This window comes from Phyllopteryx taeniolatus, chromosome 21 (genome assembly GCF_024500385.1).
Source record: "Phyllopteryx taeniolatus isolate TA_2022b chromosome 21, UOR_Ptae_1.2, whole genome shotgun sequence".
Taxonomy (NCBI): Eukaryota; Metazoa; Chordata; class Actinopteri; order Syngnathiformes; family Syngnathidae; genus Phyllopteryx; species Phyllopteryx taeniolatus.
In genome coordinates this window covers 16,837,223-16,981,401 of record NC_084522.1, presented here as the reverse complement: position 1 = coordinate 16,981,401, position 144,179 = coordinate 16,837,223, and the positions used below count along the sequence as shown (strand labels likewise).

At 45.1% G+C, this 144,179-nt stretch overlaps 3 protein-coding genes and 4 long non-coding RNA genes across 20 annotated transcripts; 4 read left to right on the top strand and 3 right to left on the bottom strand.

Moving 5' to 3' along the window:
• Positions 1-7,128: 7,128 nt before the first annotated feature.
• On the bottom strand, positions 7,129-15,982 carry LOC133470982 (uncharacterized). Its single transcript, XM_061760018.1, has 5 exons — positions 15,807-15,982; positions 15,193-15,234; positions 14,971-15,052; positions 10,067-10,345; positions 7,129-9,834 (listed from the first exon to the last, which is right to left on the bottom strand). The coding sequence occupies exons 1-5, from the start codon at positions 15,966-15,968 to the stop codon at positions 9,500-9,502; spliced, it is 900 nt and encodes a 299-aa protein (XP_061616002.1). The 5' UTR covers positions 15,969-15,982; the 3' UTR covers positions 7,129-9,499.
• Positions 15,983-33,383: 17,401 nt separating this feature from the next.
• Positions 33,384-36,368, bottom strand: stmn1a (stathmin 1a). 4 transcript variants are annotated; one of them, XM_061760877.1, is made up of 6 exons: positions 36,250-36,368; positions 35,251-35,291; positions 35,001-35,173; positions 34,703-34,894; positions 34,518-34,621; positions 33,384-33,639 (listed from the first exon to the last, which is right to left on the bottom strand). In XM_061760877.1, the coding sequence occupies exons 2-5, from the start codon at positions 35,264-35,266 to the stop codon at positions 34,544-34,546; spliced, it is 459 nt and encodes a 152-aa protein (XP_061616861.1). In that variant the 5' UTR covers positions 35,267-35,291; positions 36,250-36,368; the 3' UTR covers positions 33,384-33,639; positions 34,518-34,543. The 4 variants fall into 4 exon arrangements, with proteins under 4 accessions (XP_061616861.1, XP_061616860.1, XP_061616864.1 ...); XM_061760876.1 differs by lacking the exon at positions 33,384-33,639 and having other exon boundaries at positions 34,190-34,621; positions 36,226-36,323; XM_061760880.1 differs by lacking the exons at positions 33,384-33,639; positions 36,250-36,368 and adding an exon at positions 35,846-35,868 and having other exon boundaries at positions 34,190-34,621.
• A 7,102-nt stretch (positions 36,369-43,470) lies between these two features.
• gmeb1 (glucocorticoid modulatory element binding protein 1) lies at positions 43,471-122,219 on the bottom strand. Of its 9 annotated transcripts, none has more exons than XR_009786236.1 (13): positions 121,421-121,799; positions 121,114-121,301; positions 112,789-112,841; positions 112,564-112,679; positions 106,704-106,807; positions 100,444-100,589; positions 79,836-79,952; positions 79,605-79,742; positions 79,304-79,426; positions 51,527-52,376; positions 49,216-49,513; positions 47,286-48,376; positions 43,471-46,265 (listed from the first exon to the last, which is right to left on the bottom strand). XR_009786236.1 is itself a non-coding variant. In XM_061761136.1 (11 exons), the coding sequence occupies exons 2-10, from the start codon at positions 121,239-121,241 to the stop codon at positions 51,550-51,552; spliced, it is 1,752 nt and encodes a 583-aa protein (XP_061617120.1). In that variant the 5' UTR covers positions 121,242-121,301; positions 121,421-121,799; the 3' UTR covers positions 51,350-51,423; positions 51,527-51,549. The 9 variants fall into 9 exon arrangements, 5 of the variants coding, with proteins under 5 accessions (XP_061617120.1, XP_061617119.1, XP_061617118.1 ...); XR_009786235.1 differs by having other exon boundaries at positions 43,471-46,256; XR_009786234.1 differs by having other exon boundaries at positions 43,471-48,376; positions 49,216-49,290; positions 49,380-49,513.
• Positions 63,342-65,190, top strand: LOC133471528 (uncharacterized). The gene is made up of 4 exons (XR_009786242.1): positions 63,342-63,595; positions 64,673-64,808; positions 64,920-64,995; positions 65,063-65,190. It is a non-coding gene; the product is annotated as an uncharacterized LOC133471528 (long non-coding RNA).
• LOC133471527 (uncharacterized) lies at positions 68,330-76,732 on the top strand. The gene is made up of 5 exons (XR_009786241.1): positions 68,330-68,604; positions 71,310-71,458; positions 76,105-76,172; positions 76,301-76,494; positions 76,597-76,732. It is a non-coding gene; the product is annotated as an uncharacterized LOC133471527 (long non-coding RNA).
• Positions 79,374-86,123, top strand: LOC133471526 (uncharacterized). Its single transcript, XR_009786240.1, has 4 exons — positions 79,374-79,514; positions 79,619-79,756; positions 81,439-82,145; positions 83,971-86,123. It is a non-coding gene; the product is annotated as an uncharacterized LOC133471526 (long non-coding RNA).
• On the top strand, positions 121,799-134,364 carry LOC133471525 (uncharacterized). 3 transcript variants are annotated; one of them, XR_009786238.1, is made up of 2 exons: positions 121,799-122,028; positions 129,190-134,364. It is a non-coding gene; the product is annotated as an uncharacterized LOC133471525 (long non-coding RNA). The 3 variants fall into 3 exon arrangements; XR_009786237.1 differs by having other exon boundaries at positions 122,975-134,364; XR_009786239.1 differs by having other exon boundaries at positions 121,809-122,028; positions 130,446-134,364.
• Positions 134,365-144,179: the final 9,815 nt, after the last annotated feature.

Below are 144,179 nucleotides of genomic sequence, written 5' to 3'. Positions count from 1 at the left end.
TCATTTTGACATCGGCAGAGTTCTCTGGGGTGACGTCAATAAATTTGCGCCTACCCAATCAGCAATCAGCCAGAGGAGGGAGTATTTGCTGTTATAATTTGTAATCATACTAATTGGGCATTTTTTGACATTTGAATCTTTCTTGTCGATGTTTTTCCATGTTAAAAGTTAGTTATTGCAAATAAGTGCCGCTTCCCCACATGAAAGAGATGGATTCAGCGATGGAAGATTTCATCTGGATTTTACTCAATGACCAAGAAACATTTTCCTTTTGTCTCATTTTAATTTTGCATTGAGTAGTTTGACAGATCCTCAAGAGGTTTCATTCCCTACATTTGTCTCGAGCAATGAGGTGCTTGTAAGTGCATTGGCATCTGCATTTTAATTATATTTAGGATTTTGATAAATATCTACAACAATAAACACAACAATAAAATATGTTATTGTGAAAAAGTAGTTATGAGAGAGAGAGATCCATCCATCCATCCATTTTCTGAGCCGCTTCGCCTCACAAGGGTCGCGGGCGTGCTGGAGCCTATCCCAGCTATCATCGGGTAGGTGGCGGGGTACACCCTGAACTGGTTGCCAGCAAATTGCAGGGCACATACAAACAAACAAACAACCAATCACACTCACATTCACACCTACGGGCAATTTAGAGTTGTCAATCAACCTAAGAGAGAGAGATATTACATAAATTTGTAATTTCTATGTCACGTTCTTGTCTTAGATTTTACTCATTTTTTCAATTTTCTCCACAGCAAATGAGGCCACTGTTATTTTAACTTTTTAGTTTAACATTAAATAATTCATCTTTTGGTTCCTTTAACCCTAAGTTCTTTTACACAAGATTATTATTGTACAGCTGTGATTATGCATTACTAATAAAAAGAGAGTCATCGTTACACATGCCCAAGTAATTATTTGTTCAAATTGGTCACTTAATTACAGCAGAAGCAGCACTCACGGTTCGGCTCCAGCACGCCCGCGATCCCAGTGAGGATAAGCGGTGCAGAAAATAGATGGCTCCATCCATCCATCCATTTTCTTCCACTTGTCCGAGGTCGGGTCGCGGGGGCAGTAGCTTTAGCAGGGAAGCACAGACTTCCCTTTCCTCCAGCTCTTCCGACTGGATCATGAGGCGTACCCAGGCCAACCGAGAGATGTAGTCTCTCCAGGGTGTTCTGGGTCGTCTCCTCCCGGTTGGACGTGCCCGGAACAACTCACCAGGAGGCATCCTAAACAGATGCCCGAGCCACCTCATCTGGCTCCTCTCAATGCGGAGGAGCAGCGGCTCAACTCTGAGATCCTCCCGGATGACCAAGCTTCTCACCCTATCTCTCAGGGAGAGCCCGGACACCCTGCGGAGGTAACTAATTTCGCCGCTTGTATCCGGATCTTGTTCTTTTTTCAATGTTCAAACTGCATAATGTTGCAATGGCTTATAATAATTTAAAATATACTTTTTAATGGAAAAAAAACTGTCTCGTGTTTAATGAACACTCAGACCTGCGACATGTTTTAATGTCGGTCATTATAGCGGTACGGGGAGAGCTAATTATTGTTTTTTTGAAAGGTGGTACTTGGTGTAAAAAGTTCAGGAACCACTATCACATATGCATATTAGGTTAATTCTGAACACCAGCTCGTGACCAGAGGTGAGGGTCGGAACGCAGAGCGACCGGTAAATAGAGAGCTTCGCCTTTCGGCTTAGCTCCTTCTTCACCACAACCGACTGATACAAAGTCCGCATTAGTGCAGACGCTGCACCGATCCACCTCGATCTCCCGTTGCATTCTTCCCTCACTCGTGAACAAGACCCCGGGATACTTGAACTCCTCCACTTGGGGTAGGATCTCATCCCCGACCCGGAAGAGGGCACTCCACCCTTTTCCGACTGAGGACCACGGTCTCAGATTTGGAGGTGCTGATTCTCATCCCAGCCGCTTTACACTCGGCTGCGAACCGTTCCAGTGAGAGTTCACGGCTTGATGAAGCCAACAGAACCACATCATCAACAAAAAGCAAAGATGCAATACTGAGGCCACCAAACCGGACCCCCTCTCCGCCTCGCCTGCGCCCAGAAATTCTGTCCATAAAAGTTATGAACAGAATCGGTGACAAAGGGCAGCCTTGGCGAAGTCCAACCCTCACCGGGAACGAGTCCGACTTACTGCCTGCAATGCGGACCAAACTCTGACACTGGTCGTACAGGGACCGAACAGCCCGTATCAGGGGGTTCGGCACCCCATACTCCTGAAGCACCCCCCATAGGACACCCCTCGGGACACGGTCGAACGCCTTCTCCAAGTCCACAAAACACATGTAGACTGGTTGGGCGAACTCCCATATTTCTGTGGAAGATGCTCGGGGAAAAATGCTGGTGGGGAACTGATTCAAAGCTTGTTTGGTAGTGAAATAAGAAGGAAATAAAAACAAACAGCAAAAGTGTTTTAAAATAATGTCTGCAATGCCCAGAGGTCGAGCTAGAAAAATATTTATGGGGTGGCAAGAAGGGGGCAGTTTGCAGTCATAGTAGACTACAAATAAGTCTTTATGAGCTGGAGAGATGAAAAACTTCTCTCACAGGTAAAACAACCACTATTTTACACAATGTGAACAACTCGTAAAAAACATCCTGGTATGGGTCCAACAGCGGAACGAACTTGATTCGAGGGAAAATGCTGACATGCAAAACAGTAAGCTGCATCTTTTGATTGTGAGAATTCTAACCAGGGATGAACTTTGTACCAGTTGCTGCGGAAGCTTCTTCTGGCTCCTCCCTGGAGGGTCTTAGGGAAACTGTCTCGCATTGGCTGCGCTGGCACCTCGCAACTGGACTTGGATATGTCTAGAAGACGGAGGGGAGGAAAGATTCGATCTGAACAAAATTAATTATAGACTGTGATAACATACACTCGGACTTTGTTTAATTTTGGAATTAAACCTGGCCTGAGTATATATTTTAAGAAGTCGAAGCAATGTCTCGTAAATGCACCTTACAACAAAATGTCTGTTTATGTCATTTGTCGCTCTTATTTATATGTAACTGAGTATACTATGCAGCAACAACTTCCATACCATGAGGAGCAGCTCGACTGGAGATGGATCAGGCACTCTCCTTTCCCTTTCACTGTCTGAACCTTGCACGTCATCTTTCTCGCTGTCTGCCTCCTCATCTTGGTGATGCTCTTCCGCCTCCATCTCTTCACCACTGTGGTGTTCTCCCAAGCTCTTCCTGTCCCTGGTCACCATGGGCTTGTATTTCATCACATTTCTTTTGCCCGTCTCTTTCTCCTTCCACCTCACCTTCATCTTTTCTCTCTCCTTCTCCATCACCCTTGCTCAACTGTTCATTTTCTCTTTCTGTCCCCTTTCTCTTTGGTGAGACAAAAACTGCAAATGCTACCTTTGCTCTCCATGTCTGTAAGATTAAAAGTAATTTCACAGCGTTTTACAGACTGTGAATCGATGTTGGCCTTGACACAGATAATGTCAGACCTAGCTAACATTACATGTACAGTTAGCAAAACAACGTTCTTCACCCGGATTTTTAGGAGCTCAAAATCAGCACTGCAACTCTACTAGCACTGTGCTTTCATTTTAATGACGTTTCTTGCTAGATAGACATAGAGACAGTTGCTCAGTTTGTACCTCTCTCCCCCTGTGTCTTCTTTCCTCCTGACTCGTGTGTCCTAGCGCCCTCGCTTTTTCAAAACAAAACAGTGTGTTACTGCGCTGGCGTTGCAGCCGCTCGTCATCTCGTGCTGCATTGCCTTCAGTCAGACATTGGTGTTCCTTGATCGTAAATGTCAAATTCGTCGCTGCAAATTGGGCTGGCAGCAGGGGTAGCAAGGCTTTCTTTTAGGGTGGCATTTGCCACCCTATGCCACCTCGGTAGATCAGGTCCGTCTCGTGCCCCTCATGTAGGATGCTGGTGCATGTCAGGCGCAGACACTGCAAACAAATGTAAAACATCAGTCTTCAATGAGACTACACAATCTAATGGGATCCAGTGCAATGTAATGCCTATACTAAGGTTAAATGATGCTCAGTTTTGACCTTCACCTAAACGCCATTGATGTCCAATGTATGACTATGTGAGGCTTTTATTTTGAAGTTGGTCCTTGCAGCACGTTGGCGGCGTGTTACCGTGATGCTTTGAATGAACAATCATTGTTTCTGCTGGCTTGACTTTTTTCCTGGAGGCTGGAGGCTGGAACCGGAGTCACTTGTTGCACCCAACTTGCTCCACTGATCTCTTCTCTTCAGGGTATTGGTCGCTCTCTACTGCTCTCTACTGAACAAAAAGATAACTGCAGATATTTATAGTGGAACAAAAACTCACTCAAATAAAGTGATCAGAGTTTGTGATATTAGAGTTTTAATACTGCTATTCTATTTGTTTAGTTCATCCGTATTTTTAGGCTGTGATGTCAATTCAATAAAATGATCTTTTATTTTTTTTAACACTATATACAGTGTTCAATATACCTCTATGTTCATCCATCCATTTTACCAGGGGTGTCTTAAAATATATATAGAGGTGTGAATTTTATAAAACTGACTATTGTAGAAAGTTCATTATTTCCGTAGTTCAAAGAGTGACTCATTTTATACAGATGAATTAAACACATGGAAAAACATGAGGCCACACATTCCCTCATAAATTTGATCCTGAAAATCATTTACATTTTTTGGCATGTCATAATTGTAGTTTCTGGAGATGGTGAATTGTGGGTTAATTCTTGTTAGCTGTCCAGAGGTCAATCTCATTTTTGTCGCGGGCCGCATTGCTGGTACAGTTTCTCTCAGAGACTGTGAAACCATATACATTTTTCATCTCCTCATTATAGTATTACATATTCTTTACTTATGGATAACTAGCAAAAATAACTGCAATATCACCCTGCGATTGGCTGGCGACCAGTTCAGGGTGTACCCCGCCTCTCGCCCGGAGATAGCTGGGATAGGCTCCAGCACACCAGCGACCCTCGTGAGGATAGGCGGAACGGGAGATGAATGAATGAATAACTGCAATATCTCATGGAAATCGACAAAAATGATTTGGTTTCGGGGACACATAAACTGATGATGCATGCGGCCCCCGGCCCTTGAATTTGATACCTGTGCAGTAGGCTATAAATATCAAAATCCTAAAATAAATAAATACATACATACATAAATAAACAAATAAATAAATAAATACATACATACCTTTAAATCAATTGAAATACATTCAAATGAATTAATATAAATTCAAATAAAATCATGAAATATTTGACTGTGTATGGGTGTTTATTTGATTTTCGTTTTTCTCAAAAATAAAATGTCGTGATGGTAATGACATTTCAAAGTTTTAAGCTAACTGTGCTATGCTGGTAGAGTTAGCTTAATTTTTTCTTTTAGCTAGCTAGTCCTGTACAACATTTTTATATGATTATCAAGTTTTTACAGGAAAGTCTTGAAACATATTAACACTACAAGTCATTTAGTAATGACATGCAATAAAACTATTATGTGACTGAAGGGTACAAATGAGGAAAAAACTTACTCTTGCAGTTATCAAATTGTCTGACTTCTCTCTGCCCTAGCATGTGCTTGAGTGACAAGACACAGGGAAATAAAGAAAAAAGATTTTGAAGAAACTTTATTGATATGAAAATGGTCAATGTGGCGGTAATGACAGCAACTTTAAGGGACAGATGTTTTGTATATATGATGAGAAATCATTAATTCTATCATATTTAAAGGTATTTATGGTAAAAGTGACACCATTTTAGCATTTTTTAGTCGGAAGATCGAGCTTCATATATCCAAACCCTGTGCTAGGGACTGGGTGACAATTGTAAAATACCACCATAAAACCGCTCAAAAAATGTTAACCTATACTAATATTAACATGAAATTTTAGACAACACTTATTATTCGGCACACCCACCGCTGGTTATTGAAAGAATCTATTTCAATATAGTTTTCTTTAAATTTTACATCAAGGATACAAAAAGGCCTGTCATCAAATAAACACCCATATATGACTTTTTGACCTGAGTTATGAAATAAATGAAGTTTTCCACAATACTCAAATTCATTGAGATGCATTTTTATACACAAATACTGAAGGATGTTATACAAGGCAAGAATAAATTAGGCCGGATGTGGGACCCGAGGTGGCCCTGACCTCTGCCCTATTCAAGGAGCTGGAAGACTTGCCTCGGAGGCGGCCGAGGCGTCCTCCTCCTCGTCCACGTGCCGCAACGTCCACATGGCCGAGGCAGCGAGCGTGCAGGGGAGGCTTCACCCTGATTCAGACTTTAGCTAACTGCTTTTATCACCTCATCATGTGTACAAGTACATCTCAATAAATTAGAATATGGTAGAAAAGTTAATTTCAGTACTCATATCTATTTGTTAAACACAAAGAAAATATTTTTTAAACAACTAACTGCAGCACAATTTCCATGTTAAAAGTAATTGATCTCATATGAAATTGAGTTTCCTGATTGGGAAGTAATATTTGAATTTATTGAGCTGATAAATTTGGGGTTTTCTTTTGCTATCAGCTATAATCATCAAAAATGTACATATGAAAAAAATGAAATGATTAAATATTTCACTGTGTGCTTTTGAAGCTGTAAGATATGAACCTGCACAATATTTTGCTCTGAACATTTCAAAGATCAGCAGAAAACTGACGACAAAAATTGAAAATCGAGAAATCCCTCCCTTTATTAAATTCAGGACGACACCCGCAGTAGGTGAAATCAGCAGAGTAGTGAAACTTTTTGGGTTTTTTTTTTTGCGTTACGTATACATCTTTTTCTTGCTGAATCAACCTCACCAGACTCAATCAAACCCACACTCCTATTAACATCTACCACATGCTTAGAAACAATTCTATCCTCTTAAATACATTTGAAACTCTTAAAAATATCGAAAGGCACAGCAGTACTGTACACTATGTGAATTGTATTCCTTGTAATAATATGTGTTTTAGTCTTAATGTTTTCTGATAATATTCCTCCCAAGCCCGCTGCCCCCAACCAATTCCTCCTCCCTTACAAAGAACCTCACGTTTTTGTAAAGGCAGAATTTTTGGTGCCATGTAGTTGGCTTTGGCCAGATTTGTATCAAATAAAAATACTGAGACATACTTACTGGTTAAACTGGTGGCTTCACTGCCCCACTTTCTCTTTTGTAATCAAAGCGTAGTTCTGCTCGTTAGCGTAGAAGACGCAGTTTTCCGGGTTTGATTAAGTGATGTTCAAGTGATGGAAGCGAATCACAATATATGAAACCAGTCTTTTATTGTTTTTATACAATGATTATTTTTTGTGTCTTTTTTTTTTATTTTTACAAATTATTGAACAATCTAAAGTGCTGATGGTTTGCTCTCTTTGACATGCAATGTTAAAGGTGCAACAAACAGGCCTTTTTTGGGGGTGGGGGCGCGGGGGGCGTCCTGAAAAGGGATGCTTTTGACACCTGCGATATGCAATTCTGGTCACGGAACGAATGGAATTCCTGAGTCCAAATTGTTTGTTCTTTCAGAAGTGTGCTTTAAACTGGTAGCCGTTCGCATTCATCAGTCGCAGCTCTCAGTTTCAAAAATGGCGGTGAGCCCGAAATGAAAGCATGAAACATGTGAGCTGAAGCCTTTGAGTTCTGTGCGTTCGATATAATGGGGATTACTGTATTTTGCACAGTAGAAGCGCTCTTTTATTTCGATGCTGTTTTTGGGTGGCTGGGACGGAATTTCACAATGGAAAAAAGATGACTTGAGATACGAGAGTTTTGTTACGACATGGTACAAAAGGAATTGTTTTAATGGCAGCGGCGGCTGGGGAAGTTCGTCCGAGACGTACACGGGTCCATCTCTTATGATTTAGGCTGGATTTACACTGCACGGCTCAAGTGAGACAATTTCAGATTTGTTGCTCGCAATTGGATTTTGCGTCACGGCACCGTAAAGACAAATGAAGACAGGCGCTCGAGTGTCAGGACGCTTTCCCCAAAGTTGACCACCAAATCTGTCAGGCCGCCAGACGCTGATCCCCCACGGCCGCAGGTTGCATCAGGTCTTCTGCTGTGGAAAGTTGTCTTCAATTGCACCACAAGTCGTTTCGTGCGCTGCTGCTGACAAATGTGTCGTGTTGATCATTCGAACTGCAAGTCACAATGTGCCTCACATGTGAAAAGTCATCCCAACCTTTTGGCCACTATCTTGAGTGCTGCAGATCAAAGGGGTCTTTGATGACAGGAATCCAGATTCGCCGAGAAGCTGGTAATTAGTTTCAAGTCCAGCAGGCATCCTTTAGTGGCCGTCTCGCACAGTGAGGCGACTTGGGAGAATGCAGTTTTATCAGTTGTGGGGGGTCACTACATCATATTAAAAAATATATATTGATCAGAATTGGAGTTGTGCCATCGTGGACGTGTGCGTCGCTCAACTTCCTATAGCTGATGTCATGCTGAACTTCTATCGACAGTAAACTTGTTGAGCGTGACTCATCAGCACCTCGGCTGGCAGCAGCCAAGGAGTGCACTCCATTTTGCATTTTTGTCATTGATCATCAATCTATTGGTTGAATATGTCCAACTAAAGTTTAAATAACAACTGCGATCAACAACATTGTCACATTTTGACAAAAGTATGCTTTGACAGAGTTGTTTGATAAAATCAAGAACAGGATTATATAAGTATATTGCAGAGATAACGGTGTTATTGTGATGATTTCTTACAAATTTAGCAGACAGAAGAAAGCAACCCGATGAATTAAAACAAATCTCCTCCAATACACCAAAACCAGCAAAAGCCTTTGAGCGTGAACTTAACAGAAACATTGTAATTGCACAATCATCTCCATGAAGAACAAATTCCATCTCTGTTTTCAAATCCAAGTATGATGAGAAAGCGTTTACGTGGCAATATCCTCTTGTGTTCCAACACCTGGAGGAAGACGAGCATAGCGATTAGAGCACATGAATCCACCTTGAAAGAGTCCAGAGCATGTGGCCTCTGTGTGAGCTAACTCAGAATGTGAAGGTTCCTGTGTCTCACTCTGAAACAGTCTCAGAAGCCAACTCGGAAATGGGGTTAGACGTGAGCTCGGAATCAGTGTCAACAGCTGCGGGAGTGCAAACACAGTGAGAGATGTGTTTTTTGCGGGAACATATCCTCCGTAATTCGCTGTTTTTGATCTGATCAAAACCATAGCTAATATAAAAATATTGCTTTGGCGCCATCCCGTGGCATCGTGGGGCGAAGGAACTACGTTGAGGTGAGAAGATGAGCTTCATTTCGTCAGAGCACAACCTGTCTGATAGAAAAAAAGTGCTTTGCCGCCATCTTGGGGGCGAGTGCTGCCGGCTTTCAAACCGGACATATGGGAGTTGCTCGCTTATAATTGAATTAGCCCATGTATGGCTCTCCCACAGTTCAGTACTGAGGGCCGAGGAACACAACTCAACTAAGCTGTACAAGAACATTTTCATTTAATTATGAATTTAAAAGTCTTTCTGTTATTCTCTGTATTAGGGAGAAAGTGAGGATGCTTCTTCTCTCCAGCTTGGTGACGATGTCGTCCTTCATGCCGGACAGTCGGAACACACATTCATTGTGCTCTCCACGTCGGCCGTCACCTCCACTTTCAGGTGGGCTGTCGTCTGGAAGGTTCCATCGTGGTTGGGGAGCATCTCGCCCATCTCTACGCCCTCGTGGAGCTGCTCGCCGTCCTTCCTCCAGAAAAGGTCGGCTTTGTAGGGGTAGAAACCTGTCGCGAGGCAGGTGACCGGAGAGGACGATGTCTTCTGGAGAAGAGACACCTTGGGAAGCTATGTGTGTAAAGTGAGACAATGTATGGAAGACCAAAGGTAGCGAGAACAAAACATGGAAACATGAAAGGAATGTGAGGACAAAAGATGGAGATAATGTGGAAGAAGGAAAAGATGGAGAAAATGTGATTAGAGTAAAGGCTCTCTCCTTTACTGATGAGAAAATGAGTGCAAGTTGTAATACCCTATAGGGCATTCCAATGGGGGGCATGCTAACATAATGTAATTGTACCTGTTCTCAGGAGGAAGTCCTTTGCATTTTTCACAAACTTATTCAACCAATAAGGACAAAGCTCAGTGAAGTAATGCTTCCTGTATTGGTTCAACATGTCCCCTTGGTCCAACCTGTGTTTGGTGACGAGAGCTTGTGGTTGAACAGTGATCCATCTCATTGTCTCCAACTCAAATGACAGGAAGTCTTCTCCGTTGTAACGGATGTGTTGCAAACCATCTAACTCAGCAGTCTCATCATCCCATTTACGATCAGAGATCGCCTGGACCATGTGAACACCTGAGAGTAGGACACACACACCCACGCACACAAAGTGACAGGAACAGGAAATCATTTTTCATGAACATTACATTCCGGTACACTGCAAACCTGACATCCTGAGACAAAGGCTTGTACATTCCAAAGATCGGACACCCAGATGAGGGATGTAACGATTCATTCATTATAGGAAATAGGAAATAACACATTGGATTTACGCACTGCAGACTTTATATGGAGGTGGAGGTGTGTATGTGTTGTATTTCCAAGAAACATGGCAAAATGACAAAATATAGTCTATACTCTTTTATTGTATTGTCCCATGGTTTATTTCAATACTTCTTTGTTCTTGTGTGACTTTTTAGCTAAAGTGTTTCTTGGTTCTTTCCGCCATACTGTCTCGGTGGCTGTACCAACCCCCCTTTTCTCAAGGACAAGATGAGATAACTTTGTGAATAGTTTTGTCCTCAATCCCCTCCAATTTTTTTCAGTTTAATTGGGGATTGCTTTCGCATATGTGTCTCAGAGACAGGCAGAGACGTGGGCACTTGTAACCTTTCTTGACTGTCTCTCTTTTTGCAAAGATATTATTAAAACTACAAAACACAAGATTGTTTCCTGATTTAATTTCCAAAACAAACTTGGTTTCAGGTGTGTGTAGGTTTGACTGCCAGGGGAGTGATTGATAATCTAGGACCAACGCACGAGTCCTACCTCCACCCAAAGAATTAAGGACAGGGGGACTGCTGGGGGTCTGGATGTCAGCTATCACCTCAGGATCCAAACGGACCTGTTGTCCTCCAAACGAAGAATTACGGTAAAGAAAATTTTTATTCCTTGAAAACTGGACAATTCCATTTGGAGGACTGTATTTGAAACAATCTTGCCTTTGCATTTATTGGTCATTGCTCTCAGCATATTCCATTAGTAGGGTCCGAGTTCTTATGTTTGGGTTAAAGGCTAGGTGAGGGTCCTGGCTTAGGTTAAAGCACTCCCGCTTGGAGTTCGGAGGTTAAGGGTTTAAGTTCCCAGGTCAGATGCCGACAATCAGGGGCAAGGGTCCCCAACAATTTCGAAGAATTTTGAATATTGTAAAAATTAGGAGCGCTTCTAATGGGTACTGGAAATGGGAAGTGCGAAGAGAAAAGTGAGTATGGCCGAATTACCAGTTTACACATCCCCTATTATGTCTTGTATGAGAGAAGAATATGGAGAGAAATCTGTGGAATGTGTGGAGATGTGGATAAATGAATGTGGTTTCTCAGCAACATGGAGCCTGTGTACAACAACTCAAAAAAATAGGTTTAGGGAAAATAAAGTTGGTTGAGAAGGAACAAAGAATTAAAGTCGAGTATATGGAATTCCATCCATCCATCTTCTTCCGCCTGTCCGAGGTCGGGTCGCGGGGGCAGTAGCTTAAGCAGGGATGCCCAGACTTCCCTCTCCACAGCCACTTCCTCCAGCTCTTCCGAGGGGATCCTGAGGTGTTCCCAGGCAAGCCGAGAGACGTAGTATCCTGGGTCTCCTCCCGGTGGGATGTGCCCGAACACCTCTCCAGGGAGGCGTCCTGGATTCATCCTTAAAAGATGCCCAAGCCACCTCATCTGGCATCTCTCAATGCGGAGGAGCAGTGGTTCTACTCTGAGATCCTCCCAGATGACCGAGCTTCTCACTCTATCTCTAAGGGAGAGCCCGACACCCTGCGGAGGAAACCGCTTGTATCCAGGATTAAAATTTTTTGGTCATGACCCACAGTTCGTGACCATAGGTGAGGGTAGGAACGGAGATCGACCGGTAAATAGAGAGCTTTGCCTTTTGGCTTAGCTCCTTCGCCACCACAACAAACCGATACAAAGTCTGCATCACTGCAGACGCTGCACCGTTCCACCTGTCAATCTCCCATTCCATTTTTCCCTCACTTGTGAACAAGACCCCAAGATATGCCTAAAAATTATGTCCATAAAATTTATGAACAGAATCGGTGACAAAGGGCAACCCTCTGGCTGACTCCCGGCGGCCCCAAAGACAGAGCGGCGCTTGACTGGTGATATACCGACACACACTGCATTCAACATTGCTGTTCCTTTTATGTTATTTTTTCGCAATGAAGATGCGCTTGGCACTGATAACACTGCTTTGCTTAGGGTAGTTATTTAATTTACAGTCACCACCAGCCATTCTTTTACACAATTATAGCATTAATGTATACAACTATGACGTATAATTGATAGATCCCTTTGAATAAGAAAGATGTCTTCCCATCACAACAACTGTGACTAATGTAAATGTTAATATTGAACTCCCTGAAATGTAGAATCATTACTTGTAATCGTCAGAGGATCTATTCCGTACATAGATGTTTGGTCTGGGACCTAAGATGGAGCAGTTTGGAACTGCTTTAACAAATCTACAGTGGGCTGGGTATGGTGTAACTTGGCTTGGGAAAGGTGATCGAGGAATAACCAGGAATGTAGGACGGTCATTTGTCAGTTTTTAAGGTTTCGAGAAACTATTCACTCGTGGACATTTGGTCTGGGAAAAAGAGTTAAAATGCATTAATCAATGATAGAGAAATTTAAACAAACTTCTTCTTTTCCTTTTGGTTTGTCCCGTTAGGGTTCGCCACAGCATGTCATCCTTTTCCATCTGCTGCATCCTCCTCTCTAACACCAACTGCCCTCATCTCTTCCCTTACGACATCCATCAACCTTCTCCGTAGTGTTCCTCTTGTTCTCTTGCCTGGCAGCTCTATCCTCATCACCCTTCTACAATTATACTCACTCTCTCTCCTCTGGATGTATCTGAACCATCTAAGTCTGCTCTCTCTAACTTTGTTTCCAAAACATCAAACCTCGGCTGTCCCTCTGATGAGCTCATTTCTAATTTTATCCAACCGGGTCAATCCTAGAGCGAACCTCAACATCTTCATTTCCGCCACCTCCAGCTCTGCTTCCTATTGTCTCTTCAGTGCCACGGTCTCTAATCTGTACATCATGGCTGGCCTCACCACTGTTTTATAATCTTTCCCATTCATCCTAGCAGAGACTCTTCTGTCACATAACACACCTGACACCTTCCTCCACCCGTTCCAACCTGCTTGGACCCGTTTCTTCACTTCCTTACCACACTCACCATTGCTCTGGACGGTTGACCCCAAGTATTTCACCCTTGCAATCTCTTCTGCCTGTAGCCTCACTCTTCCCCCACCACCCCTCTCATTCATGCACATGTATTCTGTCTTACTTTGGCGAATCTTCATTCCTCTCCTTTCCAGTGCATGCCTCCATCTTTCTAACTCTTCCTCCACCTGCTCCCTGCTTTCATTGCAGATCACAATGTCATCTGCAAACATCATGGTCCACGGGGATTCCAGTCTAACCTCATCTGTCAGCCTATCCATCACCACTGCAAACAGTATTATTCTAACATACTTCTCTGCCACTCCAGAATTCCGCATGCAGTACCACAGTTCCTCTCCGGGTACTCTGTCATAGGCTTTCTCCAGATCTACAAAGACACAAAGTAGCTCATTCTGACCTTCTCTGTACTTTTCCAGCAACATCCTCAAGGCAAATAATGCCTCTGTGGTACTCTTTCTCGGCATTAAACCATACTGTTGCTCACAAATATCAATTCTGTCCTGAGTCTAGCCTCCACTACTCTTTCCCATAACTTGTGGCTCATCAACTTTATTCCTCTATAGTTCCCACAGCTCTGCACATCACCCTTGTTCTTAAAAATGGGCACCAGCACACTTTTCCTCCATTCCTCAGGCATCTTCTCACCCGCTAGAATTCTGTTGAGCAAGCTGGTCAAAAACTCACAGCCACCTCTCCTAGATACTTCCATACCTCCACAGGAATGTCATCAGGACCAACTGCCTTTCCATTGTTCATCCTCTTTAATGCCTTTCTAACTTCCCCCTTACTAATCATTGGCACTTCCTGGTCCACCACACTGGTCTCTTCTACTCTTCCTTCTCTCTCATTTTCTTCATTCATCAACTCCTCAAAGTATTCTTTCCATCTGTCCAGCACACTACTGGCACCAGTCAACACATTCCTATCTCTATCCTTAATCACCCTAACCTGCTGCACATCCTTCCCATCTCTATCCCAAGTACTCTCCAATCTGTTTCTCTGATCACCTTGGCTGTAGTGGTCCAGTCTTCTGGAAGCTCCTGTCTACCGAGAGCCTGTCTCACCTCTTCCCGAAAAGCCGCACAACACTCCTCTGTCACAGCTTCCAGCACATGGTTCTCTTCTCTGCCTTTGTCTTCTTAAAATTCCAAAAGAGAGCGAAAAGGAGGCTGCTCAAAATCTGAGGGAAGTACAACTCAATGTTCACGCAACATAATAATATTGATTGGATTAAGTTATCAGACTGTGTTTTTTTAAATGTTTTTTTATGTTGTGTTTTCTGTGTGTTTATGCGCAGCTGTGTGTTTTATGTGCACATTTTTCTGGCGGAGCAAACTTCTGCGCATTTAGCATACATCCACTCTTGGGCTTCCTGATTCATCTGAGCCCTTTGTTCACTTTGTGGACGAGTGTCATAACGAACGCCTTCGCCCGGTGGGTTCTCCGCTAACTTTGTGCATTCCTCACTGTGTGACTTCTATGTTAGAGGCGCAACGCTCCTCTCACCTGTTGTGTGGGTTCCTCGCCGCTCCCTTCTCATTACTCGGCGCAAGCGGTTGAGTTGAAAGCGCTCACTGAGGTCTGCCGCCTGGCGGAAGGTAAAGCTGTCACAATCTACAGCGACTCTCGTCATGCCTTCAGAGTGGTTCATGACTTCGGCGCCCTATGACCCCGTCTCCCGGGGGAATGCACGTGCAGATCCTGCGGCCAAGGCTGTATCGCTCCTACCTCCTCCAGCTCTCCTCTCCTCTTTTGTTTTGTCCTGTTCGGCTGTTAAATCAAGCAGAATGGAAGATCTGTATCCCTTTTATGCCGGAACATTTTTACTGTGTCACATTGGAGTTTTTAAGCTCCCACTGTGGTTTCTTAGTATTATAAGTGAAGTTTATTGAGAATTAGAGTCAAACAGGACAGTTTCTAGAGGAAACGAAGACAAAAGACAAAGCACTAATTGTAAACAGGATGAGAAAAGTACATAATTACATATCTACAACAATGAAACAGATATGAGTGTTGTATGGGGCTGTAGTGCTACACCCTGTGAGTGAAGGACAGGACAAGGGCAGGAGAAGAAGCATGCAGGACAAGGGTCGTGAACCTGGCTGTACAACTAAAGTGGGGTGGGATTGACTATGTACATTATAAAAGTCTATAGGGACGAGAGTATGAGTGAGGGGATACACAAGCAATTTGCATATTCATGATTTATTTGTCGTGATAAGTGAGTGGCCACACACCCTTTGAAAGAGTCCCAGGGGTGTGTGACTGCGGGCACATGCGAGTCCCTTGACAGCGTTTTACATGGACAAAGACTGACAGAAGTGCCCTATAATTGCCCGTACCGCAGAGGCTGAGGACCCCACCCAATCAATCGAGGTGCGGAATCGGGCCCAGGGGTCCTGCCGAGAGCAGCCTGGTGGATGGGACACGTCCAACACCGAGGGACCCAGAGCGGTCCGTTGGCCCCACCGAGGCACCCTGACAACTGGCCACCCGTTGTCCATTGTGCTTGCTCTCTCTCTCTCACTGTATGATGTGTTTAGGCCTGTCACGGGAGTAAATTGTTTTTTAGAACGATATATCCATCCATCCATTTTCTGACCCGCTTCTCCTCACTAGGGTCACGGGAGTGCTGGAGCCTATCCCAGCTATCATCGGGCAGGAGGCGGGGTACACCCTGAACTGGTTGCCAGCCAATCGCACAGCACATCCAAACAAACAACCATTCGCACTCACATTCACACCTACGGGCAATTTAGAGTCATCAAGTAACCTACCACGCATGTTTTGGGGATGTGGGAGGAAACCGGAGTGCCCGGAAAACTTAACTTCCATTAACCATTAACTTCTTAAACAGTTAACTTGCAAGTCCATGCAACATGCTGCCATTTTTTTGTCTTGTTTGTTGTCACATTTCTGTTGAGCCAATAATATATTACTCGTACACTCACTGTAGTAGTCTCGCCACACTGCACTATTTGCATATCTGTTGCTGACCAATACTGGCCACTCATGTGCCTGAGTCGCATCTGCAACATTTGCACAATCGACATTCTTCTTCTTCTTCTTCTTTTCCTTTCGGCTTGTCCCGTTAGGGGTCGCCACAGCGCGTCATCCTTTTCCATGAGAGCCTATCTCCTGCATCCTCCTCTCGAACACCAACTGCCATCATGTCTTCCCTCACGACATCCATCAACCTTCTCTTTGGTCTTCCTCTAGCTCTCTTGCCTGGCAGCTCCATCCTCATCATCCTTCTACCAATATACTCACTCTCTCTCCTCTGGACGTGTCCAAACCATTGAAGTCTGCTCTCTCTAACTTTGTCTCCAAAACATCGAACCTTGGCTGTCCCTCTGATGAGCTCATTTCTAATTTTATCCAACCTGGTCACTCCGAGAGCGAACCTCAACATCTTCATTTCCGCCACCTCCAGCTCTGCTTCCTGTTTTCTCTTCAGTGCCACTGTCTCTAATCCATACATCATGGCTGGCCTCACCACTGTTTTATAAACTTTGCCCTTCATCCTAGCAGAGACTCTTCTGTCACATAACACACCTGACACCTTCCTCCACCCGTTCCAACCTGCTTGGACCCGTTTCTTCACTTCCTGACCACACTCACCATTGCTCTGGACGGTTGACCCCAAGTATTTAAAGTCCTCTACCCTTGCTATCTCTTCTCCCTGTAGCCTCATTCTTCCCCCACCACCCCTCTCATTCATGCACATATATTCTGTTTTACTTCGGCTAATCTTCATTCCTCTTCTTTCCAGTGCATGCCTCCATCTTTCTAACTGTTCCTCCAGCTGCTCCCTGCTTTCACTGCAGATCACAATGTCATCTGCAAACATCATGGTCCACGGGGATTCCAGTCTAACCTCATCTGTCAGCCTGTCCATCACCACTGCAAAAAGGAAGGGGCTCAGGGCTGATCCCTGATGCAGTCCCACGTCCACCTTAAATTCTTCTGTCACACCGACAGCACACCTCACCGCTGTTCTGCTGCCCTCGTACATGTCCTGTATTATTCTAACATACTTCTCTGCCACTCCAGACTTCCGCATGCAGTACCACAGTTCCTCTCTGGGTACTCTGTCATAGGCTTTCTCTAGATCTACAAAGACACAATGTAGCTCCTTCTGACCTTCTCTGTACTTTTCCATCAACATCCTCAAGGCAAATAATGCATCTGTGGTACTCTTTCTAGGCATGAAACCATACTGTTGCTCGCAAATACTCACTTCTGTCCTGAGTCTAGCCTCCACTACTCTTTCCCATAACTTCATTGTGTGGCTCATCAACTTTATTCCTCTATAGTTGCCACAGCTCTGCACATCACCTTTGTTCTTAAAAATGGGCACCAGTACACTTTTCCTCCATTCCTCAGGCATCTTCTCACGCACTAGAATTCTATTGAACAAGCTGGTCAAAAACTCCACAGCCACCTCTCCTAGATGCTTCCATACCTCCACAGGAATGTCATCAGGACCAACTGCCTTTCCATTTTTCATTCTCTTTAATGCCTTTCTAACTTCCCCCTTACTAATCATTGCCACTTCCTGGTCCACCACACTTGCCTCTTCTACTCTCCCTTCTCTATCATTTTCCTCATTCATCAACTCCTCGAAGTATTCTTTCCATCTACCTAGCACACTGCTAGTACCAGTCAACATATTTCCATCTCTATCCTTAATCACCCTAACCTGCTGCACATCCTTCCCATCTCTATCCCTCTGTCTGGCCAGCCTGTATAGATCCTTTTCTCCTTCTTTAGTGTCCAACCTGCCATACATGTCATCATATGCCTCTTGTTTTGCCTTTGCCACCTCTACCTTTGCCCTGTGTCGCATCTCAATGTATTCCTTTCGCCTCTCCTCGGTCCTCTCAGTGTCCCACTTCTTCTTAGCTAACCGTTTTCCTTGTATGATTTCCTGTACTGTGAGGTTCCACCACCAAGTCTCCTTCTCTCCTTTCCTGCCAGAAGATACACCAAGTACTCTCCTGCCTGCTTCTCTGATCACCTTGGCTGCAGTGGTCCAGTCTTCTGGAAGCTCTTCCCGTCCACCGAGAGCCTGTATCACCTCTTCCCGAAAAGCTGCACAACACTCGTCCTGTCTCAGCTTCCACCACATGGTTCTCTTCTCTGCCTTTGTCTTCCTAATTTTCCTCCCCACCATCAGAGTCATCTTACACACCACCATCCTATGCTGTCTAGCCACACTCTCCCCTACCACTACCTTACAGTTGGTAACCTCCTTCAGATTACATCGTCTGCACAAGATGTAATCCACCTGTGTGCTTCTACCTCCGCTCTTGTAGGTCACCCTATGTTCGTGCCTCTTCTGGAAAAAAGTGTTCACTACAGCCATTTGCATCCTTGTTGCAAAGTCTACCACCATCTGTCCCTCCAAGTTCCTTTCCTGGATGCCGTACTTACCCATCACTTCTTCATCACCCCTATTACCTTCACCAACATGTCCATTACAATCTGCACCAATTACGACTCTCTCTCTGTCTGGGATGCTCAGAACTACATCATCTAGCTCCTTCCAGAATTTCTCTTTCACCTCTAGGTCACATCCTACCTGTGGGGCATAGCCACTAATCACATTACACATAACACCCTCAATTTCAAATTTCAGCCTCATCACTCGATCTGATACTCTTTTCACCTCCAAGACATTCTTAGCCAACTCTTCTTTTAAAATAACCCCGACTCCATTTCTCTTCCCATCTACACCATGGTAAAATAATTTAAACCCTGCCCCTAAACTTCTAGCCTTACTGCCTTTCCACCTGGTCTCCTGGACACACAATATATCAACCTTTCTCCTAATCATCATGTCAACCAACTCCCGAGATTTTCCTGTCATAGTCCCAACATTCAAAGTCCCCACATTCAGTTCTAGGCTCTGTGTTTTCCTCTTCTCTTTCTGCCGAAGAACCCGCTTTCCACCTCTTCTTCTTCTTCTTTGACTTCGACCCACAGTAGCTGAATTTCCAACAGCGCCCTGCAGGTTGACGGCGCCGGTGGCGGACGTTGTTAACCCGGGCCACGACCGATCCGGTATGGAATTCTTTGGATGAACGCTCATATTTGTTTGGCAAGGTTTTAAGCCGGATGCCCTTCCTGACGCAACCCTCTGCATTTATCCGGGCTTGGGACCGGCCTACAGTTTGCACTGACTTGTGCCCCCCATAGGGCTGCATTTTGCACAATCGACATTGTCCCAGATTATTGCACTACTAGTCACTTTAAACTGCATACATTTCTTGAAGTCTCGACGCCTTTTGCACAATAGTCATTGCACTGGACTATTGTTCTATTAGTCATTTCAAACTGCTCTAAGTGCTAGAGGACTGCATCTTTTTGCACAATTGTCCAAAAAATTTTTTAAAAATGGTACCGCCTTTACCAGATTACTAGCAACCTTTTATTGCTCAGTGTTTTTCTCAATGTCTTTATGTCTCCAAAGTGTTCTCTGTCAATTGACTGTCTGTTGTTGTACTAGAGCGACTCCAACTACCGGAGACAAATTCCTTGTGTGTTTTTGACATATTTGGCAAATAAAGATGATTCTGATACTGATTCTGAAATAAACTCGAATATTATAGAAAGGAAAACTATCTATCTGAAATTAGTTTCTTTTTCTCAACACCTAGTAAGAAAGACTGGCTAACTCTCAAAGTTGATATTGTATATAATCAAGCTCTTGCAGGAAATCCTACAAGTGATTTAATATTTGTGCTTCCCTTTTATGCTAATTCCATCTTTAAATCGTACTGGTTTAATTTTTTTAAGCAATATAATTCTCAGGGGCGGCACGGTGGCCGACTGGTTAGAGCGTCAGCCTCACAGTTCTGAGGACCCGGGTTCAATCCCCGGCCCCGCCTGTGTGGAGTTTGCATGTTCGCCCCGTGCCTGCGTGGGTTTTCTCCGGGCGCTCCGGTTTCCTCCCGCATCCCAAAAACATGCATGAATTGGAGACTCTAAATTGCCCGTAGGCATGACTGTGAGTGCGAATGGTTGTTTGTTCCTATGTGCCCTGCGATTGGCTGGCAACCATTTCAGGGTGTACCCCGCCTCCTGCCCGATGACAGCTGGGATAGGCTCCAGCACGCCCGCGACCCTAGTGAGGAGAAGCGGCTCAGAAAATGGATGGATGGATAATTCTCAGGTCATCATAAAATGGTAAAGAAATGTGCCCAATGGCCATATACTTTAGTATACAGGACGGACGAGTCAGTATGGTAGCGAAGTTTAGCAATATAGCTAACGGTTATTAGCTGCTAAATTGCTGATAAAGTGCAGCTGTGCGCTTCTAACATGTTAGGAGCATCACTACTTCCTACTACAGCATTGACAACATATATAACATACACTTCGTTAAGGTGATCAAATATTTAATCTTGCATTCTTATCGCTGGTTATGCTCAACGTGACACATCCATCCATCTTCTACCGCTTATCCGAGGTCGGGTCGCGGGGGCAGTAGCTTTAGCAGCGACGCCCAGACTTCCCTTTCCCCAGACACTTCATCCATCTCTTCCAGGGTATCCCGAGGCATTCCCAGGCCAGCCGAGAGTCTCTCCAGCGTGTCCTGGGTCGTCCCCGGGGTCTCCTCCCGGTGGGACGTGCCCGGAACACCTCACCGGGGAGGTATCCGGGAGGCATCCGAATCAGATGCCCCAGCCACCTCATCTGGCTCCTCTCGATGTGAAGGAGCAACGGCTCTACTCTGAGATCCTCCCGGATAACCGAGCTTCTCACCCTATCTCTAAGGGAGAACCCGGACACCCTGCAGAGGAAACTCATTTCGGCCGCTTGTATCCGGGATCTCGTTCTTTCGGTCATGACCCACAGCTCGTGACTATATGTGAGGGTAGGAACGTAGATCGACCGGTAAATCGAGAGCTTCGCCTTTCGGCTTAGCTCCTTCTTTACCACAACGGATCGATACAAAGTCCGCACCACTGCAGATGCTGCACCGATCCGCCTGTCGATCTCCCGTTCCATTCTTCCCTCACTCGTAAACAATACCCCAAGATACTTGAACTCTTCCAATTGGGGCAGGATCTCATCCCTGACCTGGAGAGGGCATGCCACCCTTTTCCGACTGAGGACCATGGTCTCAGATTTGGAGGTGCTGATTCTCATCCCAGCCGCTTCACACTCAGCTGCGAACTGCTCCAATGAGAGTTGGAGGTCACGGCTTGATGAAGCCAACAGAACCACATCATCTGCAAAAAGCAGAGATGCAATACTGAGGCCACCAAACAGGACACCCTGTACGCCTCGGCTGCGCCTGGAAATTCTGTCCAAAAAAGTTATGAACAGAATCGGTGACAAAGGGCAGCCTTGGCGGAGTCCAACCCTCACCGGAAACGAGTCCGACTCACTGCCGGATATGTGGACCAAACTCTGACTCCGGTCGTACAGGGACTGAACAGCCCGTATCAGGGGGTTCGGTACCCCATACTCCCGAAGCACCCCCCACAGGACCACCCGAGGGACACGGTCGAACGCCTTCTCCAAGTCCACAAAACACATGTAGACTGGTTGGGCGAACTCCCATGCACCCTCGAGGACCCTGCCAAGGGTGTAGAGCTGGTCCACTGTTCCACGGCCAGGACGAAAACCACACTGCTCCACCTGAATCTGGGATTCAACTTCCCGATGGACCCTCCTCTCTAGCACACCTGAATAGACCTTACCAGGGAGGCTGAGGAGTGTGATCCCCCTGTAGTTGGAACACACCCTGCGGTCTCCCTTCTTAAAAAGGAGGACCACCACCCCAGTCTGCCAATCCAGAGGCACTGTCCCCGATGTCCACGCGATGTTGCAGAGGCGTGTCAACCAGGACAGCCCTACAACATCCAGAGCCTTGAGGAACTCCGGGCGAATCTCATCCAACCCCGGGGCCCTGCCACCGAGGAGCTTTTTAACCACCTCGGTGACCTCAACCCCAGAGATAGGGGAAGGCCTGTCGGTGGAATTGAGGAGGTCTTCGAAGTATTCTCCCCCACCGGCTCACAACGTCCCGAGTCGAGGTCAGCAGCGCCCCATCCCCACTATACACAGTGTTGATGGTGCACTGCTTTCCCCTCCTGAGAAGTCGGAAGGTGGACCAGAATTTCCTCGAAGTCGTCCGGAAGTCTTTCTCCATGGCCTCAGCGAACTCCTCCCATGCCCGAGTTTTTGCTTCAGCGACCACCAAAGCTGCATTCCGCTTGGCCAGCCGGTACCTATCAGCTGCCTCAGGAGTCCCACAGGTCAAAAAGGCCCGATAGGACTCCTTCTTCAGCTTGACGGCATCCCTCACCATTGGTGTCCACCAACGGGTTCGGGGATTGCTGCCACGACAGGCACCGACCACCTTACGGCCACAACTCCGGTCCGCCAATGGAGGCGCGGAACATGGTCCACTCGGACTTGATGTCCCCCGCCTCCCCCGGAACATGAGCAAAGTTCTGTCGGAGGTGGGAGTTGAAACTCCTTCTGACAGGGGATTCCGCCAGACGTTCCCAGCAGACCCTCACAATACGTTTGGGCCTGCCACGTCGGACCGGCATCTTCCTCCACCATCGGAGCCAACTCACCACCAGGTGGTGATCAGTTGACAGCTCCGGCCCTCTCTTTACCCGAGTGTCCAAGACATGCGGCCGCAAGTCCGATGACACGACCACAAAGTCGATCATCGAACTGCGACCTAGGGTGTCCTGGTGCCAAGTGCACGTGTGGACACCCTTATGCTTGAACATGGTGTTCGTTATGGACAATCCGTGACGAGCACAGAAGTCCAATAACAGAACACCGCTCGGGTTCTGATCGGGGGGGCCGTTCTTCCCAATCACGCCCTTCCAGGTCTCACTGTCATTGCCCACGTGAGCATTGAAGTCCACCAGCAGAACGATGGAGTCCCCAGCTGGAGCGGTCTCCAGCACCCCCTCCAAGGACTCCAAAAAGGGTGGGTACTCTGAACTGCTGTTTGGTGCACACTTATTTGCACTACTGACTTTATTTTTCACAATATCGTGCAATGGAAGTTATTTTTTGTTGTGATGTTGACATTGTTATATTTACATTTTTGCTACATTGCTGCTTTTTTGTTGTTGTTATTTTGCACTAGTTGACTTTTTTTCTGAAACAATTGCGGTAGTAGAAGTATTTTATTCATTTTATATTGTTACATTTTTTTTTCTATTGTTGTAGTTCATTTTAAAAAAAAGCATTTTTATTGCCTAAAATCTTTGTGCTGTATTTTACCATAATCATAATCAATTAATTCAAGACAAAATTATTCAATGATCATGACATTTCAAGTAAAAGTATCGGTATCGGCGATACTAATCCTGTGTTTCCTTGGTATTGGATCGATACCAAAATTCTCAGTATCACCCACCCCTACACCATATCTAGGTAAATATTCAGATTACAGTTACTTCATCAGAACAATAGTATTTACTGTTGAAACATGATTTTTAACGGGCCTCACGCCAACTTCATGGCTGGCGTATGCACGTTTCTACAGCTGTTGGTGCTTTGGCAACACTTAGAGGTGATGCTGGTAAACTTATAATACATCTGCACATCAGAGACACATGAACAATTTGCACCAATGAACAATTAATGCCCGAAAACATTTGATTTCAACAATGTAAAAGATACAAGGACTCAGAATTCCCTTGTTAACCAGTGACAGTTATATCAGTGATATTGGTTTTCTGAAGTGTTCCTGAGCCCACGCGGTGTTATCCTTGACACATTGATGTCAGTCTTTTTTTGCCACCTGTCGCAGCTTTTTGGGAACGTGTTGCAGCTATAAAATTCTTAGTTAATGATAATTTTATAAAAACAATCAAGTTTATCCGTTTGAACATTAAATATCTTGTCTTTGTCGTGTATTCAATTAAATATAGGTTGAACATGATTTGTAAATCATTGTATTCTGTTTTTATTTATGTTTAACGTCGCAACTTCATTGGAATTGGATTTGTAAATATTATTAGTGTCACAGCAGAGGGTCTGAATACTTATGGCTGTGTGATATTTCAGTTTTTCTTTAATAAATCAGCAAAAATTTCAACGTTTTTTTTTCTGTCGATTTGTGGTGCTGTGTGTACATTAATGAGGAAAAAAGGAACTTCAATGGTTTTAACAAATGGCTGCATTATAACAAAGAGTGAAAATTTTAAGGGGGTCTGAAAACTTTCCCTACCCACTGTATAAATTTCCGTACCCACTGTATAAATTTACGATAAAAACTATAGATCTATCTATATTTCCTAATTCCCTAATTTTCATGAAGCAGACTGGTTGACATCCTAATTTAATCACGAAGGTGCTGTTACATTTCATAAAGCTCTTCAACTCATTACTCCACAACTCTCCAAAAAAAAGTAGTGCCTGGAATATAATGCTAGAAGTGAAGCTGCGTTGCTCGCGGTTTCCATCCATCCATTTTCTACTGCTTATCCAGGTCGGGTCGCGAGGGCAGTAGCTTTAGCAGGGATGCCCAGACTTCCCTCTCCCCAGCCACTTCATCCAGCTCTTCCGGGGGGATCCCGAGGCGTTCCCAGGCCAGCCGAAGGACGTAGTCTCTCCAGCGTGTCCTGGGTCGTCCCCGGGGTCTCCTCCCGGTGGGATGTGCCATGTTCCATTCTTCCCTCACTCGTGAACAAGACCCCAAGATGCTTGAACTCCTCCACTTGGGGAAGCATCTCATCCCCGACCTGGAGAGGGCATGCCACCCTTTTCCGACTGAGGACCATGGTCTCAGATTTGGAGGTGCTGATTCTCATCCCAGCCGCTTCACACTCGGCTGCGAACCGCTCCAGTGAGAGTTGGAGGTCACAGCTTGATGAAGCCAACAGAACCACATCATCTGCAAAAAGCAGAGATGCAATATTGAGGTCACCAAACCGGACCCCCTCTACGCCTCGCCTGTACCCAAAAATTCTGTCCATAAAAGTTATGAACAGAATTGGCGACGAAAGGGCAGCCTTGGCGGAGTTCAACCCTCACCGGAAACGAATCCGACTTACTGCCGTATATGCGGACCAAACTCTGACTCCGGTCGTACAGGGACCGAACAGCCCGTATCAGGGGGTTCTATCACCCATACTCCCGAAGCACCCTCCACAAGACTCCCCGAGGGACACGGTCGAACGCTTTCTCCAACTCCACAAAACACATGTAGACTGGTTGGGCGAACTCCCATGCACCCTCGATGACCAAAGCTGCATTCCACTTGGCCAGCCGGTACCCATCAGCTGCCTGAGGAGTCCCACAGGCCAAAAAGGCCCGATAGGACTCCTTCTTCAGCTTGACGGCATCCCTCACAGTTGGTGTCCACCAACGGGTTCGGGGATTTCCGCCACGACCACCTTACAGCCGCAGCTCTGGTCGGCCACCTCAGCAATGGAGGCGCGGAATATGGTCCACTCGGACTCGATGTCCCCCACCGCCCCCGGAACATAAGCAAAGTTCTGCCCATGTGAGCAGAATGATGGAGGCCCCAGCAGGAGTGCTCTCCAGCACCCCCTCCAAGGACTCCAAAAAGGGTGGGTACTTTGAACTGCTGTTTGGTGCATAGGCACAAACAACAGTCAGGACCCGTCCCCCCACCTGAAGGCGGAGGGAGGCGAATCTCTCGTCCACTGGGGTGAACCCCAACGTACAGACGCCAAGCCGGGGGGACAATAAGTATACCCACACCTGCTCGCCGCCTCTCACCATGGCCACTCCACGTTCCTAGAGCCAGCTTCTGTAGCCGGGGATCGGATCGCCAAGGTCCCCGCCTTCGGCCACCGCCCAGCTCACACTGCACCCGACCCCAATGGCCCCTCCCACAGGTGGTGGGCCCATGGGAAGGGGGACCCACGTTACCCTTTCGGGCTGTGCCCAGCCGGGCCCCATGGGTGCAGGCCCAGCCACCAGGTGTTCGCCTTCGAGCCCCACCACCAGGCCTGGCTCCAGTGGGTGGCCCCGGTGACCCGTGTCCGGGCAAGGGAAAACGCAGTCCATCGTTTGCCGTCATCATAAGGGGTCTTTGAGCCGTGCTTTGTCTGGTCCCTCACCTAGGACCTGTTTGCCGTGGGTGACCCTACCAGGGGCGGGAAGCCCCAGACAAATTAGCTCCTAGGATCAGTGGGACACACAAACCCCTCCACCACGATAAGGTGACGGCTCAAGGAGGGGCTAGCATTGTGGAGATTAAAAAAAATAAATAATTTTTTTTTAAAAAGGTGCGGTGATGCATGCAGGCATGACAGTTGGCGCTGGAAGATGCCAGGTGGTTTATAGGTCTGCTGTATGGAATAACTTTGTATTTCACTCATAAAAAGTTTGACATAAGTGCGTGCCACTCTTAGTAAGTGCAGTACAAATTGTGAGTAGCTACATGTGAATGTAATTTTCATGTAACTGAACATGGCGGCACGGTAACCGACTGGTTAGAGCGTCTGCCTCACAGTGCTGAGGACCGGGGTTCAATCCCCGGCCCCACCTGTGTGGAGTTTACATGTTCTCCCCGTGCCTGCGTGGCTTTTCTCAGGGCACTCCGGTTTCCTCCCACATCCCAAAAACGTGTGGTTGATTGAACGCTCTAAATTGCCCATAGGTGTGAATGGTTGTTTGTTTATATGTGCCAGGCAATCGGCTGGGAACCAGTTCAGGGTGTACCCCGTCTCCTGCCCGAAGATAGCTGGGATAGGCTCCAGAACTCCCGCGACCCTAGTGGGGAGAAGCGGCTCAGAAAATGGATGGATGAACATGTTTACAATAGGCATTAAAATGCCATCTGTTGTGTCGACTGTGATGAAGCTGTATGCACTGTTTTTAAAATGTAGACAACAGCATATGAAACATAACCTTTAATCTAATGACAATTGTCAATTGCTTCTGAATAAAATAACAAACCCGACTGAGTGATTTAATTAGAGGACACAGGAGGAATGTATTTTGTTCACATTACTGTTTTTGCAACATTTTTATCCATCCATCCATCCATCCATTTTCTGAGCCGCTTCTCCTCACTATGGTCATGCTAGAGCCTATCCCAGCTATCATCGGGCAGGAGGCGGGGTACACCCTGAACTGGTTGCCAGCCAATCGCAGGGCACAAACAAACAAACAAACATCCAGTCGCACTCACAGTCACACCTATGGGCAATTTAGAGTCGTCAATTAACCTAGCATGCATGTTTTTGGGATGTGGGAGGAAACCGGAGTGCCCGGAGAAAACCCACGCAGGCACGGGGAGAACATGCAAACTCCACACAGGCGGGGCTGGGGATTGAACCCACTCTAACCAACGACTCTAACCAGTCGTTCACCGTGCCACCCAGCTTTGTCAAGCACCTTCTAAATTGTGACTGCCCAAACTTGGGCCCAGAACACCTTGCGCTAAGTTGCAGATGTTTCTATTGTTTTGGCAGTGGATATGGCAAGATTCGGCCTATCCTATGGTGCGCATAAAATAACTAAGTCTGGTCAGCAAACAGCATGAATGAGGAACTGAATAAAGCAAATAATGTTTGTGGGACCCAATGCATGTTGTTGGTTTTTGGGCAGTTAAAAATTGAAATGGTGGCAGGTGTGTCGACTCCCAGATAATATTATCTTTTTCGTTTTATTTGATTTTCATGCTCTGAAAATGTCACCATGTTTTTGCTATCGCATATTACTCATAATAGTTCTGGCAGACAAGCAGCAAGTTTGTTTAAAATTAGCAATTGTCTGACGGCCTGTATAGGAGGCACTCTGGCGACACAAGGTGCCACAATAACCCCACCAACAACTTGATAAACTGCATTCATCCAAGCTGCCCCGCTGTGCAAGACAGCCACCAAAGGACGCCTGGCATATGTCAGCTGGACTCTAAACTAATTTAACAGCTCCACGTAGAATCTGGATACCAGACATCAAAGACCCTTTTGATGTGCAGAACTGATAGCGACCATAAGGTTGGGAGATCCTCTCTCCAATAAGACCGAGCTGGGACAGATCGACAACGATACATTTATTAGTTGGATATGCCACAGATTGAACTATTACTCCCGGACCTTGAGTTATGTTTAATCACTGCCGTTTTCAGGAACTCAAAGACAGCACTGAACTACTTGTTTAATGTTAAAACATGGACGCAACGTGCCACCAAACACCCACTGGGAACAATTGCTGGGACACAGGCGATACCTGCTGGCGTTTCAGAGTTACTGCAGACCTGTGGAATCTCATTCAAAGTTCATTTAAAGGAAGAAAAATGTCTTACTATTTTATGAACTCTGCAGAAATACTCCAAATGTATGCCTTAATGTTTGTGTCATTGTGTCAGCGTTACAGGTCCAGCTGCGAGGCTTTGAGGACTGTTCGTCTTGATTTGAAGCCAAACTGTACGAAATGATGTAGTATTGAACAATAAAGAGTTGATTTACCAAGACTAAAGTTAAACATTCTATAGGCTTGATCTATAAGGAAGAGTGCAAAGTTGGGAGTATTTTAGATTAACATATGACTTGTTTCACCCATATAATAGGCCTAAATTGTAGACCAAATTCAAGATGATCGGTGTGGTCTTCTTCAGTTTCCCCCGTTTCTTAGAAACACCTACTGGGTATTTAACCTTTGACTCCCGCCTCCTCTTGGCCTTTTGGTTCTTCTCGCTCTTGATTCTTCATGCTGAGGGTTAACTAGACATGGCAGCCGTGGCCCAATGGTTAAGATCATCGCCTGCCACCGTGGGGGATCTAGGTTCAAGACCCCGACTGGACCATCGACCAAAATCCCCCGGACTCATGGCTGTGGTGTCCTTAAGCAAGATACTGATACCCTGAAATGCTCCCTGGTGCTTCGGCTGCCCCCTGCTCCAGTGTGTTCCACTAATGTCTATGTGTTCACTGTGATGGGTTAAATGCAGAGAACAAATTTCATGTGCATGAATGCATGCATGTTCATGACAATAAAAGATGATTCTTCTTAGCCGTGCTGCCACCCCTCCACCTTTCTTTGTTCGAACAGACGGTTCGGCCAACGCAAGCCTGGGATGGAGACTTTGCTTCCCAGCCTACGTGGGTCACCTCGAGGCAATCAGAGCAGTTGCTAAAAGTACCAGATACGCTTCCAGCCAAGGGTGATCTCTTTGAAATTACTAGCGGGTCCCTGGCAAGGCAGGTAGAGAAACGGTCATATTCTCCCAATGAAAGCGTGACGAACCACTTTCCTTTTTCTTCTCCCGTCTGTTTTTGTTTTAATTTTGTGCATCCTTTTTCTTCAACCAAACCTGTCTCCGTGCCTTCCGAGACGACTGAGAAAGACTACTCCCAGGGCCAACTGATCTGCGGTCGTGAGGAGGACACCGCAATCGTTGCCAGAATTTACAAAATTAGTGCCTACTAATTTTGGGGTAAAATACCAGCTTCACACAAGTTCCAACTTTGTAGTAGCTCAACACGGTATAACCTATTCACACCCAGTTTTATTCCAGCCACACGCGATGTTCTTCCTTTACGTATGCCAGTTTCTTTCTATTAGCCTTATTAGTGGTTTTCTTTTTCTAGTTAGTCACCTCTGTGTGTTTCCCTATAGATCTCATAAAATGTCATTAAATATTCTATAAAATTCCACTCCCTGTTGTGTTTTCTGTGTGTTTTGAGTTACAAGAAACCTCTGTAATCGAGGACTCGTATTTTATAAATCAGAATCAGAATCATCTTTATTTGCCAAGTATGTCCAAAAACACACAAGGAATTTGTCTCCGGTAGTTGGATGTACGTAGCAACCTTCAGATTATGAGACTGATAAGAGGTTTTTCGTCACTTTTCCTAAATTTTATATGTATAAAAAAGAGACGCGGTGCCCTTTACGAGACAGATAGTTTGATTGTGACGTTAAAACGGAAATCGAACGAACCCAGAAATAAACGCAGGCGTTCACCTTCAACAAATTAATTTCTTAAATAAATTACGTTTAATCCTACACCAATATACGCTACACGGCTTTCTGTTGCCTTATTAATGTGTTATCCTCTGCTTTATATTATTAATGTGTTATCCTCTGAGCTGGGCGGTGGCCGAAGGCGGGGAGATCGACAGGCGGATCGGTGCAGCTTCTGCAGTGATGCGGACTTTGTATCGATCCGTTGTGGTAAAGAAGGAGCTAAGCCAAAAGGCGAGGCTCTCAATTTACCGGTCGATCTACGTTCCTACCCTCACCAATGGGTCACGAGCTGTGGGTCGTGACCGAAAGAACAAGATCCCGGATACAAGCGGCCGAAATGAGTTTCCTCCGCAGGGTGTCCGGACTCTCCCTTAGAGATAGGGTGAGAAGCTCGGTCATCCGGGAGGATCTCAGAGTAGAGTCGCTGCTCCTCCACATCGAAAGGAGCCAGATGAGGTGGCTGGAGCATCTGATTCGGATGCCTTTCGGGCGCCTCCCTGGTGAGGTGTTCCGGGCACGTCCCACCGGGAGGAGACCCCGGGGATGACCCAGGACACGCTGGGGAGACAACGTCCTTCAGCTGGCCTGGGACCGCCTCGGGATCCCCCCGGAAGAGCTGGATGAAGTGGCTGGGGAGAGGGAAGTCTGGGTGTCCTTGCTAAAGCCCCCGCGACCTGACCTCGGATAAGCGGTAGAAAATGGATGGATGGATGGATGGAAATTACATTTTATCCAACACCAATATACGCTACACGGCTTTCTGTTGCCTTATTAATGTGTTATCCTCTGCTTTATCCTGGCCATTAGTGTTCACCTCGATTCCTTTTTTCACCATTTTTGCTGTGTTACTGCATTGGTCTGTTGTGGTGAAGGAGGAACTCAGGCGATTTACCGGTCGAACTTCACTTTCACCCTCACCTTTGATCACAAGCTGTGGGTCATGGCCGAAAGAGCACTAGCCCAAGAGCATGAGTGGTGTCTTTCTTTGCAACAAAAAAGAAGACGGCCCCAACTGGAGAAGAGGAAGGTCGAATGAGTCCGGAAGCCAGAGAGTCATGGATATAGTCCTCCATAACCCTTTTCTCAGGTCGGGAAAGGTTGTAGAGATGGCTAGAGGGAAGAGGGGCACCCGGCAGCAGATTAATAACACAGTCATACGGGCGGTGGGGAGTGGAGAAATGGCCAGGTCTTTACGAAATACCGGCGAGAGATCACGATATTCCCCAGGGACTCTGGAAAGGTCAACGAGCATGGAAGAGGGTGGTGGTGTACCTGAAGGAGGTATAGCTGAGAGCAGGCAGTGTGAGTGGCAGTGAGGGCTCCCTCCAGATATGGCTCAGTGTGTCCAGTCTATGGTGGGGTTATGTCTTTTAAGCCAGGGAATTCCAAGGATTAGTGGGGTATCAGGAGAAGGGATAACAAAAAGCGAAATGTTTTCGTGGTGATTTCCTGAAATAAGCAAGGTGAATGGCACAGTTTGGTGGGTAACAGCGGAGATACGGCCATCCAGGGCTGTGACCTTCTTCGGAGACGGAAGCAGTTGGAGCTGGTGAATTATGGCTTTGTGAATGAAATTGTCATCGGCACCGGAATCAATCAGGGCAGTGATGGGGGTGTTAAGAGCCGAAACTATAATGCAAGCGGGAACGGTTACGCGAGAAGGAGAGCTTGAAGGGATGGAGGTTTGCCGCTCCTGTGGATCTAATCGTGTCTTAGCAACTTGCATGGGCTCTTCAGTGACTATGGGGAGTGGCGGAAAGGCGGAAGACTGTGCAGGAGGCGGGTGTGAAGCTGACAGCACAGCGCTCGGAGTGGGAGGGTTTTTGCGCGAGCGAACCCCCCCTCTCTCGTATACGCTCTCGCAGTCTGTTATCCAGACGGATGGAAAGCCTGATAAGATCCTCGAGAGAAGAGGAGGGACTGCTAGCTCCTCCTTGAGCTGCTCGGAAAGGCCATTGGAAAAAAAATCCCCCGAAGTGGATGGTTAGCTAGCATCGTCGAAGAAAGGAGGAATACCTGTTATCTGAGGGAGTGTAGGGATTCCGTGAGTTCATGGAGAGTCTTTTCTTGTTTTCCTATGTGGGCTCCTTGGAGAGTGAGTGCGTTCATCAGTGCCTCTGGAGTTGCTGGGTCCATAACGGCCGAAGTATTCTGACACGAATAGAGAGTGGCTGGATCCAAGTGCAGTCGGAGGCAGATGCGAAAGGATGAATAGTTTATTGATGAAAGGTAATGGCGGTGGTCCTAGGTGGGTTGGCAGGCGGCGGTGTGGACGGGTGGAAGGTAGTGGTGAGGACAGGCGGCTGGCTTGGCGGCAGGAATTACGTGGATCAGGAACACGGGGGGGGAAATACACTGGAACAAGGAGACACAGGAGTCAAAAAGGGAACGAGGAATCGGGTGACTTACGTGATAAGGCTGATTGGAGACAGGTGCTGAAAACAGAGAAGGGAGGGGAGAGAGAGAATGCAAAGCGCCCTCCCGGCTACAAGAATTGCATTACCTGGCCTGCATCAGCAAGCCAAAAGAGCTCTTGTTCACATTCTCATCAGCACCACAATGAACAGAAGCATTGATTTGACACTGCAGTAATGTACTGTAATTCAAGTTGACAGTGATTTACTGGCAACATCGTTGCCAGTGTGTTAATGTAAAAACTCTATGAAATGGCTTAACAGTGTAGTTATGTTACTAAATCCAGGAAAATGGCTGTCATTTTCTTTCCATTTTGCTGTGCCGCTTTTCGGGCACATGGATTTAGCAGAGGTCCACTAAAATCGAGTTCTCTCATTGTCTTGTGCAAGGTTATTGAGATGAATTTGTAAGGCCAAAAACGGACAAACATATTGTTCAAAAGGACTTTTGAAAGGTATTTTTCTGTGCTGCTTGACTGTATTTTTATGAAAGCCCGTATTATAAAATGAACCACGTCATAACTGCACGTCGGATGTTTGTAACAAACCGATCCATGTCAAAATTGGTAAATTGAACAAGTTCAGATTCGTTTATTGGAGAATTATGCGAAAGGGAATGGAAGTGACCAGTGAGTCCCGGTTCAAGATGGCGGCTTGGTCTGCATGTGGTCACCCAGCCAAGGCTACCGAAGAGTGGTTGTATATTTATGCATGGGATATCCCATCCACATGAAGGATAGCCTCCAAAGCCACATCTGCCATCGACACCAACCGCAGACGGCAACGTCCAAACGACAGACGAAACCGGAGCCACCGCCGACAACTGTGGCAAAATGAAAGAAAGCCAGGGCTAAATAAACACAACAGGAAATAGATCAGTGAAAATAGTATATTTCAAAAGTGTGACATTAACAGAGATAACATGCAGCTGGTAAATAGTTACTTGTCAAAAGACTTTTGTTCAATGTACAACCGATAGAAAAGTCACTCATACAATTTGGATCCCCCTAGTGGGGATAAGCGGTGAAAGAAGATGGATGGATGGATGGATGGATGGACAACTATCCATTGTCTGTACCGGTTAACCTCACTAGGGTGTGCTGGAGCCTATTCCAGCTGACTTTGGGCAAGAGGCAGGGTACACCCTGAACTGGATGCCAGACAATTTAGAGTCTTACCACGCATGTTTTTGGAATGTACGTGGAAGCAGGAGTACCTGGAGAACCCCCCCCCCCCCCCCCCCCCCCCCGCAGGCACAGGCAGAACATGCAAACTCTACAACATTTTGACAACTAAGGCATTCATCACTAATGACGGCATCGATACTTCTTAGATTATCAGCGAAACAAAAGAATCTACAGGCGCAGCAAAACTGCCCCCCCCCCCCCCCCCCCCCCCTGGCTTTGCGGAACACATTTTGCCTTCTTCGGAACTTGAGACTTAACACCATTTCAAAACCACATGGAATTATCAGGTTTTAAGATTACGTACGCAAAGCATGTTAAATACATTTCACGACTAACAGGTTACTAAACTGAGTGTTGAGATTGGTAGTCACGCAAAGCACAAGCGCGCTTCTATCTTGAGAATTCAAAAGAATCGATGTATATTGTTACTTCAAGTGGGAAGGGCACACATATACTGGCTAACATCAACAACCCAAAAAGGAATACGCAAATACAGAAATGTTATTGCATTCACATATAATTGAACATCTCCCATGTCATTCAGTCTTCAGAAGTATCTTCTGCCACGTTGCTTTGATTGGTTTCCTTGTTTTTTCGCACCTCCTCTAATTTTTTGTCCTATCAAGAAAGAAAAAAAAACCAAAATGAATCCCAATATCTCGGTGGAAAAATATCAATTTCACAAAATATGACAATTACTTTCTCCTTGAATTTTTCATTCATTGCTGCCATAATTGCAGTGCGTTTCCCTTTGTTGGTTTCCATTTTTTGATTGAGTTTCTCCTCAGCCATCTTGCTGAAATTGTTGTTCTCCTCCATAGCTTTCTGCAGCACTTCTTTTTCATGCTCCCGTTTTTCTGCTAAATGCTTCAAAACTTCAGCTTCATGGTTCTGGGGGGGGGGGGGGGGGGGGGATGTAAATGTCACTCATGAAGCGTGTTGCTTTACACATAGAAAACCATACAGTCAGAAACTAAAATGAGTAAGCAACTTCTACCTTGCGTCTTTCTTCTGCAGCATCCAGCTTCCTCTGAATCTCATCCAGTGAGACATCCTTTTTCTTTGGCGGCGCCAAGGGGAAGTCACCCATCGCGTCAGGGGTCGGAGCGCCAAGGATAACCTCAAAGGCCTGGCCAGAGGCCCGCTTGTCAAGCTCCTTGACCTGAATATCTTCAGAGGGTGTCAAATAAAATCAACAAGTCCCCAAAAAAACTATTATTATAAATAAGAATGACTGATATATTCACCTTCAGGGGCTGCCATCTTGAATTTATGACCGTCGATTTACCTTCAAAGGAGCAAAATGTGGGGATTATTTGATTTATTTTATATCACTCGTTGCGCTAACGACAAGACAAACCAGCACCAGTTAAAATACTGCTCAGTGCGGACACCTCCTGGCCTTCTACAAAACTGCATCCAACCACCGCCCATCCACAAAACAAACAAACAAACAAACAAACAAAAAAACGGTCCTGGGCATCTGGAATCGTCCACGTTCCGTGCCATTTTATTCTATTTCCTAAAACGAAGTCTACATGAATAAACAAATATTTGAACTGCCTCTCGTGTGGATAAATGATGTGTTGAGAATTTTCTCTATTGAAAAAAAAAAAAAGGTTACTTATCATGAATAGCAATCTCACCGCGCGTCAATTTCTTCTCATGGCCTCGTTACAAAAAAATAAAAACGCCGTGCAATACCGCTCCTCGTCCTAGTTGTGTTAACCCATTTACATGAACTGCTTTTAACAATGTTGGGTTATGTTCATCTAAATAGTCTGCCCCCCCCCCCCCCCGCCCCTCTTTTCTCTCACTCGGTGGCACAGGCATCATCCTCACCATCAAACAAAGACGCTTTGATGGCGCCGAGGAGAGCAGCGGCACACAAAGACATCAGCTCGGAGGACAAACAAGTTGTACAAAGCCCACCTTCCTTGTCGACGGCTTTCCATCGAACCGAATCTGGCTTTGTAATATCCACGCGCGCCGACCAATCAGGTCGCTGTAACGCGCAAACAATGAAACCTTCACAAAATGCTCCCCTACGCACAACCATTTTTGCATTTTGAATCATACGTTGCTCACATAACACTGGTGTGAAGCCGCAGGCAAATCAATTCGCAACAAGAACCCCAAATAACATGTTTGGCTGTCGTGGAAATACGCATTTCGACATCGCTTCAAGCATCTTGGAAAGCAATTCCCCCCAATGTACTTACAAACGTGCCTCCTGTCACACCCACCTTGCACCGACTGGCGATTTGACTCAACGCCTCTTGCACACAATCGCACGAGTCTGACACTGGCAGCGCACACATGAAGCACCGGCGCGTTGGAGCCCGATGTCGTCATAGCGCTCTGCACAGCCATTGGCGGATCCGATTCATTGTCTGAAGAAAAAAAAAAATAATAAAAAAAAAAAGCCCTTTGAATGGACTTCATTTGAATACGGGCATCGGTTGCGGGTGATTACAATGTGGTAAAGTGGAAGTTAAATTCAAACAAACAAAACAAAACAAAACAACGATCATGGTGGCAAACACTCAATGAATAAAGTCGAATACAATCTTGTGATGGGCAAATGATAGCGAGGCTTTTCAGTCTTCCTGTCAAAACGCGGCGTCGGCGCTTGTCTCGAAAGACCACTGTCACGTGACCGACGACGTTCGCCGTCGCTGTTTCGCCTCGCGCTTCAGTCCTTCCAAAATGTTTCAAAGCTTTTCATTGGCTCCTGGTCTTTTCGGTGTGTGTCGTTGGCTCACGGGCGTTTCATTTATTCTTTGGCTTCGTCTGTTTGAGGGTACGGGGGAGGGGGGGAAAAGCATCTGCATATTTTATTGTCATGACGACATAACCATTATTCGGTATGAATCAACAAAATCACTTACATACAGACTTTTAGTGCTGTCAGGGGGGGAAACTGTGCCATCAGTGCGTCAGGCGTGCGCTTTAGAGGCTGCTATGGCTTCAGTTGTCCACTAGATGTCACCGTCACTGAAGCCTTGAAGCGTTGAATCTTTTGTCAAGAAAGCCTCAGTGCTTGAGGAATGCTTTGAGATGAGATTTGGTCTCAGTAACAAACCAACAATATTTTTTATCTTGTTTTTGTAAGTATTTGTTCCTTGTTTCTGAGTAACCTTTTCCTTTTTTATGAGTATTAGTATAAGATGGAAGCGACGCCTGCATTCCTTCCGGTTTAGCGTCATTTTCAATTACAGCGATATAAATCAAGATATTTTATCAAGAATAGGGGGCACCACGTCACTTTTTAGATGTATACAACTTCAGGACAAAGTGACGACAAACCTTTTATCCTCAGTCTCGTAATTTGAAGGTTGCTACATGAATTAGATAAGAGTTCGAGACGACCAGACGTTTTTTTTCCTCAAACCCAAACGCACACAACAAGGCAGGTAGTGAATTTTATGGCAAATTTAATGATCTAACATGGGGGAATCGACAGGGAAACAATACAGAAAAAAACCCGCAAAACAAGCAAAGGACTTACGAACATTGACAAAGGAAACTAACTTGTGATGTGGGATTGGTAGTGACCATGGGATGACAATGCGCATAGCTGGAATTCCTGTTCTCGTTAGTTTAAAATCCAAATAAGCACTAATCTGTACTTTTAGTAGACCGCAAATTGGACTTACGTGTGTTGACCAATTCAGGCAGGCGGGTCGACCTTCCGGAGGTTGGCAAGAGCGCTCACGAGGGATGGTTTGCAGGAAAAGGAAGGAAAGAGAAAAAGACACACTTCAAGTGCAGGTTGGCCGGCGCGCTGGCAGTGGAAATGCTTGCCACGCGGTCAGGGAAAAACTCGCACCGCAATTACTTCCCAACGGAGCCTCCTCCGTAAACTGCCCCACACCCAAAAGGGTAGCTTCAGGGAGTTGGCAGGTGCTCCCTGCGGTCCACGCTGCAGGGAAGTTCGGTGTCTCCCCGCCTCCGCCACCTCGTGGTGAGAGGTTGGGGGCTTCCCGGGCTGGGCCAGACCTTCGGCAGGTGGAACAATGACAGAGTGAGAGAGCGAGCGAGACAAAGGCGCTTCGGCCTTTTATTCGCTTCAGAGGGCGAGGCCGCCCCCGGAACTAGGACAGGAGAAGAAGCATGCAGGACAAGCGTCATGAACCCGGCTGTACAACTGAAGTGTGGTGGGATTAATTATGTAAATTGTAAAAGTCTACAGAACGAGAGTATAAGTGAGGGGATAGACCAGTTTTTGCATATTCATGAGTTATTTGTCGCAGTAAGTATGTGACCCCACACTCAGCGAAAGAGTCTTAGGGGTGTGTGCCTGCGGATACATGCAAGTGAATTGACACCGTTTTACATGTACCAAGACTGAAAGAAGTGTCCTGTAATTGCTGTGGCCGCACCGCGGAGGCTGAGGACCCCACCCAATCAATGGAGGGACGGGATCAGGCCCAGGGGTCAACCCGAGAGCAGCCCGGTGGATGGGACACGTCCCACACCAAGGGACCCAGGGCGGTCCGCCGGCCCCACCGAGACGCCCCGACAACTGGCCACCCAGTGGGGGCCGCAGGGACCCAAAGCCACCCCCCCCAGGCAACCCCCCCCCAAGGAACGGAGAGAAGAGGAGGAAGCAGGCCTGAGGAGCGACAGCGGGACCCCAGTGCCCCCACCAGCAGCCAGAGCGGGGGACCCAGGTGGGTGCCAGCCGGCACCACCCCAGGACCCACGGAACATGGGCGAGTCACTATCAGACCACCATTACTCCCCAGGAGGTCTCCCCGGTGTTTCCCCCCAACCCCCGAGATCAGGAAGGAGTGAAAGAGTCCCGCCCCCACAGACTCCGGAACAACAAACGACAGGGACAAGAGGAGAAGGTCCCCACAGCATGAATGTGTCTTTTCACCATGCAAACTGATCTAAAATCTGGGAAAATATAAAGAAAAGAGAAAAATATATAAATAGAATAATAATAAAACAACAACAACCTCGACAGCAAAGAATATAGAATTCCATTGTTTACTTTCACACTTATGAAAATAGTCTTGCTATTGTCAAATGGCACCCTACTCAGGGAAAGGATTCAAGAGTCTAGATTTAGCATGTTGAGGAAAGGTGACCAGCTATCTACGTATATGTGTAATTCACTTTTTCATTCTGCTGATATTTTTTCCGAGCACAATATATTCTATGATGAGATTTAGCCACTGATTGATGTTAATAGCTTGTTTGTTTTTCCAGTTTAATAGAATTGCTTTCTTAGCGGTAGCTAACGCGACAAGTAATGATTGTGAATATTTATTAGGGAGGTCAATTATGCTTAAGTCGCCAAGTATGCACAATCTTGGGGAAAGTGGAATCCTGCAGTTTACAATATACGAGAGTTTTTGTATAACCGAAGACCAAAAGCATTGAATTAGTGTACATTCCCATATAGCATGAAAATAGGTGTCTGGGGTATTTTTGGTGCATTGCGCGCATATATTAGATGGAGAGAAGCCCATTTTATGCATAGTGTACTGAGTAAAGTGTGTTCTATGGTGCACTTTATATTGTATAAGCTGTAGATTTGTGTTTTTTTGTCATTCTGAACGTATAGTTGCAAATCTGTATCCAGTAGCTACGGTCAGCAGACATGGAAAAAAAAAAATCTTCAAAATCCCATTTGGTGATTGGTAAGTGGATTGATTTAGTACATGAAATTAATTGATAAACTTTTGAAAGATTTCTTTTACTTTCCGGGAGAAGCTTCATTATTTGCTTGACAAACTCCGGCAGTTCGATGGTGCTCTGGAGAGTTGGTATTCTTTTTTGTATTGCTGCTTTTAATTTATTGTATTGAAGAAAGTTTCCGGCTGTTATTTGGAATTCTTGGATCAGTTCACCACGTATCCTAAAAGTATCCATCTATCCATCCATCCATTTTCTGAGCCGCTTCTCCTCACTAGGGTCGCGGGTGGTGCTGGAGCCTATCCCAGCTGTCATCGGGCAGGAGGCGGGGTACACCCTGAACTGGTTGCCAGCCAATCGCAGGGCACATACAAACAAACAACCATTCGCACTCACATTCACACCTACGGGCAATTTAGAGTTGTCAATTAACCTACCCTACATGTTTTTGGGATGCGGGAGGAAACCGGATCGCCTGGAGAAAAACCCACCCAGGCACGGGGAGAACATGCAAACTCCACACAGGCATTTGTTCTTATGTGCCCTGCGATTGGCTGGCAACCAGTTCAGGGTGTACCCCGCCGCCTGCCCGAAGATAGCTGGGATAGGTTCCAGCAGTCCCGTGACTCTTGTTAGGATTCTGGCAAAAGCCCCCCACAAATTCCTGCTTGGTGACATCCATGCCCACTTGAGCCCGCCACGTAAGATACCATAAATTTTCTCAAAACCTCTAAGACTCCACTGACCCTATGTCAACCCAGTGTTTCTCAAACCGGCTTTCCTGTCTTGCCCTGACATGTCTCCAGGTATGACCACACATGACTATGAGGGGCCGTTAGAGACATTATTCAGGATTAGCTCTCACACTTACTATTCAAATAATTTCACACACACACACAAACTATTAAAAGGCTCTCAGAAGGACTACTCAAACACTCTCATACGCACGAGTCTTGCTCCCATAAGGACTACTCAAATGCTCTCATACACGAGTCTTGCTCTCATTAACAATACTCAAACACGCTCATTAACACTACTCACTCTCATACACACAAGTTGTGCTCTCATTAACACTACTCAAACACCCTCATACGCACAAATCTTGCTCCCATTAACACGACTCAAACACTCATATGCATGAGTATTGCTCTCATTAACACTACTTAAACACTCTCATTAAAACTACTCAAACACTCTCATTCGCACGGGTCGCTCTCATTAACACTACTCAAATGTGTTCACGCGAGCGCTTCAATCACATTCTCGCACATATCACTAGCATTCAGAAGTTCATGTCAATCATGCTCACGCACACGTCGATTATGCTCACGTGAATAGTGTAAATCATTTATTAGGTAGTTCAATTCAAAAAGTGAAATTATAGATGAACTGCACACTGCTCACACTCAGAGTGAAGTATTTCATGTTTAAAATATGTATTATTTTGATGATTATAGCACATAGCAAATAAAAAAAATCCCCATATTGAGAAACTCAAATATAACGTCAAACAAAATAGTGAATTAATTCAAGAAATAAAGTGATTTTTAATGTAGAAATTAGGCTGGAATTTGCCCTCTGAAAGGTACTTCAGTGTTTCATCACTCTATGAGTACTGAAGAAAAACTTTTCAACTATATTCAAATTTATTGAGATGTACCTATATTATATATATATATATATATATATATAGTGTGCTATTGTTCTCAGCTTGGGGGGATCGTCGCTTGTAATTTGTCAGCGATTGGAATGCATGCCAGACTGATTTAGAGTCGTTAGCGCTAAACTGTTTTTCCAACTTTGCTGCACAGTTCCTCTTTGCAATGTTAATTTCTTTAGTCAGCTGGTTTCTAGCTCGATTATACAGGGCCCTGTCCCCGCTCTGATATGCATCCTCCTTGGCTTGGCGAAGCTGCTTAAGTTTGGCAGTGAATCACGGCTTGTTGTTGTTGAATGTGTGAAATGACTTTGTTGGTACACAGACCTCTTCACAGAAACTGATATAGGTTGTGACAGTGTCCGTATATTCATCCAAGCTGCCAGCTGAATTTTCAAAGACACTCCAGTCTGTGCAGTCTAAACAGCTTTGAAGTTCCATCTTTCCTTCATTGGTCCACTTTTTCACTGTTTTCACCATAGGCTTCGCGCATTTAAGTTCTTGTCTATATGTTGGTATTAAGTGAATTAAGCAGTGATCAGACGAGCCCAGGGCTGCACAAGGTATAGCACGGTATGCGTTTTTTAGCATAGTATAGCAGTGGTCCAATATGTTATTTTTCCTGGTAGGACAGTCGATGTGCTGCTTGTATTTAGGAAGTTCGTGGTTGAGTTTAGCTTTGTTAAAGTCCCCGAGAATAATGAGGGGTGAGTCCGGGTGTTTTTTTTCAATTTCGTTGACTTGTTCGGTGAGCATTAGCAGTGCGGCGTTCGTGTTAGCTTGAGGCGGAATATAGGCGCCAGCGAGAATGAATGATGCAAACTCACGCTGTGAGTCGCATGGCTTACAGTTCAAAAACAGCGACTCCAAATGTGGGCTGCAGAGTGTGCGAGTTCGGTGGCGTCCGTACACCATTTTTTGTTGATATAGAAGCATATCCCGCCGCCTTTTGTTTTCCCTGATAACTCCGTGATGCGGTCTGCTCGGTGCAGATGAAAACCCAGAAGCATGACGGCGCCATCGGGTACAGCCTCACAAAGCCAAGTCTCCGTAAAGCACCTGGCGGCGGAACGTCCGAAGTCTTTACTGGTCTTTATCAGAAGATGAAGCTCGTCCATTTTGTTGGGTAGGGAGCGTACATTCGCGAGGTGGATGGACAGAAACACCAATCTGTATCCTCTCTTGCGGAGTTTCACCTGGATGCCGGCTCGCTTCCCTCTGTGGCGTCGCCTCCGTTTCCATGCGCCGAGGACCGCGTTCGCTGCTCCGGTGAGTAACTCGGGGAAAAAACTGAGCGGATTTGTGAAAGTTGGTGAAAGATAGTCCGGAGTAGCCTCCTTGATGGTTAGCAAGTCTCCCCTTGTGTAAGTTAGTTGTGTCATGTCTCCAAAGACGAACGAAAAACACAAAAACTTGAGTTATGAGAGCAAGACTCGTGTAAACGAGTGTTTGAGTAGTCCTTATGACAGCCTTTCAGTCCTGTGTGTGTGTGTGTGAAAGCATTTGAATAGTGTGAGAGCTAATCCTGAATAATGTCCCTAACGGCCCCTCATACATGACCCTGTCTGACCTCACGAGGCCCTTGATTACGTCAAGCGATACTTTTGTTTTACAAGAGGCAATTTTATAGCATGCATCACGTTTCCAGTAATGATGACCGCGTGTGACCCTCTGAAGCGCCAGATTTTATAACGTGATACTTTTCTTGTTTTACAAGAGACAATATTATTCCATGTTTCCTGTCTGGGGATAACCGCGTGTGACCCTTTGAAATGCCAAATATTAATAGCGTGTGATCAGAATCACAATCATCTTTATTTCCCAAGTATGTGAAAAACACACAAAGAATTTGTCTCCGGTAGTTGGAGATGCTCTAGTATGACAACAGACAGTCAACTGGCAGAGACGTAAAAACACAGTCACTGAGCAATAAAAGGTTACAAGTAATGTGGTAATGCCGGTACATTATTTCAGAATCAGAATCATCTTTATTTGCCAAGTATGTCCAAAAACACACAAGGAATTTGTCTCCAGTAGTTGGAGACAGTCAAACAGACAGTCAATTGACAAAGAACACTTTTGAGACATAAAGACATTGACAAAAAACAGTCACTGAGCAGTAAAGGGTTGCTAGTTATCTGGTAATGCCGGTACAAATGTATTTGTTTTTTGACAATTGTGCAAAAAGATGCAGAGTCCTCGAGCACTTAGAGCATAATATTGCAACAGTCCATTGCAATGACCATTGTGCAAAGGGCGCTGAGACTTTAAGGAGTGTATGCGGTTTAAAGTGACGAGTAGTGCGATAATCTGGGACAATGGTTGTGCAAATGTTACAGATACTCCTCAAACAGTGTGCAATGGAGCAGATGCTACTCTGGCATGAGTGGCCAGTATATGCAAATAGTGCAGCATGGCGAGACAATTACAGTGAGTGCACGAGTAATACTTAATTGGCCCCACAGAAATGTGACAACGAACTCAAGTCAAAAAATTGCCAGCATGTTGTAATGGAATTGTAGGTCAGGTGTTTGAGAAGTTGATCGCAAGAGGGAAGAAGCTGTTGGAATGTCTACTAGTTCTAGTTTGCATTGATCGGTAGCGCCTACCTGAGGAAAGGAGCTGGAAGAGCTGGTGACCGGGGTGCGGAGGGTCGGAGAGGATTTTGCACTCCCTTGTCTTAGTTCTGGCAGCGTGCAAGTCGTCAATGGTGGGTAGGGGGGTACCAACAATCCTTTCAGCAGTTTTGATTGTCCGTTGCAGTCGGAGTTTGCCCTTTTTTGTAGCAGCACCAAACCAGACTGTGATGGAAGAACACAGGACTGATTCGATGACCGCTGTGTAGAACTGCCTCAGCTGCTCCTGTGGCAGGCCGTGCTTCCTCAGCAGCCGCAGGAAGTACATCCTCTGCTGAGCCTTTTTGAGGAAGGAGTTGATGTTGGTCGCCCACTTCAGGTCCTGAGAGACTGTAATTCCCAGGAACTTGAAGGTCTCGACGGTTGACACAAGGCAGCTGGACAACGTGAGGGGCAGCTGTGGCAAAGGATGCCTCCTGAAGTCCACGATCATCTCTACAGTCTTGAGCGTGTTCAGCTCCAGGTTGTGTCGGCCGCACCGCAGCTCTAGCTGCTCCGCTTCCTGTCGATATGCAGACTCGTCACTGTCCTTGATGATGCCGATGACAGTGGTGTCATCTGCAAACTTCAGGAGTTTGACAGTCGGGTGCGCTGAGGTGCAGTCGTTCGTGTAGAGAGCGGAGAGAGGACACAACCTTGGGGCGTCCCAGTGCTGATGCTGCGTGTGGATGAGGTGGCCTGCCCATCAGAAAGCTGTAAATCCACTGGCACATGGCTGGTGAGATGCTGAGCTGGAGAAGCTTGGATGAAAGGAGTTCAGGGATGATGGTGTTGAACGCTGAGCTGAAGTCCACGAACAGGATCCTCGCGTAGGTCCCTGCAGGACAACGGAAAAAGGAAGGGGGGGAGGGTGGCGGCCTCCACCAGTCGGGACTTTATGGCAGAGTGGTCCGATGGAAGCCTCTCCTCAGTGCAAGACACATGAAACCCCGCCTGGAGTTTGATAAAAAAATACCTGAAGGACTCCAAGATGGTTGAGAAAAAAAGATTATCTGGTCTGATGAGATCAAGATAGAAATTGTTGGCCTTAATTCTAAGTGGCATGTGTGGAGAAAACCAGGCACTGCTCATCACCTGTCCAATACAGTCCCAACAGTGAAGCATGGTGGTGGCAAAATCATGTTGTGGGTGTGTTTTTCAGCTGCAGGGACAGGGAGACTGGTTGAAATCAAAGAAAAGATGAATGCAGCCAAGTACAAGAAAACCCCTCTCCAGAGTGCTCAGAACCTCAGACTGGGCCGAAGGTTCACCTTCAAAAAAGACAATGACCTGAAGCACACAGCTAAAATACTGAAGGAGTGGCTTCAGAACAACTCTATGACTGTTTTTGAATGGCCCAGCCAGAGCCCTGACTTAAACCCAATTGAGCATCTCTAGAAAGACCTGAAAATGGCTGCCCACCAACGTTCACCATCCAACCTGACAGAACTGGAGAGGATCTGCAAGGAGGAATGGCAGACGATCCCCAAATCCAGGTGTGAAAAACTTGTTGCATCATTTCAGCAATACTGTGCAAAGGGTCTGAATACTTATGGCTGTGTGATAGTTAAGTTTTTCATTTTTAATAAACCTGCAAAAAATTTCCAGAATTATGTTTTTTTCCTGTCAATGGGGTGCTGCGTGTACGTTAATGTGGAATAAAAATTAACTTAAATGATTTTAGCAATATAAAAAAGAGTGAACATTTTAAGGGGGTCTGAATACTTTCCGTACCCACTGTATAATTGGCTCGACAGAGATGCGACGACAATCTCAAGACAAAATTGGCAGCATGTTACAATGGAATTGTAAGTTAACTGTTTAAGAAGTTTATGGCAAGAGGGAAGAAGCTGTTGGAATGTCTGCTAGTTTTAGTTTGCATTGATCGATAGCGCCTCCCTGAAGGAAGGAGCTGGAAGAGGTGGTGACCAGGATATGGAGGTTCCAAGATGATTATGCATTCTCTTGTCTTAGTTCTGGCAGCATGCAAATCGCCAAGGGTTGGTAGGGGCACTGTGATGGATGAACACAGGACTGATTCGAGGACTGCTGTGTAGAACTGCCTCAACAGCTCCTGTTGCAGGCCATGCTTCCTCAGAAGAAGTACATACTGTGCTGGGCCTTTTTGAGAATGGAGTTGATGTTGATCTCCCACTTCAGGTCCTGAGAGACTAATTCCCAGGAACTTGAAGGTCTCGATAGTTGACACAGGGCTATTGGACAGCGTGAGGGGGTGCTGTAGTGAAGGATGTCTCCTGAAGTCCACGATCATCTCTCCAGTCTTGAGCATGTTCAGGTCCAGATTGTGTTGGCCGCACCACAGATCCACTTCCTGTCGATACTTTTATTGTTTTACAAGAGACAATATTATACGATGTTTCCTGTCTGCGGATGACCGTGCCTGACCCTTTAAGCTGCCAGATTTGATAGCGCGTGATACCTTTGACAAAAGACATTATTGATTGAAATTATTGGCTGCACGCTTACACAACACTGCATACATACTTTTGCCTGATACATCCCATTACAGATACACACCCAGATCTCCTTATAAACATAGAGTTGCATTACACGTAGTCGCACCGACAACAAACACAAAATATCAACACAGGGTGCGCTGGGAAATTCACTACGGGCACGCTCTCTGCACCCCGGAACCTTCGGTAACAGAGCGTTGTTTGAGTGTGCGGTTCGATACGAGAAGAACTGACACATTCAATATGGCGGATGTACTGACGTATCCTTACCAATAGCCAACACGCTCATTAGTACCGCTATAGAAAATGGAGCGCGCTCTGTCTCCAAGTACCACAAAGTCAGGGCCCAGTGAGAGTATCGGACTGAGGTACCGAACGCACCCAGACACCAAGGCGGAGCTAGGATTGGTCCGAGATTGCATGGCATCATGACAGGAAGCAGCTTTGGCCACAAAACAATCGGACGAACGCTTCTGCGGTCTCTTTCCTATGGACGCTGTTCTGAACCATGTGCGGGAGAGCCCAGCGCTGAACCTTCACCAACCTTGTTGTTTGACTGTATTTTCAAATAAATTGTTAAACTTTTTATTCGGCCTAATCATTGAAGAATCACCTCGACCAGAATAAAAGAACCGGGTAACAGAGTTTTGGAAGGCCACCAGGCTAAACCTGGGCAGCGACTTATCGTTGTTCTCTTTTTACCACTAACTTTATTATACTATATTTCCTGCCCGGGGGATAATGGAGCCCTATGGGGGGCACAAGCCAGTGCAAACTCTAGGCCGGTCCCAAGCCCGGATAAATGCAGAGGGTTGCGTCAGGAAAGGCATCCGGCTTAAAACTTTGCCAAAAAAATATGAGCGTTCATCCAAAGAATTCCATACCGGATCGGTCGTGGCCCGGGTTCACAACGTCCGCCACCGGCGCCGTCAACCTGCAGGGTGCCGTTGGAAATTCAGCTACTGTGGGTCAAAGTCGAAGAAGAAGAAGAGTTGGAAAGCGGGTTCTTTGGCAGAAAGAGAAGAGGAAAGCACAGAGCCTAGAACTGAATGTGGGGACTTTGAATGTTGGGACTATGACAGGAAACTCTCGGGAGTTGGTTGATATGATGATTAGGAGAAAGGTTGATATATTGTGTGTCCAGGAGACCAGGTGGAAAAGCAGTAAGGCTAGAAGTTTAGGGGCAGGGGGTTTCAATTATTTTACCAAAGTGTAGATGGGAAGAGAAATGGCGTCGGGGTTATTTTAAAAGAAGAGTTGGCTAAGAATGTCTTGGAGGTGAAAAGAGTATCAGATCGAGTGATAAGGCTGAAACTTGAAATTGAGGGTGTTATGTGTAATGTGATTAGTGGCTATGCCCCACAGGTAGGATGTGACCTAGAGGTGAAAGAGAAATTCTGGAAGGAGCTAGACGAAGTAGTTCTGAGCATCCCAGACAGAGAGAGAGTCGTAGTTGGTGCAGATTGTAATGGACATGTTGGTGAAGGAAATAGGGGTGAGGAAGAAGTGATGGGTAAGTACGGCATCCAGGAAAGGAACTTGGAGGGACAGATGGTGGTAGACTTTGCAACAAGGATACAAATGGCTGTAGTGAACACTTTTTTTTTTTCCCAGAAGAGGCAGGAACTTAGGGTGACCTACAAGAGCGGGGGTAGAACCACGCAGGTGGATTACATCTTGTGCAGCCGATGTAATCTGAAGGAGGTTACCGACTGTAAGGTAGTGGTAGGGGAGAGTGTGGCTTGACAGCATGGGATGGTGGTGTGTAAGATGACTCCGGTGGTGGGGAGGAAGATTAGGAAGACAAAGGCAGAGCAGAGAACTATATGGTGGAAGCTGAGACAGGACGAGTGTTGTGCAGCTTTTCGGGAAGAGGTGAGACAGGCTCTTGGTGGCCGGGAGGAGCTTCCAGAAGACTGGACCACTGCAGCCAAGGTGATCTGAGAGGCAGGCAGGAGAGTACTTGGTGTATCTTCTGGCAGAAAAGGAGAGAAGGAAACTTGGTGGTGGAACCTCACAGTACAGGAAATCATACAAGGAAAAAGGTTAGCTAAGAAGTGGGACACTGAGAGGACCGAGGAGAGGCGAAAGGAATACATTGAGATGCGACATAGGGCAAAGGTAGAGGTGGCAAAGGCCAAACAAGAGGCACATGATGACATGTATGGCAGGTTGGAGACTAAAGCAGGAGAAAAGGATCTATACAGGCTGGCCAGACAGAGGGATAGAGATGGGAAGGATGTGCAGCAGGTCAGGGTGATTAAGGATAGAGATGGAAATATGTTGACAGTGTGCTAGTTAGATGGAAAGAATACTTCGAGGAGTTGATGAATGAGGAAAATGAGAGTGAAGGGAGAGTAGAAGAGGCAAGTGTGGTGGACCAGGAAGTGGCAATGATTAGTAAGGGGGAAGTTAGAAAGGCATTAAAGAGGATGAAAAATGGAAAGGCAGTTGGTCCTGATGACATTCCTGTGGAGGTATGTAAGCATCTAGGAGAGGTGGCTGTGGAGTTTTTGACAAGCTTGTTCAATAGAATTCTAGTGCGTGAGAAGATGCCTGAGGAATGAAGGAAAAGTGTCCTGGTGCCCATTTTTAAGAACAAAGGTGATGTACAGAGCTGTGGGAACTATAGAGGAATAAAGTTGATGAGCCACACAATGAAGTTATGGGAAAGAGTAGTGGAGGCTAGACTCAGGACAGAAGTGAGTATTTGCGAGCAACAGTATGGTTTCATACCTAGAAAGAGTACCACAGATGCATTATTTGCCTTGAGGATGTTGATGGAAAAGTACAGAGAAGGTCAGAAGGAGCTACCTTGTGTCTTTGCAGATGGAGAGAAAGCCTATGACAGAGTACCCAGAGAGGAACTGTGGTACTGCATGCGGAAGTCTGGAGTGACAGAGAAGTATGTTGGAATAATACAGGACATGTACGAGGGCAGCAGAACATCAGTGAGGTGTGCTGTAGGTGTGACAGACGGATTTAAGGTGGAGGTGGGACTGAATCAGGGATCAGCCCTGAGCCCCTTCCTGTTTGCAGTGGTGATGGATAGGCTGACAGATGAGGTTAGACTGGAATCCCCGTGGACCACGATGTTTGCAGATGACGTGATCTGCAGTGAAAGCAGGGAGCAGGTGGAGGAACAGTTAGAAAGATGGAGGCATGCACTGGAAAGCAGAGGGATTAAGATTAGCCGAAGTAAAACATAATATATGTGCATGAATGAGAGGGGTGGTGGGGGAAGAGTGAGGCTACAGGGAGAAGAGATAGCAAGGGTGGAGGACTTTAAATACTTGGGGTCAACTGTCCAGAGCAATGGTGAGTGTGGTCAGGAAGTGAAGAAACGGGTCCAAGCAGGTTGGAACGGGTGGAGGAAGGTGTCAGGTGTGTTATGTGACAGAAGAGTCTCTGCTAGGATGAAGGGCAAAGTTTATAAAACAGTGGTGAGGCCAGCCATGATGTACGGATTAGAGACAGTGGCACTGAAGAGACAACAGGAAGCAGGGCTGGAGGTGGCGGAAATGAAGATGTTGAGGTTCTCTCTCGGAGTGACCAGGTTGGATAAAATTAGAAATGAACTCATCAGAGGGACAGCCGAGGGTCGATGTTTCGGAGACAAAGTTAGAGAGAGCAGACTTCGATGGTTTAGACACGTCCAGAGGAGAAATAGTGAGTATATTGGTAGAAGGATGATGAGATTGGAGCTGCCAGGCAAGAGAGCTAGAGGAAGACCAAAGAGAAGGTTGATGGATGTCGTGAGGGAAGACATGAGGGCAGTTGGTGTTCGAGAGGAGGATGCAGGAGATGGGCTTACATGGAAAAGGATGACGCGCTGTGGCGACCCCTAAAGGGACAAGCCCAAAGCAAAAGAAGAATTCCTGCCCAGGGATGACCGTGTGTGAGCCTGTCTGATCTCAGAAGACCTCCTGAAATTATGTCATGTGATCAACACAACCCCATAAAGGTCAAAGGTCAAAGCCATAAACCTGTCAGGGGACAAACTGTCAAAAGCAGGATGATAAATTGTAAGATGTCAGGGTCATAAATCACACGTTTGACATTAGCTCCACATTCTACTTTTCTCTGTGGTGGCAGATGGCAAGATACCTAAAGAACACCAAACACATAACACTACAGGGAAGATGTATTTTTTTCGAGTTGTGAGCACAGTTTCATGGCCAACTGCACACTATACTGGTGGAACTAATTATGAACAAGCAAGTGTTATGGCAAATGTCCACTGCATGTAATAAGGGCGCTCTGTGTTTTTATAGTGTGGGGAGCCGCATCCTTGTGACATCACGAGGATATCTTTTTGCCCCGCCCACAAAATCAGAAAAATGTAGAAGGTGAAAAATAGTTTTAAACCATATATAAACAATTCAGTACTATATTGTTCTCAGTCTTTGCACATGTTCAGCACTTCCAGTATCTTCAAATACAATAAGTCAACGTTACTAACTTTATTTATTCCTTAATAAGCTTTATGGCGGCACAGTGGCCGACTGTTTAGAGCGTCAGCCTCACAGTTCTGAGGAGCGGGGTTCAATCCCCGGCCCCGCCTGTGTGGAGTTTGCATGTTCTCCCCGTGCCTGCGTGGGTTTTCTCCGGGCACTCTGGTTTCCTCCCACATCCCAAAAACATGCATGCTAGGTTAATTGACAACTCTAAATTGCCCGTCGGTGTGAATGTGAGTGCGAATGGTTGTTTGTTTATATGTGCCCTGCGATTGGCTGGCAACCAATAGAGGGTGTACCCCGCCTCTTGCCCGATGCTGGCTGGGATAGGCTCCAGCACTCCCGCGACCCTTGTGAGGAGAAGCGGCTCAGAAAATGGATGGAAAAGGTTTATCTTAACCCATTTTGGGGCAGTTACATAACATCACTGAAAGGCTACAGGCTTTCACACAAAACCACAAGCAAAAATAAATAAATAAAAAAAATACAGATGACGCAGTCAATCCTTTATTTCTTGGATAAGAATTCAAATGTGAAGTGTTACGAGAAGCATGTGCAAGAAAACCTGAAAGCAAAATAAAGTATATTGAATTATTTTTATGTAATTTATTAAATTCAGACTATGATATTTAAGGTCTTAAAAGGTTATCCAGTTTTTCCATACCTACCGTGATGGATAAGTGTGTCTTATTTAACTTGGTAGTCTTTCTTCCTGAGTATTTTCTTTTACCACCGCAATCTGTACAGCAGGTACATGTCCATTGGCACCCAGCTCCAGCTCCTGAACCTCCCGTTTCTGTGCCTCCTGCTCTTCTGCAATTGTGACCTCCATTCTCCTCTGAACCAATCCAGCCTTATCTCTAGCTGACTCACCAGTCTGCTGTTGCACCATGACTCCAACACCTTCTCCTGAACATGGGCTGATCTCAATGACTGTGTGCTCTTGGCTGGGCTCTACGTCTTCTCCCTGCATTGACTCCTGTTGCACCAACATGGCGCCATCCAGCACCTGTGCCTCTATGGGTACTGCTTCTGCACACACATCTGGCTGGCTAAGGTGTAGCAGCTCTACAGGTTTGACCATTGAACCAAACTGGCTTGAGTCATGCATGGGACTAGTATTCACCAATGTGAGGTTGGAAGATGTGTGCAAGGTAATGCTGTCAGCCTTTCCATCTTCGGTCACCATGTATTGTGTGAAGAGCTGTGAGCCGGTGGGGAGCAGAGTGACAGTGTTCGATGACTGGGCTAGGGACGTGATTGGCAGGCCTGCCACAGTAAATGGCTGACCAAAGGAGGGTAATGAGATTGGGGACAGAAGGGTGAACAGTTGAGGTGTCAGGGAAGGCTGATGGTTGATGCTGGAGGTCAGGAGTGTATTGGTAGTAACAGGCCTCTGCAACCGAGGTCGCTTTGTCTGCCGTTTGACGGTAGTAATGGTTTTGGCAGGGTGTGGGCATGACAGGAGAGCTTGAATCTGTTGCTGCTTTCGTTGTTCTGCCAACTGCAACTCCAGTTCTACAGACGACAAAAACATTGGAGTAGAAGAAATGAAACGTATCATGAACAAAAAATTACAATCTCATAAAATCATGCCTAATCTATCGATATCAACTGCAACAAAGTCACACACTTGGAGTTAGGCATGGGATGATTACCGTTTTGACGCTATACAGCGGTTTTAAAAAGTCACGGTTACCCTCAGCGCTAAAATTGTCCGTTACCGGTAATAGCTGTTTTTTTTTCTTTGAGTCTTCAAAGAAAGTCCAGGAAACCGAGGTGTTGTTATGACTCCCATTTGAGTTCTAAGCAGGAACCCCCCCAATGCAATAGGATTGGCTGCTTGCAGTCAGGATGCTTGTGCAACTCATAGTGAACACGGACTCCCGCAGAGCAACTTGACACACTCGCTCTTGCTCCTCGTGTGTGTTTGGTTCTTTGTTTTGACTCACTTTTGCTCGCTTTGTTTGGTCATGTACGCGACCCATCTGCATGCTCGTTTTTGCCATTTGACGCACCTCCATTATGCGGTAGTTGTACATTGCGCAGTGGATGCAAACATAGGCCGCAGAAGGTTCCACTCACTTGACAACAATCAGCACTTTGGCTGATACAATCAGTAAAATATTTTTCATAAAAGAGGCTTCAAGCTGTACGTTGCCCAAAAAACAGTAACTATAAGAGGATGAGATGTACAGTATATTTGAAACAATCACAGCCTCCATCAAGCATATGATGGAAAACACCACAGCCATACGGAGTAAAAATTAACATGATACCAAAATAAAGTACAGTAACATCAGCCGGGTGTTTAAAACAATGTAAAGCTGTGGACAAGAGATCGCTGGTGAAGTTACGGAGATGCCCCAAGCCACTGATGTGGAGGAATCACACATCGGCACGTAAATCATTATTCAAGAACAACTGAATGACACATGGGGTGCAAATCGTTGCTGTGTGTTTTTACATGCTTGTACAGAATGCTGTACTGTTGAGCGCTTTTTTTTGTTTTTTGTTATTATGAAAAGACGTAAACAAAGGTTTTAGGCACATCGGCTGACGACAGACAGAGTGTTCTTTCCTGCTAGAGGGGCAGGAGGGGACAGGGAATGGGGTCGAGAGAGACAGAGCGAGAGAGACGGCACATTTAAATGGTGTGTTCCATTTACACTATATTGCCAAAGGTATTCACTCACCTGCGTTGACTCAAATATGAATTCAAGGGACATCACATTCTTAATCCATTGGGTTTAATATTACATTGGTCCATGCTCTGCAATTATACCCTCTTAACCTCTCCTGGAAGGGGTTTCCACAAAGTTTAGGAGTGCGTTTATGGGAATTTATGACAATTTTTCCAGAAGTGCATTTGTGAAGTTACACACTGACGTTGGACGAGAAGGCCTGGCTCTCAATCGCCACTCGAATTCATCCAAAAGTGTTCTATAGGGTTGAGGTCAGGATTTTGCAGGCCAGTCAAGATCATCTATATTAAACGGTCTCATCCGTGTCTTTATAAACCTTGATTGAACCTGATGTCCAGTCATGTTGGAACAGGATGGGGCCATCTCCAAACTGTTCCAGCAAAGTTGGAAATATCCTAAATATTAGACCTTTAGCTCCAGTGAAATGAACTCTGAATGCTTCAGCATACCAAGAGATTTTGGAGGGTCAAACAGTTTGGGGATTACCCCTTCCTGTTCCACAATGTCTGTGCACCTATGCACAAAGCAAGGTTCATAAAGACATGGATGAGAGAATATGGTATGGATTAACTTGACTGGCCTGCCCAGAGTACTGCCCTAAACCCGATAGAACACCTTTGGGTGTGATTTTGAGTGGACAGTGACTAGGCCTTCTCGTCCAACATCAGTGCGTGACCTCAGAAATATGCTCTTGAAAGAATGGGCAAAAATTCCAATAAACTCACTCCTAAACCTGGTAAAAAGCCTTCCCACAAGAGTTGAAGCTGTTACACCTGCAGAGGGTAGGCCAACAAATTAAACCATATGGATTTAGAAAAGTTTTAATCACTTAAACTATATGTTAGTCAAGGCAAGTGAGCGAATACTTTTGGCAATTTAGTGTACCTCGGAAGTGGGAAGAGGGAGCTGAGAATGATGTCACTCCCGAGTTACCAGCGTTCCATTTACCAAGTTGAAAAACAAGGTGGCGACCACCGTGAAAGCTATCTCGCGTTTGCCTTGTCCGAATACAAATATTTTCTGGACAAATACGCGGTCCTTCTGCAACCTTCAAACACGGTGCATCAAGAGGAAACACAAAGAGGCAGAAGGCAGCCTTTTTTGTTCGTTTGTTTGTTTCAGTGTATTTCATTGATTACATAAAGTAAAAGGACACATCTTCATAACAACATTGGTGTTTGTCGTTGTCTTGTCTATTTTTGTCTCTTTTTCTCCATCCTGAAACATTTTCAGGATGAAGTTAAAGTGGAGGCGCCTACGAGAACACACGGATCGATACAGTGGCGATGATCATAATGGCACCTCGTTTTTTCGACACAACATGTGCATGGGTGCTTCACAGATCTGTCAGGAATACCTTAACTGGATGCCCAATACAGGCAGATGGAAATGAGTAGAGGACACTGCAAATGTCACAAGGTCAAGCTATGAAATGATCCTGCTCTTTTTTTTAAATGTTCATACTGTAAAAAGGTATCAATAATGCACTGCTGTTATTACTTTTTTCCCTTCCAATAAGTGCTTTACTCAGTTGTTTTTTTTATTATTTACTGCAATGACCCCAAGTAGAAATACAATACAGTTGAATCAAATATTCCAAAGACAAAAGAATTGGGCAAATTGGGCAAAAAAAAAATAATTCTGCTGATAGTAATTTAGTGAACATTGTGCAAAAGTGTAAAAATAAAATATAAACTATAAGTGTCATCAATTTAACTTCGAGTTGATCTATGAGTTGACCCATCAGCGCCTCAAACCCTTGCTGGGCTGACTTCAGCTGAGCCAACATGTGTTCGTGGCGCCTCCGACTGGCCTCCTCGAACTCACAGAGGAATTGGAGGGCGTCATCTTGTTCTTGCCGACACATATGAGGCTGTGTGGGTGCTGGAGCAAGAGGCAGGCTGATACCTAACGGTCAAAGCTTCTCTGGTTCCACCCCCGCTGAAGTGCCAACCACAGGAAAGATAACATCACGATGCCCTCGCGGTCAATAAGGAACCACGTCCGGTCCCTATTAAAACCTTCATTTGCAGGCATGCAGGAGACACAAACATGAATAATTGGCTATCAAGCTTTGTATTATAGACATCACTTTCGTAACTTTTGTTTTTGTTTCCCAACTTGTTGTGATGTGACTGTCCGCAGCCATAACGAGGCAGTCGCACTGATATCGTTCGTAGCTGCATCATGTACTCGCTAGAACAAAAGGGCCAAGGAAAAAGTGCCCTCCTGTGTCGATCCGAATACAATCCAGAGCTGTTGTCCACATAGACTGAAGGGGGTGGGTGGGGGGGGGGGAAGGTTTACATTACAGCTATCTCCCTTAGTATTGTTTTGCTTCACAAATATTTTGGAATAAAACAAATCTGTTACATCCAGATTACTGTGACAAACAATTAACAGGCTAAAAGAATATTCAGAATGTGCATCTCTAGTCCAGAAGTGATTCACTGCGACATAGTACTTTAGTTTTAAACATTCGCCACATAAACAGGTCGCGGAAACGTAAATGAAAACAACGTTTAGCACGAAGCCGCCGCGCTAATGTTAGCCACTGTTAGCACGGGCTGCATTGTAGCTCCCATATACATGAAAAAGGTATTTTGCACTCCAGCAAAAATAGCCGATGTATACGTCAAACAATAATACGTATACGACTGATGTTGTGTGGGAAAAAATATATACGGAAGTGATAAGAAACAGATTATTACAGGAGCTTGTACTTACTCTTTATACTCGCGGCAGCCATCTTTGAAAGCCAGCTCGGGGGGGAAGTGGAAGTCTCCGACTTTCCGAGTACATCCATCTGGAAATCTCGACAACCTCAAATGACTCATCACACAACATACTAACTAAAGTGGGAACTTTTCAAAGTGAGGGTCTCAGTTGTACCCCTGCCTTGGAAATGTAAGAACACATTCAAGTTGTGGAAGTGCATGAACATTTTTTTTCCACCAAGCCAAACTCTTTTGAATCGAAGCTGTTGACATATTTTGGCATTCTCAGTCTCATAAAATATTATATATTATTCCCTCGCGTTTTTTGTCGCATGACATCATGTTCGGGGACACCTGTAGGAACAAAGGAAAATAAAGGGGTGTCATATCGGCAACAAAAAAGGTCATTTGTGATCATACCTGTGAATGCGGTCCTTCGGCCTCGCCCCGCGTCGATGGTGGGTGTGACCGTGTCCCACGGATTTTGTCAAGACAGCTGCAAAGAATGAGGTCGTCACGTGACTTGTGCAGGTGACATCGGGTGTCTGAGATGTTAGGAGGTCATGTCCAGAGGTCACACGGCATTGGCAAAAAATGAGGTACTCACGTGGCTTCAGCACGTGACATCGGGTGTCTGAGATATTTGAGGGTCATGCCCAGAGGTCACGGCCCCGCACCTGTGGAGAACGGGACACTCGCGTGGCTTCAGCATCTGATATCGGATGTCCGAGATGTTAGAAGATCTGAAAAAAAAAAAGAGTAAGAGAAAATGTTTTCTCCTTCAACTCACAACAGGGTTGTGCGAAACGCTGAGCGGTCCATCAGTCTGAAAAGAAAAATTCCCTCAGAGTGAACATGCCCAGACATGTTCTCATTTTCAAGGCTCTTATCAAAAAAAAAAAAGTGTAAAGCATCATGTGATGAACATGTCAGTTTTACATACCACAAGGACGTCTGAGGCGAAAAAATGCCTAACGTATCTTTCGGGATTCCTCCAATTATTTTCACTCTTTTAGGACGAGGGTCTCATTTTTTGAAAATTGCACGTGTGTGCGCGTGCGCGATCCAGGAGTCTCTCGTTTTCCATTATACAATGTTGAAACGTATTAGAAACAAATAGTTTGATGAATCTAGTTAAGATAGATTCCAGAGGTTAAAGTATAGTTTCGTGTTTTGCACTTCATCACCACCCAGTACAAAACCTGTGTGCGTGATCCAGGAGTCTCTCGTTTTCTTTTTGAAATGTTGAAACGTGTAGGAACAAGATGTTTTCTGTATCGAGTTAAGATACATTCCAGAGTTTAAATTAGAGTTTCTTTTCTTGACGCAAGTGTATCTTTTAATTGCACAAACAGGAGTACTCAAGGTCTCTGAACTTAATGTCTTAATCCAGTCTTGACGATGAAAATATAGATCGGTCAGATGATTCTGGAGATGTTTGGAGTTTTAGGAGTATGATATAATAAGATTCAAAAGACGATTCCATAAACGTGCATCAGCAATTTCGAATACAGGCAGAGATATCGCAAATGTTTTCATGAAGGCCATATTTCAGCCTGCCATACACCTTCTTGATACCGATTTTCTACACACCTTACATTCCCCACAAGCCCATTCACAAGTTCAACCTTGAAAAAAAGAGGAAACAAATGGAAATATAATTTAAAGAACTAGTTGATGGGAAAACGATTAGCAATGCTAACATGTACTCACCTGATGTGAGAGCCTATCTCCTGCGTCCTCCTCTCTAACGCCAACTGCCCTCGTGTCTTCCCTCGCAACATCGATAAACCTTCTCTCTGGTCTTCTTTTATTTCTCTTGGCCGGCAGCTCCCTCCTCATCACCCTTCGAGCAACATCCTCACTCTCTCTCCTCTGGATGTGTCCAAACCATCCAAGTCTGCTCTCTCGGTCTCCAAAACACCGAATGTGAGAGCCTGACCATGCGCAATATTTCTTCATCTGGTGATTTGCTGAAGTGGCAGAAAATGAAGTTTGTTCGTCTCCAAGTCATATTTTGACATCAGTCACATTTGATGACGAGGTTCTTCACTTGGACTCAATAGCTGTACTATCTTTACTTGCCATCACTTTCTTTTTTTCAGAGCAGAATATTTTTTATTTATTTTTTTTTTTTATTAACTACATCAAAGTAGATGACTGTTTTTTCAGTATCAATAAATATCAATGGTATATGTTTAAAACAGCGCGTTTCAATCAGAATGAGAAAAGGTCTGCATGTATTACTCAGTAAGATTAAAAATAGGACTTCTGGAAATAACCAACAAAAGATCGTATTTACCTCGATCTTGATAGTAAGGTGTGTGTGCGTGTGCGCGCGCGTATGTGTCAGTTTACAGCACTTTTAGGGGTTAAGACTTGCTTTTATTAGTCTGGTTTTTTTTCTCTTCCATCTTTACACATCCTTAACTTTTAGCGCTAAAAGCTTCAACAACTGATGGCAAGATTGCCAACTACAAAGGAAGCAGTTTTCACAACAGCGTTTCAATATTCCAAACTGTATCACTGATGAACAAATCTAACGAAATTGAGCTTAAATCGTTCTAATTTGAATTTATGATTGTGTGTTACTAGTAATAGAATTGGCAAGATCACAATAAAGCACAGTCAAATGTAAATAGTGACCCGAAAGCCAAAGCAAATGAATTTGGGAAGGTGGTCATCTTTCAAGGTCTTTACATTTATGAACATTTTCTCCCCATAACAAATAGTGGAAATGGAAAAAACAACAACAAAAACATTGAAACATTTTGCAACAACATTTTCTTTTTTTTTTTTTAACGGCTAACAAAAATACAAGGAAATGAGTCACCCATCAATGGTGTGTGTCGTAGGTGTCAAGTTCACACTTTTTACCATTTTGAACTGTCATACAAGTGTCGAAATAAATTAAAGCACTCTGGTAAAAACACAACTTAGACTGATGTGGTATGCTTTGGATCAGGATTTGTCTTGAATAAACTTGCAAAACAACACATTTTGTACTCACCCTGAACTTTGATGACACTTGGCAGACAATTGCAGCGGCAGGATTTTGTCTCTTCGGCAACATAACTTACTTTGCCGCGTCATTCTTCGTTAATATTGAGGTCAACGGAACCATATTGTACTGAGCAGGCAGGACGGGTAGTACCAGCTTCTTTATGCTTTCATAAGTTCTATTCCTGCTTCCCATGGCTATCATCGCACTTTTCCACTTTGTCATCAGTGTCCTCCCTTCTGTTTTGGGATCATAATACAGAAAAAAGACCAAATGAAAATGAACGTTATTCCTTAGCCAAATTCTTGCAGGATTTGTCGATGTCGCCACATGATGATGATGATGATGATGATGGTTCGACCTTATTGTATAACTTTGAGAGGCATACTATTCCAGAATATTTCGATGGAACTCGAAATTGTACCACTTGAAGAGCAATCGACTCCAACCATTGCATTCATAGTACTGGAATTGAAATTGAAATCCCTTTTTGACTGCATAATGAGCTTTATTTCATCACGCTCAGAGGAGTAAGCAGATGTTTTGGAATGAAAGAAGTCGATGAATGTGTCACATGGTCATATTCAAGGCTCACTTACGTATGTGCTGACCTACTAACAAGGTTTTAGGGTTTTTGACTTTGTTTCCACCACAACTTTTCAAATCAGTATTTTACAAGAGACAATTGGTAATTGCAAAAACATGACCTCCGTGTTTCTTACAAATCCCGAGTTTTAACAATAGATCTATTATGCCGATGACAGTTTCAAATTTTCCAACTCCAACATTGCAAAATCCGTGTACAGGAAGTCATCGAGTCACGACGTTTGGACTTTACGGCGCCCGTGCCTCGTCCGCCATTTTGTCCCCAGCACCATAGTGTTTCTGCTTAGCTCGTGCATAGTGCTTGTCTGTGTTTGTGCGCCGGGAGTATCTTTGCCTTGGACAGCTGAGCTTGGTGGCGGCAACAATAAAGGCACGAATCACCGATTTGCGACTTGAATGGCTTTATTAGCTCCTCTGCACATTCGACGCCAACGGGTCCTGCGCTAATCGCGACTCTTCTCCGGTCGCCGTCACGCCACTTGCCACTGTACACACTCGCACCTGCGCGCACTCCTTCCTCCTTCGCAGTCCCGTCTCACTCACACATCGACGCCCACACACACCGAGCTTGCCGTCACGTGGGACAATACCCGTAACAGAAGTATTTTGACGTAAATTTCGACTTTAACGGTGAAATCCGACTTGGGAGTGCTCGATCCGCCTCCGGTCCAACCTCTCCTGCACACAGACATCCAACTCTTTCGAACAATTGAACAACAGTTTGCTTGTGTTGTGTTTTTATGTTTGACATGCAAACCAGTTGCATTACCGCCACCGCTTAGACTTTACACCGATTTTTATCGTATTATGCTGATCGGCTTTAATGTCATAATTTGCCGATCCGATCAACGACGCTCCACAAACTACATTAACTCTGTGTCGCCGCGTGCACAGCATATTTGAATCCAAAGGCCAGTTTATTTTTAGCCCTGTTGCGTGTCTTTTGACATAGTACTGTAAATATCTGACGGCCACTGAAGTTATTTAAAAAAAAACAAAAAAAAACAAAACAAAAAAAAAAACGTCGGCGGTGTGGAACAGACAGACTCACCACCTTGACGGACAACACGGAATGCCGATCAGACTACAAGACAAATTTGCTCTTTCACGATTGCAGACTACTTCAATAAAATCTTGTATTCCGATACCACCGCATCCCGTTTTTTACGATCACTGGGCTTGATCTTGTCAACTCAAGTACGACCGTATACACTCGTTACCGTGGCGACGACAACAACTGTATTATAAGGACAAAATGGGGAAAAACGTGTGTTGGTGGTCACCGGTGCTCAGGATTGGAGACGAGGTTCGTTTAAGGCTTGCTTGAGGTATGTTCACGTACTTTTAATACGATACGGCTCGCAAGCAGGCAATAAAATGTTATGGAGCCTAGCAAGCTAGCGGTAGCACGAATGGTTGAACGTAAACATGCCGCCGTTCTGTCGAATCATGCTCTAAAGTTTCGATGTGGGTGAAGTCATTTCATTAAAAATAAAGTAATTTAATGACAGTAAGTTAGCACCCATTATTTCTGTCATGTTGTAATGTTGGTTTGACCTGACTGATGAGAATACACGATGTGACGAGAGCAGTGATTTCCAACCTTTACGGAGCCAAGGCACATATTTTACAATTGAAAAATCTCACGGAAACACCAACAAACAAAAAACGTCACCAAAAGTGGAAACATTAATGACTGCATTTACTTCCTGCCATCTAATAGAAGACCATTCATTTGTTCTGTCTGTCACTATGCCTCACTGGCATAAATAGAGGAACAAAGATACATTATTTATTGGAAATAGAATTTTTTGAGCAATTAAGTACACAAGTATATACAGTAAATGAACAGGGCATTTAAATAGACACATTCCTCCATCTTGTGATCGGATCGGTGATCGGTTATCGTTTTTTTTTTTTAAACTCGCTGATCGGAGATCGGCCCCAAAAATCCTGATGGTGGAAAGCCTACTATGAATGCAATGGTTGGAGTCGATTGCTCTTCAAGTGGTACAATTTTAGAGTTCCATCGAAATATTCTGGAATAGTATGCCTCTCAAAGTTATACAATAAGGTCGAACCATCATCATCATCATCATGTGGCGACATCGACAAATCCTGCAAGAATTTGGCTAAGAAATAACGTTCAATTTCATTTGGTCTTTTTTCTGTATTATGATGCCAAAACAGAAGGGAGGACACTGATGACAAAGTGGAAAAGTGCGATGATAGCCATGGGAAGCAGGAATAGAACTTATGAAAGCATAAAGAAGCTGGTACTACCCGTCCTGCCTGCTCAGTACAATATGGTTCCGTTGACCTCAATATTAACGAAGAATGACGCGGCAAAGTAAGTTATGTTGCCGAAGAGACAAAATCCTGCCGCTGCAATTGTCTGCCAAGTGTCATCAAAGTTCAGGGTGAGTACAAAATGTGTTGTTTTGCAAGTTTATTCAAGACAAATCCTGATCCAAAGCATACCACATCAGTCTAAGTTGTGTTTTTACCAGAGTGCTTTAATTTATTTCGACACTTGTATGACAGTTCAAAATGGTAAAAAGTGTGAACTTGACACCTACGACACACACCATTGATGGGTGACTCATTTCCTTGTATTTTTGTTAGCCGTTTATAAAAAAAAAAAAAAAAATAAAAATAAAAATGTTGTTGCAAAATGTTTCAATGTTTTTGTTGTTGTTTTTTCCATTTCCACTATTTGTTATGGGGAGAAAATGTTCATAAATGTAAAGACCTTGAAAGATGACCACCTTCCCAAATTCATTTGCTTTGGCTTTCGGGTCACTATTTACATTTGACTGTGCTTTATTGTGATCTTGCCAATTCTATTACTAGTAACACACAATCATAAATTCAAATTAGAACGATTTAAGCTCAATTTCGTTAGATTTGTTCATCAGTGATACAGTTTGGAATATTGAAACGCTGTTGTGAAAACTGCTTCCTTTGTAGTTGGCAATCTTGCCATCAGTTGTTGAAGCTTTTAGCGCTAAAAGTTAAGGATGTGTAAAGATGGAAGAGAAAAAAAAACAGACTAATAAAAGCAAACTGACACATACGCGCGCGCGCACACACGCACACACCTTACTATCAAGATCGAGGTAAATACGATCTTTTGTTGGTTATTTACAGAAATCCTATTTTTAATCTTACTGAGTAATACATGCAGACCTTTTCTCATTCTGGTTGAAACGCGCTGTTTTAAACATATACCATTGATATTTATTGATACTGAAAAAACAGTCATCTACTCTGATGTAGTTAATAAAAAAAAAATAAAAATAAAAAATATTCTGCTCTGAAAAAAAGAAAGTGATGGCAAGTAAAGATAGTACAGCTATTGAGTCCAAGTGAAGAACCTCGTCATCAAATGTGACTGATGTGAAAATATGACTTGGAGACGAACAAACTTCATTTTCTGCCACTTCAGCAAATCACCAGATGAAGAAATATTGCGCATGGTCAGGCTCTCACATTCGGTGTTTTGGAGACCGAGAGAGCAGACTTGGATGGTTTGGACACATCCAGAGGAGAGAGAGTGAGGATGTTGCTCGAAGGGTGATGAGGAGGGAGCTGCCGGCCAAGAGAAATAAAAGAAGACCAGAGAGAAGGTTTATCGATGTTGCGAGGGAAGACACGAGGGCAGTTGGCGTTAGAGAGGAGGACGCAGGAGATAGGCTCTCACATCAGGTGAGTACATGTTAGCATTGCTAATCGTTTTCCCATCAACTAGTTCTTTAAATTATATTTCCATTTGTTTCCTCTTTTTTTCAAGGTTGAACTTGTGAATGGGCTTGTGGGGAATGTAAGGCGTGTAGAAAATCGGTATCAAGAAGGTGTATGGCAGGCTGAAATATGGCCTTCATGAAAACATTTGCGATATCTCTGCCCGTATTCGAAATTGCTGATGCACGTTTATGGAATCGTCTTTTGAATCTTATTATATCATACTCCTAAAACTCCAAACATCTCCAGAATCATCTGACCGATCTATATTTTCATCGTCAAGAACATGTCTGGAAATGTTCCTGTGGAATGTAAAACTGATATGTTTATGGTTGAGATATAAAAATGATCGTCACGTTTTTTTCAAGGTTACGCTTCTGTCATGTAAATTGGACATGAAGAACCTGCTAGTGCCAGTTAATTTCCGCCAAGGGAGGATGTGATCAAAGCAAAACAAGACCATCATCTCTCGACTGGATTAAGACATCAAGTTCAGAGACCTTGAGTACTCCTGTTTGTGCAATTAAAAGATACACTTGCTTCAAGAAAAGAAACTCTAATTTAAACTCTGGAATGTATCTTAACTCGATACAGAAAACATCTTGTTCCTACACGTTTCAACATTTTCAAAAAGAAAACGTGAGACTACTGGATCACGCACACACACGTGCAATTATTAAAAAATGAGACCCTCGGCCTAACAGAGTGAAGATAGTTGGATGAATCCCAAAAGATACATGTTTGGGCATGTTTTCGAAAAAACGAAAACATGTCTAGGCATTTTTTCGCCTCAGACGTCCTTGTGGTATGTAAAACTGACATGTTCATGCTTTAGATGTACTAATGTTCATCACATAATGCTTTACACCTGCACATTTTTTTTTTTATAAGAGCTTCGAAAATGAGAACATGTCTAGGCATGTTCACTGAGAGGGATTTTGATTTTTTTTTTCTGACTGATGGACCGTTCAGCGTTTCGCACAACCCTGTTGTGAGTTGAAGGAGAAAACATTTTTTGGGCTAAATACAATTTTTTTTCAGATCTTCTAACATCTCGGACATCCGATATCAGATGCTGAAGCCACGCGAGTGTCCCGTTCTCCACAGGTGCGGGGCCGTGACCTCTGGGCATGACCCTCAAATATCTCAGACACCCGATGTCACGTACTGAAGCCACGTGAGTACCTCATTTTTTGCCAATGCCGTGTGACCTCTGGACATGACCTCCTAACATCTCAGACACCCGATGTCACCTGCACAAGTCACGTGACGACCTCATTCTTTGCAGCTGTCTTGACAAAATCCGTGGGACACGGTCACACCCACCATCGACGCGGGGCGAGGCCGAAGGACCGCATTCACAGGTATGATCACAAATGACCTTTTTTGTTGCCGATATGACACCCCCTTTATTTTCCTTTGTTCCTACAGGTGTCCCCGAACATGATGTCATGCGACAAAAACGCGAGGGACCATGATGTCACATCGGATGTGACGTCAATGGGGACAGGTGGCCCGAGAGGTGACGTCATCGGACACGTCCGCTGGCAGTGTGCCAAGTGATGATGTCATCGGCAATCCATCATTTTGTCATAAAGCCAATATTCCCTCTCTTTTATATGCTTAACACATACAGAGGATTGAAATTACGGTACTCAAGGGCCCGCGGTGCTACAAAGACAGTACAAATAATAATATAAAAACCTAAGTAAAACTTTGGTATATACAGTATAAAAAGTATTAATTGATTAGCTTCTGATTAGCTCGGACGGTGATGGACTTAGTGGTGCGACATGATTCATGCACTTGCTGTTGTAGGCAGTAAAAGTCTCTGTGTACTCCTGATGGTCTGTGATGGAGTTGTAGGTGGCAGCCTGTTTAAAAATGCTCCAGTCTGTGGTGGCGAAACAGTCTTGAAGGGTCTCAAGGGACCCTTATGGCCACACTCGTACCTGTTTCCTAACTGGTTGGGAGACATTAACCAGTGGCCTGTAAGCTAGCATTAGTATAACAGTGGGATGGTCTGAGGCGCTGAGGTGGGGAAGGGCAATGTAGGCCCCTCTCAATGGGGTAAAGACATTGTCCAGAGTGTTATTTCCCCGTGTTGGAAAGTCAATGTTTGAGTAGAGTTTAGGAAACACAGCCTTGGGGTCAGCAGTTCAAGTCCCCAGCTAGGATGAGGAAAGCATCTGGGTGGGCTGTCAGCTGTTCAGTGATATGATGGTCTAACCCATTTAGCGCCTAACTCCTATTATTGATGGAGTTTGGAGGAATATAGACTGCTACAAGCAGTATGGCACCGAATTCCCTCGGTAAATAAAATGGCTGGCACTTCGGAGCCATAAACGCCAGTAGCGGTGAGCCGTGTTGACTGACCAAGATAGCGTCTCAGTTCTGTCCACTTGGTAGCATGCTAGCTGGTCGAGCTGAATGGCGCTGTCTGGAACGCTGCTGCTAAACCATGTTTCCACAAACACAAAAACACAGCACTCTCTCACAGTCTTACGGGTAGAGCAAAGCAGTCCGATGTAATCCAGCTTGTTGTCCAGAGAGCGTACGTTGGCTAATACGATGAAGGGAACAGCCGGCTTGTGTGGTTTAGCCGCTAGCCTAGCTCAGATACCTCCGCGGTTGCCCCGTTTCTGTTTCCTCCCTCGCCGTCCGTGGCGCCTCCACTCTGGGCACGATGCAGGAGTGGGGGCCGGAGTTGTTGTAGGCACCCGGAGCAGACCGCAGTTCCGTAGCTCCTCAGTGAAAGTAGAGTCTAACTCCGTAAAAGTAGTTCTGCCGATGTCGAGCAGAAGCTTACGACTGTATCTGCGTCTTGGAACATGTAGACGTGACAAAGACGGACTAAAACACTCGGACGTATAAGACGATAAACACAAACAAACAGAGAGCAGCTTCTGCGTTTGCACGCGCCACTATCTTGTGTAACATCTTGCGTAACTGCCAGTGACGCAACCAGTTACAAAACCAAGTTGCAGTTGCAGTTACTTTAAAAAAATTGCAGTTAATATGTGCTATCCCCATGGACTGGTTTAGTGCATAGGCATAAACAACTGTCATGACCTATCCCTCCACTCAAAGGCGTGGGGGCGGGGGTCCATGCGTAACCCATTGGGAGGTGGACCTAGGATGCCTCTTGGGCTGCAGCTATCCAATATTTTAGTCTTCGAATATACTACTGAAAATTCTATTGAATAATTGAGTAGTCAGATCAAATATATTTTAACTTCCTTAAAGAAAAATGTATACACAATAGAAAAAATATTTCACTTAATAACAAACGACCAATTGGTTTCCTTTTAAATTCACATTGTGTACAGCAGGAAACTAATTTCAAACAAACAAAAAGAAATAAAACACAAATATGGATACATTTCAGTTTAAACTTAACATTTCTTGAAATATAAAGACAAGGCATTAATTAAAAAAGGCAGAAATAGCCTTTGTGCGACTTCACTTCAGCAGATAGCATTTTAGCATGTGACATGGTAGCTTCATGGCTTTGCGTTTATGAGCTTAGACCAGCTGGTTTGATATATAGTTTTACCATTTTTCCTTTTGGATCAACCTATTTGGGACTATTTTTTATTTATCCTCCAAATTCTGGGACTGAAGTATTTATTGTTCATTTATGAGTGAGTAGACATTTCGTAACCAGTTCCTTCTAGTAATTTTTATTATTCTTTTATTTTTATAATCGTGGCGCCTAATGTGGGGCCCTAAACAATATCCAAGTGCAAATTGGTAATTTGCTCGGAGTGTAAAGGGTCCTACGAACCAAAGTGTGAGTTTATAGTTCTTCTTCCCAAATGACTGTGAAACTCTACTCATAAATTTCGTGTTAGATGACCCTGAGTTGTGTCGAGTGGTGGCATAATGTAATGAATGAGGTGTATGATTGATGGTACAAAATATTTGTTGATCGGATACAGGTCCAGAAAAGTATTAATATGATTGACCAGGCGTACCACAAATGTCCACCAGATGGAGCCAAAATAGATGTCAAACAGGTCATTGACGTGTCTTTTACACAGAGATGCCACACACGGTCTTACAAACATTTGCTTGCTTAATGCATATTAAGCAAACATAAATAATCTGGAACAGCTTTTGGCAGCACATCATATATATTGTTCTTTATGGTAACCAAGAGCGAGGACCCACAATCATTTGTGCCCACACTATGATATGTGAGTTCGATGATGAAGTAATAGGACCTTTTTATTGTGATTGCGATAGCAAGGAAATGTTATTTACTGAATACATGTTGTCATGTTTGATGATATAACGTTATGCACACAAGTACCGTTTTAAAAAAAGACTGATCAGATGTGAGCTGTGCACCCGTATTGGGCAATAAGTTACTGTAAGTCATCTCCATAGCAACACAGGAAAGGGCTGTCTAATGGAAAGAGATGGTGAAATGTTACCGTTTGTCTGAGGAACTGAAACCTCTGTCTGAAACAAAGGACTTCAAATAGGGTGAGCCGGTTCTGTCTGGTTCTGTAATGCCCTTGACCACGGCCAGTCCTATACAAGCTGAATGCTTCTGCTTTTTAGGGCTTTAGTCGCCCATCCATCTTTGTGTAATACGCAAGATGATTAGAGCGCCAGCTTCTAAAAGACTGCTTGAAAAATCTTCGACAAAGATTAAGTGAAACCAAAGTGAGTTTTGCAACGACCTCAGGGACAGAGCCCTTAACCTCTCTCCTCAAACCCTTACCTAATCTTAATACACATTTTGAAGAAGAAGCTCGTCGGAGGAATGCTTGACCTGATCCATCTAATATTCCTTTTGAATTGGGTTTTATTTTTATCATGTTTTGGATTTTCACATTTTGGAATTTTCATTTACCTTGAAAGAGACTTTGAATGGAACCAACTATTTCATAGGACAGATGTTTTTGGATTGTTTTGGATTTCATCTCAAAGGATCGGCTTGAAATATTTGACCTCATTTATGAGTGAGTAGATGTTTCACATACAGTTCCTTTTTGTGAATTTTATTATTTTTATTTTTACAGTTTGATGTTTACGCCCTTGCAAAATTATATTCATAAAAGAGCCTTTTTCTAATAGAAAATGCCCCTTTCTTTTATTCTAAGAATGTTAGGCACAGTGTTAACCATGTTAGCAGACATAATAACACTTTACCAACATAGCCTATGACCATTTTTCCTCCTATTCTTGAAAGGCTGTTTCGGCTATAACCCAAATAACAACAGGTCCTGACTGTCGTGCAAAGACAGTCGAATCCTCCTAGGTCAGTACCAAGTGCAAAAGATCGTTAGAGGGAGCAGCTTTAAAGAAGCGTGGTTAGAGTTTCGCCTGACATCTGCTAAGGTTACTCTGTCGAGGTGTGGCCTAACTTAAGCGGGGCTGACGCTTGAGAGGAGGCCGTTAGAACATAGGTGAATCTTTCTCGACACCGGCTTAAGCAAGCTCCCGTCACCATTTACGGTCCATTGTGTAATGCGCAGGGATAACGGGGAGCTTTCACCCTTTAAACGGAGAGCCGGTGAGGGCTCCATTAGTGCCTAAGGTGCAGGAGAGCCTGGGGTAAGCGAGATCTGACACAGTTGACATAAAATAGTTTTCTTTGAGGAAAGGTATTTCCTGGAAAAAAAAAATAAAAATGTCACAGCACTGAAATAGGCATGCCACAAAGAAGAAATAACTTTTATGTTAAAGACAAGAGCAACAAAAGACCTTTCCTGTGACAACGTCCATGGCAGACGTATTAACGACTGACCTACTGCTTTGGTTTGCTGTGACATTTTTCATTCATCTAATACTTGTTGAGAATGCCGAGAGAAAGCATGTGGCGAAGAGAGAAATTTAGTCTTGGAACAGCATCATGGGTGAAGGACAACCTCAAGAAGTGGTATGAAGAACATCATACCACACAGCATCCGCTCTTTAAGTGCGGCAGCCCGGTGGATTACAAATATTTTATTCCTTGTGACTGAAATTATATTCCACAGATCATCCGCTCTCTGAGGACGATAGTCAGGTGGATACAAATATTTTATTCCTTGTGAATAAAATGATATTCCACAGAGCATTTGCTCTCAATGCAGTCCAATGGGGGGCACAAGCCAGTGCAAACTGTAGGCCGGTCCCAAGGCCGGATAAATGCGTCAGGAAAGGCATCTGGCTTAAAATTTTGCCAAATATCTTCATCTAAAGAATTCCATATCGGATCGGTCGTGGCCCAGGTTAATAACGTCCGCCCCCGGCACCGTTAACCTGCAGGGCGCCGGTGGAAATTCAGCTGCTGTGGATCGGAGACAAAGGATAGGTGGAAAGCATGTTCTTAGGCAGAAAAAAAGAGGAAAGCACAGAGCCTAGAAATTTAATTTGGGGACTTTGAACGTTGGGACTATGACTAATCTCGGGAGTTGGTTGACATGATGATTAGGAGAAAGGTTGATATATTGTGTGTCCAGGGGCCTCATGTACAGACTTGCGTGGATTTCCTACTGAAACATGGCGTACGCTCAAATCCAGAAAACGTCGGACGGACAAAAATATCCAGATGTATGGATCTGTGCGTACGCATGAATCCAAGCACATTTGCTTCGTACATCCAAATCAACGTAGAATTGAGCGCACGTTGGAGTAGCCGACTCCTCCCTGTCCACATTTAAATATGCAAATCATATTGAAATGAACCCTGCACCTGAGATCCCGATCTCTGCATGATCAGAAAAAAAGGAAAATGAGCTAGGTAATGAAGATTTATTTTTTTCTGAATGACAAGTTGCTCAATGAAGTGGAGGTATGCAAGAAAATCCCCTTTTGGCATGCTGTCCTCCGTCATTAACAACAAGCAAAAGAGGAGTCCATGGGAGAACATGTGTGCGGCTGTCAATGCTGTGGAGTCAGAACAGCGCACACGCACTGAACTAAAAAAGAAGTGGTCAGACATTTAGGTGCATAAATGTTGTATGTATGATATTTGTAATAAATATTTTGAATTCAAATAGAAGGCGGCACGGTGAGCGACTGGTTAGAGCGTCTGCCTCACAGTTCTGAAGACCGGGGTTCAATCCCCGGCCCTGCCTGTGTGGAGTTTGCATGTTCTCCCCGTGCCTGCGTGGGTTTTCTCCGGGCACTCCGGTTTCCTCCCACATCCCAAAAACATGCATGCTAGGTTAATTGACAACTCTAAATTGCCCGTAGGTGTGACTCTGAGTGCGAATGGTTGTTTGTTTGTATGTGCCCTGCGATTGGCTGGAAACCAGTTCAGGGTTTACCCCGCCTCCTGCCCGATGATAGCTTGGATAGGCTCCAGCACGCCCGCGTGCGTATGCCACCCATGAAGTTGGGGTGAGGCATCGCACATTTCCACGGTCATTTCACTCTTGATACATCTGAACTTTTCCGTGAAAAAGAACGTACGCCATGTTTTTGTGCGTATGCACCTTTTGTACATGAGGCCCCTGGAGAGCAGGTGGAAAAGCAGTAAAGCTGAAGGTTTTGGGGCAGGGTTTAAATTATTTTACCATGGTGTAGATGGGAAGTGATATGGAGTAGAGGGGTTATTTTAAAAGAAGAGTTAGCGAAGAATGTCTTGGAGGTGAAAAGAGTATCAGATCGAGTGATGTGGCTAAAACTTGAAATTGAGGGTGTCATGTATAATGTGATTTGCGGCTATGCCCCACAGGAAGGATGTGAGTGAGACGTGAAAGAAAAATTCTGGAAGGAGCGAGACGATGTAGTTCTGAACATCCCAGAGAGAGAGAGAGTCAAGATTGGTGCAGATTGCAATGGGCATGTTGGTGAAGGAAACAGGAGTGATGAAGAAGTAAATGGGTAAGTACAGCATCCAGGAAAAGAACTTGGAAGGACAGATGGTGGTAGACTTTGCAAAAGTGTGTAAATGGCTGTAGTGAACAATTTTTTCCAGAAGAGGCAGGAACATAAGGTGACCTACAAGAGCGGAGGTAGAAGAAGAAGTAGAAGAAGAAGAAGAATCACCTTTTATTGTCATGAACAAGCATGCATGCACGTTGTTCTCTGAATTTTACCCATCACAGTGAACACATACACATGTTAGTGGAACACACTGGAGCAGGGTGCAGCTGAAGCGCCCGGGGAGCATTTCGGGGTATCAGTGTCTTGCTCAAGGACACCACAGTCGTGAGTCCGGGGGATGGTCGAGTCGGGGTCCTGAACATAGGTCCCCCACGGTGACAGGCTTAACCATTGGGCCACTGCTGGCGCAGAATTCCACACATGCACATGGCACCAGGACACCCTAGGTCGCAGTTCGATGATCGACTTTGTGTCATCGAACTTGCGGCCGCATGTCTTGGACAGTCAGATGAAGAGAGAGGCGGAGCTGTCAACTGATCACCACCTGGTGGTGAGTTGGCTCCGATGGTGGGGAAAGATGCCGGTCCGACGTGGCAGGCCCAAACGTATTGTGAGGGTCTGCTGGGAACGTCTGGCGGAATCCCCTGTCAGAAGGAGTTTCAACTCCCACCTCCGACAGAACTTTGCTCATGTTCCGGGGGAGGCGGGGGACATCGAGTCCGAGTGGACCATGTTCCGCGCCTCCATTGCTGAGGCGGCCGACCGCAACTGTGGCCGTAAGGTGGTTGGTGCCTGCCGTGGCGGCAATCCCCGAACCAATTGGTGGAAACCAATGGTGAGGGATGCCGTCATGCTGAAGAAGGAGCCCTATCGGGCCTTTTTGGCCTGTGGGACTCCTGAGGCAGGTGATGGGTACCGGCTGGCCAAGCGGAATGCAGCTTTATTGGTCGCTGAAGCAAAAACTCGGGCATGGGAGGAGTTCGGTGAGGACATGGAGAAAGACTTCTGGACGGCTTCGTGGAAATTCTGGTCCACCATCCGGTGTCTCATGAGGGGGAAGCAGTGCACCATCAACACTGTGTATAGTGGGGATGGGGCGCTGCTGACCTCGACGTTGTGAGCCGATGGGGAGAATACTTTGAAGACCTCCTCACTTGCACCGGCACGCCTTCCCATGAGGGAGCAGAGTCTCGGTTCTCTGAGGCGGGCTCTCCTATCTCTGGGGTTGAGGTCACCGAGGTGGTTAAAAAGCTCCTCGGTGGCAAGGCCCCGGGGGTGAATGAGATTCGCCCGGAGTTCCTCATGTCTCTGGATGTTGTGGTGCTGTCCTGGTTGACACGCCTCTGCAACATCGCGTGGACATCGGGGACAGTGCCTCTGGATTGGCAGACTAGGGTGGTGGTCCCCCTTTTTAAGAAGGGGGACCGGAGGGTGTGTTCCAACTACATGGGGATCACACTCCTCAGCCTCCCTGGTAAGGTCTATTCAGGGGTGCTGGAGAGGAGGGTCTGTCGGGAAGATGAATCTCAGATTCAGGAGGAGCAGTGTGGTTTTCGTCCTGGCCGTGGAACAGTGGACCAGCTCTTCACCCTCGGCAGGGTCCTCGAGGGTGCATTGGAGTTCGCGCAACAAGTCTACATGTGTTTTGTGGACTTGGAGAAGGCCTTCGACCGTGTCCCTCGGGGGGTCTTTTGGGGGGTGCTTAGGGGGTATGGGGTACCGAAACCCCTGATATGAGCTGTTCGGTCCCTGTACGACCGGAGTCAGAGTTTGGTCCGCATATCCGGCAGTAAGTCGGACTCGTTTCGGGTGAGGGTTGGACTCCGCCAAGGCTGCCCTTTGTCACCGATTCTATTCATAACTTTTAAGGACAGAATTTCTAGGCGCAGCCAAGGCGTAGAGGGGTTCCGGTTTGGTGGCCTCAGTATTGCATTTCTGCTTTTTGCAGATGATGTGGTTCTGTTGGCTTCATCAAGCCGTGACCTCCAACTCTCACTGGAGCAGTTCGCAGCTGAGTGTGAAGCGGCTGGGATGAGAATCACCACCTCCAAATCTCAGACCATGGTCCTCAGTCAGAAAAGGGTGGCGTGCCCTCTCCGGGTCGGGGATGAGATCCTGCCCAAAGTGGAGGAGTTCAAGTATATTGGGGTCTTGTACACGAGTGAGGGAAGAAGAGAACAGGAGATCGACAGGGGGCATCTGATTTGGATGCCTCCCGGACGCCTCCCTGGTGAAGTGTTCCGGGCATGTCCCACCCCAGACCCAAGGGACGACCCAGGACACGCTGGAGAGACCACATCATTCGGCTGGCCTGGGAACGCCTCGGGATCCCCCCGGAAGAGATGGATGAAGTGGCTGGGGAGAGGGAAGTCTGGGCGTCCCTGCTAAAGCTACTGCCCCCGCTACCCGACCTCGGATAAGCGGTAGAAAATGGATGGATGGATGGAAGTTGTAACTCGATACAGAGATGACTGCTACAGTTGACAGTTTTATCATCTTTCCAGCACCCTCCAACACACATGATGGAATCCAATCTTATTTTGAAAAAGGAAAACAATTAAAGGACACTTCCACTTTGAAACATCGAGAAAAAGCAAGTCTCAACCATAATGGAAACGAATATCAACATCGAGTACACTTGTGGACTCACAAAGTCCACACTTTATCAACCCTCTTGCATATAACCCAACACAAAGTAACAGTCAGGATGGTCAGCTGACTGGAATAACGCTCGGCCAAACTATAACTGCACCTCTTTTGGGCCATCAACCATCCATCCATCCATACATCCATTTTCTTCCGCTTGCCCGAGGTCGGGTCGCGGGTACAGGAGCTTTAGCAGGGACGCCCAGACTTCCCTGTCCCCAGCAACTTGATCCAGCTCTTCCGGGGGTTTACCGGGGGGATCCCGAGGCACCCCGAGGCCAGCAGGAAGTCTCTCCAGCGTGTACTGGGTTGTCCCTGGCGTCTCCTCCCGGTGGGACGTGGCCGGAACACCTCACCGAGAGGCATCCGAATCAGATGCTCCAGCCACCTCATCTGGCTCCTCTCAATGTGGAGGAGCAGCGGCTCTACTCCGAGCTCCTCCCGGATGACCGACCCTCTCACTCTCTCTCTAAGGGAGAGCCAAGACACCGTGCATAGGAAACTCATTTTGGCCGCTTGTATCTGGGATCTTGTTCTTTCGGTCACAACCCAAAGCTCGTGACCATAGGTGAAGGTTGGAATGTAGATTGACCGGTAAATTGAGAGCTTCGACTTTCGGCTTTGCTCCTTCTTGACCACAACGGACTGATGCAAAGTCTACATCACTGCAGACGCTGCACCGATCCACCTGTCGATCTGCCGTTCCATTCTTCCCTCACTCGTGAACAAGACCCCAAGATACTTGAACTCCTCCCCTTGGGCAAAAAGCAGAGATGCAATTCTGAGGCTACCAAACCGGACCCCCTCTACGCCTCGGCTACGCCTGGAAATTCTGTCCATAAAAGTTATGAACAGATTCGGTGACAAAGGGCTGCCTTGGCGGAGATCAACCCTCACCCGAAACGAGTCCGACTTACTGCCGGCAATGAGGACCAAACTCTGACACCGGCCGTACAGGGACCGAACAGCACGTAACAGGGGGTTCGGTACCGCATACTCCTCAAGCACCCCCCACAGGACTCCCCGAGGGACACGGTTGAACGCCTTCTCCAAGTCCACAAAACACATGTAGACTGGTTGCGCGAACGCCAATGCACCCTCGAGGACCCTGCCGAGGGTGAAGAGCTAGTCCACTGTTCCACGGCCAGGACGAAAACCACACTGCTCGTCCTGAACCTGAGAGTCGACTTCCCGACGGACCCTCCTCTCCAGCACCCCTGAATCGACGCAGAGGCGTGTCAACCAGGACAGCCCCATAAAATCCAGAGCCTTTAGGAATTCCGGCCGAATCTCATCCACCCCCGGGGCCCTGCCACAGAGGAGCTTTTTAACCACCACAGTGACCTCAGCCCCAGAGATCGGAGAGCCCGGCTCAGAGACACCAGACTCGGCTTCCTCATGAGAAGGCGTGTCGGTGGAATTGAGGAGGTCTACGAAGTATTCTCCCCACCGACTCATGACGTCCCGATCAGCAGTGCCCCAGTCCCACTATACACAGTGTTGATAGTGCACTGCTTGCTTCTCCTGAGAAGCCGGATGGTGGACCAGAATTTCCTCGAAGCCCCGTCCGGAACACTTTCTCCATGGCCTCACGGAACTCCTCCCATACTGGGTTTTTTGCTTCAACGACCACCAAAGCTGCATTCCGCTTGGCCAGCCGGTACCCATCAGCTGCCTCAGGAGTCCCACAGGCCAAAAAGGCTCGATAGGACTCCTTCTTCATCTTGACGGCATCCCTCACCGTTGGTGTCCACCAACGGGTGCGGGGATTGCCGCCACGACAGGCACCGAAAACCTTACGGCCAACCGCTCCGGTCGGTCGCCTCAGCAATTGAGGCGCGGAACATGGTCCACCCTGACTCAATGTCCCCCGCCTCCCCCAGAACATGACCAAAGTTCTCTCGGAGGTGGGAGTTGAAACTCCTTCTGATAGGGGATTCTGTGAAACGTTCCCAGCAGACCCTCACAACATGTTCCTCCCAATCACGCCCTTTCAGGTCTCAATATCATTGCCCACGTGAGCATTGAAGTCCCCCACCAGAACGATTGGAGGACTCCAAAAACGGTGGGTACTCTGAACTGCTGTTTGGTGCATAGGCACAAGAAACAGTCAGGTCCCGTCCTCCCACCCGAAGTTGACTGACTGTTCTTCTTTCTTCCCTCCCGTCCACTGGGGTGAACCCCAACGTACAGGCGCCGAGCCGGGGAACAATACCCACACCTGCTCGGCGCTTCTCACCGTGGGCAACTCCAGAGTGGAAGAGAGTCCAACTCCTCTCAAGAGAACTGGTACCAGAGCACAAGCCATGTGTGGAGGCGAGTCCGACTATATCTAGTCGGAACTGCTGACCTCACACACCAGCTCGGGCTCCTTCCCTGCCAGACAGGTGACATTCCACATCCCTAGAGCCAGGTTCTGTAACCAAGGTCCCTACCTTCGGCCACCACCCAGCTCACACTGCACCCGACCCCTATGGCCCCTCCCACAGGTGGTGAGCACATGGGAAGGGGGACCCACTACCAGTACTGGTACAGCTACAAAATAAAGATGAAAAATCAACACTATCACCTACTGCAAAGGCAAAATGAAATATCAACACTGCTAATACAACAAGCGGCTCATTTACTACCCCCAAGAGAAATAGCATAATTTGACTGAGATCCGCTACAGTTTAGGACATTTATCAGAGCCTTTGAACAGTGTGTGGAGCACAATGCCAGCAACAAATATGACTGTTTTTGCTGGACAAATACACAAGAGGTCAGCCAAAGGAGTTGGTGCGTATCAACCAAATCACAGTCAAATCAACCAAATCACAGTCAAAAGCCAACTTTTAAAGGCAGCAAATAATGTCAATTGCAAAGATCAACAGCATTTGTTTGTGCTGCAATAAAGGTCACCTACTGGAGGAGTGTCCACGATTTGAAGATAAAGCACAAAGGGACATGATGAACTTTCTAAAGGAGAAAGGAGTCTGCTTTGTTTGCTTTCGCATTGGGCAAAGGAGCAAGGACTACGGTAAGCGCTTCACTTGCAAGTTGTGCTGAGGCAACAAAATCATTCAAACCTAGCATTTTTGGATCCAGGCAGTAGAGCCACATTTTGCACAGAAACCCTAATGAGGAAGCTGAGTGTGACAGGAGCAAAAGGCTCAAATCAGTTTGAAAACTTTGGACCCAAGAGCATTAGCTTCCAGCTACAGGGTGAGATGTCTGGAGATTTCAGGCCTAACTGGAAACCGGTATTATTATCTGCCAGAAGTCTACACCCAGGGGAGGGTGCCTGTGAGTACAGACATTATCAACAGAGATGAACTGGCTAAATGGACATATTTGAACACTGTTGATTTTCCTCACATCCAAGCAGATGTGGAGTTGTTGATAGGAACCAAGGCTTTTAAGTTGCCCAAACCCTGGGAAGTCATGTGGGAATTGACCCTACGCCGTTAGGACCCTATTGGGGTGGGTTATTATTTGCACCCATAATAGAAACAGTGATGAGCGGTGTGAGATTGGCCACACTGCTGTCACTGTCAAGAGCATATCCATGGAAAGAGAGGAAAACCATGGCATGTTTGTCAGGCACACTCAAATACAGGTGGTTGATGATGGCTGCAGTGCAACCTCTCAAGTTCAGGCGCTGCTGTGATCTGGAGGTAAAACTTCCAAAACATCTCTAAGAAGGCCTCGATTTGTCATTCAAGCAGGTGGAGCACACAGCGGCGTCTGGCGCTCCCCTCTGTCTTGGCATGTCATTCCAGCTGCTCCAGCTTGCTGTCTTGTGGAATTATCTCATCTGGCGTTGCCAGTCAGGTGGACCTACCCTTCTAACATGGTGCTCCTGATGTTCCTCAGCTTAGTGGGACACCAGCTGCGGTAACTGCAACCTCTGTAACTGCTTCTCCAAGCAAGGAGTCACTGCCTGCACTGGTCAAGGCCCTAGAGGAGAGTCTTGAGATTGCAGTTTCTAGCAAAGGTGCGAACCATTCGCTTAGTTGTTAATCGGAATGATAACAAACCCACCAATTAGTATTTTGTGCGCAAATTACACCTATTTGTGTCCATATATTAGCATTTTGTGTGCATGTCACAACTATATGATGGCCAAAATAAAATTCCCATGTCATGCTCTGTACATATTAGTAGATATATTATATAGAACAGTTTTTTGTTACCGTGAAACACAACTACGAAATTGTTTTTAGAAACCGGTGGACCTCACATTCTCCATCCACGGCATAGCATTGCTTCTCTGCCTTCAATTACTTTGTAATTATATAGATTTTGTTTTTTTACAGTGGAATGTTCGACACATTAATTAAGCACCTTCTGCAGGACAATAAATAAAATATCTCAACAATACATTCATGATCTTGACTGAATTTACCAAACCAAAGGAAAATGCAATAATGAAAATTGGACAACTTCTATTGCTTTGAAATACAATGACGTCAAATGATGACACAAGATGGAAAGGAAGTGAAAAAGAATTGAACCACTTTTTAAATAAAAATTAAGATTTCAAATCCTCAGAGTTTTAGTCAAATTGGACTACTTTCAGATTTCCTTAGTCCTCTGTCAAAGCAAACAAGTTCCCTTTGTGTTTTAAGCAAAATAAGACATTCATGGACTTCCGCTTTTGGAAAAGTGATCGACATTACTCCCTATTTTCTGACATGTTTGGAATGAAACACTAACCCAGTCATTCCAACAAGTCTGTGGTCTGCCCAATTTAAAATCCTAAGGCCCACCAAAACCTTAAATCAAAACTCTGATCAACATATGAGGCTGGAACCAATAATTTTGCCGTATTCTGCTTATTTTAGGATACTCATTTTTTTATTTTTCAATTATTCTGATGTTTCCTGAAAATGCATACAGATCCACCATTCTGCATGGCCATGCAGCTGAACAGGACAGGTAAATAAATAAATAAATAAATAATTACAGTTATTGTCTGCTTTCATATTGTCCTAAACGATATTTTTTTTGTTGTTGTTGCAGATTTACAGATGTTTTTGACAGGGGGTTGGGTCCAATTAGGAAAATGCATGTTAAGTCACAATGTGTTCAACTTTCTGTGTTCTGTGTTCTAAAAAGTATTTACGTGGTATACAGAAGGTCATTTCTTCATTTCAGCAAATAGTATGGTAATACCCTTGCAAACCCTTGTGTTTCAATGTGTGCAATACTCACTGCAAAGAATGCCAAGTATTTGCTCCTGGCTAGGATCAGTTTGCAGCCTTCTCTTGACCACCATCTTCTTGACAGAGTTGAGCAGTCCAAACACCTGGCCAAGGTTACTAAGCACTGCAACTTCTACCGGAGAGGAATTGTGATCAATTGGTCAGAGAGAAAGGATAAACAAGTTTAGCTTTTGCAACCACAGAACCATTGCTGATTCCAGGTGCTTCTTCTACCGATTCTCTGAGCTTTTGCCCTCAATATTAAATTTGGTCTGATTATCTTGTCTGGCAACAAGTAAAAATCTCTGTACCTGTGTTCTGCAAGACAACTGACTCCTTCAGCAAATGCAAGCTGTTCAGCAGATCCAGCAGCTCAGTACTGATTTTGGTCACGACTTCACCCAGCAAACCCACATCAGCAATTCCTTTCCAGAAGTTTAGCGTATCCTCTGGAGACATGCAGGTAATAGTACAGCACATTTGGTTTCTTTGAAATGCGTTAGGTATTTTGAAATGACTGATACACAGTGGATATTAGGTACCTGAGATGTCCTGAGATTCCTTGTTTACAGATTTTGCCGACCTTGAGCTCCAGTCCGCCTTTTCACTTGGTCTCTCTGTCTCTCCTACTGTCTTGCCATTACCAAATGACTCCTGAGCTGCAATAGTGACACAAGAGAACTTGTTCAAATTGTAATAAAAGTTAAAATTGACCCATTTGCCTATGTCAAGGCATAACTACAGCTAAACACCCCAATAACAAGAGTTTTCATGATTTGTGCTTTGGGGGGGGGTGCTGCCTGAGATTTTTTTGTGGGTTGATTTTCCAAACAGCTGTTCGACGTGTATGTGCCATGTGCGACAACTGTCAATTGCGCACCTCTGGCCGATCGTTAATGGGGGGCGGGGGAGTGGGGGGACCAGTGTGCCCCCCCCCACCAGGATGCTGCCCCAGGGAGCTGCCCATATCAGAAATCACCACTGCTTATGAGCACTTCGACAGTGGCCCGCAGGAAGACTAGCATCTCTCCAACAATGAGTTCCTCTTTGACATCTTCACAGCGGGACTCAATCAGTAACCCTCTGGTTCCAAAGTCCAAGTTCTTACCGTTGAGCTACTGACCACTTTTTGGGGATCATAAAATAGTGGTGGAGATTTTGAAATAATCTGGTTGCATTCCGCGACCCTAGTGAGGAGAAGCGGCTCAGAAAATGGATGGATGGATGGATGGATGGATGCATTCAGAGTGTACGTGCTGTGAGTCATTATTGGTACAGTGTCGTCAAGCCTCTATTTTACGGCCACACTGCTAACTAAATTGCAAGCAGACTTAGCATGTAATTTCTTTTAAATATGAACTGTTTCAATATTAATCTACAGTGGAACCTCAGGTTATGAACTTAATTTGTTCCATGACCCCGTTTGTAACCCGAACGTCCATTAAAATGAATGGAAATGCAATTACCGTAATTTCTCGTGTACAATGCGCACCCATGTATAATACACACCCCCAAAGTTGACCTCAAAATTCTGGAAAACCCTTCCTTCCTATAATGCATTTTTACAATGCATGATTTCGCTTCTACCCATATGATCAAAACGTGGAAATATTATCTATATTTTGTTAGTTTTTTCAAAGAATTCTGAAGTTAAGCACTTTAGTTTAAAACTTTATTTTTATTTACTTGCTCTCATTTTTAAATTCACAGACCTACTTGTATTGAGCAAATGAGAAAACACACAGTTGTCCTCATATGTTTGATTACCAAAGCAGATTTTGTAAGATTGTACAATTCTTTAAAGAAAACAAATAGGATCAGGCGAAACACATAAAATTTTATTTTAATGGGATTTAAATTAAACTGTCAAGCTTTTCAGAAAAGTAAAGACAGCTCCGCCCCTCTCCTCAGCGGAAGAAGATGGATGGATTAAACAAAACATAACCATAAAGAAATTAATGATTAATGATATCAAAACAAAACAATACTTTCACAAATTCTGCCTGGTTATGTAAACTTATGAGCACAACTGTAGATACAGTGGGTATGGAAAGTATTCAGACACCCTTAAATATTTAACTTTTTTATATTGCAGCCATTTGCTAAAATGCTTTAAGTTAATTTTTGTCCTCAATGTACACACAGGACACAGCAGGTGAGGCTGGGGTAGGCCACCTCAACCACACGCAGCATCAGCACTGGGGCGCCCCAAGGTTGTGTCCTCTCTCCGCTGCTCTTCTCTCTCTACACGAACGACTGCACCTCAACACACCCGGCTGTCAAACTCCTGAAGTTTGCAGATGACACACTGTCATCGGCCTCATGAAGGACGGTGACAAGTCTGCATATCGACATGAAGTGGAGCGGCTGGAGCTGTGGTGCGGCCGACACAACCTGGAACAGAACACGCTCAAGACTGTAGAGATGATCGTGGACTTCAGGAGGCATACTTCGCCACAGCTGCCCCTCACGCTGTCCAACTGCCTTGTGTCAACCGTCGAGACCTTCAAGTTCCTGGAAATTACAGTCTCTCAGGACCTGAAGTGGGCGATCAACATCAACTCCGCCCTCAAAAAGGCCCAGCAGAGGATGTGCTTCCTGCGGCACATCCGCAGTTCTACACAGCGGTCATCGAATCAGTCCTGTGTTCTTCCATCACAGTCTGGTTTGGTGCTGCTACAAAAAAGGACAAACTCCGACTGCAACGGACAATCAAAACCTCTGCAAAATTGTCGGTACCCCCCTACCCAGCCTTGAGGGCTTGCACGCTGCCAGAACTAAGACAAGAGCGTGCAAAATCCTCTTGGACCCGCCACCTCCTGGTCACCAGCTCTTCCAGCTCCTTCCCTCAGGTAGGCGCTACCGCTCAATGCAAACTAGAACTAGCAGACATTCAAACAGCTTCTTCCTTCTTGCCATCAACTTCTTAAACAGCTAACCTACAATTCCATTGCAACATGCTGCCAATTTTGTTTGTCTTGAGTTTCTTTTCACAGTTCTGTCGGGCCAATTATACATTACTCGTGCACTCACTGTAGTAGTCTCGCCACGCTGCACGAATTGCATATCTGTTGTTGACCAATACTGGCCACTCATGCCAGAGTAGCATCTGCACCACTTGCACACTGACTGAGGAGTATCTGCAACATTTGCACAATCAACATTGTCCCAGATTATCGCGTGACTAGTCACTTTAAACTGCATACACTCCTTGAAGTCTCAGCGCCCTTTGCACAATGGTCATTGCACCGGACTATTGCTATATTAGTCATTCAAACTGCTCTAAGTGCTAGAGGACTCTGCCTCTTTTTGCACAATTGTCAAAAAAAATAAAATAAAATAAAATAAAATAAAATAAAAACTATTGTACTGGGATTACAAGATAACTAGCAACCCTTTATTGCTCAGTGACTGTTTTTCTCAATCTTTATGTCTCAAGAGTGTCTGTTGTCATACTAGAGCGGCTCCAACTACCGGAGGCAAATTACGTCTGTGTTTTTTGGACATACTTGGCCAAATAAAGATGATTCTGATTCTGATATGCAATCATATGTACCCCTGTCATATTGGAATGAAAGTGTAGGCTACATCTTTCCATAACCTCTAGGTGGTGGTGGCATATTAGAATGAAAGTGTACACCTTCTTCATAACCTCTAGGTGGTGGTGGCATATTGAATTGAAAGTGTACAGCTTTTTCATAACCTCTAGATGGCAGCATACATTTATAAAATGGAAAAGTTTTAGTTTTTTTCCATTTCCCCCTATACTTATGTATAATGTGCACTATTGACTTCTGACAATTTTGATTGCTTCGCTCACATTACCAGCGAGCGCTTTCTAATTTTGTTTTTGCCAGCTATCATCGGGCAGGAGGCGGGGTACACCCTGAACTGGTTGCCAGCCAATCACAGAGCACATACAAACAACCAACCATTCACACTCACATTAACACCTACGGGCAATTTAGAGTTGTCAATTAACCTACCACGCATGTTTTTGGGATGTGGGACGTTCCATAATATTATCAAAAGGTTCAGAGAGTCTGGAGAAATCACTGCATGTAAGCGGCAAGGCCGAAAACCAACTTTGAATGCCCGTGACATTCGATCCCTCAGGCGGTACTGCATCAAACACTGACATCAATGTGTAAAGGATATCACCGCATGGGCTCAGGAAAACTTCAGAAAACCAATGTCAGTAAATACAGTTCGGCGCTACATCCGTAATTGCAACTTGAAACTCTACTATGCAAAGCAAAAGCCATTTATCAACAACACCCAGAAACTCCGCTGGCTTCTCTGGGCCCGAGGTCATCTAAGTTGCACTGATGCAAAATGGAAAACTGTTTTGTGGGCCAACGAGTCCACATTTCAAATTGTTTTTGGAAATTGTGGACGTCGTGTCCTCCGGGCCAAAGAGGAAAATTAACATACAATGTAATAAATGTTGCCCACTCGAAATCCATTGTAGCCTGGTCATCCTGAAAGGGGATCCCTCCAACTATGGTGCCTTCTCAGGTTTCTTATTCTTCCCAAATTTGAGTTTTTACTTGCCCTACTGGGGGGTTTAGACCAGGGGATGTCAATGGCAGACCACTTAATACAAAAGCTGGGCATGTTAAAAGTCAAATTACAATCTGTTCCAGACTAATTTATCTTCTATGTTCCTTCCATTAGAAACAGGCAAAGGCTACAATACAATACCAAGCAGTTCATTCCAGTTCATATAGTTACCATGGTGGAGGACCAGAGGAGAAAGCATAGAAGTCCTGCTCACACCAAATGAGCAACATGGATACACAGCACCGCAGGAAGATCACAACTTCATCTGACCAACAGACGACTTGCCAACAATCCTCAAAAGTAGGCATGTTCGTCACTTTTTTTCCAGACGGATACCAGTACGAGTTTTCAATATTTTTTGAAGAGTTGATGAATGAAGAAAATGAGAGAGAAGGAATAGTAGAAAAGACAAGTGTGGTGGACCAGGAAGTAAGGGGGAAGTTAAAAAGGCACTAAAGAGGATGAAAAATGGAAAGGCAGTTGGTTTTGACCACCTTGTTCAACAGAATTCTAGCAGGTGAGAAGATGCCTGAGGAATGGAGGAAAAGTGTGCTGGTGCCCATTTTTAAGAATAAGGAGCTGTGGGTACTACAGAGGAATAAAGGTAATGAGCCACACAATGAAGTTATGGGAAAGAGTGGTGGAGGCTAGACTCAGGACAGAAGTGAGTATTTGTGAGATGAGGTTATATTCGAGTCCTCGTGGACCATGATATTTGCAGATGACATTGTGATCTGCAGGGAGAAGGTGGAGGAACAGTTAGAAAGGCATCCACTGGAAAGGAGAGGAATGGAGATTAGCCGAAGTAAGACAGTATATGTGCATGAATGAGAGGTGGCGGTGGAAAAGTGAGGCTCCAGGGAGAAGAGATAGCGAGCGTTGAGGACTTTAAATACTTGGGGTCTCCAGTCTAGAGCAATGGTGAGTGTGGTAAGGAAGTGAAGCGAGTCCAAGCAGGTTGGAACCGGTGGAGGAAGGTGTCAGGTGTGTTACGTGACAGAAGAGTCTCTGCTAGGATGGACAGTGGTGAGGCCAGCCATGATGTACGGATTAGAGACAGTGGCACTGAAGAGAGAACAGGAAGCAGAGAGGGTGGTGGCGGAAATGAAGACGTTGCGGTTCTCTCTAGGAGTGACCAGGTTGGATTGGATAGGATCAGAAATGAGCTCATAAGAGGGACGGCAAACGTTAGATGTTTTGGAGACAAAGTTAGAGAGAGCAGACTTCGATGGTTTGGACACGTCCAGAAGAGAGATAGTGAGTACATTGGTAGAACGGTGAGTAGGATGGAGCTGCCAAGCAAGAGAACTCAAGGAAGACCAAAGAGAAGGTTGATAGATGTGGTGAGGGAAGATATGAGGGCAGTTGGTGTTTTGGTGTTGTAGAGAAAGAGGCAGAAGATAGGCTTACATGCAAAAGGATGAAGGACTCTGATGACCCCTAACGGGACAAGCCGAAAGGACCAAGACCAATACGAGTACTCAAACTTCAGTACTCACCGATACAGAGTACCCATACCACTGGTACTTTTGATACATAAAATTTAAATTAATACATTGACAATTAATTGTAAACAAATACTTTTCTTTCTTCCTGACACGTTATTATTCGCTAATGAGTCTAATCACTGCACTATAGTGCCAACTACTGGTGAGGAGGACTTATTCCATGTCAGTTTTTTATTTTACCTTAAGTATCGGTGGGTGGTATCAGCAGCCTTCATGTGTACCTGATACCTAGAAATAAGGCCAGTATCGACCCGATACCTGGTATCGGTACTCGCCCATCCCTACTCAAAAGGAACAAACTCTTCACCACATGCTCTGCTGCATCCGTTATGAGATTGGAATGCTGAGCGAGTAGCGAAGGTCCAGTGGAGGTGACTACCAATTGGGTGCAACGGAACATGGAACAACCATGGATTTAAAATATATATCCACAACAAACAAATCACATGGGCCATAATGCAAATCCTTTAAAGCCCAACAATTGACCAGTCTTATTCTTTCTGCAGCAATGTTTACATACTCATCCACTATGATAACGCGGCTTAACTTTATGTCAATTTCTGAGTTTGATGTATGTGTAACCAATGTAACCATCCAAGAGTAAGTGATTAAAGAATAACCAAAAGGAAGGCGTGTAATGGAAAATTGTATCGTATAACTTGTACCTTTAATAGCGAATCGCAACACCTGGGACTGAATAGATTATTCAAGTGTGACTCCAGTTTGTCTGATCAAGAACAATAGTGTTAATTTTTACAGCCTTAGTCTAAACCATTTACATGTAGGATGGTATAAAAAATAAAAATCATTTGAAAAAATCTTTGAAACCCCCTCTTGGCCAGACCGTCGAGATGTTGCATGTCTCCATGTCTAATTGTCTGGCCATTTTGCAAAGATAATAAACTGCGCAAGTTACTTTGTCTATGTGTGTTTGTTTCATGTATTCTCTGTCAAAACAAGTAGTTTTTTACAACACCACAACCAATACAGACCTACAGTTAAGATAATACACAGAACATATCACTCAGTACAAAATGGGACTGGCAAACAGACATCTACTCACAATAGATACAAAGGATGATTACTTCCATGCACTCTTGACCTGCCAACCTCTCACATTCACACCGATTTTATCGGCCTTATCGGTATCGGCCGATAATTAGCATTTTATGCTGATCGGCTTTAATGTCATAATTCGCCGATCCGATCAATGACCTCATTGATTGGCTCCGCAAAAGGCATTTACTCCACGTCGCCATCGTGCACAGTATATTTGAATCCAAAAGCTAGTTTATTTTTAGCCTTGTGGCGTGTCTTTTGGCGTCGTCCTGTAAATATATGATGGACAATTAAGTTATTTAAAAAAATATATATAGATTTTTTTTTTAAAACATGTCGGCTGTGTGGAACAGAAAACACGTCTGAGACAGACAACATGCAATGCCGGCTCAGACTACAAGACAAATTTGCTCTTTCAAGATTGCAGACTACTGCAATAAAATCTTGTATTCCGATACCACCACATCTCGTTTTTTACGATCATTGGGCTTTATCGTGTCAACTCAAATGCGACCGGATACACTCGTTACCGTGGCGACCACTACAAGAGTGGATCGCGCCGACTATCGGTGCTCAGGAGAGGAGCGGCCACTCCGTCCAGATTCAGCATTTTGCCAGAATGTCATTGTTGGGAAATCTTGTGTGGTTGCTCGAAGGAGCATGATAGAGATGATAATGATGGTGCAAGGCTCTGCGCAGACTAATAGCTGGAGAGTCGTTAGTGTGCCACGTTCATACCACTGTACAGCTCAGCGTAATTATCTCTGATGGAGGGATACATAGAGGACGTTCGTTTAAGGCTTGCTTGAGGTATGTTCACGTACTTTTAATACGATACGGCTCACAAGCAGGCAATAAAATGTTATGGAGCCTAGCAAGCGAGCAGTAGCACGAAAGGTTGGACGTAAACATGCCGCCGTTCAGTCGAATCATGCTCTAACGTTTCGGTGTGGGTGAAGTAATTTAATTAAAAATAAAGTAATTTAATTACAGTAAGTTAGCAACCATTATTTCTGTCATGTCATGTTGGTTTGACCTGACTGATTAGAATACACGATCTGACGAGAGCAGTGATTTCCAACCTTTATGGAGCCAAGGCACATATTTTACAATCGAAAAATCTCACGGGACACCAAGAAACAAAAATGTCACAAAAAGTGGATACATTAATTACTGTATGTACTTCCTGCCATCGAATAGAAGACCATTCATTTGTTCTGTCTGTCACTATGCCTCACTGGCATAAATAGAGGAACAAAGATACATTATTTATTGGAAATACTATTTTTTTGCGCAATTAAGTACACAAGTATATACAGTAAATGAACAGGTCATAAGACACAAGATAAGATAATAAGATAATAATAATAATAATAATAATAAGACACATTCCTCCATCTTGTGATCGGATCGGTGATCGGTTATCGTTTTTTTTAAACTCGCTGATCGGTGATCAGCCCCAAAAATCCTGATCGTGTAAAGCCTAATTCACACCTACGGGCAATTTAGTCTTCAATCAATTACCATGCATGTTTTTGGGATGTGGGAGGAAAGCGGAGTACCTGGAGAAAACCCATGCAGGCATGGAGAGAACATGCAAACTCCACACAGGCGAAGCTGGATTTGAACCCGGATCCTCAGACGTGCGAGGCAGACATGCTCACTAGTAGTCCACCATGCCGCTACATATCAATAATAATAACTAATAAACTGACCCAGAAGTGATGTTTTGGAACAGAATTTGCAACTGAATGCTGAATTTCCAAGTGAATGTTGACTTTGCAGCTGAATGTTGAAATACCAGCTGAATATGATGAATATTTGACACGGAACACAGATTAATAGTGTGTGATTGCATGCACACACCCACCCTCGGGGACACCGACACTGGTAAACTACTGCAGAAATCCAGTGGACTCATTAAGGACCCCTCCCCTCCCACTTTTCTCCTCCTTTCCGTCAGGATAACACCTCAAACCACAAGGCTCAAAAACAGCTGATGAAATGCATCTGTCCGCCCACCCCGCAAGGGAAGAACGAATGACTACACCCCCCTTTACACATAAGTGGAATATAATGAACAAGATCTGTGCGATATTGTCTGATCAAAATTCTGTGCAATAATTGCACTACTGCCATATCAATGTGGACATTCTCCGAAATGTGAATAACTGTTCTTTACATACTATAAATGTGTCTTTTTGATAATAGCGTACTTATAATTTTACATCAAGACGGCAAATTATGAGAAGCCTAACTGATTTTCATTGTTCCTATCACAATGACAATAAAGTTATGTTCTATTATATTGTAATCTATTCTACACTGAATAAGTTGGTCAAAAAAAACTTTGAAAAAATGGTGTTGGTCAGTCAAGTTTAAAATCTGATGGCACAGATATACTTCATAGGCACGGGTCAAACAATGAATCGGTTTGGAATACAACCCCAATTCCAATGAAGTTGGGACGTTGTGTTAAACATAAATGAAAACAGAATGATGATTTGCAAATCATGTTCAACCTATATTTAATTAAATACCCTACAAATACAAGATATTTAATGTTCAAACTGATAAACTTGATTGTTTTGAGCAAATAATCATTAACTTTGAATTTTATGGCTGCAACACGTTCCAAAAAAGCTGGGACAGGTGGCAAAAAAGACTGAGAAAGTTGAGGAATGCTCATCAAACACCTGTTTGGAACATCCCACAGGTGAACAGGCTCATTGGGAACAGGTGGGTGCCATGATTGGGTAGAAAAGGAGCTTCCCTGAATGGCTCAGTCATTCACAAGCAAAGATGGGGTGAGGTTCACCTCTTTGTGAACAAGTGCGTGAGAAAATCGTTGAACAGTTTAAGGACAATGTTCCTCAATGTACAATTGCAAGGAATTTAGGGATTTCATCATCTACGGTCCATAATACCATCAAAAGGTTCAGAGAGTCTGGAGAAATCACTGCATGTAAGCGGCAAGGCCGAAAACCAGCATTGAATGCCCGTGACCTTCGATCCCTCAGGCGGCACTGCATCAAAAACCGTCATCAATGTGTAAAGGATATCACCACATGGGCTCAGGAACACTTCAGAAAACCAATGTCCGTAAATACAGTTCGGCGCTACATCCGTAAGTGCAACTTGAAACTCCATTGTGCAAAGCAAAAGCCATTTATCAACAACACCCAGAAACGCTGCCGGTTTCTCTGGGCCCGAGCTTATGGACACAAAGTTCAAAAGCCAGCATCTGTGATGGTGTGGGGCTGTGTTAGTGCCAAAGGCATTGGTAACTTACACATCTGTGAAGGCACCATTAATGCTGAAAGGTACATACAGGTTTTGGAGAAACATATGCTTGCTTATTTCAGCAAGACAATGCCAAACCACATTCTGCATGTGTTACAACAGCGTGGCTTCGTAGTAAAAGAGTGCGGGTACTAGACTGGCCTGCCTGCAGTCCAGACCTGTCTCCCATTGAAAATGTGTGGCGCATTATGAAGCTTAAAATACAACAACGGAGACCCCGGACTGTTGAACAGCTGAAGCTGTACATCAAGCAAGAATGGGAAAGAATTCCAACTACAAAGCTTCAACAGTTAGTGTCCTCAGTTCCCAAACGTTTATTGAATGTTGTTGAAAGAAAAGGTGATGTAACAAAGTGGTAAATATGACCCTGTCCCAGCTTTTTTGGAACTTGTTGCAGCCATAAAATTGTAAGTTAATAATTATTTGCTTAAAAACAATCAAGTTTATCAGTTTTAACATTAAATATCCTGTCTTTGTAGTGTATTCAATTAAATATGGGACAACGTTCCAACTTCATTGGAATTGGCGATAGAAGGATACGCGGATTCACACCGAAAGGCAGGAGGCCCCCCTTTTGGAGGGAGGGAGCCCGCAGGAACAGATGAACGGCTGATCAGGTCTTTTATTCTCTCCGTCAGTGCTCTCTTCTCTCATTCCTCTTGAATCGTTCCTGCAATGCTCTTGGTCCCTGTGCTGATTTCTGGTCCTTGCTGTCACGCTGACTCGAATGCAGCCCTTTGCACAACCCAGTGCAAACTGTAGGCCGGTCCCAAGGCCGGACAAATGCAGAAGGTTGTGTCGGGAAGGGGATCCGGCAAAAAACTTTGACAAACAAATATGAGCGCTCATCGAAAGAATTCCATACCCGATCGGTCGTGGCCCGGGTGAACAACGGCCGCGCCCTGCACCGTTAACCTGCAGGGTGCCGGTGGAAATTCAGCTACTATGAGTCGAAGACAAAGGAGAGGTGGAAAGCGAGTTCTTAGGCAGAAAAAGAAGAGGAAAACACAGAGCCTTGAATTGAATGTGGGGACTATGACAGGAAAATTTCGGGAGTTGGTTGACATGATGACCAGGAGAAAGGTTGATATATTGTGTGTCCAGGAGACCAGGTGGAAAGGCAGTAAGGCTAGAAGTTTAGGGCCAGGGTTTAAATTATTTTACCATGGTGTAGATGGGAAGAGAAATGGAGTAGGAGTTATTTCAAAGGAAGAATTAGCTAAGAATGTCTTGGAGGTTAAAAGAGTATCAGATCGAAGTGATGAGGCTGAAACTTGAAATTGTGGGTGTTATGTATAATGTGATTAGCAGCTATGACCCACAGGTAGGATGTGACCTAGAGGTGAAAGAGAAATTCTGGAAGGAGGTAGACAAAGTAGTTCTGAACATCCCAGACAGAGAGAGAGTCGTGATTGGTGCAGATTGTAATGGACATGTTGGTTAAAGAAACAGGGGTGATGAAGAAGTAATGGGTAACACGGCATTCAGGAAAGGAACTTGGAGGGACAGATGGTGGTAGACTTTGAAAAAAGGATGGAAACGGCTGTAGTGAACACTTTTTGCAGAAGAGGCAGGAACATAGGGTGACCTACAAGAGTGGGAGGTAGAAGCACGCAGGTGGATTACATCTTGTGCAGACGATGTAATCTGTAGCAGGTTACTGACTGTAAGGTAGTGGTAGGGGAGAGTGTGGCTAGACAGCATAGGATGGTGGTGTGTAAGATGACTCTGGTGGTGGGGAGGAAGCTTAGGAAGACAAAGGCAGAGCAGAGAACCATGTGGTGAAAACTTAGCGAGGTAGACTGTTGTGCGGCTTTTCGGGAAGAGGTGATACAGGCTCTCGGTGGACAGGAGGAGCTTCCAGAAGACTGGACCACTACAGCCAAGGTGATCAGAGAGACAGGCAGGAGAGTACTTGGTGTATCTTCTGTTAGGAAAGGAGAGAAGGAGACTTGGTGGTGGAACCTCACAGTACAGGAAATCATACAAGGAAAGAGGTTAGCTAGGAAGAAGCGGGACACTGAGAGGACCGAGGAGAGGCAAAAGGAATACATTGAGATGCGACGTATGGCAAAGGTAGAGGTGGCAAAGGCAAAACATGAGGCATATGATGACATGTATGGCAGGTTGGACACTAAAGAAGGAGAAAAGGATCTATACAGGCTGGCCAGACAGAGGGATAGAGATGGGAAGGATGTGCAGCAGGTTAGGGTGATTAAGGATAGAGATGGAAATGTGTTGAGTGGTGCGAGTAGTGTGCTAGACAGATGGAATGAATACTTTGAAGAGTTGATGAATGAGGAAAATGAGAGAGAAGGAAGAGTACAAGAGACAAGTGTGGTGGACCAGGAAGTGGTAATGATTTGTAAGGGGGAAGTTAGAAAGCATTAAAAAGGATGAAAAATGGAAAGGCAGTTGGTCCTGATGACATTCCTGTGGAGGTATGGAAGCATCTAGGAGAGGTGGCTGTGGAGTTTTTTAGCAGCTTGTTCAACAGAATTCTAGCAGGTGTAGCGTATATGCTCCCCGCAAACGGAGGTGACACAGTGGCTCCCCCAGGTTTCATAAACTGCAGCCTTCGAAGCCGCCCTGCTGTGAGACTGCCCCAAGGAAAACGCCTCGTGGGCCCTAAACTAATTAACATCGACCCTCGAAGACTGAACTCCCAAGCATCAAAAGCCAGATGTTTCCACCGAACCACCTGTCTGTGAATAGGAACAATTGCTGGGACAAGGCAACACCCGCCGGTATCGAGAGGAACTGCAGGAGAACCAGGCGGACTCTCATTTAATGTTTAACCAAGGTTAAATGTCTGTTTTGACATTTCACAAACGCTGCAGAAATTTGCCAAATGTATGCCTTGATGTCTGTGTCAGTGTGTCAACTTTACAAATGCAATCGTGAGATTTTGAGAATTGTTTGTCTTGAATTGACTCCCAGCAGCATGAAATGTGATTTGAATCATAAGCAGTTGAGTTGCCAAAACTAAATTATAAACACTCCATGTGTTTGACCTGTGAGTAAAGAGAGTACCAAGTTGAGGTTATTTTATATTAATATATGATTCTAAGAGGTGGAAAGCGGGTTCTTCGGCAGAAAGAGAAGAGGAAAACACAGAGCCTAGAACTGAATGTGGGGACTTTGAATGTTGGGACTATGACAGGAAAATCTCAGGAGTTGGTTGACATGATGATTAGGAGAAAGGTTGATATATTGTGTGTCCAGGAGACCAGGTGGAAAGGCAGTAAGGCTAGAAGTTTAGGGGCAGGGTTTAAATTATTTTACCATGGTGTAGATGGGAAGAGAAATGGAGTCGGGGTTATTTTAAAAGAAGAGTTGGCTAAGAGAGGTGAAAAGAGTATCAGATCGAGTGATGAGGCTGAAATTTGAAATTGAGGGTGTTATGTGTAATGTGATTAGTGGCTATGCCCCACAGGTAGGATGTGACCTAGAGGTGAAAGAGAAATTCTGGAAGGAGCTAGATGATGTAGTTCTGAGCATCCCAGACAGAGAGAGAGTCGTAATTGGTGCAGATTGTAATGGACATGTTGGTGAAGGTAATAAGGGTGATGAAGAAGTGCTGGGTAAGTACGGCATCCAGGAAAGGAACTTGGAGGGACAGATGGTGGTAGACTTTGCAACAAGGATGCAAATGGCTGTAGTGAACACTTTTTTCCAGAAGAGGCACGAACATAGGGTGACCTACAAGAGTGGAGGTAGAAGCACACAGGTGGATTACATCTTGTGCAGACGATGTAATCTGAAGGAGGTTACCAACTGTAAGGTAGTGGTAGGGGAGAGTGTGGCTAGACAGCATACGATGGTGGTGTGTAAGATGACTCTGGTGGTGGGGAGGAAAATTAGGAAGACAAAGGCAGAGAAGAGAACCATGTGGTGGAAGCTGAGACAGGACGAGTGTTGTGCAGCTTTTCGGGAAGAGGTGATACAGGCTCTCGGTGGACGGGAAGAGCTTCCAGAAGACTGGACCCCTGCAGCCAAGGTGATCAGAGAAGCAGGCAGGAGAGTACTTGGTGTATCTTCTGGCAGGAAAGGAGAGAAGGAGACTTGGTGGTGGAACCTCACAGTACAGGAAATCATACAAGGAGAATGGTTAGCTAAGAAGAAGTGGGACACTGAGAGGACCGAGGAGAGGCAAAAGGAATACATTGAGATGCGACACAGGGCAAAGGTAGAGGTGGCAAAGGCAAAACATGAGGCATATGATGACATGTATGGCAGGTTGGACACTAAAGAAGGGGAAAAGGATCTATACAGGCTGGCCAGACAGAGGGATAAAGATGGGAAGGATGTGCAGCAGGTTAGGGTGATTAAGGATAGAGATGGAAATATGTTGACTGGTGCCAGCAGTGTGCTAGGTAGATGGAAAGAATACTTCGAGGAGTTGGTGAATGAGGAAAATGATAGAGAAGGGAGAGTAGAAGAGGCAAGTGTGGTGGACCAGGAAGTGGCAATGATTAGTAAGGGGGAAGTTAGAAAGGCATTAAAGAGAATGAAAAATGGAAAGGCAGTTGGTCCTGATGACATTCCTGTGGAGGTATGGAAGCATCTAGGAGAGGTGGCTGTGGAGTTTTTGACCAGCTTGTTCAATAGAATTCTAGTGCGTGAGAAGATGCCTGAGGAATGGAGGAAAAGTGTACTGGTGCCCATTTTTAAGAACAAAGGTGATGTGCAGAGCTGTGGCAACTATAGAGGAATAAAGTTGATGAGCCACACAATGAAGTTATGGGAAAGAGTAGTGGAGGCTAGACTCAGGACAGAAGTGAGTATTTGCGAGCAACAGTATGGTTTCATGCCTAGAAAGAGTACCACAGATGCATTATTTGCCTTGAGGATGTTGATGGAAAAGTACAGAGAAGGTCAGAAGGAGCTACATTGTGTCTTTGTAGATCTAGAGAAAGCCTATGACAGAGTACCCAGAGAGGAACTGTGGTACTGCATGTGGACGTCTGGAGTGGCAGAGAAGTATGTTAGAATAATACAGGACATGTACGAGGGCAGCAGAACAGCGGTGAGGTGTGCTGTCGGTGTGACAGAAGAATTTAAGGTGGACGTGGGACTGCATCAGGGATCAGCCCTGAGCCCCTTCCTTTTTGCAGTGGTGATGGATAGGCTGACAGATGAGGTTAGACTGGAATCCCCGTGGACCATGATGTTTGCAGATGACATTGTGTTCTGCAGTGAAAGCAGGGAGCAGCTGGAGGAACAGTTAGAAAGATGGAGGCATGCACTGGAAAGAAGAGGAATGAAGATTAGCCGAAGTAAAACAGAATATATGTGCATGAATGAGAGGGGTGGTGGGGGAAGAATGAGGCTACAGGGAGAAGAGATGGCAAGGGTAGAGGACTTTAAATACTTGGGGTCAACCGTCCAGAGCAATAGTGAGTGTGGTCAGGAAGTGAAGAAACGGGTCCAAGCAGGTTGGAACGGGTGGAGGAAGGTGTCAGGTGTGTTATGTGACAGAAGAGTCTCTGCTAGGATGAAGGGCAAAGTTTATAAAACGGTGGTGAGGCCAGCCATGATGTACGGATTAGAGACAGTGGCACTGAAGATAAAACAGGAAGCAGAGCAGGAGATGGCGGAAATGAAGATGTTGAGGTTCGCTCTCGGAGTGACCAGGTTGGATAAAATTAGAAATGAGCTCATCAGAGGGACAGCCAAGGTTCGATGTTTTGGAGACAAAGTTAGAGAGAGCAGACTTCAATGGTTTGGACACGTCCAGAGAAGAGAGAGTGAGTATATTGGTAGAAGGATGATGAGATTGGAGCGGACAGGCAAGAGAGCTAGAGGAAGACCAAAGAGAAGGTTGATGGATGTCGTGAGGGAAGACATGATGGCAGTTGGTGTTCGAGAGGAGGATGCAGGAGATAGGCTCTCATGAGAAAGGATGACGCGCTGTGGCGACCCCTAACGGGACAAGCCGAAAGGAAAAGAAGAGCATATGATTCTAAACCCATTTTATCAAATTTGTCGACAAGATTCAAGCCGATGGGTGTGGTCTTCTCCGTTCCTCTTCGACACGCCCCTGGGGTACTTAACCCTGGCGCTTGTGTGTTTTGCTCTCTCGTATTTTTTTCCTCTCCTCTTGTTTTGGTGGCAGCTCGCCTGGCGGGCTGGCCATGGCCCACCCCTTCCCCTTTTGCCCTCTCTTTATTCGGGCACACGGCTCGGTAACCCCCGGGCCTTGGAGATGGAGATCTGGCTCCCTCGCTTCTGTGGATCTCCGCTGCTTAGCCTCCCGAACAGTTGCCTGTTCGGCTACCAGCCTAGCGTGAGTCCTCCGGACTTGCGAGCGGATCCCGGGAAGCAGGTGGGGAGCGAGACGGTCCTACTCTCCCAAGAAGGCGTGACGCATAACAATTTTTTGTCTTTTTCTACATCTTTTGCTTCTGCAACCAAATCTGTCGCCTTGCTTCCTGAGCCACTTCCAGAGAGAGACTACCACCCACCGGCTTGAAATTACACTTGTGAGTAGACACGGCAAAGGTTTTGCCAGACTGTACAATATTATTGCCTAATAATTTCGGGGAAATGACTAGCTTCAGAAAAAATCTCAACTTTGTTCTCTCTCTCTCTCTCTCCCATCCGCACTGGACGCAGCAAACGGTCACGTTTCCAACTTTAGTCCAACACACGATGCTCTATTTCCCTTTTCGTTCACCTACTTTGCAACTTTTTATGATTATTAGTATTATTTTTTTTCGTTAGTTAGACCCCTTTGTGTGTTTCCCTCTAGATCCCTTGTAGATGTCATTAAATATACCATAAAATTCCACTCTCGGTTGTGTTTTGTGTGTTCTGAGTTTAAGTAAGCCTCTGTCATCTAGAACTCAATATTTCATACAGTGTAGCAACCTTCAGATTAGGAGACTGATAAAAAGGTTAGTCGTCACTTTCCCTATATTTAATACCTATAAAAAGTGACGTGGTGCCCTTTTACGAGACATATTAGTTTGATTTTAACATTTAAACTTACAATGAGTAACGCAAGCATCGCTTCCGGCTTACTCTTTTCTCCTAAATTAATTACATTTTTATTTGACAAATATACGCTACACGGATGAAAAGATGCCTGAGGAATGGAGGAAAAGTTTGCTGGTGCCAATTTTTAAGAACAAGGGTGATGTGCAAAGCTGTTAGAACTATAGAGGAATAAAGTTGATGAGCCACACCATGAAGTTATGGGAAAGAGTAGTGGAGGCTAGACTCAGTACAGAAGTGAGTATTTGCGAGCAACAGTGTGGTTTCATGCCTAGAAAGAGTACCACAGATGCATTATTTGCCTTGAGTATGTTGATGGAAAAGTACAGAGAAGGTCAGAAGGAGCTGTGTGAACACTGTGTCTTTGTGGATGTAGAGACAGCCTATGACAGAGTACCCAGAGAGGAACTGTGGTATTGTACTGCATGTGGAAGTCTGGAGTGGAAGAGAAGTATGTTAGAATAATACAGGACATATATGAGGGTAGCAGACCAGTGGTGAGGTGTGACAGAGAAGTTTAAGGGGGAGGTGAAATTGCATCAGGGATCAGCCCTGAGCCCCTTCCTGTTTGCAGTGCTAATGGATAGGCTGACAGATGAGGTTAGACTGGAATCCCATGATGATTGCAGATGACATTGTGTCCAGCGCAATGGTGAGCGCGGTAAGGAAGTGAAGAAACGGGTCCAAGCAGGTTGGAACGGGTGGAGGAAGGTGTCAGGTGTGTTATGTGACAGAAGAGTCTGCCAGGATGAAGGACAAAGTTTATAAGACAGTGGTGAGGCCAGTCATGATATGAGCCCAGCCATGATGTACAGATTAGAGACAGTGGCACTGAAGAGACAACAGGAAGCAGAGCTGGAGGTGGTGGAAATTAAGATTAGATGTTTTAAGGTTAGATGTTTTGGAGACAAAGTTAGAAGTTAGTTTCACTTGAGATGTCTCTGAGCAGGTGAAAACAAAGTCTGCATACCAGCCAACTACCAAGAGAACTGCGCTCCAAGCTCCAAATGCGGACATTCACCTTCTCCATGCATTCAATGTCCGAGGAAAATTTGCCGATCCAGCCAAGCATGAGTCGAGGTTGCGTTTACCAGAATAATGGCTTAATGCAGTAGTTAATTTTTGGGTGGATAAAAGTAACGTGAGAGGAAACATTGCATAGCTATTGCTTTGCTTAGCAATTGTATTAAGGGCGACTGCCATTTCCTTACCCTTAAGTACATATTAGAAGTTCTGTGTTTTGTTCCTTTTTTTCCTAAATCCTGATGCTTTAGTAGTTTAGTATCCATCCATCCATTTTCTGAGCCGCTTATCCTCACAAGGTTCACAGGAGTGCTGGAGCCTATCCCAGCTGTCATCGGGCAGGAGGCGGGGTACACCTTGAATAAATTAATTAAACTACTTTTCCCTGTTTGAATACAAATTCAGGTAGTGCTCCATGAGGTGAATTTCCATCCATATCCATATCGATTTTCTACCGTTTATCCGAGGTCGGGTTACGGGGGCAGTGGCTTTAGCAGGGACGCCCAGAATTCTCGCTCCCCAGCCAATTTCTCCAGCTCTTCCAGGGGGATCCCGAGGCGTTCCCAGGCCAGCCGAGAGACGTAGTCCCTCCAGCGTGTCCTGGGTCGTCCCCGGGGTCTCCTTCCGGTGGGACATGCCCGGTACACCTCACCAGGGAGGCGTCCGGGTGGCATCTGAATCAGATGCCCCAGCCACCTCCTCTGGCTCCTCTCAATGTGGAGGAGCAGTGGCTCTACTGTGAGCTCCTCTCGAATGACCGAGCTTCTCACCCTATCTCTAAGGGAGAGCCCGGACACCCTGCGGAGGAAACTCATTTCGGCTGCTTGTATCCGGGATCTTGTTCTTTCGGTCACGACCCACAGCTCATGACCATTGGAACGTAGATCGACCGGTAAATTCAGAGAACGCTTTTCGGCTTAGCTCCTTCTGTACCACAACGGACCGATACAAACTCTGCATCACTGCAGACGCTGCACAGATCCTCCTGTCGATCTCTCGTTCCATTCTTCCCTCATTTGTGAACAAGACCCCAAGATACTTGAACTCCTCCACTTGGGGCAGGATCTCATCCCCAACCTGGAGAGGGCACGCCACCATTTTCCGACAGAGTATCAGATTTGGAGATGCTGATTCTCATCCCAGCCGCTTCACACTCGGCTGCAAACTGCTCCAATGAGAGTTGGCGATCACGGCTTGATGAAGCCAACAGAAGCACATCATCTGCAAAAAGAAGAGATGCAATTCTGAGGCCACCAAACCGGACCCCCTCTACGCCTTAGCTGCATGTAGAAATTCTGTCCATAAATGTTATGAACAGAATCGGTAACAAAGGGCAGCCTTGGCCTAGTCCAACTCTCACCGGAAACGACTCCGACTTACTAACGGCAATACAGACCAAACTCTGACACCGGTCGTACAGGGGCTGAACAGCCCGTATCAGGGGGTTCGGTACCCCATACTCCCGAAGCACCCCCCACAGGACTCCCCGAGGGACACGGTCGAACACCTTCTCCCAGTCCACAAAACACATGTAGACCGGTTGGGCAAACTCCCATGGACCCTCGAGGACCCTGCCGAGGGTGTAGAGTTGGTCCACTGTTCATCCACCCCACAAAGTCGATCATCGAACTGCGACCTAGGGTGTCCTGGTGCCAAGTGCACATGTGGACACCCTTATGCTTGAACCTCGGACCTGTTTGCCATGGGTGACCCTACTAGTGGCGTGAAGCCTCAGACAATTTAGCTCCTTCGATCATTGGGACACACAAACCCCTCCACCACGATAAGGTGACGGCTTCCAGGAGGGGTGAGGTGAATTTGTTACACTTAATTGTTTTATTATAAACTATACTTCCGTTTAGGGATTAAAGATGAATGCTTGCATTCTGCTATTAATCTCTTAATTAACCGTGCATTAATTAACTACCAATTTATGATATATTGTTCTCTTCATGTACAAAACACAAACCCAAAATGTACAATGCTGTGGCTCAAAAACAAAGGTACGGACCGAACCCACGGTACTCCGTAAGTCACCCCTAATTTTAGAGGTATAATTTTTCTTTGTGTTTATGTTGTGTCAAAAGTTGCTCAATATAATGTGAATTTAAAACATTGTAGTTTCTGCAATTAGTGTTCAAGTATTTGTCGGTGATAACTTCAGGAAATGGTAATATTTACTTGGCAAGTCGATTTACAGTGTTTAAATAAAGTTTTGGAGCCCTGCTCTATGGTTATTCATCACCCTGCCTAATGGGCAGAAGAGAGATGGTTTATAACTGTGTTTGTAAAGTTCACTCAAGAAGCTCTTGTATTGTGCCAACAGAGGAGTTGGACCAGCTCCCATGTGAAAATCCACCTGCTAGTAGTGATGGTACTAATTAGTTGTCGTCATCATAGTAGAGTGGTGTGAGCTTTATGTACAGGTAAGAGAGTCCTGATACTCATAATATACAGTATAGTTTGCAAGCCAGATAAAACTAAACCTTATCTTCTTACAGAAATAAAAAAAAAACAATCAAAATGCAGTGTTACTACTTCAATTGCATATGCAGATTACAAAAAACAAACAAAACAAAAAAAGACCAACTAGAATTCTTTGAGCAAAAATCCTTCTGTAAACATGACATACAACAGTTTTGTGTACCAAAAATAAAAATATTGAAAAAATAGTTACATTGTGGCATGTCCTCACCTTGAGAAGACGCAGATGAGAGTCCACTGTTGTCTGGTGGGAACCGTGTGTTGTTGATTAACAGGTCAAACTTGGTGCTACGGCAAGTGTTTGTACACAATGTAGTGTGTTGATAGAAGTCAAGCTGGCCTGAATCCATAATCTTTCTGGAGGGAGTGGAGAAATTTAATGACGCTATGAACTAATTTGGAACTCATCATAAACAGAATAAGCATGTCAAATTTAGGTCTGGGACTTTAAAATATAAATTTTGAATAATTTCCTACAGAAAAAAACATTTCACACGTCTCCATTTCTGTAGTCCAAGTGAAAATGAGCTACAGTAATTCCGGGTATACCGATAACACTGACACACATGATGAAACAAAATTGAAAAAAAGAGCATGGCTGAAAACTGTGTAACAAAGCTTTTGCTTTTCACTGAATTACTTCAAGGCAACTCTATCAACTTAATGCAAATACAACGTTGCAGCAGACACAGACACCAGAGTTAAATTTTGTGTCAACTGTTCTAGTATGGGCTAGGGATTTGATTGATGGTGTAAAATAAGTCTAAATTGTTGATCGGATACAGGACCGAAACACTAAGATTGCTCTGAAATACCACAAATGGACACCAGATGGAGCCAGAGAAGTAGTCAATAGGTCATGCAGACTAATGCTTTCCACACAGATCTGCCAATAGTCAATCATTTCCTTGCTCAAATCATATTAGCAAACATAACCAGTCAAAAGCTTTTAGCAGCATATTACAAATATATTTCTTTTACAGTAAGTAAGATTTAGGACCCACAATTGTTGGTGTTCATACTACGATCCGTAAGAACATGAAGGAACTTTTCATTGTACAAGTGGGGGTTTGCAATAAAATGTTCATAAAAGCAAATTGTTCCATGCATGTTTTCAATGTTGTTTGTTGATATGATGAGTATATGTTACACACACATGTACTGTTTTGAAGGTTGATCAGATCTGGGCTGTCCTCCGGAGTTGAGAAGGAGAAGGGTTGGGTGAACAAGACAGTTACACTTTGGCTGTTTTTCCCTTGATAAAAGATTATAGGGAGCAATTGTAATCTTGACTGTAAGTCGTCTCCATGGCAACACAGGAAGTGTGCTGTGTGCTGAAAATAGACAGCCAAAGAGGTGGAATGTCCCCTGCTCTTTTGAGGAAGTGAAAGGTCACCGGGGCCCCCCTCTGGAGCAAGGCCTCGAGGTGGGGCTTGAAGGCAAGCGCCTGGTGGCCGGGTCTGCACACATGGGCACCGGCCGGGCACAGCTTGAAAGGGTAAGGTGGGTCCCCCTTCCCCTGGGCTCACCACCTGTGGGAGGGGCCATAGGGTCAGGTGCAGTGCGAGCTGGGCGGTGGCCGAAGGCAGGAACCTTGGCGATCCGATCCCCGGCTACAGAAGCTGGCTCTGGGGGCGTCGAATGTCACCTCTCCGGCAGGGAAGGAACCCGAGCTGGTGTGTGAGGTCGAGAAGTTCCGACTAATTATAGTCGGACTCGCCTCCACACACAGCTTGGGCTCTGGTACCAGTCCTCTTGAGAGGGGTTGGACTCTCTTCCACTCTCGAGTTGCCCACGGTGAGAGGCAGCAAGCAGGTGTGGGTATACTTATTGCCCCCTGGCTCGGAGCCTGTACGTTGGGGTTCACCCCGGTGGACGAGAGGGTAGCCTCCCTCCGCCTTCAGGTCGGAGGGACGGGTCCTGACTGTTGTTTGTGCCTATGCACCAAACAGAAGTTCAGAGTACCCACCCTTTTTGGATTCCTTGGAGGGGGTGCTGGAGAGCACTTCCGCTGGCGACTCCATCGTTTTGCGGGGGGACTTCAATGCTCATGTGGGCAATAACAGTGAGACCTGGAAGGACCTGAGTGGGAGGAACGGCCCCCCCGATCAGAACCCGAGCGGTGTTCTGTTATTGGACTTCTGTGCTCATCACGGATTGTCCATAACGAACACCATGGTCAAGCATAAGGGTGTCTACACGTGCACTTGGCACCAGGACACCCTAGGACGCAGTTTGATGATCGACTTTGTGGTCGTGTCATCGGACTTGCGGCCACATGTCTTGGACACTCGGGTGAAGAGAGGGGCAGAGCTGTCAACTGATCACCACCTGGTGGTGAGTTGGCTCCGATGGTGGGGGAAGATGCCGGTCCGACGTGACAGGCCCAAACGTATTGTGAGGGTCTGCTGCGAACGTCTGGCAGAATCCCCTGTCAGGAGTTTCAACTCCCACCTCCGACAGAACAGAACATGTTCCGGCTCCATTGCTGAGGCGGCCGACCGGAGCTGTGGCCTTAAGGTGGTCGGTGCCTGTCGTGGCAGCAATCCCCGAACCCGTTGGTGTGCCGTCAAGCTGAAGGAGGGGTCCTATCGGGCCTTTTTGGCCTGTGTGACTCCTGAGGCAGCTTATGGGTACCGGTTGGCCAAGCGGAATGCAGCTTTGGTGGGCGCTGAAGCAAAAACTCTGGTATGGGAGGAGTTCGGTGAGGCCATGGAGAGACTTCCGGGCACCTTCAAGGAAATTCTGGTCCACCATCCGGCGTCTCAGGAGGGGGAAGCAATGCACCATCAACACTGTGTATAGTGGGGGTGGGGCGCCGCTGACCTCGACTCGGGACGTTGTGAGACGGTGGGGAGAATACGTCGAAGACCTCCTCAATTCCACCGACAGGCCTTCCCATGAGGAAGCAGAGCCTGGGTTCTCTGAGGCGGGCTCTCCTATTTCTGGGGTTGAGGTCACCGAGGTGATTAAAAAGCTGCTCGATGGCAAGGATGAGATTCGCCCTGAGTTCCTGAAGGCTCTGGATGTTGTGGGGCTGTCCTGGTTGACACGCCTCTGCAACATCGCATGTACATCAGGGACAGTGGATTGGCAGACTCGGGTGGTGGTCCCCCTTTTTATGGAGGGGAACCGGAGGGTGTGTTCCAACTAAAGGGGGATCACACTCCTCAGCCTCCCCAGTAAGGTCTATTCAGGGGTTCGGGAAGTCGAATCTCAGATTCAGGAGGAGCAGTGTGGTTTTCGTCCTGGCTGTGGAACAGTGGACCAGCTCTACACCCTCGGCAGGGTCCTCGAGGGTGCATGGGAGTTCGCCCAACCAGTCTACATGTGTTTTGTGGACTTGGAGAAGGCGTTCGACCGTGTCACTCGGAGAGTCCTGTGGGGGGTGCTTCGGGAGTATGGGGTACCGAACCCCCTCATACGGGCTATTCGGTCCCTGTACGACCGGTGTCAGAGTTTGGTCCACATTGCCGGCAGTAAGTCGGACTCGTTCCCGGTGAGGGTTGGACTCCGCCAAGGCTGCCCTTTGTCACCGATTGTGTTCATAACTTTTATGGACAGAATTTGAAGGTGCAGCCGAGGCGTAGAGGGGGTCCAGTTTGGTGGCTTCAGTATTGCATCTCTGCTTTTTGCTGATGAAGCGGTTCTGTTGGCTTCATCAAGCCGTGACCTCTAACTCTCACTGGAGCGGTTCGCAGCAGAGTGTGAAGCGGGTGGGATGAGAATTAGCACCTCCAAATCTGAGACCATGGTCCCCAGTCAGAAAAGGGAGGCGATGAGATCTCCAGGTCGGGGATGAGATCCTGCCTCAAGTGGAGGAGTTCAAGTATCTTGGGGTCTTCTTCACGAGTGAGGGAAGAATGAAACGGGAGATCGACAGGCAGATTGGTGCAGCGTCTGCAGTGAAGCGGACTTTGTATCGGTCCGTTGTGGTAAAGAAGGAGCTAAGCCGAAAAGCGTTCTCTGAATTTACCGGTCGATCTACATTCCTACCCTCACCTATGGTCACGAGCTGTGGGTCGTGACCGAAAGAACAAGATCCCGGATACAAGCAGCCGAAATGAGTTTCCTCCGCAGGGTGTCCGGGCTCTCCCTTGGAGATAGGGTGAGAAGCTCGGTCATCTGGGAGGATCTCAGAGTAGAGCCGCTGCTCTTCCACATTGAGAGGAGCCAGATGAGGTGGCTGGGGCATCCGATTCGGATGCCTCCTGGACACCTCCTTGGTGAGGCGTTCCGGGCACGTCCCACCGGGAGGAGTCCCTGGACACGCTGGAGAGACTACGTCTTTCGGCTGGCCTAGGAACGCTTCGGGAACCCCCCGGAAAAGCTGGATGAAGTGGCTGGGGAGAGGGAAGTCAGGGCGTCCCTGCTAAACCTCCTGCCCCCGCAACCCGACATCGGATAAGTGGTAGAAAATGGATGGATCTCAAAGGATCGGACTGAAATGTTTCATCTCATTTATGAGTGAGTAGATGTTTCACATTCAGCTGCTTTTTGTGATTTTCATTACTTTTATTTTATGATTTGATGTTTATGCCCTTGCTAAATTCTATTAATTTAAAAATAATTCTGATTATAGAAAAACATCCCTTTTATTTTAAAAATGATAGGCTAGTTCGCATATCTGCCTCACAGTTCAGAGGACCCGGGTTCAAATTTGGCCTCGTCTGTGTGGAGTTCTCCCCATGCCCGCGTGGGTTTTCTCCGGGTACTCTGGTTTCCGCCCACATCCCAAAAACATGCATGGTAGGTTAATTGAAGACTCTAAATTGCCCATAGGTGTGAATGTGAGTGCAAATGGTTGTTTGATTATACTGTATGTGCCCTGCGATTAGCTGGGATAGGGTCCAGCACGCCCGCGACCCTAGTGAGCGGTACGGAAAAGTAATGAATGTGTTAACTATGTTGGCAGACTTAAAACACTTTACTAACATAGCCTATAAACATGTTACTCCTATTCTTGAAAGGTTATTTCAGCTATAACATGAATTCGTAACAGGTCCTGACTATCGCATAAAGGCCATCGAATAATCCTCGGTCAGTAACAAGTGCAAAAGACCATTAAGAGAGGGAGCAGCTTTAAAGAAGCGTGGTTAGACCTTCGCTCGACATCTGCTAAAGTGACTCTGTCAAGGGATGGGCTAATTTAAGCAGGGCCAACACTTAGGCTAGGTTAGAACCTAGGCGAATCTTTCTCGATACCGGCTTAAGCAAGCTCAGTCAGGACTCATTTGGTATCATAGGGGCAGGGGAGCCTGGAGTTAAAAGTACCGTTACAACTGGATTTCCCAATCTCTGAAGAGATTTCTCTTCCCTACACCTACACAAAGTCAGTGAACAGTCAATACATTTTATGGAGGGAGTTGTGTAATATAGACAGGTAGGCTAAATTGTTGGCATTGTGATAATGAAAGGAAAAAAAATGTTGATAACTTGAAAATTGTAATAATACATTACATACGTGTGGTGCCCAATAAAAAGAAAATGAATGGATTGAAATAAAACAACAGGAATATCCTTGTATGGTTCATTTTTGCATCTATAAACATAGAACATAGAAAAGAACACTGTACCTACGGTGAAACAAGGAGAGGGCTCGGTTACATACTGGGGCTCGTTTGTGGCAACGGGCACAGCATGTCTTGAATATGTTGCAGAGCACAATGACATCTCAAGACGAACAAGGCATTGTGGAGCAGAATCTGCTGCACAATGTCATCAGAAAGCTTGGGCTTGCTGCAGGTGTCGGATCCTCCGACAGGATAAAAACTCAAAAGTACACAGCTGAAACCCAAATATGGCTCAAAACAAAACATTGGACTATTCTGAAATGGCTTTATGAGCACTGATCGAAATCCTATCTGTGGAAGGAGATGAAACGTGCAGTCTGGAGAAGGCACCCTTCATACTGTATCTTTCAAAGACAGCTGTAGTGGTTTACTCACAAGGAGTGGGCAAAGACACCAACTAAAATGAGCCCAAGTCTCTGAGAAATTGTGTGATTTGTGTGGTATCTTTTTTTTTTTTTTTTTTTTTTTTTTAATAATTCCTTGTTTTTATTTGTTACCATAATTTTGGTTAACTGTGCCAATTATTTGTACACCATTGTGGAACACTGGAAAAGTGGTATATCCTCACTTGGGTATGGGAGGGTAAATGGGAGTTCCCCAACCACTGCACATCTACTTTGTGGACTTGGAAAAAAAACATTTGAGGATGTGCAGATGTGCTTCTAGTGGTCTTGATTGGATTATTACAATTCAAAATGTGGACTGCTTTTCTCTAATTCAGATGAGTAAATTAAGCTTTAGCCAAGACAGTGCATGATATGCTGCTTGCTGCTATGCCTTGCTGATCTCAAGGAGGAGGATCAAGAGGTTTTTCATCACCCAGTGTCTACAATGGAACAAGGTCCAAATAAACATATACTGTATACGCATACTTATTGGTGCTAAACATTTCATTCACCTTAGCATGACTCCACCCATCCGGATTGCTCGTTTCCAGTCTTTCAGAGTGGCCTTTCCAGAAATATGTACAAACTGCTTTGGACTGATCAGCTGATCGTCATACTAGGGAAGAGAGGATTTGCAAGGTTTATATTAGTTACTTTGCGGAAAGACAATAAGGATAGAGTATACAGAGTGTACAGTATGTAAGGTACAGTTCTGTTCCGAATAATAGGATCATGCTGCATTGTGTGATTCTAGTGGAAGGCAGTGAAGTGCGGTGAGGTTCACGGCTAGTGACGCATGAATATACTGGAGTCCTATTTACTATTCATGAGCAAAACAGTGCATTTGCCATGAAATTAGCAGCCGGACATTTTAAAAAATGGTTTAAACACACACATACACACATTTATTAGGGGTATATTATTAGGGGTATAACGATTCAGCCCGTGCAGCAATTTGGTCCGGCCCGCGGGATCAGTTTGAAGTCAGCCACATCATCTTATGTGGCCGGCCAAAGCAAATCATTTGCATCAACTTCCATGATTCTTGCTAAAATATGTACCAAAGTTTCACATCATAATATGTGTATAAATAATGTTGAGATATTGCAAGCATTTTTTTTTTGTTACCAAACCCCTTTTTACAGCAACTTGAACAATAGTCGAACATACTATTATCCTTAACTTCTGATTTGAAAACTAGTTATCCATCATTTTGTTGTGTATACATAATACTATGATCAGGCAATGAATGATTTATATGGCTGCACGGTCATAACGGCCCTCTGAGGGAAACCATACCAACATGGGGCCCGGCCGGGCACAGCCCGAAAGGGTAACGTGGGTCCCCCTTCCATTGGGCTCACCACCTGTGGGAGGGGCCATAGGGGTCGGGTGCAGTGCGAGCTGGGCGGGGACCTTGGCAATCCGATCCCCGGCTACAGAAGCTGGCTCTAGGGACGTGGAATGTCACCTCTCTGGCAGGGAAGGAGCCCGAGCTGGTGTGTGAGGTCGAGAAGTTCCGACTAGATATAGTCGGACTCGCCTCCACGCACAGCTTGGGTTCTGGTACCAGTCCTCTCGAGAGGGGTTGGACTCTCTTCCACTCTGGAGTTGCCCACAGTGAGAGGTGCCGAGCAGGTGTGGGTATACTTATTGCTCCCCGACTCGGCACCTGTACGTTGGGGTTCACCCCGGTGGACAAGAGGGTAGCCTCTCTCCACCTTCGGGTGGGGAGACGGGTCCTGACTGTTGTTTGTGCCTATGCACCAAACAGCAGTTCAGAGTACCCACCCTTTTTGGAGACCTTGGAGGGGGTGCTGGAGAGCGCTCCCGCTGGGGACTCCATCGTTCTGCTGGGGGACTTCAATGCTCACGTGGGCAATGACAGTGAGACCTGGAAGGGCGTGATTGGGAGGAACGGCCCCCCGACAGAGCCAGAGTGGTGTTTTGTTATTAGACTTCTGTGCTCATCACGGCTTGTCCATAACGAACACCATGTTCAAGCATAAGGGTGTCCACACGTGCACTTGGCACGAGGACACCCTAGGTCGCAGTTCGATGATAGACTTCGTGGTCGTGGACTGATTGAAGGAGGAAAAAAACTCCAAAACAATTTAAAATGTTCACAAAAAACTAAATCATGTAAAGCTTTAACATTAAAATGCCAGAATGATCTCGGCTTGTCCACGTGTGACAAAATTAATTCCAATAATACCAAATGATGATCTGTAAAACCAACCAGGGAAATTTGACAATTAATTGTCCTGGTGTTAAAATCCACAGAGATAAAATCTGTTTAATCTGGCTGCAATAACCACACCATCAAAAACATCCATTCGAGTATATTGTCTGTCCGTTGGATGCTTCGTCCTCCACATATCTGCTAAGTCCAACTCCTTCATCATCTTTGACAAAAAACAGGATGGCTCGGTATGGAGCTCCTGTCCTATTCTGTCTAAAGTGGGATCAGTGCAAAAGTTCCAGTTCCCCCACCCCCAACTGAAACACATTCTCCTTGAACACAGCTGTCACATTGACAAAAAAAAAACAGTCACTGAGTAATAAAGGGTTCCTAGTTATCTGGTAATGCCGGAACATTTTTTAAATTTTTGCAGAGTCCTCTAGCACTTAGAGCAGTTCGAATGACTAATATTGCAATAGTCCGTTGCAATGACCATTGTGCAAAGGGCGCTAAGACTTAAAGCGAGAAGTGCGATAATCATGGACAATGTTGATTGTGCACATGTTGCAGATACTCCTCAGTCAGTGTGCAAATGGAGCAAATGCTACTCTGGCATGAGTGGCCAGTATTGGTCAACAACAGATATGCAAATAGCGCAGCGTGGCGAGACTACTACAGTGAGTGCACGAGTAATATAGAATTGGCCCGACAGAAATGTGACAACAAACTCAAGACAAAAAAATTGCCAGCATGTTGCAATGGAATTGTAGGTTAGGTGTTTAAGAAGTTAATGGCAAGGGGGAAGAAGCTGTTGGAATGTCTGCTAGTTCTAGTTTGCATTGATCAGTAGCGCCTACCTGAGGGAAGGAGCTGGAAGAGCTGGTGACCGGGATGTGGAGGGTCCGGGAGGATTTTGCACGTTCTTGTCTTAGTTATGGCAGCGTGCAAGCCCTCAAGGGTGGGTAGGGGGGTACCGACAATCTTTGCAGAAGTTTTGATTGTCCGTTGAAGTCGGAGTTTGTCCTTTTTTGTAGCAGCACCAAACCAGTAGCCGCAGGCAGTACGTCCTCTGCTGGCCCTTTTTGAGGACAGAGTTGATGTTGATCGCCCACTTCAGGTCCTGAGAGACTGTAATTCCCAGGAACTTGAAGGTCTCGACGGTTGACACAAGGCAGCTGGACAGCGTGAGGAGCAGCTGTGGCAAAGGATGCCTCCTGAAGTCCACGATCATCTCTACAGTCTTGAGCGTGTGCAGCTCCAAGTTGTGTCGGCCGCACCACAGCTCCAGCCGCTCCACTTCATGTCGATATGCAGACTCGTCACCGTCCTTCATGAGGCCGATGACAGTGTGTCATCTGCAAACTTCAGGAGCTTGAGAGCCGGATGTGTTGAGGTGCAGTCGTTCGTGTAGAGAGAGAAGAGCAGCGGAGAGAGGACACAACCTTGGGGCGCCCCAGTGCTGATGCTGCGTGTGGTTGAGGTGGCCTACCCCAGCCTCACCTGCTGTGTCCTGCCCGTCAGGAAGCTGTAAATCCACTGGCTGGTGAGACGTTGAGCTGGAGAAGCTTGGAGGAAAGGGATGATGGTGTTGAACGCTGAGCTGAAGTCCATGAACAGGATCCTCGCGTAGGTCCCTGCCCTGTCGAGGTGTTCTAGGATGAAGTGCAGTCCCATGTTGACTGCATCATCCGAAGACCTGTTCGCTCGGTAGGCAAACTGCAGGGGTCCAGCAGGGGACCTGTGACGCTCTTGAGGTGGTCCAGCACGAGACGTTCAAAGGACTTCATGACCATAGATGTCAAGGCGACAGGCCTGTAGTCATTTAGACCCGAGATTGTAGGTTTCTTGGGGACTGGAATGATGGTGGAGCGTTTAAAACAGGATGGTACTTCGCACAGTTCCAGAGATCTATGGATCTGTGTGAAGACTGGAGCGAGCAGGTCCGCGCAGACTTTGAGGCAGGATGGGGACACGTGGTATGGGCCTGCCGCTTTGTTAATCTTTTGTTGTTTGAAGATGCCTCTCACATCCTGTTCACGCAGAAGTTGGTGGTGTGATAGTGGTCGGGTGTTGGGTGTGAAAGTGTCCTTTTTAAATCTGCAGTAGAAGGTGATCAAGTCGTTGGCTCGTGTGCTATTGTTCTCAGCTTGGGGGGGGGGGGGGGGTCGTCGCTTGTAATTTGTCAGCGATTGGAATGCATGCCAGACTGATTTAGAGTCGTTAGCGCTAAACTGTTTTTCCAACTTTGCTGCACAGTTCCTCTTTGCAATGTTAATTTCTTTAGTCAGCTGGTTTCTAGCTCGATTATACAGGGCCCTGTCCCCGCTTTGATATGCGTCCTCTTTAGCTTGGCGAAGCTGCTCAAGTGTGGCAGTGAACTACGGCTTGTTGTTGTTGAATGTGCGAAATGACTTTGTTGGTACACAAACCTCTTCACAGAAACTGATATAGGATGTGACAGTGTCCGTATATTCATCCAGGCTGCCAGCTGAATTTTCAAAGACACTCCAGTCTGTGCAGTCTAAACAGCTTTGAAGTTCCATCTTTGCTTCATTGGTCCACTTTTTCACTGTTTTCACTGTAGGCTTCACGCATTTAAGTTCTTGCCTGTATGTCGGTATTAAGTGAATTAAGCAGTGATCAGACGAGCCCAGTGCTGCACGAGGTTTTGGCACGGTATGCGTTTTCGGGGTCAAATGATTGATAAAATGTCAACACTAAGAGTGGGACTAAATAAAATAGCGACTCCCGTACTGGGATTAGAGCCATGACTGCAAACGTGCTGACCGCCCCCAGTTCGTTTCATTTAAATTATCACTGTGTTTCTTGCAACATAGCGATGTCTATTCTTTTTTGTTTTATGACTTCTAACACTAGCACCCTCTTCTGTGCATTTCTACCCCTGTTGATATTTAAAGATGCAACCCGTAAAGAGTTCATATTAATAAAAAGAAAGAAAAAACAACCAGCCAAAGACAACAGCAAAGGAAACATCCAGTGTTGTAGTTCCATTTCTAATTTAATGATGAAGTCTCTTTTACCACTTAAAATTTCCTAGCAGCAGTCACATGCTTCCTCAGGCGATATCTCTTCTCGTCATCAAGCAAATCTGTTCCTACCATCTTCTGTAGGGTACTCACAGTCTTCACAAACTATCTAAAATCTGGAAAATATTCTTGTACATCAACCGTTTGACCGAATGTATCCCCCAGATCCTTACTCTGGGAAATGCTGTCAGCAATTGAAGCACCATCAGGGTCACCATCAGTCTCCATCCCCCGAGCCTGGCTACCATCACCATGAACCTGTTCCATTATGCTGAGATCATCAGTGTTTACCCTGTCAGCAGCCTTCAGCTGCTGTCTCACATCACTAACCTCCGCCACTTTCATCCGATCAACAATCCTAATCTGTTCTATAATTTGCATATCATTCTTACGTTCAACATTCTCAATAATAGCACGTTTTTCCTCTACCTTCGCTACTACCGATCCACGGCTTTCATCAAGGGGTACCTCCGCCGTCGAGACGGCATTCCCAATCATAGAGCCCACTCCGACGGCCGTCCGCACCTCAACGTCAACAACCCGGCTTCCACAACCAGACCTGCCTGGGCGCGATCCTCGTAGCATTGTAGCATTGTTATGCGGGCACGCCACCCGTTTATGACCAACATCTCAAACAAGTATTTACATAAATATACAAATTTGTTCTTCCAAATCTCCCCCACACTTCTCTGAAACACACCACCACAGAAGAAGAAGAAGAGGAAGAAGAAGAAGAAGAAGAGCAGCATGGTGGCCAACTGGTTAGCACATCTCTCACAGAGTTCTGAGGACCACGGTGCAAATCCGGCCTCGCCTGTGTGGCGTTTGCATGTTCTCCCCGTGCCTGCGTGCGTTTTCTCCGAGTACTCCAGTTTCCTCCCACATCCGAAAAGCATGCATGGTAGGTTGATCGAAGACACTAAAATGCCCGTAGGTGTGAATGTGAGTGTGAATGTTTGTCTATGTGTGCCCTGTGATTGGCTGGCGACCAGTTCAGGATAAGCGGTACAGACAGTGGATGGATGGATGGATAATAATAACAATAATAATAATACACTTGTCCATATCATATTGCTGAACATGCATGACTGTTGTCAGGTGCAGTTGGAAATTTAATTTCACGTGGAAATGAGAAATACTAACCTTTACACATTTTACATTGATTCCTGGGCATACAAATTTCTTCACTAGTAATGTTGCTTGACTGTCACCGCATGTTATCGGACAGCCAATTTCAACATCACCTCCCTCAGTCTCTTCTACAAGAATGAAAACATACATGTCAAACATGATCACAGCGATGGAGTGTATTTTGGAAAACGTACAGGTACTCTTATGTCTCTCTGTATAATTGTGACACTCTGTTACCTGGATGTTCTTCATCTGCCATGCCTGACATAGGCGTTCCATCAAATTCTTCTCTGTAACGAAAGCACTTTGGGTTAACATTTTCCTTTTTCTTATGAGTTTACAGATGCTGTCATACCATAACCATGGGCATACCATTGTAAGTTCTATTTCATTTTATGCTGTTTTGGGGGTTTTCAAAGCTTGTAACTATTCTATCTTTGGGTTTTATTTATGTAGCTGTATACAGTGGGGCAATTTAGTCAGCCACCAATTGTGCACGTTCTCTCACTTAAAAAGATGAGAGAGGCCTGTACTTTTCATCATAGGTATAACCTCACCTATGAGAGACAAAATGAGGAGAAAAAATACAGAAAACCACATCTGATTTTTAAAGAATTTATTAGCAAATTATGGGGGAAAATAAGTACTTGGTCACCTACAAACAAGCAAGATTTCTGGCTCTCACAGACCTGTAACTTCTTCTTTAAGCGGCTCCTCTGTCCTCCACTCGTTACCTGTTACCTGTTAATGGCACCTGTTTGAACTCGTTATCAGTATAAAAGACACCTGTCCACAACCTCAAACAGTCACACTCCAAACTCCACTGTGGCCAAGACCAAAGAACTGTCAAAGGTACACCAGAAACAAAATTGTAGACCTGCACCAGGCTGGGAAGACTGAATCTGCAAAAGGTAAGCAGCTTGGTGTGAAGAAATCAACTGTAGGAGCAATTATTAGAAAATGGAAGATATACAAGACCCACTGATAATCTCCCTCGATCTGCGGCTCCACGCGAGATCTTGCCCCGTGGGGTCAGAATTATCACAAAGAACGGTGAGCAAAAATCCCAGAACCACACGGGGGGGGGGGGGGACCTAGTGAATGACCGGCAGAGAGCTGGCACCAAAGTAACAAAGGCTTACCATCAGTAACACCAGCGTTGCCACAGTTACCTTGAAAAAGCTACTTAGTTACTTTACTGATTACTTGATTTCAAAAGTAACTTTGTAGTTACTTTCAGCAGCTGCCAAGTGGCAGGAATATTACTTATCCACAGTACACAAAAAGCATTAACTTAACCATACTCATTACTTGCTAAAAGTACACCACACAAGTTACAGAATCATGTTATTGATTTCATTGTAAATATTATTTCAACTAAGTATTGTAAGTCTTTCAGTGAGGCAGTCCTTACCCTCCATGACCGACTGATGAACGCACACTCGGTATGAATTATGAACCCACAATGCATTGTGCGTTTTAACACGCCAGTAAAACTGTGTAATGTGTAAATAAAAAACGTAACAACGATGAAATACACTTTTTACTAAGGAAAATAAAAATTGTGTGGCGACGGTGAAATGGTGCATTTCTTTGCACTTTTATGGTACTGGACCGTTACTGTGCATTGTGTAATAAACAATCACTTCCCAATCGCTTTCTTTCAAAAAAGAGAAAAGAGCGGTCTCTGCACATTTGGACTTCTCTTTGTTTGAATCAGCAGCTACAAATTACCGTTTGATGCAAAAGTAACTATTGCTGGATTGAAGAAGTAACTGTAATGTAATTACTTTCCCGGGAAAAGTAGTGATGTTAAATGTTCAGTCTAGGCATTTGCGAGTACATTGCAACCAAACAATAATGGTGAACCACAAGGCTGTATCATTTGGGAGTCGCATTCGATAGCTCTACATCAGTTATATTACCAACTAGTGGTCAGACATGCATATTAAAACATTTCAATAATTTGAGCAGCTCAAGTGACAATGGTGTCAAACTAATTTTTGTCACAGACCACATTGTAGTTATTGCTTCCCTTCGAGGGCCGTTTTGACTGTGAAACCATATAGCTGAGTGGTTTGGTAACAAAAATAATGATTGCAATTTCTACCCGTTATCAAAACTGAAGACAATTTGCAATTTTGGAACAGATTTTAGCAGGAAACATTAATTTGACGCGCATGATTTGCCTCGGGGGCCACATACAGTAAATGATGTGGCGGGTCGGATCTGGCCTTAAGTTTGACACCTGTGCCTTAGAAAATGTTGTCACTCATACATAAAGGGTTTCCAAACCTCATTGAAAATATCAAATACATAATGTGTTTGGATCATATGGGTTTTTATCTAAATGAGCACAATCGGAGCAAAAATGAGGACTGCATGTATAAAAGTTGATTAAATTACACATCAAGACTGGTTAGTACACTGTAAAAATAAAGGGTTGCTAGTTATCTGATAATGCCGGTACATTTTTTTTCATTTTATTTTTTATTTTTTGGACAATTGTGCAAAAAGATGCAGAGTCCTCTAGCACTTAGAGCAGTTGGAATGACTAATATTGCAATAGTCCGGTGCAATGACCATTGTGCAAAGGGCGCCGAGACTTAAGCGAGTAGTACGATAGTCTGGGACAATGTTGATTGTGCAAATGTTGCAGACACTCCTCAGTCAGTGCGCAAATGGAGCAGATGCTACTCTGGCATGAGTGGCCAGTATTGGTCAACAACAGATATGCAAATAGTGCAGCGTGGTGAGACTACTGTGCCACATGAAAAGCATCCTCCTCTTTCAGCACTCTCATTCTGGAAAAGAATTGACTAAACTCATTGTCTGTTTCACTTCATTTTTCACTATGACCAACCTCAAAGGCTAATCCCAAATGCATCCTCCAGGAAAATATTAAGTACAATATTTTTCTGTTTTTATTGGCCATTTCTGAATTTGAACCGAGTTCATTCTGTGTTGTGACATAAACCCTAACATTGCTCCGTCACTTAATAAATTTAACATGAACATCCGTAAACTAATTAGTCAATTGTAGGCGCGTTTCCTAATTAATACAAGATCTACTAGCGGATCAGCTCTTGTTATGTGTGCTTTGCGGTTCTGCTGTCCACGTTTGGGCAGACAGTGCCAGACAAATAAATACTACAATACATGAAAGCTGTTGTTTTTGTTTGTCTAAATGTAAACAAGAGTGGCTTGCCGTTGCCTTCATAGTAACGACGACCTTCCCAAAATGGTGGCCATTAAGGCACGACGATCAGCCGGGCTGGCTTATCTAGTGTTAATACCTATGCCTGGGAAGCCCAATAGAAGACATTGTGTGAGGTCATGTGATTTTCTTTTGTCATTTGATTGGTGAACTAGACTTAAACGTCACTAGCGCGTAAATTAGATGCGGAAGTCGTCGTAGTCTCGCACACGAAATAGTTGATAAATAAGCAATAATTGATAAATAAATGTAGTGGGCGACATTTAGATCATTGTAACGGAGTAAAAGTAAAGTTACCGCTAGCTGTCAGCGTTCAAGGAGTACAAAATCATACAGCCCATGACAACGGCGACCCCCCAACCCTCCTCCCCACCCGGGAAAAACTCAACTGATCTATCCGATTCACGGAAATGGCCCATTTTGAGTTCAAAAAGGCGACTAATTTGCATGTATATTTAATATATATTTATTTACGCTTTGCCATCTTGCCTCTGCACAGAAGCACCATCCTAATAGTAGTAAAGAGAGTAGAAAAGACCGAGGTTGTGTTTGAAATCAGTCCCAGTCCACGAGTTAGTGCCTTATAAAGTGAGTTTGCTAACTAAACTTGTAGTGCTGTTCAAAATGTGCAATTATACTTTGTTTTACACCTATACCACAGGTGTAAAACAAAAGGCCCGCCACTACATCATTGGGCGGCTGTGGATCAGTAGGTAGAGCAGTTCGTCCAGTGACCAAAGGCTCACTGGTTCGAACCTCGGCTACGACTGCCCGCATGTCGAAGTGTGCTTGGGCAAGACACTGAACCCCAATTTGCTCCCAGTGGGCCTGGCAGCAGTCGCCCATTGGTGTATGGGTTTACAGAGACATTTTTGTCATTCCGATTGAAATCATTCAAATGGAAGATCGCGAAGCAACTGCTCATATGTGAGGGGATCTATTCCGATCGTGTGCAAACATGATGTGCACTCGTCGGAACAGCTGTGAAACATGCATACGTCGTAGTGAAGATGGAGGTCCATTGTATATTCCGAACAGTAGTTGGGATTGTTTTTATACATTTAAAAAAAAAATTAAAAAAACGCTTCATCAAAAAAAAACTGAAGTAGTTAAAAACAAGATCTCCGTCACATACGAGCTCCGTTGGGAGCCACCATATTTACGCCGTGCGTAAGCGATGACGTCACCACGCATTTCCGTCCAGACGAAGCATGGGCAGACAGAGCTTTTCCAGGCTCTATTCCAAATGGCGGCATACATGGCGAAAATTTACTTCTGATCGGTTTGGCATAAGGGATATTCTATGAAATTCCATTCGGATTCGGTATGCTTATTCCAATTGAGGTGTTTATATGGCGCATTTTCATTCGGTTTGGGCTTCTAAAGCGATTATAATTGGAATACAAGGCTCCATCTAATTCAGGCTAGTCTTGCAGCTCTTTATTCTTTATTTCAGACCCAGGGAATCCATATGACGTAGTAAAGAAAAACAATTTAATTGAGAAACAAGAGAGGACATTATAAAAGCAATAATAATAATAATAATAACAATAATAATAATGATTTAAAAGCAAACTAATAAAATAAGAAAAATTGATAAGGGTGGGCCTAATGCAGCCATTAACAACGTCTGCCACTTGCACCGTTAACTTGCAGGGCGCTGGTGGAAATTCAGCTACTGTGGGTCGAGGACGAAGGAGAGGTGGAAAGCAGGTTCTCAGGCAGAAAGAGAAGAGTAAAGCACAGAGCCTAGAACTGAATGTGGGGACTTTGAATGTTGGGCCTATTACGGGAAAAGCTCAGGAGTTAGTTGACATGATGATTAGGAGAAAGGTTGATATATTGTGTGTCCAGGAGAGCAGGTGGAAAGGCAGTAAGGCTTTTTCACCATGGTGCAGATGGGAAGAGAAATGGAGTAAGGGTAATTTTAAGGGAAGAATTAGCTAAGAAGGTCTTGGAGGTGAAAAGAGTAACATCAAGTGACGAGGCTGAAACTTGAAATTGAGGGTCTTATGTAGAGTGTGATTAGTGGCTATGCCCCACAGGTAGGATGTGACCTAGAGGTGAAAGAGAAATTCTGGAAGGAGGTAAACAAAGTAGTTCTGAGCATCCCACACAGAGAGAGAGTCGTGATTGATGCTGATTGCAATGGACAAGTTGGTGAAGGAAACAGGGGTAATGCAGAAGTGATGGGTACGTTTGGCATCCAGGAAAGCAAAAAGGATGGAAAGGCATATAAAGAACACTTTCTTCCAGAAGAGGCAGGAACATAGGGTGACCTACAAGAGCGGAGGTAGTAGCACGCAGGTGGATTACATCTTGTGCAAGCGATGTAATCTGAAGGAGGTTACGGACTGGAAGGTAGTGGTCAGGGAGAGTGTGGCTGGACAGCATAGAATGGTGGTATGTAAGATGACTGGTGGTGGTGAGGAAACTTAAGAAGACAAAGGCAGTGTTGTGCGGCTTTGCAAGAAGAGGTGAGACAGGCTCTTAGTGGACAGGAGATGCTTCCAGAAGACTGGACCACTACAGCCAAGGTGATCAGAGAGACAGGCAGGAGAGTACTTGGTGTACCTTCTCATAGGAAAGGAGTGAAGGAGACTTGGTGGTGGAACAGTACAGGAAATCATACAAGAGGTTAGCTAAGAAGACGTGGGACACTGAGAGGACTGAGGAGAGGAGCAAAGAATACATGCAGATGCGACATAGGATTAGGGTAGAGGTGGCAAAGGCCAAACAAGAGGCATATGATGACATGTATGGCAGGTTGGACACTAAAGAAGGAGAAAAGGATCTATACAGGCTGGCCAGACAGAAGGATAGAGATGGGAAGGATGTGCAGCAGGTTAGGGTAATTAAGAATAGCGATGGAAATGTGTTGACTGGTGCCAGTAGTGCGCTGGATAGATGGAAAGAATACTTTGGAGAGTTGATGACTGTGGAAAATAAGAGAGAAGGAAGAGTAGAAGTGGCAAGTGTGGTGGACCAGGAAGTGCCAATGATTAGTAAGGGGGAAGTTAGAAAGGCATAAAGAGGATGAAAAATGGAAACGCAGTTGGTCCTGATGACATTCCTGTGGAGGTATGGAAGCATCTAGGAGAGGTGGCTGTGGAGTTTTTGACCAGCTTCTTCAACAGAATTCTAGCGGGTGAGATTATGCCTGAGGAATGGAGGAAAAGTGTCCTGGTGCCAATTCTTAAGAACAAGGGTGATGTGCAGAGCTGTGGGAACTATAGAGGAATAAAGCTGATGAGCCACACAATGAAGTTATGGGAAAGAGTAGCGGAGGCTAGCCTCAGGACAGAAGTGTGTATTTGCGGACAACAATATGGTTTCATGCCTAGAAATAGTACCACAGATGCATTATTTGCCTTGAGAGTGTTATGGAAAGGTACAGAGAAGGTTAGAAGGAGCTACACTGTGTCTTTGTAGATCTAGCGAAAGCCTATGACAGAGTACCCAGAGAGGAACTGTGGTACTGCATGCGGAAGTCTGGAGTGGCAGAGAAGTATGTTACAATAATACAGGACATGTATGGGGGCAGCAGAGCAATGGTGAGGTGTGCCGTCAGTGTGACAGAGGAATTTACAGTGGAGGTGGGACTGCATCAGGGATCAGCCCTGAGCCCCTTCCTGTTTGCAGTGATGATGGAAAGGCTGACAAATGAGGTTAGACTGGAATCCCCATGGACCACGATGTTTGCAGATGACATTGTGATCTGCAGTGAAAGCAGGGAGCAGGTGGAGGAACAGTTGGAAAGATGGATGCATGCACTGGAAAGAAGAGGAATGACGATTAGCCAAAAACAGAATATATGTGCATGACTGGAGGGGGGAGAGTGAGGCTACAGGGAGAAGATATCGTAAATACTTGGGGTCAACAGTCCAGAGCAATGGTTTGTGTGGTAAAGAAGTGAAGAAAGGGCCCAATCAGGTTGGAACGGGTGGAGAAAGGTGTCAGGTGTGTTATGTGACAGAAGAGTCTCTTCTAGGATGTAGGGCAAAGTTTATAAGACAGTGGTGGGCCAGCCATGATGTGCGGATTACAGAGAGTGGCACTGAAGAGACAACAGGAAGCAGAGCTGGAGGTGGTGGACATGAAGATGTTGAGGTTCTCTCTAGGTTGACCAGGTTGGATAGAATTAGAAATGAGCTCATTAGAGGGACAGCCAAGGTTAAATGTTTTGGAGACAAAGTTAAAGAGAGCAGACTTCGATGGTTTGGACACATCCAGAGGAAAGATACTGAGTATATTTGAAGAAGGGTGTTGAGGATGGAGCTGCCAGGCAAGAGAGCTAGAGGAAGACCAAAGAGAAGATAGACGTAGTGAGGGAAGACTTAAGGGCCAGTTGGTGTTAGAGAGGAGGATGCAGGAGATTACATGCAAAAGGATGACACGCTGTGGCGACCCCTAACGGGACAAGCTTAAATGAAAAGATGAAGAAGGGTGGGCCTTATTTGTATTTAAAAACATTAACATTAAAAAACAACAATATTATAATTTATGGTGATAGTTTTGGGGACATATATCACCTTGAAAAAATTGTCATCGTGATAGGCTTAGTCTCAGATATCTATACATCTATCCATTTTCCATACTTATCCTCACTAGGATCACAGGGTTGCTGGAGCCTATACCAGCCGACTCTGAGCGAGAGGGAGGGTACACCCCGAACTGGTCGCCAGCCAATCGCAGGGCACATATAAACAAACAACCATTCACACTCATATTCACACCTACGGGCAATTTAGAGTCTCCAATTAATGCATGTTTTTGGGATGTGGGAGGAAACCGGAGTGCCCGGAGAAAACCCACGCAGGCACGGGGAGAACATGCAAACTCCACACAGGGGCCAGGGATTGAACCCGGGTCCTCACAAGTGTGAGGCTGACGCTCTAACCAGTCGACCACCGTGCCGCCACTACAAAAGCAATACAGCCCATTGTGTGTCATGCCAATACAGAAAAATGATCTTCCGTTTTCGATGATTGTTGGATTTTCGGCACGAGAAACATTTTGATTGTATTAGTTTTGTAAAATACACTCATCTTAAAACAATATATTACGAAGATTAATTTATGGTGTTTAAAAACTCATTTTCATTTGCCTCATGAGTGGGTATGACCCTCTTTATAAAAATCCCTATACAGAGAGTCGAGAATGACTGCATATTTCAGATGCTTATGTTTTGAAATGAATAAACAAAAGCACAAACATCGGACAAATTTTTTGTTTTGCATTTTTGACTTGCGACAAACTTTTACTATCTCGGTGCCATCGTTGTCGTGTAAACGGTACCTTAATTGCAGCTACAAAAAAAAAAATCACTGAATCCACTTACTTACCGTGCAGTATTGGACTGGAGCTGGATGATGACCTGGGTATTATTCAGATCCTCGATGTTTCTTTCACCATCAGGCTTCACCACAACTACCTCCTCAGTGGATATGGTTCCATCTTCAGTCGTTGCCATCACACTATCGTGTTTTAAGTTTCGGCCTTTCAATATTACGAGTCACAGAATTTCATGTTGCTAAAAAAAAAAAAAAAAAAAAAAGGCATAAAGATATATGTGTAAAAATAGTTACAACAACAATAATAATCTTGCAAGCCTTAAAAAAACAACAGTGCATGGTGAAATTTGTGAATTACCTGTATATTTGTATTATATAGCACTCATCCAATCAAAATCTACAATGGTGCATATTGTTAGTCAGTTAATCTTTAATATTAGAATGGTTGGATTCATGAAAAATGTAAGATCGATACTGGGGAATCACAATTTCAATTGTAAGATGTACGATACTCTTCGCAGTTCAAAAATACGTTGGATTTAGGAGACAGAATGTCGTGTTTTCGGTGTTAGTCGCATCGCATGAGCACGTAAAAACTAAACATATCATGTTCAGTGCACATAAAACTCGTTTGTTTGTTTTTTGAAATCCCAGAATTCGACGAAACGAGCACAGCTATCTATTTTACTCAAAAAACGGCCATCGATGGAAGCCATTACGTCTAACACAATGCCGTAACATATTGATGGGAGTGAGTGCAGTAGTGGGAATTTGATTCCCTAAGACGGGTAAAGCCTTCTACTTTTTGTGTAATAGTTACGTGCCACTTATCTACGAAACGTACGTCGTTTCGTAACACGACATTTTAACTCTCCGATCCCCCCGTAAAATGACGTCTGCTCGTACGGCGCCACGCACAGCAAACAACGGCGGCACGCAATCCCTACTTTTCGCAAAAGGACAGACGTAAGTGTTTTCTTTACGCCATAAAGGAGCTAGTAACTAAAGACCATATATACTATAAGGATTAAATTAAATAACATTTATTTACCGTTTGAGGAGAATATACACATACACCCAGACAGATTGAAGCAGCTGCGCATGCGCAGTTGACTATGATAGCTTGACTTCCTGCATAACAGATCGCCTTGTCAAACACAGGACAACTTCAGAGCTTTTCCAGCAAATGTCCATTTGAAGTAACTCCAAATGTACTTTTAGTTTCATGGTTCAGTTACTTACACTACTGTTAATCCACCGGATACAATTTTCGGTGTTTAAGCCTCTGTGGCTCTAATTTTTGTGTCAGTGTTTATTAGCAATAATTCGGTTGAGTGTTTTATGTTTCTTTGAATTCACATGCAAAAAAAAAAAAAAAAAAGAAGCCGCAGAGAATTGCATCTTTGCAAGGATACTTATAAGGGTACAACGTAAATGAAATAAAAAAAGAATTTCTGTATATTAGTTGAGTGCATTTTAGATGTGTGAACATATTTCAGGAGGCTATGGTGTGTGAAAGGATCTTAGTCGTGTGTATTTTGAATATTGTACTGTTAACATTGACATGAAAAAAATCTGACACGTCACATATGGGCAAAAAAAAACAAAAAAAACGTCATGACCTGCAGTGTGAACATAGCCAAAGAGACATTTGGACCATCTCCCACAGAACAAATAATAATAATACAACAGGAGCCAAAAAACCCTTTTGACATTGAAAGAGATAAGACAAGACAAGATAAGACAGCTTTTTCTTTTACCTGTATGTATATAGCACTCTATACTTTAGTGTGTTCAGTCATCCATTCATTCATTTTCTTTCACTTATCCGAGGTTGGGTAGTGGGGTCAGTCGCTTTAGCAGGGAAGCCCAGAGTTCCCTCTCACCAGCCACTTCCTCCAACTCTTCCTAGGGGACCCCGAGACGTTTCCAGGCAAGCCGAGTTATGTAGTCTCTCCACCGTGTCCTGGGTCGTCCCCAGGGTCTCCTCCCGGTGGGACGTGCCCGGAACACCTCAGCAGGAAGGCGTCCAGGAGGCATCCTAAACAGCCACCTCATCTGGCTCCTCTCAATGCGGAGGAGAAGGGGCTCTACTCTGAGCCACTCCCGGTTGACCAAGCTTTTCACCCTATCTCTAAGGGAGAGCCCGGACACCCTGTATCCAGGCTCTTGTTCTTTCGGTCACGACCCACAGCTCGTGACCACAGGTGAGGGTAGGAACGTAGATCGACCGGTAAATAGAGATCTTCGCCTTTCGGCTTAGGTCCTTCTTCACCACAAAGGACAGATGCAAAGTCCACATCACTGCAGACTCCCCTTTCATTCTTCCCTCACTCGTGAACAAGGGTTAGATATTTGAACTCCTCCACTTGTGGAAGGATCTCATCCCCGACTTGGAGAAGGCACTCCACCCTTTTCCGACTGAGAACCATGGTCTCAGATTTAGAGGTGCTAATTTTCATCCCAGCCGCTTCACACTCGTCTGCAAAACGCTCCAGTAAGAGCTGGAGATCCCAGCTTGATGAAGCCAACAGAACCAGATCATCTTCAAAAAGCAGATATGCAATACTGAGGCCACTAAACCGGACCCCCTCTACGCCTCGGTTGTGCCGAGAAATTCTATCCATAAAAGTTATGAACACAATCGGTGATAAAGGGCAGCCTTGGCGGAGTCCAACCCTCACCGGAAACGAGCCCGACTTACTGCCGGCAATGCGGACCAAACTCTGACACCGGTCATACAGGGACCGAACAGCCCGTATCAGGGGGTTAGGTACCCAATACCCCCCAAGAACCCCCCCCACAGGACTCCGCGAGGGACACGGTTGAACGCCTTCTCCAAGTCCACAAAACACATGTAGACTTCTTGGGAAAACTCCCATGCACCCTCAAGGACCCTGCCGAGGGTGAAGAGCTGGTCCACTGTTCCACAGCCAGGACGAAAACCACACTGCTCCTCCTGAATCTGAGATTCGACTTCCCGACGGACCCTCCTCTCCAGCACCCCTGAATAGACCTTACCGGGGAGGCTGAGGAGTGTGATCCCCCTGTAGTTGGAACACACCCTCCGGTCCCCCTTCTTAAAAAGGGGGACCACCACCCCAGTCTGCCAATCCAGAGGCACTGTCCCCGATGTCAACGCGATGTTGCAGAGGCGTGTCAACCAGGACAGCCCCACAACATCCAGAACCTTTCGGAACTCCGGGCGAATCTCATCCACCCCCGGAGCCTTGCCACCTTCTGACAGGAGATTCTGTCAGACATTCCCAGCAGACCCTCACGATACGTTTGTGCCTGCCATGTCGGACCGGAATCTTCCCCTCCATCGTAGCCAACTCATCACCAGGTGGTGATCAGTTGACAGCCGCGCCCCTCTCTTCACCCGAGTGTCCAAGAGATGCGGCCATAAGTCCAATGACATGACAATAAAAGTTGATCAGCGAACTGTGACCGAGGATCGCCAAGGTCCCCGCCTTCGGGCACCGCCCAGCTCACATTGCACCCGACCCCTATGGCCCCTCCCACAGGTGGTGAGCCCATGGGAACGGGGACCCACGGTACCCTTTCGGGCTGTGCCCGGCCGAGCCCCATGGCTGCAGGCTCGGCCACCAGGCGCTTGCCTGGCTCCAGAGGGGGGCCCCGGTGACCCGTGTCCAGGCAAGGGAAAATGTCTTCCTGAATTTTTTATCTTCATAGGGGTTTTTGGAGCTGTGCTTTGTCTGGTCCCTCACCTAGGACCTGTTTGCCATTGGTGACTCTGCCAGGGTCATAAGGTCCCAGACAACTTAACCCCTTAACAAACCCCTCCACCACGATAAGGTGACAGCTCAAGGAGGGGCTTTCGTGTGCTGCATTTATGAAATCAATGACCTGCTTCAGAGAGCTCAAAATTTTATCTCTGCATGAAACAAAAACATTTTGGATGCTTAAAAAAGACACTTGGTTGAAGCTTACTTTCAAATGAAAAAAAATATCCATCTACAGGGAAGCAAAAATGCCCTCAGCATTTGTGTTCCATCATCATTTTATCGCATGTGGAGTGTGCAGTCAGCTGTCAACTCGAATTAAAAAGAACTGCAATATTTCACTTATCAATGTAAAATATCCATCCATCCATTTTCAACACTGCTCATCCTGGTTAGGGTCACGAGGCGCTGGAGCCTATACCAGCTGACTTCGGGCGAAAGGCGGACTACACCCTGAACTGGTCGCCAGTCAGTCGCAGGGCACAATGTAAAATATATATTTGGAAAAATACTACACAATTAAAATATTTATTTTCCCTGGTTAATGCTAATTTAGCTCCACAACATCAGCGCACAGCGTCGGCACATGCGGGTGGTAAGACGTCACCTTCATCACACACGATTGTAAGCCGTCATCTTAGAGGTGTGAGCGATGTTTGTTTTTGATATACAGTAGTTCATGTAGCACATAAAATTTAAACATTGTTTTCTTCAGAAACTCTGCTTTTCTTGGATTTATTCCACAGTTTATTTGTTTAACTGTTCTGATATTTCGATTTTAAGCCCTCGTAAAAGGCTTACCAGGAAACACATTGTTACAACTTGTTTAACAAACCACAGGTCATAAACCTGAAACAAAAGACAGATTGAGATAGCAATATTATCTTCAAATTAATGATATATTGCTGGCGTCGGGTGGAATCCCTGTATCTGCAAAACCATCACTTTTCAGAAAGTCAAGACAAGGTTATTTCTATAGCCCTTAATCACAAAAGAGTCTCAAAGAGCTTCACAGGCCCACAGTTGGCAATGATTGACGACATCCCCAAATCTAAACCCCCCAATCGGGCGAGGAAAAAAATCAAAACCCCATTTTGGGAAAAAAGAAACCTTGAGAAGGGGCCGCAGTTCGGGGATCCCCCTTCCAGGATGACAAGGCTTCAATGGCTGTCGAGTGGGCAGCCAGACACTTCAAAGCGTCCATGTCACCGAACGTCTGCGACCCGCAAATTATAAAGAATTTGCGGCTAGTAATCATTACCTGCTACTGACACTGACACACAACCTTCTTCTTTTCCTTTGGGCTTGTCCCTTTAGGGGTCGCCACAGCGCGTCATCCTTTTCCATGTAAACCTATCTCCTGCATCCTCCTCTCGAACACCAACTGCCCTCATGTCTTCCCTCACGACATCCATCAACCTTCTCTTTGGTCTTCCTCTAGCTCTCTTCCTGGCAGCTCCATCCTCATCATCCGTCTACCAATATACTCACTATTTCTCCTCTGGACGTGTCCAAACCATCCAAGTCTGCTCTCTCTAACTTTGTCTCCAAAACATCGAACCTCGGCTGTCCCTCTGATGAGCTCATTTCTAATTTTATCCAACCTGGTCACTCCGAGAGCGAACCTCAACATCTTCATTTCCGCCACCTCCAGCTCTGCTTCCTGTCGTCTCTTCAGTGCCACTGTCTCTAATCCGTACATCATGGCTGGCCTCACCACTGTTTTATAAACTTTGCCCTTCATCCTAGCAGAGACTCTTCTGTCACATAACACACCTGACACCTTCCTCCACCCTTTCCAACCTGCTTGGACCCGTTTCTTCACTTCCTGACCACACTCACCATTGCTCTGGACGGTTGACCCCAAGCATTTAAAATCCTTCACCCTTGCTATCTCTTCTCCCTGTAGCCTCACTCTTCCCCCACCACCCCTCTCATTCATGCACATATATTCTGTTTTACTTCGGCTAATCTTCATTCCTCTTCTTTCCAGTGCATGCCTCCATCTTTCTAACTGTTCCTCCAGCTGCTCCCTGCTTTCACTGCAGATCACGTCATCTGCAAACATCATGGTCCACGGGGATTCCAGTCTAACCTCATCTGTCAGCCTATCCATTACCACTGCAAAAAGGAAGGGGCTCAGGGCTGATCCCTGATGCAGTCCCACCTCCACCTTAAATCCGTCTGTCACACCTACAGCACACCTCACCGTTGTTCTGCTGCCCTCGTACTTGTCCTGTATTATTCTAACTTACTTCTCTGCCACGCCAGACTTCCGCATGCAGGACCACAGTTCCTCTCTGGGTACTCTGTCATAGGCTTTCTCTAGATCTACAAAGACACAATGTAGCTCCTTCTGACCTTCTCTGTACTTTTCCAGCAACATCCTCAAGGCAAATAATGCATCTGTGGTACTTTTTCTAGGCATGAAACCATACTGTTGCTCGCAAATACTCACTTCTGTCCTGAGTCTAGCCTCCACAACACTTTCCCATAACTTCATTGTGTGGCTCATCAACTTTAGTCCTCTATAGTTCCCACAGCTCTGCACATCACTCTTGTTCTTAAAAATGGGCACCAGGACACTTTTCCTCCATTCCTCAGGAATCTTCTCACGTGCTAGAATTCTGTTGAGCAAGCTGGTCAAAAACTCCACAGCCACCTCTCCTAGATGCTTCCATACCTCCACAGGAATGTCATCAGGACCAACTGCCTTTCCATTTTTCATCCTCTTTAATGCCTTTCTAACTTCCCCCTTACTAATCATTGTCACTTCCTGGTCCACTACAATTGCCTCTCCTACTCTCTTCTCTCTCATTTTCCTCATTCATCAACTCCTCAAAATATTCTTTCCATCTAGCGAGCACACTGCTGGCACCAGTCAACATATTTCCATCTCTATCCTTAATCACCCAAACCTGCTGCACATCCTTCCCATCTCTATCCCTCTCTCTGGCCAGCCTGTATAGATCCTTTTCTCCTTCTTTAGTGTCCAACCTGACATACATGTCATCATGTGCCTCTTGTTTGGCCTTTGCCACCTCTACTTTTGCCCTGTCGCATCTCAATGTATTTCGACTCTCCTCGGTCCTCTCAGTGTCTCAGTGCCACTTCTTAGCTAACCTTTTTACTTGTATGATTTCCTGTACTGTGAGGTTCCACCACTAAGTCTCCTTCTCTCATTTCCTGCCAGAAGATACACCAAGTACTCTCCTGCCTGCCTCTCTGATCACCTTGTCTTCTGGAAGCTCCTCCTGTCGACCGAGAGCCTCTCTCTCCTCTTCCCGAAAAGCTGCACAACACTTGTCTTGTCTCACCTTCCACCACATGGTTCTCTGCTCTGCCTTTGTCTTCCTAATCTTCCTCCCCACCACCAGAGTCATCTTACACACCACCATCCTATGCTGTCTTGCCACACTCTCCCCTACCACTACCTTACAGTCGGTAACCTCCTTCAGATTACACCATCTGCACAAGATGTAATCCACCTGGGTCCTTTTACCTCCGCTCTTGTAGGTCACCCTATGTTCCTTCCTCTTCTGGAAAGAAGTGTTCACTATAGCCATTTCCATCCTTTTTGCAAAGTCTACCACCATCTGTCCCTCCAAGTTCCTTTCCTGGATGCCGTACTCAACCATCAATTTCTTCATCACCCCTATTTCCTTCACCAACATGTCCATTACAATTTGCACCAATCACGACTCTCACCACTAATCACATTATACAACCATCCATCCATCCATTCTCTGAGCCGCTTATCCTCACTAGGGTCGCGGGCGTGCTGGAGCCCATCCCAGATATCATCGGGCAGGGTATACCCTGAACTGGTTGCCAGCCAATCGCAGGGCACACACACATTCACACCTACGGGCAATTTAGAGTCGTCAATTTACCTACCATGCATGTTTTTGGGATGTGGGAGGAAACCGGAGTGCCCGTTGAAAACCCCTGTCCTCAGAACTGTGAGGCAGACGCTCTAACCAGTCGTTCACCGTGCCGCCCACATTATACATAACACCCGCAATTTCAAGTTTCAGCGTCATCACTCGATCTGATACTATTTTCACCTCCAAGACATTCTTAGCCAACTCCTCTTTTAAAATAACCCCGACTCCATTTCTCTTCCCATCTACACCATGGTAAAATAATTTAAACCCTGCCCCTAAACTTCTAGCCTTACTGCCTTTCCACCTGGTCTCCTGGACACACAATATATCAACCTTTCTCCTAATCGTCATGTCAACCAACTCCCGAGATTTTCTTGTCATAGTCCCAACATTCAAAGTCCCCACATTCAGTTCTAGGCTCTGTGCTTTCCTCTTCTCTTTCTGCCGAAGAACCCGCTTTTCACCTCTTCTTCTTCTTTGACTTCGACCCACAGTAGCTGAATTTCCACCGGCGCCCTGCAGGTTGACGGCGCCAGTGGCGGACGTTGTTAACCTGGGCCACGACCGATTTGGTATGGAATTCTAAGGATGGACGCTCATATTTGTTTGGCAAGGTTTTAAGCCGGATGCCCTTCCTGACGCAACCCTCTGCATTTATCCGGGCTTGGGACCGGCCTACAGTTTGCACTGGCTTGTGCCCCCCATAGGGCTGCATTACACAATGGTAGATACATGCATACAAATACATTTACATGATATAAATACAAATACATTTACATGATATAAATACTGTATCAATCTGAGTTAACAGGGGCAACAAAGTACTGGGAAAGTTGAGGAATGCTCAAAAAAACACCTGTTCAGAACTCTCCACAGGTAAACAAGTTAGGTGGAAACAGGTGAGTGTCATGATTGGGTATAAAAGGAGCATGTCCAAAACACTCATTGCTCACAAGCAAGGATGTGGCAAAGTTCACCACTTAGTCCAACAGGTTAAGAACAACGTTTCTCAACATACAATTGCAAGGAATTTAGGGTTTTCATCATCTCCGGTCCATAATATCATCAAAAGATTCAGAGAATCTCGAGAAATCTCTGCACGTAAGCGGCAAGGCCGAAAACTAATATTTAATGCCCATGACCTTCAATCCCTCAGGTGGCACTGCATTAAAAATGTCATCATTGTGTAAAGGATATCACTTTGTGGGTTCAGGAACACTTCAGGAAATGAGCAAATAGTCTAACAGGGTAACAACGTTTCTCAACGTACAATTCCAAAGAATTTCATCATCTACGGTCCATAATATCATCAAAAGATTCAGAGGATCTTAAATATGTGCTTATTTCAGCAAAATACCAAGCCACATTCTGCACGTTACAACAGCGTGGCTTTGTGGTAAAAGAGTGTAAGTACTAGCCTGTCTCCCATTGAAAGTGTGTGGTGCATTATCATGTGCAAAATACAACAATGGAGACCCTGCATTGTTGAGCAACTGAAGTTGTCATCAAGCAAGAATAGGAATGAATTCCACATACAAAGATTAGTGTCCTGAGTTCCCAAATATTTAGAGTGTTAGAAGGAAAGTTGATGGCATAGTATTAAAAGGAAAGGTGACGGCATCGCATTGCTTCTCTGCCCTCAATTACTTTGTGACATTTTTCTGGTGATTGGTGTTTCAGTCGGGGTTCTAGCTGGGCTATTCAAGAACAGTCACCGAGTTGTTCTGAAGCCATTCCTTTGTTATTTTAGCTGTGTGCTTAGGGTCAGTTTACGTCCCAACCTGCTGCCCAGAGGATGTGGTGAAACAACAGGACGAGGCAGGGGAAATGTGCCAAAGAGACAAATTTCCAGAAAGGTAATGCTGCCATTGTCTGTGCAGTACACGGACTTGACATTGTGTTTCCACGTGGAACCATGCTGCCGGCCAAAGGAGACCTGCGTACACATGTGCTGGCATGTGTCCAACAAAAAACTGTGACTCCTGTTGCTGACATCTATTGGGGACTGCTCGACACATCTCAAATAAATAACAGCGTGCTGCAGGCATTTGCGGAGTGGAAGCCGTGGATTGTGTCCTTGGGGCCATTCCTGCCACCCCCTGCACCTCCACATTGTACCTTGTTCTATTATAGAGAACACGATTTGATTTATCAACAGGAAGTTTTTGAAAAACTATCAGACACTCATGGTATTTTACCAACTGATAGAATAGTGGTGGGACGAGAGGGTGTTGCGGCAGTGGTTGACCTGACATCGGATTTATTGCCTTGGTTTAAAATGCCATTTTCTGCGCCTCACATTGCTTTGGCACTTCCTAAATATAAACTACCGTTTCATTTGGAAATCTCTAACAAAACTCATACTGCCGCTGCAGTATTGTACCAACTAGTACGAAAGAAAAGGTACTACTACACACAAGTGTTTTGTTAGAACCAATAGTAGCACGTGGATCTCACTGCGAGAGGTATGCTACAGCAGCTGCGGCTCTTATCGAAAAATGCGCACGTGTGGTGCTTATGCACTCGCTCTGCGTACACACCACACACTCCACAATCGCTTTCATCAACTCACGACTATTTACCTTTTCAAACAAACGAAAAATGAAAATATTATCATTGTTACAACAACCGCATATTCAGTTTACACCTGTCAATACTAACATGGCCGACGGTGTAACTGAAGGAATGCATTGGTGTGAGGAGAAGGCTAGAAAAGACAAAGCATGTAGTTCAGATTTATTGTCAGAACCGAAATTTATCTACGGATGGTTGTTGTGATCGGAAAAACAATGGGGAACTAGTGGCTGGAAGGGCTGTAATTGAACTCGTAGTGAACGAAAGGAGTCGTTGAACGTATGAATGCAACTTTAAAACAAAAATGGGCTAAATGCTGTGCACAGTCAAATATGTCATGGTTGAGAGCTCTCCCAATTGTGCTCATGTCCATCAGAGCATCTGTAAATAGTACACACAAACTCAGCCCTTTCGAAATATACCATGATTTTTCTTTTTCTTTTCCTGGTCCAGTTTCTGGCTCATCTTTTGATTCCCCTTCTTCCTTGACGCGACTGTCTTACTGTGATCAATTAAGAGGTGTTCTGTCCAGCTTTGCAGGCATCCAGTCGGACGGCGATAATCCACCTGCATCTGTTTGGCTTCGAGTCATAAAGAGGAAGTGGTTTGAACCAAGGTGGACGGGACCGTTCACCGTGACTGCGATGACTTCACACGCCTACCAACTTGAAGGAAAAGGGACTACCTGGTTCCACAGGTCACAATGTCGTGTGGCCAAACCACTTTGATTGTTTCATTCGTGTTGCATTTATTGCCTCAAGTTGCATTCGGCAAACAGGGGGAATTTAGTAGACCAACAATTCATAGAGCAGTAGAAAGGGTACCAAGCAAATGTGGAATACCATTCCAAATTACAATTAATCACAAGAAAGGAACAAACAATGCTTATGTTTTCGACTTATGCGACTTTTCGACTTTGGAGGCTATAACAGCTCGTATAGAGGAACAGACATCTACTTACGTTTCGACCAGACGATACAGACCCGATTCGCGCAGAATTTGCCATATAGTCAGTCGCACATGGTGTCAGACATAGGGACAAACCACCCAGTTTACCGGCAGGTGGACCCCACAAAAAATGATGGGCAAAGGCATTAAGGGCCAGAAAAACCATAATGCAATAATGGATACAATAAAATTCCAAAGAAATTATGATTCAACATAAAACCCTACTATGCTAAGCATCAATGGTCAGGTAATTGGACAAACACAACATTCATATTTAGTGATAGGAGCGGATGTTTCTGGAAGAGATCCACATGGTCTTATCCACATCAATGTATTTGAGGAAGAACAAACCGCTAACAACCAAACAAGTTCCGAGGCTGTCGCAAACCCTCCTGTCGTACAAATACTCAACAACCCACCTAGCACCGTGGAAATTTTCAACACAGACAAAATTAGATCAAGTCAAATTTTAGCTTTAGCCACAGGATACACACAACAAAACCTGTGGATAGCCTACTTACAAGAAACGGCCCGACTTGGCAATTTTGGGGATTGTATAATGTGTGCAGCCTCACGACCCACTGTATATTCAGCTCCAGGACCAATTATGGATATTGATTCACTCAATTGCATGATTGAAATATACAAAATAAACCATAATGTTATCTCTTGATGTCCCAAGTATGAGAATATGTGGGCAAAATGACCTAAAAGTACAGTACCACTCATGGCCCATTATGCAGAAGGAAATTAGCATGACAGAATTAACCAGAACAAAACTGAATATGTGGGGGTATTTCCATTTTGTCATAATATAATAGATGTCACTACATGGGGAAATATTACGATATTGAGCAAAACAAGACCGAAAACAGAAAGTAATGTCAGGTCAAAGAGATCAATCAGCGATAATTGGTCAGAGGACAGAACCACATACATAGATGGCATTGGAGTACCCAGAGGAGTTCCAAATGAATAAAAACCGATTGATCAAATTGCAGCAGGATTTGAAAATATGCCCATCATCTCTGCATTGTTCCCAGTAACTCCAAACATGAATGTGGATAGGATCAACTTTGTTTATTACCATTTGCAAAGAGCAGTAAACTTAACCAGTGATGCCATTGAAGGCTTAGCTGAACAATTGGCCCCCACTTCCCTAATGGCAATTCAAAACCGCATGGCCCTTGACATGATCCTTGCCGAAAAGAATGGTGTTTGTGCAATGTTTGGCCCACAATGTTGTACTTTTATTCCCAACAACACAGCCCCGGATGGAAAAGTAACGAGGGCCCTACATGGGTTACAAACTTTGGCTGCTGAAATGGCAGATTCAACAGGCGTTTCCAACCCCCTGGAAGATTGGGCTACGGCATGGTTTGGAAAATGGAAACACCTTGTAATTACATTTATAATTGCTATTGTTACTGCTGTTACTTTGTTATTGCTTTTCAGATGCTGTATTATTCCATGTACGAGGACACTGTGTGTCAAGATGGTCTCGGGAGTGGCGGAAAAGAATATGAACCAGCCGGAATCACAGATGTTGATGACCTCCGAAGATGGATGAATTATTGATTAAGAATATACAGTGTCTTTTCTCTTAGCATGTGTCGGGGCTTGTCTTTTTCCCTCCTCAAATCAATATATGGGGAGGTTTTTGGCCTGTCTCAAGAGTAGTACTGCCTTATGAAGAATGCTTAGCTCATAACTACGTGGTTTATATATCCTCTGATAGCCTTCCACATAGAGTAGTACTGCTTAGGGTCTGTTACATAGTTCCACTATGTAAACAGGGGAATTGTTGGATTGTTCTATTTCGTACTCATGAAGCTATGTTCCATTATCTAACAATTAAGTTCCGTTTCCAAAACACTAGGGTGATACATGATTAAGTTTTGTTATCCAGGAAAATAGGTAGGAGTTTAGATTACTGAGGAATGATGGTTTTAATATGACTCCCCCATTTTTGATAACACCCGAGGAGATACCTTCTGCCAAACAGTCATATCGAAACCTTCAACTGAACAGTCATAATGAAACCTTCTGACGTGTATAAAAGGAGTTGGCTCAAATAAACGAGGTGTGTCACTCAGTGACCCTGCACTCTGGTGTGGAGTTGATTGAATGAACCCCGAGACTCAGCACTCTTGTGTCTTATTTTTCCCCCTCTTTTTGGACAAAGAAAACAAACGCGTATAATTGACCTCCCTAATAAATATGAACAATCATTACTTGTCGCGTTAGCTACCGCTAAGGATATAATTCTATTAAACTGGAAAAACAAACAAGCTATTAACATCAATCAGTGGCTAAATCTCATCATAGAATATATTGAGTTAGAAAAAATATCAGCAGAACGAAAAAAATCAATTACACTATACGTAGATAGCTGGTCACCTTTCCTCAACATGCTAAATCTAGAATCTTGATTCCTTTGCCTAAGTAGGGTGCCATCTGACATTTGACAATCTTCTTCTTTTCCTTTCGGCTTGTCCCGTTAGGGGTCGCCACAGCGCGTCATCCTTTTCCATGAGAGCCTATCTCCTGCATCCTCCTCTCGAACACCAACTGCCATCATGTCTTCCCTCACGACATCCATCAACCTTCTCTTTGGTCTTCCTCTAGCTCTCTTGCCTGGCAGCTCCATCATCATCATCCTTCTACCAATATACTCACTCTCTCTCCTCTGGACGTGTCCAAACCATTGAAGTCTGCTCTCTCTAACTTTGTCTCCAAAACATCGAACCTTGGCTGTCCCTCTGATGAGCTCATTTCTAATTTTATCCAACCTGGTCACTCCGAGAGCGAACCTCAACATCTTCATTTCCGCCACCTCCAGTTCTGCTTCCTGTTTTCTCTTCAGTGCCACTGTCTCTAATCCATACATCATGGCTGGCCTCACCACTGTTTTATAAACTTTGCCCTTCATCCTAGCAGAGACTCTTCTGTCACATAACACACCTGACACCTTCCTCCACCCGTTCCAACCTGCTTGGACCCATTTCTTCACTTCCTGACCACACTCACCATTGCTCTGGACGGTTGACCCCAAGTATTTAAAGTCATCTACCCTTGCCATCTCTTCTCCCTGTAGCCTCATTCTTCCCCCACCACCCCTCTCATTCATGCACATATATTCTGTTTTACTTTGGCTAATCTTCATTCCTCTTCTTTCCAGTGCATGCCTCCATCTTTCTAACTGTTCCTCCAGCTGCTCCCTGCTTTCACTGCAGATCACAATGTCATCTGCAAACATCATGGTCCACGGGGATTCCAGTCTAACCTCATCTGTCAGCCTATCCATCACCACTGCAAAAAGGAAGGGGCTCAGGGCTGATCCCTGATGCAGTCCCACGTCCACCTTAAATTCTTCTGTCACACCGACAGCACACCTCACCGCTGTTCTGCTGCCCTCGTACATGTCCTGTATTATTCTAACATACTTCTCTGCCACTCCAGACTTCCGCATGCAGTACCACAGTTCCTCTCTGGGTACTCTGTCATAGGCTTTCTCTAGATCTACAAAGACACAATGTAGCTCCTTCTGACCTCCTCTGTACTTTTCCATCAACATCCTCAAGGCAAATAATGCATCTGTGGTACTCTTTCTAGGCATGAAACCATACTGTTGCTCGCAAATACTCACTTCTGTCCTGAGTCTAGCCTCCACTACTCTTTCCCATAACTTCATTGTGTGGCTCATCAACTTTATTCCTCTATAGTTGCCACAGCTCTGCACATCACCTTTGTTCTTAAAAATGGGCACCAGTACACTTTTCCTCCATTCCTCAGGCATCTTCTCACGCACTAGAATTCTATTGAACAAGCTGGTTAAAAACTCCACAGCCACCTCTCCTAGATGCTTCCATACCTCCACAGGAATGTCATCAGGACCAACTGCCTTTCCATTTTTCATTCTCTTTAATGCCTTTTCTAACTTCCCCCTTACTAATCATTGCCACTTCCTGCTCCACCACACTTGCCTCTTGAGAGTTCCCTTCTCTATCATTTTCCTCATTCATCAACTCCTCGAAGTATTCTTTCCATCTACCTAGCACACTGCTGGCACCAGTCAACATATTTCCATCTCTATCCATCTGACATTTGACAATAGCAAGACTATTTTCATAAGTGTGATAGTCCATCCATCCATTTTCTGAGCCGTTTCTCCTCACTCGGGTCGCGGGCGTGCTGGAGCCTATCCCAGCTATCATCGGGCAGGAGGCGGGGTACACCCTGAACTGGTTGCCAGCCAATCGCAGGGCACATACAAACAAACAACCATTCGCACTCACAGTCACACCTACGAGCAATTTTAGAGTCTCCAATTCATGCATGTTTTTGGGATGTGGGGGGAAACCGGAGTGCCCGGAGAAAACCCACGCAGGCACAGGGAGAACATGCAAACTCCACACTGGAGTGACCTCCTGGGGAGTAATGGTGGTGTGATGGTGACTAGCCCATGTTCCGTGCGAGCTGGGGAGGTGCCGGCCCTGGCTACTAGTGGTGGTGCTGGGGCCCCACTGTTGCTCCTCAGGCCTGCTTCCTCATCTTCTCTCCGTTCCTTGCGTCCCACTGCGGTCACCTCTTCCTCTTCCCGTGGGGGAGCCGAGCGGTCCCCTGGGGGCTTTGGGGCCTGCTCTGGGGTTCTTTTCCCTGCCTGGTTTGTGTGGGGGTGGGGGGAGCCGGGATTGGTGCTGTGGGTCTGGGTGGGATGGCCCTCTTCGTCGGTGGTTGTCCGGCCTAATGAGCCCAACCTGCGGGAGCCATGCCTCTTAATCACTCACTTAGCACACACTCACACCATTCACTGTATATATTTCTCACTAATCACATCTGGGCACATACACATATCAAAGGGTTCCTGGGTGACTGGTATGGGACCGGGAGGGTGTGGGTGTCGGATTGGGTTTCAGTACATCTGTGCTGTTTCCCGGTCCATGCGCCCTGCCCGTCCGCCCTGCCTACCCCCCTGGATTTTAAATGCATCACACACACACCCCGGGTTGGGGGGTGGGGGGGGGTGTCTGGCTCTCCTGGGGGTGGTTGGCTGGTGGGGTGGCATTGGGTCCTTGCAGCCGCCGCTGTGTGGCCGGTTGTCAGCGCGCCTCGGTGGGGCCGGCGGACCGCCCTGGGTCCCTCGGTGTGGGACGTGTCCCGTCCGCCGGACTGCTCTCGGGTGGACCCCTGGGCCTGATCCCGCCCCTGGATTGATTGGGTGGGGTCCTCAGTCGCCGCGGTGCGGCCACAGCAATTACAGGACACTGTCAGTCTTTGTGCATGTAAAACGGTATCAATTCACTTGCATGTATCCGCAGGCACACACCCCTTACTGCAACAAATAACTCATGAATATGCAAATCGCTTGTGTATCCCCTCACTTATACTCTCGTCCTGTACACTTTTATAATTTACATAATTAATGCCACCACACTTCAGTTGTACAGCCGGGTTCACAACCCTTGTCCTGCATGCTTCTTCGCCTGTTCTTGTCCTGTTCTATCTTGTCCTGTTCTATCTTGTCATGTCCTTCCCTCACAGGGTGGAGCACTACAGCCCCATCCTCCATGCAACACTCATATTTAACGTTTTATTGTTGTAGATAATGTAATGATTTACTTCACTCATCCTGTTTACAAATAGTGCTTTGTCTTTTGTCTTTGTTTCTTTCTCCCTTCTAGAAACCTTTTTCTGTTCGACTGATCAAGTCTGATTCTCAATAAACCTCAATTATAATACCACAGCGGAAGCTTCAAAACTCCACTGTGTCACAGTAAAACTGTTTCGGCATAAAAGGGATAGAGATTTTCTATTCTGCTTGACCTAACAGCCAAACAGGACATAAAAAAAAAAAAAAAAAAAAGTCACCCACGCCCAGGCCAACCACCTCCCCCAAGGATGTGGGAATGTATGTGGTGCATTAAAAGTCCGCAGGGGGAAAGCATGGCGGGCCAGAGAGCAGGCCGGAGTGCAAGGACACCTGGCCGAGTGTCCTCCTCAGCCTGACCCTGCCCTCCCCCCACAGACGGGTGTATGATGCATTAAAACTGGAGGACCCTAACCCTAACCCTGAGACATACTTATTAGGGTTATCAGTCGCCTGACATTATTGTTGGAGCTCCGTCCTTTAATGAAACCTATTTGGTCAGAATGTATTATTTTTTCTAGTTTGTTGGCTAAAGCCTGAGAAATAATTTTGATGTCCGTATTAATTAGTGACAGCAATTGGTAATTAGCTGGATGAGTGGGGTCTTTACCTGGTTTCAGTCGTAGTTTTATGGCAGCTTTATTCATAGGGCTTCCAAATAGGCCTTTATCTTTTATCTCTATAACCATTCTGAAAAATAGTGGTTCTAGTATGCACCAGAAATGTCGATAGAACTCTGTGGAAAACCCATCATTGCATGAAGCTCTACCTGTTGGCATAACGTTTCAGGCCTTATATAACTCTGTGAAGGTTAATGGGGCCTCTAAAAACTCGTTACTTTCTTAAGTTAATTGAGCGATGTTTAGGTTATTGAAAGTTTCAAGCTTCATTTTTAATCGGCTTATTATGGCATGAATATCAGCTACTGTAGTAATAAAAATCATTAATATCCTGTGGTGATTGAGTAAATTTGCCATTTGAATCTTGTCTACGGCACGGTGGAAAAACTGGTTAGAGCGTCTGCCTCACAGTTCTGAGGAGCGGGGTTCCATCCCCGGCCCCGCCTGTGTGGAGTTTGCATGTTCTCCGGGCACTCCGGTTTCCTCCCACATCCCAAAAACATGCGTGCTAGGTTAATTGACAACTCTAAATTGCCCGTAGTGTGCGAATGGTTGTTTGTTTATATGTGTGCCCTGCGATTGGCTGGCGACCAGTTCAGGGTGTACCCCGCCTCCTGCCCGATGATAGCTGGGATAGGCTGGGATAGTTCTCTGGCATCTTCCGCTTCTTGTCGGTCCATTGTGCTTGGCAGGTGTTATTGTCCCTGTCTGTTCTGCGTCTTACTCACCAGTCATAGTTTGTTTCCAGTTTTAGGTTTATTCAAGTGTTTCTTTGTTACTTTGGTTATCTGTTGTGGGACTTCGTTTAGTTTGCTTTATCCATGTTCCTTGTTTGCCTTTTTTTGGGGGGGGGGAAATTTAATATCATTTTTTGAGACTCCTGCATTCCTGCCTTGCCTCCCTGCTTCCCTACACTTGAGTCCTCCACGTTTTTGCCTTCCTCGCCTTCGAAAACCCCAACTGTGACACTTTGGAGCCTTTCTGGTTACTTTGTCCTGCTTCTGCTACTAGTAGTAGAACATTTTTTATTTTATTTTTTTAAATTATCCCCGCGTCCACCAGGCATTGCTCCCACAGAGCTACAAGAATTTACTGTATGCATGTGCAGGAGAAAATGATTGACACAGTCCAGGGTCTCGCCTTAAGTTTGTACAGTATCTAGTTGGCGATGCATGTCCGGTTGCGCCAAGTTTTAAAATAATACTTACATTTAAATTAGAGGCAAAATATGGAGCAGGAGAGCAAGGAGTTTTCAAAAGATAATTTTAATACGAATACTGTTAGGTGATACAGTTTTAACATAGTTATTACCCTTCCCTACTTGCTTGCTTAATTTCTGACTTCAGGGAAGCCCAATGAGGTCACTCAAATTTGGGTAAGCATTTTTAAAAATTTGGTTTGAATTTTCCTATTCCTGTTTAAAATAGTAAAACGTTGCTAGCTGACTTACATTAAGGCGTTCAAGCATTTCATATTTTCATCTTCAGTAAAAGTTCTTGTAGTACTATATAGTAAAAAGTAAAGTGATTTTTAATAATCAAACATTTTAATAAGAAAATACAGTTACTGTGACAACATCTCTAAAAACATTGATGAAAAATGACGTAATGTAATAATAATGTAATAAAAACTTTATATACATATATCAATGCCTATAAATATTATAGTCTGGGAAGCAAAGCCTATCCCAAAATTAAAAATGAGGTGTGTGGGTGTTTCTCCCTGTGCCTTGACTTTTATACTGTTACAGAAAAAGTTTATTTTTATTTTTTTTTAACTGTACATTCTTAACTGATTTGTTTTTGTTCTAATTTTTTAAAACTCAAGATATATGATATGTTTGAAACAAATATTAAGAAGGCAAAAAAAAAACAGCATTAATACTGTCCACCCAGACAACAGATTGTTGCAGTATTGATAGGTGCTTCCCTGTCTGATAAACACTTAACAATACATGACATTCATTTCAACTCCAAACAAGATTAGTGCATGTCAAGGACATCACCTCATTGAAAAGTTAAACTGGTATCAAGCCTTCTTTGCACTCAGATTTGCCTCAAAGAGCCTGCCTCACACCAGCTGTTGCTGGTTAATTACAGCTACTTGCGACCCACTCACACCTATTATACTGAGGAAGTCAATAATTCCTCTGCGGTCTCTGAGATGCTAAAATTAATTTGAAAAGATTTTGCCAATGAGGGAAAAGATTTTCAATGGTAGTATCATGACACATATGAGTATCTGTTACAAAAGGCAATGGAAAGGTTAAAATAACACGAAAAGAAAATGCTATTTTATCATGGTGCTCAAATTCAATCATAATCATGTTTGTCATACAGTATTTATAGGCGCTGTTGGTGCCTTGGATATGAAAAAGATTTTGTTGGAATTGGTTTGATATAAAATATTTTGCCAACTTGGAAAATTGTGGAGTCCCAAAATCAGAAAAGGGATTAAACAATTCAAAACAAAGTCTCAATGCAAGAGTTGGCTTGTTTGATCATTTAGATTTTCAAGTTGTTATAGAAGTGAGGGAAATCTCTTCAAGTCTTACAAAACGACACTGACAGTCTGTTGTTGTGGGGGCTCCGGTGGTAGAGTTGTCGTTTCTCAAACTGAAGGTTGTGTGTTTGATCCTCGAGCCTTGTGACCACGTACAAGTACCCTTGAGCAAGACACTGAACCCCCAGTTGCTCCTCATGCTGTGTCATCAGTCGGTGAATGAGGAGAGTGTTAAAGCCCTTTGAGTACATTAGGTAGAAGCGCTACACAAGTGAAAGCCCATTTATCATTTGTTGTTGTACAGGACCTGGCCCAAAAAAATGCCTAGTCACCACCGAGAGTCAAATAAGCAACTACAGGTGTGTGATGATACAATAAAAACCAAACAAAAAAACAACAACAACCTCAATGAATGTTTGTCACCATTTTTCAAATAAAAACATATTTTAGGGCTACTTTACACATACTGTAAAAATCTAATTGCCCCCCCCCCCCATGTTCTCTTAAAATTATTTGGGGGTATTTGTATTTGCATCCGTTAGCTTGTCTCCACAAATGTTATGGTTTAGTGCTAGTGATCATGCGCTACAATTGATGACCTATGAACTTTACTTTTTATTTTTAATATTGTCATTTCCAAATTTACACCAATGCAAGTGTGATTTAAAAAAGAACAGCTAAAAATAAAGTTAGATGTCGCTCACTAGTAAGTGGCGCTATTTCCCTTTGAATAGCAACACATCAAATTAGACATCTCACTTTTGAGCTATTTTTAGAACAAGCGCGCGGACTACTCATGTGGTCCTTGGGGGCTGGATGGTGGATGGATGTTGGTGACAGCTTGTCTATACAGTTGATTTTAATTGGCGCGATAGGCGCGGTGGGGGACTGGTTAGCACATTTGCTTCACATTTCTGAGGACCGCGGTTCAAATCCCGAAGATAGCTGGGACGGGCTCCAGGATAAGCGGTTCGGAAAATGAATGAATGAATGAATGGCGCAAAAGGTCAGAGGACAAAGTTGTTAAAAATGTTCTTGATAGCTCTTGAACCCCTTTACAAACCACATCTGCCATTTCAAAGTGATTACATAGCAGATATGCAGCAGTTAAATCGATAAATATGATCCAGAATGCGCTTTCTGCATTCCAGTCTTCGTCTCTTTCCGGCGCCGTGACGTAACACAAGCCAAACATCCTGTTCATTCGACGTGTGCTATTGTTCCATGTTCCTTGTATATCCGTTGTCGTATGATTCAGCGATTTCACGATGGTTGATTGTGTTGCATTTGGTTGTACAAATGGTTCAGGCCGTGGCAAGAGTTCCTTTGGCTTTCCAAGTGAAAAAGGAATACGTGACCAGTGGATAGGGAAAGTCACTCGACAAGGGAAGAAGAAACATGGTCAGCTATGGGTGCCTAGCAAGTATTCCAAACTCTGTGATGATCACTTCGAACCGCCGTGTTTTGAGAAACATTTAGTACACAGCATTGGATACACAGGCGTCGTTAGGCAGAGACTGAAACCAGCTGCGGTGCTAACCATTTTTCCTACGGCCATCGGGACCTCCACCGGCGGTGTTGAAATGGTCGCGGTCCATCACCATTCACATTTCTTGGCCATCAGCATCAAGCAAAGGGAACAGTGAGGAATGTCAGCAGAAGTGGATGTCAATGGCCAACCATGTCGTGAGTGTTCCCAAGGGCCATGGTGACGCATTTACACAATGTCTGCATAATGAACGAGAATGGCTCATAAAAAGGTCAAGTGAATCAGATACGCTTATTGAAAGATGATTCAGAGATGCTACTTCTCTTCATTCTGTCCACTGACGTGTTCCAGGATCAAAAGCACATAAGGAACTGCTCATAACAATAAATAATAAGATGCTGCTCAAAGACATTGGCAACTTATCACCTATTCAACAAATAAGCTTTGCAGCCTACCATAAAGTAGTGCTGTACTTCGCTCCAAAGGCCTCCCATTTCTCACACAAGCCAATGAAAGCAAGGTACTGTACATGAGAGGGGGGGGGGGGGGAAACTAAATATACAGTTCCACACAGACACAATGTACATTGCTCATGTGTTTGAGGAGCAAATGAAATGTGCTAAATTTGTCGGGCCTCTAAACTTGGTTACACAGCTGTCACTCTCGAATATTTTTAGAAATATGACAGGGTTAACAAGGTGCAGGTGGTGTGTGGGAAAAAAAGAACGCACCAGGTTCAACAAAGTTCTGGTTTAATTAGACTTTTGGATATTTAAATCCACAATAATTGTAGTTCACATACATGATTTAGACAGTTGGCTTCAAATCCTTCATGTTCAATAATGCAAATCATTCCAACAATCAACTTTTCTGCTACTGCCGACAACTCCTGGCAACCGACGCTCTCCACCCCTATCGGCTGTGGATGGCGTTCTCCACAGGAGCACCTGCAATGGAAATGATTTGGAATTAACATCAGACCATTAACATGAATGGACAGTTCACTCACGCTTTTTTTGAAATAAAACGTTTACTTCAGTGCTATTTATGAAGGGATCCCAAATGGATTTTCATTGTTACTGTAACAGTGACAATAACCAAACAAAATCAATACCTTTATTTAACCAGAAATGAAACCCCACTGTCTCTTTTTTAAGACCGTTCTCGCCAAGAAACCGGAAGAACACTGACCGAATGTACATAATGCACGTACAATAATAATAATCAATAATCATATCACAACAATTAAATGTAAGCAGCACAGAGACGGATGGATGAACCAACGCGTTATGAATCCCACACGAACGGCCGACTGCTCATACTGCGTCTGTTCACGACTATGTTTCTATCAACAAGCGATGATGCCGGAGCAAGTAAATTAGGGGTTTATGGGCTGCACAAATATACCAGTCTGTATCACCAATCCGCTCTGCACGGTATTGTGTCGTCTCTTCTGCACGCAGCGCCGTCACTTCGAGCCAGTGGCCACTCTCCTTTTCTGTTGCCGAGCTGCTACTTGGCCGCTCGTCGTCGTCAAACATGTACCGTTTGATGATGCCAAGTTCAGTTGGGTGCTCCTGTACGTCGAAATCTCCTCCTCATTCAGGGACACTGCGTAAATGGGAGTAACTGTGTTCTTTCGTAATACAGTAGATAAGTGTAAAAATGGATTACGAGAAAAAATATGATTTGTATCAGAAT

What these genes read in the sequence shown, in the direction of transcription:
- LOC133470982 (XM_061760018.1), bottom strand. Translation starts at nt 15,968, where the DNA reads ATGGACAACGGGTGGCCAGTTGTCAGGGTGCCTCGGTGGGGCCAACGG. An exon ending in GGAGAGGAGAGCTGGAGGAG is followed by an intron (nt 15,053 to 15,192) that starts GTAGGAGCGATA and finishes ACCTTCCGCCAG; the next exon opens with GCGGCAGACCTCAGTGAGCG. An exon ending in GCGAGGAACCCACACAACAG is followed by an intron (nt 10,346 to 14,970) that starts GTGAGAGGAGCG and finishes TCCTACTCTCAG; the next exon opens with GTGTTCACATGGTCCAGGCG.
- gmeb1 (XM_061761135.1), bottom strand. Translation starts at nt 121,241, where the DNA reads ATGGCAACGACTGAAGATGGAACCATATCCACTGAGGAGGTAGTTGTG. An exon ending in ATGGGTGGAGTCATGCTAAG is followed by an intron (nt 100,590 to 106,703) that starts GTGAATGAAATG and finishes CACTCCCTCCAG; the next exon opens with AAAGATTATGGATTCAGGCC. An exon ending in CTCATCTGCGTCTTCTCAAG is followed by an intron (nt 79,953 to 100,443) that starts GTGAGGACATGC and finishes TCACTATTGCAG; the next exon opens with CTCAGGAGTCATTTGGTAAT.
- stmn1a (XM_061760877.1), bottom strand. An exon ending in CTGCAGAAGAAAGACGCAAG is followed by an intron (nt 34,895 to 35,000) that starts GTAGAAGTTGCT and finishes CCCCCCCCCCAG; the next exon opens with AACCATGAAGCTGAAGTTTT. An exon ending in ATGAAAAATTCAAGGAGAAA is followed by an intron (nt 34,622 to 34,702) that starts GTAATTGTCATA and finishes CTTTCTTGATAG; the next exon opens with GACAAAAAATTAGAGGAGGT.